The sequence below is a fragment of the Saccostrea cucullata genome, unplaced genomic scaffold (assembly GCF_032062105.1).
Source record: "Saccostrea cucullata isolate Sc308-1 unplaced genomic scaffold, CSIRO_AGI_Scuc_v1 ctg197, whole genome shotgun sequence".
Taxonomy (NCBI): domain Eukaryota; kingdom Metazoa; phylum Mollusca; class Bivalvia; order Ostreida; family Ostreidae; genus Saccostrea; species Saccostrea cuccullata.
In genome coordinates, this window is record NW_026938805.1 from 566,253 (window position 1) to 683,000 (window position 116,748).

Here is a 116,748-nt window from a genome sequence, read left to right on the forward strand (position 1 = left end):
AGAAAACTGCGACCAAAAACTTTGTTACGGACAGACACACAGCTAGACAGACGGAAAAAACACACAAGGGTAAAACAGTATACCCGGTCTCCTTCGCAGCGGGGGTATGGTTAAAAGACCTTTGTCTAGTGATGTATAGTGATTAGTTTTATCAGTGGGTATATAGTCCCTTATAGGAATATTTCCATATAGGAATATATCCGCCTCGAGTACGTTCATATTGTCAGTATATTATTTGAAAATATTCACTTATCAGTCGCTTTCACATGTATAAGAAAACATATATACTCCCTAGGTTCATGTATGTCAACACTGCATACTGTAAAAATAATAAGTTTTGAGGACGGCGATGTGGTCTGATTGGATTCTTCAATCATGCAGCTATATGTTTATGTTATACACAGAAAATACTTTTGACATCCACTTGTGTATGGACAGTTAAATGTACCTTGTAGATACATTAATGAGGAGCAATGCATTTGGACGCTTAAAACTTCATTCTTTCGGGGGGGGGGGGGGGGTATACATCTTTGACCAACAGCGATCTAAATTATTCTCCGCATTTCATCTCCGGAATTATATTATTACATTTAGAATTTCCGGCATTTTTTTCTTCGATCAACAGCTAGCTTGTTAAATAAAGGGACTGATTATAAAATATATTTAGTATTTCATTTTACCACAGGAATGCTTAGCATTTCGGACATTTTTTTTTTTGGGGGGGGGGGGGTTATGGATCTTGTCTACCAAGTTTATGAAAATTCGATCAATAAAAAAAAACAGTTACACTTGAACTATATTATGTCAGTGATGCCCGACACGCAGGAAACTGATCTCAATTTAACATCAATGTTTTTTTTAAGAAAATAAAGCTTTTGATGTCAATGATTATAAATAATCGGAAAAAAGAATGCAGTCAAAATATTGAGATAATCTGATTATTCTCCTCTCTGATCTATATGAACATTTATTTCGGTCAGAATTGTATATCTTTTGCAAACACAATCAAATGAATTTTTCTGTCATTAACGTGTATTTTTTAATACTATAGTAACATTATGGGAAATCACAAAAGTATATAGTGAAAAAAATGTATATCCACTACGCATTTACTCCTGATAGATCCTGAGTAATTGATTAATTTTATTGTATATCATGTTATTAATTAGACTTTTTTTGCAAGTTTGAATAAATTGATATAAATACGTCATTTCGTGTATATCAACCCTGCATGTTCATAAAATTCATCGTGTCATAGAAATCTGTTGGCAACCCTTGGAAAAATTGTGGAAATACTTTCTATATTTCTCAATAAATACAGCTACAATTAATGCATTTTCATAAAAATATGTTTAAGAGTACTGTCTCATTTGCTCCACAAATAATCGGAATACTTATAGGACATGTACAACACCGGGAAAATGTCGAGTTCTGATCGCTTCGTCCGAGAAGTTCTTGGACTCGTTTGTAAACTATTCTATTGTTTTTAAAAATGTGTAAAAATTCTTTTCCATGTTTTTCTTTTCTCTTTTATTTATTTATCGCAAATTCGCCTACAGCCCCATATCTCCCAAGTTTTTCTTTATTGTTAAACGTGCTGATTTTTTAGTAGCCCACATATACCTGTACATGTAGCTGTAAAGATTCTGCAATCTTCGCTATAGCCAAGGGATTCCGATACGCTTCACATCTCCACCATGCACTAGAGTAGATTTTGGATCGGAAACCCTTGGCTAGCAAGGTTTAGATATATATTGCTAATTTAAGACTGATTATTTTAATGCCGAGTTCCATGGCAGTATTTCATCCGTATATCAGCCAAAATATTAATAATAAGATGTGATTAGTTCAATTTTATTACATGTATTTTAAAAATTAAAATGTTTTCCATCGTCAATGCGCTATAGTATTGTTCAATAGAAATTAAGCGATATTCCAAAATTCAAACAATATTTATTAATTTAAAAAACCCTCTCGAACAAATAAATCAAGTTCAAGGTGCTGAAAGCTACATATGATTTTGTCCTAAAAAAATATATTAAAAACGTGTTAAAAATTTTTCTCAAGTGATAATCCTTTTCTAATAGACCTCATTTCTATTTTTATTTATAATTGAAAAATTATGCAAGTTTCGATAAAATGGTAATGCATGTGACTGAAGAAATAAAAAAAAAAGGGGGGGGGGGGTTGTCGCTGTCTGTCATTTTAACTGGAGCATAAAAATGACATCCTGCATGAATGGAACTCAAACAATTATTTTGATCGAAGTTTTCGATTTAGATTTAAAATTCATAATAAATTCTCTGTAAACTATGATAATATATCAAGTCTGTAAAAATCCACATAAAAGAATTATTTAAACAAATAAACAAGATTAAATCATCATCAAATACTTGAATTCATTTTACAGATGATTGTATAAATATTATGGCGATATATACGGCAACAGTTGCTAATTATACACCGTGTAAATGCATCCTCAAAACCACGTCTTTTCAGCACGTAATCGCAAGTGCGCTGCGGGGAAAAGGATAACGTCATCAAGAGTTAACAAATGTAATGCTACTATTACGTCACAGACAGCGCAAGGGGCAAAGAGTTAATTACATCATTTTAATTAAAAGCTTTCCCTAATAGTTTTATCCACAGAACATGTTCACATTCATTTTCTAAAACGGTAACATATTAAGAATAAATATCTCTAACATACACTACAATCCCACCTGATTTTTTCGATGACAATGGCCACAAGCGTCAGAAAGGTTAAAGGATAATTTTTACATGGGAAGAAATTAAGGGTCGAGTCAAAGTTAGCCAGCTTAATTTTGTGCAAGCTGATTTACATTGGAATTTTTACAACAGTAGTCACAAGAAACATTTTTAGTCAATTGTGTTACTGCATGATGTACGATGGCCGATATCAGCTGCCTGTACAAATTCCGACTGCTTTTAAAATTTGTACATCTAAAATGTACATTGACATGTACATTTTGCAATGACAGTGCACACTTCGTGTTCTTAACTTTTTTCTGTACATGTACATTTTGCAATGACAGTGCACACTTTGTGCTCTTAATTTTTGTCTGTACATGTAAAAATGGCAAAAAGGCAAATGTCAAAACGTGAGCGGTTGAAACGCATATGCTCTTAGTTACGGCGAAAAACCATTAAATATGAATAAAAGTGTACAACGGGGAAAAGTTGAACAATTAATATCAAAACAAGATTTGTTTTGTAAAACACTATGCCAGCAATGATAACACAATTCGGGGGTGGGACGTAGACGTAATATACACTTGTAAGATGTTTTAAGGGTAGCAAAGGTGAAAACACTTAAGACCTTTTGTTTGTTTTAAAAAAAGTATTGTGTTATGGTTAATTACTGAACACTTTGTGAAACGCAATGTTACAGTTTTTCAAATGATGGTCAAAGGTTACAGTTCAGGTCACAAATTAATCTTACGTTATATTATGGTTAGACTCTTACTCGATTATAAAATGTCCTTTGCAACTTCCCTTTACTTTTGATCAAAAAGGAGTGCAAACTATATAGTCATCATTTTCTGGGTTGGATGGGGGCAATTCATTGTACAAGAAATGTTTGTGGAAAGGTGATTTTAATCTATTGGAATTTAATTCTTTTCAGTAAAAGGAGACAAATTTTATCATTAGTTTTAATGTTCACAAGAATGTTTACATTTTCTTTTAATATTTCTCATCCTTTTTATCGCAAAACTAATCTTCTCAGTGCCTTGTCTAATTTAATTCATATTTAATCGTTTTTCGCCGACCAGGAGTTGTAATCAGAAGCAAATGTGTTTCAACCGTTCACGTTTTGACATTTGCCTTTTTGTCATTTTGTATATGTACAGACAAAAGTTAAGAGCATAAAGTGTGCAATGTCATTGCAAAATGTACATGTACAGAAAAAAGTTAAGAACACGAAGTGTGCACTGTCATTGCAAAATATACATGTCAATGTACATTTTAGATGTACAAATTTCAATAGCAGTCGAAATATGTACAGGCTGATATCGGCCATCGTAATGATGTGTGTAAAAGTAACGAAGATAGAAAAGTCTTTCCATGAAATAGTTTACAATTTTTTTATTTATTTATTATTTTTTGACGAATTGGGGTGGTGGGAGGGGGAAGAAAGGTAATTTAACGTCAGACAAATGAGCGAGTGTTATCTTTATCCGTGGGGAAGACCATTCTGAATTGTGGGAGGGTTGTTATATACTACAAAAGAACAAATTTAAGTAGGATCTTGAGTAACATTTGTTGCTATACATGTACGTAGATATGCTAATTTTTCACTAATGTGGAGACGCCACCACTTGCCGGTTTTGTCCTTCACTCGGCACTTTCGGCCATTGAGCAGTGAGGGATCTTTTCGTGCCAGCACCTACTGCCACACGGGACCTCGGTTTCATACGGTCTCAACTGAAGGTCCGGTCTCCACGTCCCACAGTGGGATTCGAACCTGCGACGTAGGGATTAACTCTTACCTGGCGACTCTAGAGCAGACGCTCTTTACCACTGTGCCGCACGGGCGACAAAAATACCATTGAAAAACCATAAAAGCTTATACATGTTTAATAGATTTTTCCGTGTTTCTTTTCTGATCAATAAAAAGTACATAGTAGATGAAAGAACACATGAATTTTTACATTCTAATTATTTTTTTTAATTTTTTTTATTTTATTTTTTTTTTTGGTATTTGATTACATCGACTCAACGCCTGTGACCCTTTTAGCTCACCTGAACCAAAGGCGTACGTGTACTTTTCTGATAAAAAGAATGGAGGCGTGCAAGGAGAGGACAATCCCCCGCTCTGAAAAAAGACATTTCTCAATTCTTAAAGTAGTATTTTTGCTAAATTTTATGGTTTATATCATCTTTTATACACACATCAAATTCTGTATTTCATTGTTTGAATAATTTATTAATAATTTATTTTCACTGAAGTTTTTCAGATATGTGAAAACATAAAAAAAAAAGCTTCACGTATGATTCGAACTCTTTCTATAGCGCAGGTTTGGTCCAAGACCAACCGCTTTAACCACTACGCTACATAGTATATGAATCATTGACGTCTTTCAGTGTGATTTAATGAACGGGTTTGTAGAAGCGTGAATTTTTTCAGAAAAGTTCGATTTTCATATAGAATGGGTTCAGATTCCATTTTTTGGACAAATGAAATAGATTTCACATTTACGTTTCCATCATTTAAGCGTTCACGAAGAATGGAGACTTGACCCATTCATGTTCAAAATTCGTTTTTTTATAGCACTATTAAACCCATTTCCACTAGAAGCTATAAATATGTTTAACTGTCAACTTTGAAATAAAGATTATCAAATGATAAGTCGTTCAGTAAGATAAAATAATAAAATGTTTTGAAGAGGACATTACTGAGAACATGATTTTAGAAAAATATAACTTTTCTGTGAATTTTGAAAATTCAGAAACATTTTATCTCAGAGCGGGGGATTGTACACGCCTTATACGCCCTCTTTCTTTTGTCAGTTGTTTCTCGTTAGCCTTGTTGTCGTCGCATTTAGCGTTGACGCACAAATTCGTTACAAAATCATCTTTTTCTTCGGTACCACTAAACTAATTTCAGCTAAACTTAGTACAGATTATCCTTTGGTTAAAGGGATTTAAATTTGTTCAAATGAAGGGTCACTCCATCTTCAAAGATGTGATTAGGAAAAAAATAAAAGTTTTAATTGGAATATTATAGGATTTTAAATTGTCAAGAACCGCCGATCTAATTAAAATTAGATCTTTTATCCGCTCCAGTTGATCTAACTTGAGCGGATCAAAGATCTACTTTTAATTAGATTGAAGAAAAACTGATCCAGAAAAGAGCTTAATTACACGCATGTGAAAACTTCTTGATGTAGATGCACACCCAGGGGTTGGACCTGTCCACATTTAGGCGATCAAAGTTTTATATTGGTTTTTATTTGAAAAAAATCTCAAGAACAGCAAAGCCGTGATTGGTCATATTTATGTTCTTTACAAAGATTTGAATTTTTAGATTAAATTGGTAAATGACAATTAGATTTTACTTGAAAATTTCAAATTTTTGTAGACTAAGAGGACATTTATTTGGAAGCATTCATAAGTACTGCAGATTCTAATTTATTAAAATCATAATTCTGGGAGTAGTAGTGGGTGACCACCACGGATGATTAAAGTTTTAAATGAATAAAGAAGAAAAATCTTTTCTTTTCTTTCTTTTTTTTTTAATGTCCTCTGAACAACAACGCCAAGAAAGTCAAAGTTCAAGATCACAAAGACTAAACGTTGGTCTTTTTCAAAATGATCTGTCACATGCTAAATACAAGTATATCAAACTTTGTTTGGGGGATATAATTAGAACTCTTAAGTGAAATGGCTTTGAATGAGGAATATTGCCGAATGAGAATATAATTTGAACTTGAATGAAATTTCATGTTATAGTTCTAAGAAATATAACCTTTGGATAACCCCTAAAAAGCAATAATAATGAAATGTCAGTCAAGGGTAATTATAGAAACACGGGATCTAAAAATAATGAATTCCAGTGGTCGAGATTCCATTAATCGAGTAACCTCTAAAGAGACTATACAAGATAAAAGAAAAGGGGGAGGTGAAAATACTACGTGCTAATGGATAAGTAGATAGGTTAGGGTCGGCGAGAGGGAAAGGTGGGCTTTTATATGCTTTCATAATTTGGATGTGGACGCTTGTTAAATATACATCTAGTGTGATAGTTTTTAAATTTTGTGGGTGAATTTTATTTATCAATTCAGCAAATCCTGGCATTTTATTGTTTTGCCTAAGGGAGATGAGTTTTATGAAATTATTAGAGGACGCCATGCTCAATATACTAGAATTTAACGTATAATAACCTTCATATCTGCCAGACACCCAAAAGAATATAGTAAATTTTTCAAAACGATATTACGTGTCTTAAGTACTTGATTGATTGTAGTATATATGAAATACATGCAGTAGTATATAATGATTACTTAGCCCTGACATGGAACAACCATATCAGGATTCATAACCATGCAAGGAATCTATAATTTGAAACTTTGAAAGAAGGTTCAGTGCAAAAATTAGATTATTGGTGGTCAAATATTTTATCTGGGATTAAGATGATTTTTAAACATTAAATGCGTCTTTAACTAGTATTATTTGTAACAAATTGTTAAAAAGCATAAAAGACAATACAATTAGAGAACTCATCTGTGCACTTATCTAAGAGATGTCCAGGAGTATAAAAAATGTTATGCTCCTCAAGCTTGTGAAGATATTGTTTTAACCGATTCCTCTTTCCTCTACGGCACTTTGTTGTCCGCGAATGTTCTCGGAAACCATTTATTTAATTGAGATGGAAACATATCTTACAGTATACTGCAGATGTGTGAAAAATTAGCCGATTTTTTTTTCGAGCGCACGAAATATGACTTGCAGTTGAACATCATAAAATAGGGTATTTTTAAGTATGTTGCAGTCATGGGAGAAATTGTTTCATTTTTTGGGGAGCATATGAAACATGACATATGATATATGAAAAAATTGCAGATTTCTCAATTTAATGCTGAAAAACCCTCCACCTTGATTATAATCATATTTTACTAAAATTCATATAACTAATATATTAGGTATTTTTTATAACTGTTTATGTAAAGGACTCACAAGAGGCCAATGGCCCTCAACGCTCATTAGAGCCAACCTCTAAGGGGTCTCTTAACCAACAAAATATGGGGGTGCTTCGTTATTAATATGACTAAATAATCCCATGCAAAATTTGATTCTCCATAACAGCCCAGTGAATTTAACAAAGACTCTGTCAGAAGGCCTTCAAATAAGATTCATATTTCCTAGCCCAGAGTTTTTTGAAAAATTATATCTTACAACGATCCCAATTTACTTCTTGATTACAGATGTTTTCTCTGGAAAGGGTATGCTTCTTCATTTGAATTAAGGTAAATCGAGACTTTCAAAACTCTTTCAATCATTTTTTTTTTTACTTACCTAACTTTTATACTAACTAAAAAGCCCATAAAACATGCATGTCTTTGCATGCCTATTTTTTTTTCTTGATATTCTAATCAAATATTATATGCTGCTACTTGTTCGTGAAAGCTACACAACTGCATCAAAAACTTGACCTTGAATTTCCTGGGAGCTTGGCCTCACTTTTAAATATGCATTTTTAATACATTAAAAAAAAATTATACTTTAACCTTGACCTTCACTTTTGAACAGTTGGTGCTAGGGCTTTCATACTCATACCGGTATTTCACATATGTATATTTATTGTGATAAGATCTTTCAATTGGTATAAATATATTTGACCTTGACCTTAGAGTTTAAAACACTTTGTATAAAATGTTAACCTTTGCCATAACTTGTGAAAAGACCCTCCTCTTGATATCAACAATTTGACTTTTGACCTTGGAGTTTGACTTGCATTTGAGAAACTTCACCCTTCGCCACAAGCAGCCATTCGGGGTAATCAGCGTTTCACTAACACATCTTGTTATCCTCGCATTTCTTTGCTTCTAATTGGACTTTTGCGAGGAGCGCTGACTTTTACAGTTGACGGCTTACTTTAACACTAGGACAACCGTGCGTACGGAAGCGTTTTCTACTATATATATAGCTCAATATTTCATTCAAGGATAATAACGGGTTATTTCAATACACATATAAGTTGTCCTTGAAGAAAAAGACAACCACTCTACCCTCAACTCCTGGTCTTCACATGTCAGTGCCACTTACACCATGTTTATGACCACTAGAAAGGTTTTCTCATCTATTGTCAATTCTGTACAGTGCTTCCCGCAAAAGTCCATTAGACAATATATCTTCACGTATCAGTTTTGAGGTTATTTTTTATGCTTCTATGAATCCTTTGCAATGTCATTTTTGTACTCAGGTGACCACGATATGGCCCGGGGCTCTCTCTTTTTTTAATTAGAAAATTATATTGTTTTTGTAATAAATTGAAAACGGTTTGTCCGAAATGATGAGAGTTTTTCAATATTTTACAATTTTTTGCAATTGAAACTTAACACCATATTGTATATTAAATTCCTAGTAAAGCAGAAAGATTGTCTAAAAACGATATATATGCCAAAGAATCGTGCAATTCTCAGTTTCATTAAATCTGTTTAAGAAAAATAGCAGACAAACAATATGCAATAACATTTGTGTTTACTGGAAATTTCATTTTATATAGATACTAAAAGCCACAATTAGTTGAAGTGTCTTTCCGAGTCCCAAGCTTCAGACAAGATTCTAGATGACCTTGACCGTACGGCATATTTTTTGAACCATGCAAAAAGCTGCTGAAAAATGAGATTCAGAGTTACATATACATCTCTCTAGCAGTGAACTGAAAAAAATACGTGGGTTTTAGTCGCATTTAATTAGAAGCAAGATCTGTGAGGAATTTGACCACTAATTAACATGTGAACGTCATCCAATCTCAGGGTGTCGGTGGACAGGAAGAAAGTCAATTAATGAAACTTATTGGAAAGCTTGTACTATTATCCTTTTTTACTTTTCACTTAAGGTTTTTTTGTTGTTGTTTTTTAAGTAAATGCTTATAGATTACGGTCTAAAATTTCTGAGATACCTATTCTTGTTAAATTGTAAAAAATTCAGTTTCGTTTAATTAAAAAAAAGTTCAGTCATGTAAACTAAGCAGATTAAATTAATCAAGAGAAACTCTAGCGGTGGATCGTCCTGGAAACAGATACAGTATAGTGCACAAAACGGAGACCTCCGGGGTGTTGAGGGAAGCTGTTCGTTCAACATTTTTAACCATAAGTCAGTGCTAGTATCAGCGACGGGCTGGGGTTTATGTACAATCAATTGAGGTTGGATTTCCGATTTTACTGGATAAATTAAATCCATATACACGACACCGGTGTACCGAGACCAGTGTAATGAAATGATACGGGATGTCGGAATTCTGAAGGTAAATCTCTCTCTCTCTCTTTCTCTCTCTCTCAATGTAAATTAATAGAATGAATCTATCGATTTTTGCCTATCTTTCATTATTACGTTTTTTATGATACATGCCGTAGTTTAGTTCGTATATTAGTGCTTTCGTGTTAGTTATATATATATATATATATATATATATATATATATATATATATATATATATATATATGTTTATTTAATTAAAAAAAAGCCCACAGGGGGCATGTAAACTAACAATTATTTCAAGAGAAATGATAACATTGATTACAATTCTATATTAAGGATAATGTAACATGACTTGTGATTAAGTTTGACATTGAGAAGTGCATCACCACACTGGATCAAAAGCATAGAAACCATAGAATGATAAAAGAAAACACAATTAAATAAAAATGATAGATATAAGGTAAATCTCTCTCTCTCTAGTAATCTCTCTCTCTAATATAAAAATAGTGCATCTTGAATACAAAGGGCACCAGGGGATGATACCTCTACACAGCCAGTCTGGCAAACCTGTACCCTAAGTATTGAAGATATATTTAATGTATGTGTTGTATTCTGTAACATGAAAAAAAAGGAATTGACTGTATTTGAAAGAACAATCCTTTCTTAATGGCTCTATTATAAGAACTTCGTATATTGCATAGGCTGTGCTCTTCGTCTTATAGTTATTTAACGTATGTATTGTAATATGGAAAAAAGAATTCGATACCTGCATTAAAAAGAAAAAAACCTCTCTAATATAGTATAGGAACTGTTTTACTCAGGAATCTCAGAATTTTATCTTTATTTTGGCACTCTCTTATCACGATAAAAGAGAAAAAAACAATTTCTGAGATAATTAGGGTACATCAATAGGTTCCAAAATCTTCACCTTCAGATATGACAGGACTGATTATGTTGAAAATCTTAATAAATTGATCTTTAACCTTAATGTCCGCGCCCATAAGAATGCCAGATAAACAGAAATTAAATCTATAATTGCAACACCCACACACGTTAATGAATTGTGTGGCCTTAGTTAGGTCACTTGTGGCCCAATTTATATCTTGACGTTAGCATAAGTAACATTAATAAATTATGAGATTGAACAAAGTGTAAACATTCTCTCTCTCTCTCTCATAGTATGTATGTGCTCTCTCTCTCTCTCTCTCAGTATGTATGTGCAATCTTTTGACAGCGGGATAGGTTTAATTAACGCAGTTTCCCACGTCTTTTTGAAATCTCATGTTTCCAGTATTTTCAATCTAAATGATCAGGTTTAAGTGGTCTTCCTTCAGTGATTCTCAGTTGTAATTGTTCCTGTCCTAGCACGCAAAATTTCACTAAATGGGGACAAAAATGTTTCTCGACAGGACAATATAACGTGTCTTGAGCCAGTGAAGGGGATTACATGTACTTCTAATAAATCACATTTGGATCAAAACAGGGACAAACTTTGAGCTATTTACACATTCCACAAAAAATTGTCTGTATGAAAATACGTGACTGTATATATATAATTCAGAACCTACCGCCCATCACTGTTTTATCAACAGTTTCTGTCATACTTGGCATAGCCAATACGAAATATTTACATTTTTTTTCATTAGTTATATTCAATTATTTAACACCAAAAATATTGAAATCGCTGAAAAATCCTCTTAACCGTGACGATTTTATCGTGAAAGGGGTATACTAGTAGTGCTTGTGTATATTTAGAGAGAAATTCTGTGTCTTTGATTTTCGTGTTCGCTTCTTTAAATAATTCTTTTACTGAAAAAAATGTAATATTTCACATAAAATGGAGAAAGGACTGGTAGAGGAATATGGAGAACAATCCAGATTGGTAAGATACAAAGTTGATACAGAATTTAAATGAAATGGATTCGGTTTCAGCAGTGGTATTATATATATTTGTTTATTTTTGTTCCCAGTATTAATTAGTTATGAAATAAAAATTGTTAATGTTGGTTATCAATTACATCGACATCAAAAAGGATGTCCATTTGTTGTACCCGAAGTTTCAAGTGACCAGAGGTGATGCTGACTTTAACTGTCAATTGTCAATGCAAGATGTCGGATAAGTACTACTTGTGTGGATTTAAAGTTAAAGAAATCTGGACTAAGTTGTCGTCCGATTAATAGTGGTCATAAATGCGGAATAAGGCCTTTTCTTAAATTTTATATGTATAAATTCAACAAATAACAATCATGAAAACTTTCATTGTAATAATGAAATCTGAAAATTAATTTTATGACTAGTTTAACAATGCAGACTACATGTACAAGATTAAACTGGTACAAATGAGAGTCCTTATGGCTGGTGGGTTTGAAGTTCTGCTAAGTTAATATTCTAACAACCATATTATAATTGTGGCTGTGTTTTGATGAATCACTGCTTGAAGTTAAAACAAATATATGTAATGTTTTGTACTTCTAAGCTATCAAAGATATTTTTTCATCTTCTAAACGAGAAAAAAATACTGCATAAATTGAGTGTATTATATACATCTCTCCCTTTGGCATTTATACCAAGGTCAATTTCTGGAAATGGAAAAATTGCCAAAATAAACAATGATACATAAAATTCAGCATACACTAGTTTTATTTGCATATAGCAAAATGCCATTGAAATAAATATGTACATCTTCTTCCCTTTCGTTTTAAAAAGGTCGGACGACATGTTCGTAAAAATATATAATTTTTCCCAAGAATTTGTCGTTGAGGTATTGTTAATTTAACAACTTCTCTCACGGAAAACTGGGTACCTTACCAGGCATTTGTTATGATTCCTATTCCTACTCTTGAATTCATTTGAATTGTCATTATTACAATTTTTGTTATTTTTTCTAAAACATATTATAACAGTTTAGAAATCAAAAGATAATGTAAATTTTATGCTGTTTTTATTACATTACGAGAAATAAAACATATTTGAGGAATTAACGTGTCATCAGACCGTAAACATTCTATATATAAAAACCCAGCACGTTAGATTTCAAATGTTACATCTCAAGGGGATTATTATGTTAGAGTAAATAAATTTAACATTATAATCAACAGCTTAATAATTCAATAATTGCGTGAACTAGAGGTTTATCCTAGATATAATCCTATAATCCATAACACCTGCATAAAGGCAATTAAAACCTATTCAACTATGCATAAAAAAATGGAGCATGATACTTGTAGTTCAGTTGTTAAAACTGGACGGTTGGAAATAAACTGGATTATAATTTACTAATGCTTATCTGGGCCAAAATTTGTAAAATAATAAACATTCAGACTGTTTGTTTACATTAAAGACTGAGGAAGACAGTGACATTTCAGGTTTTTTCTTCTTCCTGTCCAGCAGCATACAAATAGAAGAGTACAACAGATTATCATATCCTGTTTCTGAGTGTTTCCTTTTGATATTTTGCTAGGTCGGATATACTTAGGTTTGTTACAAGGAAACAGAGAAGATTTTTGTAAACATGAATCTTTCCAACTGGACACATTTAGAACTTGGTGAGCATCACCACAACGAGTCCCGTATCAGGATGGCGTCTATGGTGGTTCCATCAGTCATGTTTACAGCAGGAGTACTTGGGAACAGTTTAGCTCTCCTAGTGTTGTACAGTTCCCGCAAAGAGCAAAAACAATCTGTATTCTATCGTCTTGTGGGAGCTCTAGCAGTCACGGACCTGTTTGGAACGTGTGCCACTTCGCCCGTCATTCTGTTAGTGTACGCCAATGGACTGAAATGGCAGGGTGGACAACCGCTGTGCAATTATGCTTCGTTTATGATGATATTTGCAGGACTTTCAACGATGTTCATCTTGGCAGCAATGGCGTTTGACAGATACCTCGCCCTAAATCGCCCGTATTTCTACACTTCTCATGTCAATCCTACCCGTGTCAAGTACATATTCCCCATCTTACTGACCGCCGCCCTAGTCATGGCTTGTCTCCCTTTGATAGGGGTCGGGGATAACGTTCACCATTTCCCGGGGACCTGGTGTTTCTTTGACTATTACGGGACTACAGTGCGTGTGAAATCGTTCGCCATTCTTTATAGTTTATTGGGACTAACTGTGCTCACCATGATAATTATACTGAACTTCGTGGTTCTCAAAACTGTCTGGTCACTTCATCGTAAGGCATGCGAGATTCAGATGGTGGTCTTTTTGGTTGGGATTCTTACCGTCATCTGTGTGTGCTGGGCGCCGCTTATGGTAAGAATTTCTTTTTCTGCAATTTGGCAAACTTTTATTTTAACGTTGTAAATGATAAGATTGATTCAAGTTTTCGATAGAATTACAAGAATGAGTGATTTGTGTCTTGGATAGAATTAAGAAAATGATTATTAACATCATTGTGGTCATTTTTCTATTGCACCATATCGGTAAATTGCTAGTACTTTTACATTATAACGCGACTGATGTTCATTCTTATGTTGCAAGAAAGATCTATTTTTTAAACTGACAATAAACTTGCCAATTATTGAATTCTTGAAAATGTTGCATCTGTTAGCTTCACTAAAACCGTTGATTCCTTTTGTGTCACTGTCAATAATTGCATTTGGAGTTGTAATACACAAGGAAATAACCTGGTGTCAGTATGAAAAATTCATATAGTAATCTGAGTTCCAAGCTTAAGGAAAAAAAGAAGAGAATGCGCTGATCGGGGGGAGGGGGTCCGAAGGGCTTTTTAAGGATTGGAGGAACCATAGTGAGTTATGATTTAAAATTTAATTGTAAAAACTCATAAGCTTCTTGAGAATCACCCGGATATGAAAGTTTTACACACAGAATGTATAAATACAATATAGACTTTTGGACCTCAAAATAAATGGGGGGGGGGGGGGGCTTTCTTAAGCCATAGGGAGGTGTCATTGCAAAAGCTCAAAGGCTTCTCGAGATATCGTATATGGAAATGAAAGTGTTTCAAACAACAGTGTTTTTGAATGTATGACCTTGATTTTTGACACCAAAACCACGGAATATCGCATGGATACGAAAGTACTACAGACAGACAGACGGATCGACAGACCGAAAAGAATACCCCCCCCCACTTTAAGCGGGAGTACATAATTCAGTTGAAGGCAGAAAAGACAGGGAATTTTCTTTATTCTTTTTCTAAAACGGAAGTTATTATAACGGTTGTAAAAATCTTTTTATCTTTTGGGATTGTGCATTGACTTTGAGGGGAAAAAATGGATATTTAACAAAAAAAACTTGGTCAGTATAACAGTTGATTTCTGTCACGATTTTATTTTTGGTCAAATTAACCTCGCTTGGTGTTTTGAATAAAAGTCCATGCCATGGATTCGCAAGATCTTCCACCTATCTACATATCAAATTACTGGGACAAACAAACTTTTTACAGTGCCTTTTAACGTCATCCATCGACGTATGTTGAATGATTGCATGATATGACATGATAATTATGTCATAATTAATTATCATTTTTTTATATAACAGATTCGAGTGTTTTTAATACAGACGGGCTTCAAAGAAGAGGACGTCATCCAAGATTTAATATTCATCCGAATGGCATCATTTAATCAAATACTGGACCCATGGGTGTATATTTTATTCCGTAAAACTTTATTCACCCGACTAGTTCAATTTATCAAAGTTCATTTATGTTTACCGAAAAAACAGTTTGATTCCAAACGACCAGGCATACAAGATTCCGAAGAGATAAAACGGTTAAAGCAAACAGAGGCGGAACAGTACCACAGGGAGGCAAATGGCCCACTTTGTAATGAATCCACGGGAACCGTACCTTCTTGTGAGGATTACTGAGGGTCAGGAATCCAGTACTGACGTTTTATATACTTGCTCTAGAGCATAAAACAGGTGCGTGCATGTTATTGCACTGAAAAGCTCAGGTAGCCGAAAGATTGTTCTCCAAACATGTGTTCATCAGTGACATTTTATTGTAAAATAATTCAAAAAAAATAAATAGATAAATCATACAAAAAAATAAATAACAGGAAATATCTATGGATTTTGTAGTAATTTGCTGTGGGGTTACCCCCTGGTCGTTTGTACTCGGTCATCATTGGATCCTCTGTGATATAAAAAAGAATCGCTTAATTGTTTACTGAGCAACAGATTGTCATTGCGCTATCAGGCATTCATCATCGACAGGACTTTGAATTATGTAACGTTATAGGCCCAGCAGATGACTGATTCGACTGCTGAGATATAATAATACAGGCAATCCATATTGAGCGGTCCAAGTCATACGGAACCGTGACAGGTTGGACACAAGTCAATATCAATTTTTATCACACATTTCCATATACCGTAGTGTTTAAATGTTCCACGACGGCGTCATATAGGTAGCTGTATTGCTCCTGGAAATTTAATAATGCAAATAAGTTAACGAATATATCAATGTAATTGAATTTTCTTGAAAGAATCGATTTGTATATCTTTTTGATAAATTACGTGTACTTACTACGGATTCAATGAACTGTGGTCGTCGAATGTGGATTTTGCGCACAGTGTGGAAAACGTCGACCTTTCCTTCTATGTTGAGACGGTCCAGGATAAGGCTAAGAGCGCAATACAGACCACTGCATTTGGCACCATCCCTAAAAATACATGAAATTCTTGATTATAACGTGAACACTTTTAAAAGTTGGAATAAAAGTAGAAAAGAAAATTGTTATTCCAATGTCCTTAAATCTAACAAATTTGCATAACCACACCATTGCTTATGGCATACAGAACTTTTTTTTTCTTTTTTCACTACCGCATATCTTTATTGATATTGGCACTTCAGTAATAAAAGCTTCTTTTTTAACACTTCAAAAGGGTTACATGTTTAATTCGACACGGTTCTTACAATATTTAGTTAAAACAATATCTGTGTAATCAATCATCATAAAATTGGACAGTGATTGAACATCAGAACACACGTAATTGCTACAAATGACAATGATTAAACTCGGTAATTATACGCCTAAAGATTTCAATGATATTTACGTATTGTAAATCAATGGACCACTTACTTGCACATGATCAGTACACGACTCGTGGACACTACCGTCTGCTGTACTTCCCTGATGACAGAAAGTATCGTCTGCAAAGATTGTGGAGTTTCCCGCTCCACCGGCCAGTCGCCCAAGTGAAAGGAAGTTACTCCCCTTGTTTCCCCTGACCCCTTTATAACAGAGAACATTTATTTATTTATACCAACAGACGCTGCAATCTTTATTTTTAATAAGAATATTAAATTTCATTATGATGAAGTGTCTACTTTGACTTAGGTTTCTTAATCGAAGAGAAATTCTTTGATAAGGACAAAAGGAGAATAAATATTATTATCAATTATTAAACGGGGTCAAAATTATTAAAAGGTGGTACGACTACAAATCTGATGAGGAAGGAATCCCTTTTTTTCCAAGGCAGGATGAATTCTCTGCATTAAATATTACTATAAACCTGGTGAAAATCATTCTTAAGTCACAATTGAAAAACTTAGTCCTTAACCAAGACAACATTTTCCAGACCTAAAAATATGAAGGCCATATAATATACACCGTTCCAAAATGTTTAAAAATTTTGAATGTACATGATCATGAGATGGAGATTAACAAAAAGCTAACGGTTTAATAATTCATTAAATTTTAAGTTTGTAATATGATAGTGTCGCTGCATGTGGCTATTAAGATTTTTTTCCGGGAAAAATAATCAAATTCTCTTAAATTATTGATAAGCAAAGCTATATTGTCATATTATCCACTTACAATACTCTCAACAATGTAACTCTGCGCACTTAATAATTATTGATACGAACCCAAGGTCCATAAAGATTGTTTACTGTATAACATCACATCGATTAAAATTTGTCATTGTATTAGTACAATGTTGAGAACAACTTTATGTATTTGCCAATATAGGAAATGTTGATTAAAGGCAAGTCTTTACCCATTTATATACATGTGCATCTTAAAGGGTTCGTTAACATATACCCAGACTGACATAGTTTATGTAGAATGCAGTAGTGCTCTAAAGTTAATGTTATCTATTTTTTGTACGTTTTCTTTTAGAAAACAATATAACGTTCTTTGAACCGTTCATTATCGTAAAAAGTTCGTTAATTAAAGAAAAATAGGGAAGAGTCATTATAAAAGTCAGATGTGCCGACCTTAGATACCTTTTTATAGATCTGAATAAATTTGGACGTATAACCCTGGTGCTGCTGCTCTACCGACGCCATCCGTACATAAAGAGGTCCGTAACAAACCGTCTCTCCTTCTAACGGCCACCAAACAGCTGACCACTGCAAGGTACATATAAAACCCATTAAAATCCCTTTAAAGTATTATATTTTTGTAATCAAAACCTTCCTATACAGGGTTGATTTCTGATTTTTATTACAAAAAATATATTGAAAGTAACCAATCCAAAACAAAAAAAAGCATCTAGAAGAATGGTACCCAATGCCACTCAAGTGCACACTGCAATTTATAGTTTCAGAAAAATTCCTTTAATTTGGGCCACCAGATGGTCCTGTGTAGCCTATACCTCTTTCTGGTTGTCTGGGGAGTTTAGGGACACGATGACATCAATATCGTGGTCATAAACAAGACGCCAAAGGTCAACTATCGTGTCCGGTAGGGGGCTCTGTGTAACAATGTAATCCATGCTTGGCTTCAGAGACTGGAATGATAAAAATTTCTCTGTAAATTATTAATACCCAGTTCCGTTTTCGTTGTTACCTTAACACATTAAGACTTGCGCCTTTTTTCAAATTAATCTTTTCTCTTTGTTTTTCATTACGAAAAGAAATAACACTAAAGAGCTTGTTACATAATGACAAAGCACAGGAACATTAGAGGAGAGCAGTAAGCTAATTTTCCTCTCGTTTCCCCCAAACTCATTATACGAAGAATTCCCAGGTTTCTAGTTTTTACAAGTTTTGATAAACATAAGTGCTGTAATAATTCAAACAATGTGATCAGATCCTAGGAAATAGCTTCCGTGGTAATACAAATATTGCTCGTTCCCAATTGATCTTCATTAGCTTCAGTCAAACGTCGCAATCATCATCCGCGAGAGAGGGGTGCTAAGACTTACTGGGATAATGACAGCATTGATGTAATCGCTCGTCCCGGGGACGTATGTGTTCAAATAAGGCCGAAATTGATCCACTGCAATTAAAACAAACAGACATGATGGCACATGGTCTCATTTAAGTCCCATTAGTCGAAAATGACCGCGGAATTGTCCGGTGTACTTACCGGCGAGGACGTCAGGCGATTGGTTCTTCTGTTGGTTATCGTCTGTTATGGCGGCTGTCCAGTCCATGGATACATACTGAGGTTTACTGTCATTGAGAATCTGAAGATGACGCAAACAATATTATAATGGACAGAAACAGGGCTTCAAGCTTCATATTCTATTTTGATCAAGGTCAAAAGGTCAAGCTCAAAGATAATTTCACCTCTTTTTCAAGTCAAATTCAGGAATTGAAACAATTATAATCATAGGAATCATAAGACTTATTTTTAAGACGTTTTACATGGTGTTGATGCCAAGTTGTCAGAAGAAGAACTTTAGCAAATCACAGCTGTTACATATTTTTTTTAAAAAGCCCATTAACTTGTCAGTGTAAACATTGACGTTTAAAATGTTTCTGACAAACGCTGAATAAAAAATTAATGATTGGGATGGGGGAAAACATATCGAATTGCTTAAAAAACATTTTAAAGGATTAATGCAAACAAATGATCATGCTTTTTCTAAATTTGCACAATTGAGGTACAATGAAATTAGCGTAATTTTGAAATATGAGACCTTTTCCCTGTGGAAATAACTCAAACACCTTCATGAAAATAAAAGTGCAGAAAATAAAAATAATAGTTTTTAAAATGAATCGATTATAATGATATAAAGAACATAAAGTTATTAATAAAAAAAAACAACTCACTTGGAACTCCTCATACAAGAGGCGGGGTTTTTGTCTGCAAATTTTTCTATAATAGTCCATGAACTCGGATTGTTGGACTGAAGTCTCGCGATATGTGAACGCCTCTAAGAGAGCGAAATGTAACAATCTGTACTGATCCTGAAAAAATATATTAAAGCTACGTTAAGCCTTATTTCAAAAAAATATTTCTATTTCAAAAATTGTATTCATTATTTCTTGAAAGTAATGAAAAACACCAACCACATTTTGTATCATAGACATCCGGCATTCTCGCATTCTTTTAATGTAACCTAGAATTTCTACAAACTGGATTTTCAGTCCATGACGATAGAGGGCGTCTAAGGCAATAAAAGTACCCGTGCGACCAACGCCTGCACTACAAAGGGAGATAATAATTCAGAACTTGACTTGATACCATTTTTAGAATAGAAACACACACACACACACAAGCAAAAAAAAACTGTAAAGTGTAATACATGTATGAAAAAAGTAACACGCAGGCAAACAAATAGCAAAACTTCAGCACACACCTGCAATGGACTAACATTGGACCCTGTCCATACAGATCACATGACTGGACTTGTTTCAGAAAATGAACCAATTCCAATGTCTCTGGAATTCCATGGTCTGGCCAACCTGTAAAGTGGAACTGTCGGATTTGTCTCCCTTCTCCCTAAAAATAATCCAAAAATATACAGGTGCCCTTTCTCTATGTATTCGCCCAAAGTAATTACATAAATCGGCTTAATAAAGTATGTGTAGTTATTTTGTACCTTGTATGAAATTGTAATTTGACGTAAACTATAGTTGGCGAAGTCTTTAGCGGATAGAAGATTGATTTCCAGACACCCAAACGTCAAGGGTTCGCAAGTTTCAGGCCAGTATTTCTCGCACTTCACCTATAAAAAATGTTTACATTCATAGTACAATAAAGAAACATTGGAACAAACGCCAAGGCTTCAAAGATCCCTGTTTCTGTAAAATTCGGAAATGCATAAAAAACAATCATATAAATCTATTCCGACATTGTCATTCTTTGTTACACAGATACGTTGATGGTAATAAACATGTAAAATCTATTTTTAGGGCAACATCTTTCTAATGTGTTTATAATAATTATTAATATGAAAATTTTAGTATTTCATAAGTAAAATTATATGGAATGATGATTTCCACACAGGAAAGTGATCACAAATTGCAAGGATCTACATGTAATAGCAGTTCTTCATGATGAATGCGTATTGAAATATTTCATTAAATTTAAAATGCGTTCCAAATTTAACTTTCGCACAAAATATTTCAAGCGGTTTATTAGAGATTAGCCTTTTTTAATTGTTGAATTTTGATAAACAACCTATAAATATTCATGAGAGTAAAGCGAAGTTTTGTGCATACGAAAGTGCATTCGCAAACATGCCGTGGTTAAAACAAAAGGAGCTGCAATTGACGAAACGTTGACATCTAAGACCGGAAATGATGGATACGGGATGGGTATAAAAATGAAACTCCTCTTTCAAATAGAAACGGGTATCATATTGATAAGTTCTTGTGCATTTTGGGAGTCATTTTTCCAATTATTATTTCATCAGATGAATAATGAATTAGTGGCGGTTAGGCAGGTTCGATCGCCGGTAGCTAGATTGCTTACTAAGCAAATGGCAGAGCACCCGGCTAAAACAGATTTTCAATAAAAGCAACTTATGATTCACTGGGGGGTTGATACTCGGTCCAGCCTTATATTTTCTTTATTCATTTTTTTTCTTGCTACATTTGATCAATCGTACTACTAATTAATAACATAGAGAGCCCTGGTACGAGTGCTGGTCTTTTCCGTCGCATTTTCCTCCTTACACCTGAAGCTGTGATTTGGCCCACAAGTGATATGTAAATAATCTGCCGGGAAAGACTGGGCCGTCGATGTCTTCGGAGGCAAATGCTTTCAAGGAGTTGGGAATTTGGAAATCGGACAGTTTCTATAGTAATGTATCCAGAAAGAACAGTTGATAACTTGGTACTGCACCATACTAAGAGATTCTAGGGGACTGGGTTCGAATCTAGACCTGGTTCGTTTTTTAAAATTTTGTTTACAAATTACGTACAATGAGTGCAGTTCTCAAAATCTGAAAAAACCGATAGAAATAACCTTAAAGCTTGACCTACCTTGCCGTCTTCTATGATATTGGACAACATTACGATTTGATGAACGTTCTCTTGCCAAACCATTCTCCAGAAATCCACGATGGTATTAGATTTTGGGCCTAAAATAAATGTTTCATAAATTGCAAGTCAAATCCTTTAATATTTTTTACATCAAATTTGTGAAAAATACATAACTAAAAATAAATCTACATTCCATATTATAATAATAATGCATTTTGATTCAATTCTATTAGTGCCAAAAAAAAAAGAAAGAAAGAAACTATACCTTGTGTCGCTATATATTTCTTTCGTTCATCCATGCTCTGAAATATAATGAATTCATTTTTTCCGAAAAAAAAATGCATCAGAAAATTATTTTTATTTAATGTTCTCTTTTTTTATTGTATACTAGTAAATATGTTGAACATGAATACCGATCACTTCGTAAAGAATTTTCTTAAAAATTTAACATGTGTAAATGTTCAATCCTTTCTGTTTATCTGGAATGTATGTACACTGTACAGTAATGTACATTGTACAGTATGGATGACTGGTACATACGTCTATATAATTAGCATTGATATAATTTGATCCACTTCCTTCCTTCATAAATGTCAAAACAACCCTTGAATGGTCATCTGTAAATGAAATTAGAGAAAATTTAGAAAATTATGATAATAACAGTTATTACATGAATAAATATTACATGCCATACGAAATGTCAAAAGTTATGAGACCTACACGGAAACGTGGTCAGGAACCGGTTCTTTGACTTATTTTCCTTCTTCTGACCTTCCACGTGGAGGAATCTTGGACAGTCCTTAAGTTCCTGGATAACAAAATGTTGAATTAGGGATTGAAGCAGAGAAGAACACTTATTTTACAAAATGAAACTTAAGGACATGCTATTTAATGAATCAAATCTTTTATAAATACATGAATACAAGAATACATAAATACAAGACTCAAAATCATAGTAATGTCAACCATACTTCAGGATCCCAAGAAAGATAGCAGCCGATTTGCAAATTATATAAACATACTAGTTATAAACCCCACCCCATGTTTTCTAAGAGCTGTAAATCTGATGGACAAATATAGAGGTGTATAAAACTATTGGTATTTTGGAGATTAGTGTTAGAAGTACTAACATCGAACTGTGTCTGGTATTTATCGGGGTTGGCCTCCATGGAGTGTATGTATTCGTTGAGTTGGTTTATGTTGACGCCCCTTTCTATATTTAAATTATAGTACACGGCAGAACTAGCGCTGATCCGGAAACTCTGATTCTCTAGTTCCTCCAGATTACCAAACATCACTGGAAAACGAGTCGAACACTTGCAATAATCAATTTAAGAATATTCAAGATTAATAGCAGGGACGGTGAGGGACCTATATACTAACGATTCAGTACCGGTATATGGGTCCCTGTAAATTGCAACAACAATTGCATCAATTTTGATTTCTCAGAGTTTTCCAGAACTTTTATTTTAAAGCAAAAATGTCTAACCGTTTGCATAATGGGCGTTCATATTCTGGTCTACAGAGGAATTTACTTGATTCTTTTCCTTTCTCTTTCTGTAAAAATGATACGATAAAAAACACATATACATTACTTAACATGACGAAAATAACAAAATTAAATCGTTTGAACAGTGTTTTTTGGAACTTCGCAAACATTATACCTGATGAAGAAAACCACTAAGACAACAAGCAGTATAGCGAATACAGCGCCACCTGCCGTCCCTCCCACCACAGCAGTCATCGGCGCCATCTGCTCCGATTTGGCGGAAATACCTTAATAAACCATATTTATAACAGTTTGTTGAAATTGATTTATGTGAACTACAAGTCTACAATATTTAAATATGTATTGTTACTTAATTCAATAATAAGCATTTTCAAGAATTCCATATACTAGTATTCTTTACATTTTTCGCCGATGTATCCGTCCCGGCACCCTTCAGGACAGATCCCGTCTTCCGGAACACAAGTACTATTTCCAATACAATGTCCACATTCATTCAAACACTCTTCTCCGTAAGTATTCAAAGGACAAGCTGAAACATTAGAGAATACTTTCTATAAACTAGTGTGCTCCATGGAAAGCATGTGTCGCAAGCATCATTAAAGACAAAATTTTAGCGTTTTTTAATATATTCGATCAATGCATACTATCTCTGCAAGATATATTATTGTTTTCAGCGGCAGCTCACACAAATTGGTCCGACCAAAATAGTTCCATCATGATTAAGTAGATACAACAATATTTACATTTCCAATGTCTTTGTCCGAGATAAATTTACCAATTGTAAATGTAATTTATTTCCTCATGAATGTCTTGGCGCGGTTCCAAAAAAAAAAACCCACGTGCAGGGCGGGACAACACCTAGAGAGAAGCAGGCTTGGAGCCCGTGGATTGGCGGAATCAAAGCATGTAAATATAAGGAATAACTGTCTTATTTTTCGAATTCATGAAGATGATCAATGGATTGGCTTGTGTGATAATTTTATGCATAAACGCCTTCGGCGTTTATGCAAATTATCACACAAGCCAATCCATTGATCACTTCATGAATTCGAAAAATAAGAGTTATTCCTTAATTATTGTTCATGATAAGAGTGAAGTTGTGTATTTCATATGTTAAAGAAATCAAAAATAACGTCAAAATATTTTGAAAATCACTTTCCCCCCGAAATGCAAATAAAAAATATCAATATTCCTACGCTCGCTCCCTCCTCAGCCTTTTTTTTTTTACATGTTTGATAATAGAGAATATTTAGGTCATTCTTCGATTCATATTTTTTCACCGATGAATTGATAATACTATATCAACAATTGTATTAAGTACATGTTTATAGTCTGTTAATTATCATACAATTTCCTTTTAAGAAAAAATAAATCATTCTGTGTGTGTATATTATTAAATGACGGAATTTTCAATCCCTGGCTGGATTCTACTCACGTGTGTACACTTTGTAAACTGTAGGGGATAAAATGTGTGGCAAAACGAGAACTGGGTCGGACATTCGGGTTCGTGTTGGAGTTCAGCATAGGCTTACCATTTTATATAGAACTTGAATAATGTAAGTAATATCTGCGACGAATACATTAGCATATTTCAGTAATTTTCAAAACAAAAAAGGTTTTCAGTTTAGAATTTTCCGATCCGGTCTTGATTTTCCTAACACGGCCATTTTAAACACAAGTTGTTGCAGATGCAAATGTTAGAACAAACTATATATAGTTCAACAGGGATTGTATAATTTTTATTAATCAGAATTCGTATTCATATGATCTAATTAAGAAAAGAAAAGTTTTGTCTGCCATCGTAACTTCTCGGCAAAACAAAACGTGTTCCTCCGAGCTCGCTGGATGCGTTTAACAGCTCCATCGCACGTGTGTAGATCAAGGCTAATGTTGGTCTTGCGGACACAGGTTCATGTAGGCCTATGTGTACCGCTTGTTAGGAGACTGGGTGACCTCACCATGCTCACGAAATTTACACCAGTTCCATAACTAGGCCCTAGACATTGCAGTTTTTTTATTAACGTCATTATAAACACTGATAAGCATATTAAATCTAAAAGTCGAATATCTTTGGATATGGGGTAACCCATATCTATTCTTGTTTATTTGCATACTAATTGCAGGAGACCAAAAAAGGTGGGTTTTATTGAAACTAAATTCTTGTTCTTTTTGCTTTTTTTTGACAACTTCTTTTAAAACCGAAATTACGTATTTTGGCAACTGATTTTAAAAATCGAAATTTGTTTTGTGAATTAAATCCTGTCTGGAGAACGTTAAATGAACTAATCAGAATTAGATTTCTTAATGTATTTACTCTCTGAACACTGCATTCCTATCCATCCTGCTTGACAGCCATTAGAACATTCCCCGGTCACGTGATCACATGGTTGACCGTCTTTACAGGGACCGCAAATATTGATACACTGATCCCCGAACATCCCCGGAGTACATTCTGAAAGCGTATTAATCAAAACACGGAATTCAATCAGTAAATCTATATTCCGATTAGGAATCATGAGTTTGGTGAGTAAATATTATTTTTAACAAGGACAAAACGTAAGAGACTCACTTTGATCACAGAATGGTAAGTTTTTCCATCCATGACGACAGTTATCTATACATTGGCCCGTTACATGGTGACATTTTAAGTCCCGACAATTGTCGCAAGGTAACTGACAATTTTCCCCATAGAAACCGGTATCACAAACTGAAAGCAAGGAACAGGTAACAAAATCATAAAATACTAGTATACGTGATTAAGACATCAAAATTTTTAAAGAGAGGTAGATATTCCAATATCCTTCTGACCTGTTTCACACTTGGGCCCAGTGTATCCCGGCATGCAACCTTCGGAACAGGTGCCGGTCACATGGTTACATGTGGCGCCATTTGCACAATTTCCACAACGTTCAAAGCATCCTTTTCCATAAGTAAATCTTGGGCATTCTGTCAGGGAACAAAATTAGCAATAAATGTACTTAATATTGCCACTATAATTTCTTAAACAGAACTGTGACTAGGCAAATTAAAACAGGACAAAATTGTTTAAAAGCGTGAATGAGCGAAAATAACACGGGACGAAAATAACCCTGTATACAGTGGATGTTGAACATGAAAATATACAAAAGGGCCTCAACACAGTCACATATCAGATATATTAAGCATAGTCTTTAAATGGATATTTATATGTTATGATTATAATACATACCTAAGTCACATCTTTCTGACATGTATCCAGGTTGGCACCCACTGGGACATAACCCTGTTGTAGAATGACATGGAGCATTTTCTGCACAAAATCCACACATTTTGTCACAGGCACCGCCATACATTCCAATGGGACAGGCTATTTAAGCAAAAAAGTAGAAATATTTCAGTTAAATGTGTACCACAATATTCATAGTATAATTCATTAAATTTTTCAAATATGTTGTAATTATAAATTACTAACACGGTTAACTATTTATACTTACAGTAATTGCAGTTAGGTCCATACCAATTTTTATGACAACCTTCTTCACAAATTCCAGACGCTTTTTCGCAGTCCTTGAGACCAAGACAATTTCCACAGTCCAATTGGCAGTCCTCTCCAAATTTATACTTTTTACATTCTTTAAAAAATCAAACATTGAACTTAATGCATTTTGCACTTCTATTAATTTTTTTGTTTATATCCCTAAGTAAGGACAGTTAGCAGTATATCTACCGTTTTTGCACAAGGCACCTTCCCAGCCCGGGTCGCACTTGTTTTCTGGACACTTGCCGGACACTGCATCACAAGCTTTACCATTCCGACAATATCCACAAAAACTGGCACAGTTCTCACCAAAAAGCCCTGGTGCACAATCTGCAGGACGGAAAGATTATTTGATTACATTGTTTAACAGTTCAGTAAGAGTATAACGGTTTGTGCATTGTAGATTTTAAATCTTGTGACATGTGCATGTTCCAGTATTCCTCTTTTACCTTATAGATAGATCATACAAACAAATTCCGTAAGTAGAGAAATGCAGCCTAGAGACATATTAATTGTAGAAGTTTTTTTATGGAACTACTAAACTAAAGTTACCTTGGTCACATTTTGGTCCCGTCCGCCCCTCTGAGCAGCCGGAGGGACAGAGTCCTGTTTCTGGGTCACAAGTCTCCCCCTTACAGTTACACTGGTGTTCACAGTTTGGTCCATAGGTTCCAAAGGCACAAGCTGCCAAAGTTACAGGTATAGCAAAATGTCTAAGTTAACTTTGCAGGATAAAATATGGTATGGCAATCGTTATGACAATTATGATGAAAGCAGAAATGTATTTCTTTAGATGAAATCCTCATAAATTGTAATTTTTTTTACATAATTACAAAAAAATGACTTGATCAACAATAAGATATATTTGCAAAATTACTTAATTTCTAAAACATGTATTATTGCATTTACTAAATCTTGCATCCAAAAGCTGACATGTTCATCGCATCAAAATCTGGCCCCATTTGGGAACATTTTAATTTAACAAACATTATTTTGATGAGGAATATCATCCAGTTGCACTTAAATTATAGACAGGTTTAAGAAAATATATAAGAAAGTAATGTCAAGAAACATAACTCTCAAATAATTTTTCAAACATATATCGCCTAGAGTCGCGATGTATGTGATTGTAATGCACTATTGCATCTACCCACCGAAAACTTCGACCTCACAGATTTCCAGGTTAGCCCAGCAGGAGTAGTCGGTCGTGGGACAGGCGGCAGGGTTGACGATCGGCCGCTGGTTATATACTGTTACATACCGGGCTTTGTGAGTACAATTGGTTAACATCAGTGTATCAGGTGGAGTAAAAAACTCGTTGTTCTATAAAAAATATTAGTATATAAACCTTTCTAAAACGTTCTTGAATTTGAATTTTGAAATTAAATATGGGGTTGCCTAGGGATTTCTCACCCGTATCTGACTTGTATAACAAAGCGCTCCATCAGTAAACACGGGAGTATTCGAAACGTAAACTCGGACACCTTTTCGGCGACCCTCATTGTACAGTTCTAAAATTGAACAAATGTTAGTTCATAATTAATTAAAGACAAATACAGTCGGTATTTGTAATAAATATGACAAAAGCGGGATGTTGAGAACCATTTAGCAAAGTTTATTTACACAAATCAGTATACTAACGGTCGTTTCTGAAGTAGATTTTGATGTTCTTGATGTGGTATTCCCTCCCCAGGTCCACGTACCACTGAACTCGGAATACGTTGGATGTACTGTAGGCACGAGTACATCGTCCCGTAGACCCGTTCTGTTCCCGTACCCCGTCCACCGCCAGCACAGACGTGTTATGGCCGTCTTGATGTGTCACTTTGTCCAATGCAACATTTTCTAGCAATGAAATGAAGTATAAGTATCTGGGATCATAGCTTTAAAATGTATATTGAGCTATGCTCGTATTTAGAATGTATCGATTGTTTGCTTGCCATTTGATTGTTCTTAGTACAGTAAAATCTGAGTAAACCGGACCATTCATTAAAAAAAACAAAACCGAATACCTCAAATCTTCCGCATATTGATGTTTAATATGTGCAGTAGACAATACATTTAATACTTGTTGAATATCTTTCAGTGTGAGTCAGTACTTACGTATCTGACAGGTGGGTTTTCCTGACCATCCGAACTCGCACTCCTCCATACATTCTCCCGTCACTGAGTGACAGGCTGCCCCGTACTGACAATGACATGCGTACTGACACAAGTAACCAAAAAATCCCATCGGACACGAACCTTGAAAATCAAAAAGTGGAGATAGATAACCCACTTGCATCATCATTTATATACTATACATGTAGTATTAAATCTTTTCTTTGATGGTGCTGATTTTCAGTGCTACATGTATAAATTTCAAACAATTTATACTAGTATCATGTAAGAGCGGTTGCACGTGTGCATAAACAAATATATATTTATGCTCTAAATGTGTCTCTAATTCTCTCAAATTAAGGGGGGAACCAATCAAGTGACAGCAACTCGGGTTTTCTGTTGAGTAGTTTTGGTTGTTCTTATAATTATAAAATAATTCTATTCTGAATACTGCAAGTGACACCCCCCAAAAATTTATAACAAAATGGTATTTTTCCTAATAAACAATAAAAAAATTAATCCAAGTTTCTTATACATCTCTGATATACAATGTACGTACACAAGATCTGCAAAATAAAACATTCCTGTCTTAAAAACTGTAGGAGTTATTCCGAGAAACGAGATATCCTATTTGCAATACTAATATATTGCAAACAAGCAGATTCAAAGAATTGTGGTACCCCGTTTTCGGTGTCTTTGTGAGTAACAGTTGTCATTATTTATGGCATATTGTGTTAAATAATAAAATGCTATCTACGTTTGTTATTACTGGAGTTAACGGAAGCAGCTGTTGCAGAAAAAATACATGACCCGTGTAAGCGGGTTATGTAAATTTTTTCTGCAATAGCTGCGACCGTTAATTCCAGTAATAACAAAGAAAGACATTTTATTGTTTATATTTATATCTATTTAAATAATCATTCAAAGCAGGATTAAAAAGATTAATTATTGTATTAATAATGCGAACGTCTTTATACGTTTCATTGATGGAACAGCCACTGATCAAGAAATCTGTACAGGCGACATGCCGACTTTAGTTCATGCGGTGATTAACGCAATGGGTTTTCTTAAGAAATAAAGGAGAAAATATTACAGCGGATGTAAATATTCAAATATGAACACCCTATCATATGTCATCATATGTCATTTTAAAACTAATCACCAAAATTGATTTTTTTAAAATAAGGTTAAACATGAAGATTAAGGTCAATGGGTCAGAAATCATAGCATTTTCGCAAATACCTTGTCTTGGGTAATGTACATGTAAAATTTGAGAACCATATCTCTACTCTTTCAAAAGTTAAAGGAAAAAATTAACATTTTTGAAAAGAAGGTCAAACGCCAAGGTTCAAGGTCATGGGTAAAAAATCATAGTGTATTTAAAAGGTCTTGTCACAGGTAATATCATGTGAAATGTTAAAGCCACATCTCTTCCAATTCAAAAGTTGTGACCTATGTTAAAATTTTGAAAAGTAGGTCAAACTTATATGTTTGGTTAAACTTCAAGGCCAGGGTCACGAGGTCAAAACCATGGTGAATTTAGAAAAGTCTTATCACAGGGAATACACCTGTACCTGTATAATATGAAAACCCTATATCTTCTCATTCAAAAGTTATGGCCCAATATAAAGAAATGTTTAAATTTTTGAAAAGTAGGTCAAAGTGTCAAAATTCATAGTGTATTTAGAAATGTCTTGTCACAGGTAATACATGTGTGTTATATAAAAGTCTTTTCTCTTCTTATTTAAACGATATGATCAAGGTTAAAGTTTTTTGTGATAGACTGACAGACGGACAAATGAATGAGATGTAATGTTCCCTTGCTTTCGCGAAAGCGGGATGGGGGCAAAATTGACAAGTTCAACAGCTGTACTTTTCAATTAATAAACAAAATTCAAAATCATATTTACAGCAGGGGCGTAGCAACAGGGGGGGGGGGGGGCAGGGGGGCCTGCCCCCCCACTTTTTTTCCCAACCTTACTTATACTATAGGAAATGTTAATTGAAATCCTGATTGGCCCCCCACTTTTAGTGATGTACCGAAAGTAGTTGACACTGGTACTGAAAGTAGTTGACACCGAGGAAAAGTATACCTAAACGCCCATCCCCCCCCCCCACACCCACACCCCCCAAATTGGATTTTCGACTTTGGGCAACTTTTTCTTTTTTCTTTTCTTTTTTCTTTTTTTTTTTTTTTTTTTGCTTGTCAACTTTTTCAGGTAAGTAAGTAAAAAAAATTTTCTCTGGCTGCCCCCCCCCCCTCCACTTTCAAAAACGATGCTACGCGCCTGTATAGGCCTCTGGTTTGTGTTCATTTGAACTACAATTTTATAAATATAATCTTTAGGAGTTATCAACTAAACCAATTGATCCTATATAAGGCAATATTTTGCAAACTGTTGTCGAAAATCAAAATAATATGAATATCTCCGATTTATATACAACTGATGCAATTTTTTTTTTTTAAAGACTGCCATTTTGAAAACTATAGAAGTTATCCTGAAATATATGTACCATTTTGGCAGTCGCCCGCCTGCCAATTTCACCACATCAAAAAAACAAAACAGATTTTATTCTAAGGAGAAACCAGTTAAAAAATTGACTAGTCTTCCACTTATATATATATAGGACGTCCAGTAATGATAATAATGACGAATATACAATGTAACTATAATCTGAAAACCATTTTATATGTGTAACCACGCCTATATTTTTATTTTATGTACATGGGATGCATGTAGGAAGGGTTAATTGAGGGATACTGTGTGATTTGGTGACAAGATGGGGGAGGTATAATATATACTCTAACTTAGGTCATTTTTTTTTTATAAATACATAATACACATGTGCATATATATGTGTAGTCACACAAGTTTGCATTAATTATAAGATGTTTCAAGATTGGTGAAAAAGCTTCTTTTCAGTTGTTTTTTTTTTAATACTTCATAAAAAAAAATGAACAAAACATAAAGTGAGCGACACTTGGTGAAATAAGATATAGATCTTTGAGATGAAATGTGACCAAGTGCTTGAGATTGTGACACTTCTTGACTTGGTTTCCACTTACAATAAACTCGATTTATAACCTACCTAAAATTTATCAATATAGAAAGAAATTCCATCACACTGCATTCAAAATGCTGGGAATATTTAACATTTACGGATAAGTTTTCGTTTTCCATTCGAGATTTGTGAAGATGGAAGACTTTATTGGTCGATTGGTTCCCAAAAATCTTTTATGCGAGTTGCCTATTTGTAATGCACATCATTCTTCTAAAGTTATTGACCTTGTCAGTACTAAAGTCGCATGAAAGATTTTTGAAATTGCATTGAAAAAGCAAAAGCTATACTAAAAGAAATTCTACCACGATTCTTTTAAAATAATTAATAACCCCCTCCCCCAAGAAAAAAGGGAATCGTAATAGGTTAAGAATAGTACAGGTATATTATATGAAAAGTACATCACAAGAATACTCTCAGAATTAAAAAATAACAAAATTATTAAAATAAAATTTGAAACAAAATTAATGACTTAATTGTTATTTACCAGTTAATGAAATGTTTTTCTCTCTTACTCATAAAGCTGTCACTCCCCTAAATCCGCGCGATATTTGACAGAGAAAAAAAAAATACAACCTTACCTTGAGCGGCGTGTTGAACCATCCAAGAGGTGAAAACGGTCCAGACAGCCATATCCAAAACATAATTGGTCATTTTAGAAACAGACATTGAATTAAAATTATTCACTATTAATTTTCTTCATTCTCTGGCCTCCTTAGTCGAGGAAGTTGTGTATCTATAATACCGTAATAAGATGAGTCGTATGTTGACCAGCGGCGTAATCGTCACTAGAGCTATATCCCCGGGGCCCATGTCCTTAGATACCTATGCAGTTCCGTGTTTTATTTGTGTATGTAAAAAAATATACAACATTTGAGCTGGGATACGGGACATGCACAACATAAGGGGTTAAATTCTAACATGATTTATAAGAGGTTTCGGCTGTTGTGATGTTTCTCATCTATTCGTGCTTCGCTAAAATTTCTGGGTCCTAGCAATTCAGTGGCAGGATTCGAAGCGCTTGTTTGTTTATTTGTTTATAATATGGCTGCACAAATAAATAAAGTTTTATTATTTTTTAATCATATTATTAGAAATAATTAACCATCTTCATAACTTCAGTTATTTCATAACCGCAACACACAATAAAATTCTGGAAATTGTTAACAACAATATGTTATCTTAATGTTTTGTAAGCATTTGACATAGTTAATCAAAAAGACATTAAATTAAAATCCTATGCATTTAATATTAATGGTTTTTTTTCTACAAAATATTGAGCAGCATGTGCATTCATATCAATATTTTGATAAAAGGAGAAAACGAGACCCATATACACCCGAAATAAGAGTTCGACAAGGGGATATCTTAAGCCCATTGTTTTTCTTATTTTCTCATAATGTTTCTAAATTACTAAATATATAGAAAGTATATGCTCTGTAATTTTTGTTTGAAAAGAAATCATTTCACTTTTACGAGGGCCGTTCAAAAATTACGCTATTATTTACTCTTACAGGCAACATATAGTGATGAATTTGACAGAAACTAGAGGTACCGTGAGCAACGAGCTCATTTAATGATACCTCCCGCCTCCCATATAATTATATAATGGAAAAGTCCATGTTTTGCTGTGGCCGGGCAACCCAAAATAAGTGTCGGGTCAAAAAGTAAAGTAGGAGGTGCACAATGGTTATATGTAATAAACTTAAGATTCTGTGTTTCATTAAATTTCACTCCGTGGTATAAGAGGAGTTGCGGATAAGAGATGGGTAACCCAAAGCGTAACAGACAGACGGACGGACGGACGGACATACCGATTACATTATACCCTCCCACTTTTCAAGCGGGGGTATAACAAATACGTATATCTTAAAGATTTCAATTAATTTTGGGAAAAAAATTGTGGATTTAAAAAAAATCTCTTTCTTCTGTGCATGTGATATTGTATTTTAAGTAGATAACGTAAACAGTCTGCGATCCAAGCTAAACTTACTAGTAAAATCAGTACTTAGAAGACAAAAATAGTTGATAAAAGTAAATGAATATACATGAATATGTTAACAAACATAAATTACTAAACGTAAATATTATTCTTCTTGGATTTCCTGTACAGTAAAACACGCTTATAACGAAGTGCCAGAACGGAGATTTTGTATCGTTTTAAAGGTACTTGACACAGATTTGAAGTTAATATTTTCTCTATAATATTACGACTTATATATTTTAATAGCATTTCACACAAAAATTAATTAAAAATCTTATTTCATTTAAAAGTTATTAAAATTTAAATTTTTTTTGGCGGGTTTGATTGACAAATCCTTGCACTTTCACAAATTTTAACTATATTCTTAATCCTTAGGAAAAGTGGCAAGCTTGTTGTGTATTAATGAAAAATATTAATACTATAATCCAGAAAATTCAGATAGACATGTTCAAAACCAAAACAAACACACAATATATTGCCAAGCCGTGCAGTTATGGTGAGCAGACTTTGGCGATTTAACGCACCTGGTGAATCGTAAACATCAAACAATAACAGAACTCGTGCCCTGTTTACAAAAACTGTGTACATAACACGAGTGTGCTCGATTTGCTAAACTCTGTATACAACGGAATGACGATACTTGTGAAGGATTTTTGCTTTCTAACATTTCTACTCTGAATAATTTTTTTTTTTGGATTTAAGTTTTAATATTTCTCATTTATACATAACAAGATTGCCACTTTTCCTAAGGATTAAGAATAAAGTTAAAATTTGTGAAAATGCAAGGATGTGTCAATCAAACCCGCCAAAAAATTTAAAGTTTTAATAACTTTTAAATGAATTAAGATTTTTAATTAATTTTTGTGTGAAATGCTATTAAAATATATAATTCGTGATATCATACAGAAACTATATTGTAACGGGGAACAGATGTTTCCCAAATATTCCCTGTAAGATTCATTAAATAAGACAAACTTTATGCATTTGAGACTTTTACAACGTTTACCCAAATGGGTACCAAGTTCATTCAAATTTTAGCATTGCACGCGTGTGCATGTGAATGCATGTGCGTAATGACCATATCATCCTATCTACACTATCTATATACTTGAATATTCTAAATATTAAAATATTTAATCCAAAAGTATTAAAAAATACGCTTATTCAAGTGTATTGTTGACTTTACTAGTCGTTTCACGTGCACGCACGTGCTTACATGAACATGGTGACATATCTACTTGTAAAACTCCGTTTGGTTGAAAACCAAGGGAGTTATAGCTGATTAAAGTTTCAGCCAATCAGATTGCAGCGTAAGTTCACGCACGTGTATGGATGTGCATGATGATCATACCTTCTTGTAGACGTCCATTATATCTATCTATGTTTCAAATCTCATCCTGTTTGGTTGAAAACTAAGGGAGTTATATCTATTTAAAGTTTCAGCCAATCAGATTGCAGCGAACGTACACGCACGCGTATGAAAGTGCATGGTGACCATACCTTCTTGTAGAAGTTCATTATATCTATCTATGTTCCAAATCCCATTCTGGTTGGTTGAAAACCAAGGGAGTTATAGCTATTTAAAGTTTCAGCCAATCAGATTGCAGCACACGTGCATGCACGTGTTTTCATGAAAATTGTTATATATTATGTTTAGGATATCCTAATGCATGGCTATGTTCAAAATTTCAAAGGATTTCATCAAAAAGCAAGAAAGATATTGAGACTTTAGTTTCAGCCAATCAGAGCAAAGCGCGCGTGCATGCGCGTGAGATCTTGCTATTTTGACCATGTCATATTGTCTATGCTACTACTATATCCTTATATTATGAGTTTCAAAGCATTTCATCAAAAAGGTAAAAATTTACGCCTATATCAATTAAATCGGTCATTTCACGTGTTGCTCGTGCGCGCTCTTGCAAGCACGTGCACACAAAATGGCTTGTTGACAATGTCATCTTATCTACATTTATAATATGTCTATATATTCTAAATATCAAAGCATTACATCGAAAAATGTAAAAGTTACAGCAATTTCAAGTATATTGGTCATTTCACGTGTTGCACGTGCGCGCTCTTGCAAGCACGTGCGCGCAAAATGACCTTCGTTCCGCAAATCTACATAACATGCCTACTTATCCTAAAAAGGTTTCCCCTTAATCGGATGTGTACTTTACAAGATCATTCGCGGACAAAATTTTCCCGAGAAGAAAAATAATAATAATAATAATAACTAGTGCTAATTGTAACGGGGACCGTTACAGATGTTCCCCAAACGCTCCCCAACTCCCTTTTGGTGCCATATTCCCTGTAATCTCTATTAAATAAGAAAAACTTTATGAAATTAAGAATTAATCAAGGTCTTCTTAGAAAAATACAAAATATGTTTAAAAATAGGCATTGCACGCGTGTTCATGTGCCTAACGACCATATTATCTTGTCTACACTATTTAAAATTTTAATATACTTAATATAAAAGCATTTAATCCAAAAGTATTAAAAAATACACTCATTCGAGTGTATTTTTAATTTTATATGCACGTGCACGCACGTGCATAATGACTACACCTTCTTGTAGGAGTCCCTTATATTTATCTATGTTCTAAATCCCATCCTGTTTGGTTGAAAAACAAGGGAGTTATAGCCATTTGAAGTTTCAGCCAATCAGATTGCAGCACACATGCATGCGCGTGATTTCATAAATTTTTATCTTTATCGTATTGAAGGATATCTAAATGAATGACTATATTTTAAAATTCCAAACATTTCGTCAAAAAACAAAGGAGATATAGCCATATAAAGTTTCAGCCAATCAGGTTACAGCAGACGTGCATGCGCGTGATTTCATGAATTTTTTTCTATATCATATTTTACGATATCCAAATGCATGACTAATTTTTAATTTCAAAGTATTTCGTCAAAAAAAAAAGAAGATATAGCCATTTAAAGTTTCAGCCAATCAGATTGCAGCGTGCGCGCATGCGCATGCTTTCATGAAAATTTTTATATATCGTGCTGTAGATCTTCATAATGTAGGACTATGTTCGAAATTTCAAAAGATTATGACTAGAAACAAGAAAGATATTGAGACTTTATTTTCAGCCAATCAGAACGAAGCGCACGTGCATGCGCATGAGATCTTGCTATTTTGAGCATGTCATCTTTTCTATGCTACTAATATATCCTTACATTATAAATTTCAAAAGATTTTATCAAAAAATAGAAAAGTTACGGCTATATCCATTATATTGGTCATTTCATGTGTTGCACATGCGCGCTCTTGCAAGCACGTGCGCGCAAAATGGCATGTTGACAATGTCGTCTTATCTACATTTATGATATGTCTATATATTCTAAATATCAAAGCATTACATCAAAAAATGTAAAAGTTACGGCAATTTCAAGTATATTGGTCATTTCACGTGGTGCACGTGCGCGCTCTTGCAAGCACGTGTGCGCAAAATGACCTTCGTTCCGCATATCTACATAACATGCCTACTTACCCTAAAAAGGTTTCCCCTTAATCGGATGTGTACTTTACAAGATCATTCGCGGACAAAATTTTCCCGAGAAGAAAAATAATAATAATAAGAAACAGAGTAAAAACAATATGTTCCCCAACTTCGTTTGGGGAACATAATAATAAGAAACAGAGTAAAAACAATACGTTCCCCAACTTCGTTTGGGGAACATAAATATTAACTTCAAATCTGTGTCCAAGTATCTTTAAAACAGGCACTTGATTCGGAAATAATTTTTTAACCCATAGTTTAATCATAACACGTGTTATTATCATACTATGGGTTAAAACTTTATTTCCGAAACAAGTGCCTTTGCGTTTTAAGCAGAATTCGTTTATAACGGTTACCGTAAAGTTTACAAAATATTTTAAAGTCATCTAGCTAGGAAATCATAATCACTTCGCTGTCATCGTCAATGCATTATAAGTATGTTCGCTATAACCGTGTTTTACTTGTATTTTGAAAAGGGGAGATAGAATCTTGCTTAATATTTTTTATAAAATAAATTAAGGTTCTCATGTAGGAAAAGAGGCACATAAATATTTCCAATGCTTTTATTACAAATTTGAGGTATTTTGACTATCAAAACATACACTTCAAAACAAGATAAAAATACTAGTACAATGTATATGTTGAATAGCGCTTTCAGTATACGTATATAGAGAATATCAATCTCATTTCAAACTATTAAATTGTTGAAACAAAAGAGGGCTATAGATTAAAAAACTCCTCAAAATCCAACTTTGTATATACCTCGAAAACATAGATATGTACGCAAACCCTTGCCTTGTTGTTTGCTCAAGTGTATTCCTTTTCTATTTCCTCTTTCTAGAAAGGACAAGATGTGGTAACGGTCGAATCTGATCCCTTATTTGATGTAAAAATCAAAACACTGTTAAAATTGTGATGGTTTGTAGATAAAAACTTTAATGATGCTTGTTTTACAACCAGCACTAATCTTGATTCAAAGCTACACGGATGCCCCAAGAGGGTGCAGAAATAGGACATCTTCCCGAATTTTCTAAATTCTGGTGGAATTTCGAGATATTTTCACTTTAAGAAACATAGAACACAAGCTAGCTGCAGAACTGTAGCTCTCCGAAAAAAAAGTTATTTTGATAGATCGGAGAGCTACAGTGCCACCCATTGAAAAAAACTGAATATTTATTGCGCACAAAAAAGTGCGCTGTTTCCCGATTTATTTCTCCATGTTTCTAAAACTGTCATCTCAAAATTTTACTAACCGTGTGTTCCTAACATATTCTTTCACTGTTTCCACAATTAAACATTCCTTGTGATTGTTTTTAATAGCCCTCCTGGCCCTGAAATTGAGATCATCGAAAAACTCACCTATCTATACTGCCATTTTGGTTTGCAAGATAATTCTGTGAGTGTCCAACACGCTTCGTACAGATGTAAACTACGAAAGTAATTGATAGAGGGGTAAGGACTTTATTGAAATCTAGCTTTTGCAATTAAGGTGAGAATTTGGAAGGATTGATCCAGAACCGAGCGCACTTTTTTGTGTGCAATAAATAAAGTTTTTTTTCAATGGGTGGCACTGTAGCTCTCCGGTCTATCAATATAACTTTTTTTCGGAGAGCTACAGTTCTGCAGCTAAACACAAGCTTGCCTATCTGAGATTTTTATACATAAGATGCATCTGATACTAGTGTAAGACATATAAGATGGGCAAGCTTGTGCTTTTGCTGTATGTTTTCAGAAACAATATGTGCTGTAAGATCGATGAAATTTGCATAAAAAATGAGAAAAATCGGAAATTTACTTATTTTCTAACCTTCCTGTGACCTCTGTGCAACTGTCTTTCCTGATATACTTTATTTTATCAAATTAAATATACAACATGACTATTGTATATTTTATTTGATAAAATAAAGTATATCAGGAAAGACACATCCCTAACTTTGAACCAATGCTCATTTTGTGGCAGGGGTGACAACAGGTTTCTATTGATAAACTGTTGAAACATTCTAAAAGACACCCCTAATCCAGGGGCCGAAAAGGGGTCTTAGCCTTCCTTGTCCTTTCTTCATTATCCCTAGTTTCATTGATTAAAAAAGTGTAGAAACGTAGAATCGAGGGGCCTTCTTTCCCCCCACCCAAACATTACTTTTTGTCTAGTGTATATCTTCCATAAGAGGTTGGTTGCCCCCCGCTCCCATTTTGTTGACGTATAGATAATTAATTCATGATAAGATAATGTATGAATAAAATTTGGACATGAAATGACATTGGAGACCCCCTCCCGCTTTTTCTTTGATGGATTTCCAACAATTATTTTTTTCAACATGCCCTGAATATCATTTGTATTATTCTTTTTTGTAGCTACTAATTTATCGATTTTTGTGAACTTGAATTTTTCGAGGTAAGTGATCGTTAAGTTATTGAATATCTGTCAAAAACGTGGAATAACATGCCAAGTAAATAGCTTTGTAGTTTGGGGAGCCATACCTTTGTTCCGAAAAATGTCAAATTTCCGCAAACAAGTCCCATAAAATTTCAGCAGGTCATCCTCAATTTTCCGTGACTTACACAATATTAATATTCTGAGAAAACACATTGAACTTTAAGATATTTTATTTTTAATCATTATCCCCCTGCCACGCTAAAAATCGTTTCCCTCTCGAAAAAGAGTAGGCTTATTGGGGGCCGCTGGAGAGACCCAAAATTTCAAATCCGTTCATACAATGTTTAAGTTCATACCACCAAAATATGGCTGAAATATTGCGGACTCAGCGTAAAACAACGATAATCAATCAATCTCATCCACCTTAAGAAATCCCCTTTCTGCGAACTTTGGGTTTTAAAGCGTTTTTTCAATGCAATGTATGTAGAGGAATCAAGTTCGACTGATTGACATATGATTTCCCCGAGCATCAATATAGTTTTCGAGGAATGCAATTAAAAAGCAAAAACATAGAAAAATGTAATTTATTCATGATTGTTGAACATATTACAAATGTAAACGTATTCGGTAATTCATTACATGATAACATTCTATTCACAATAAAATGCAATTTTTATAACATGCAGCAATTACAAAACATATTTTTTCACACTTCCATCGATACTAGCATTAATTGTACTGATTAATAACAAACTGAGATAAAATTGCTAACGGTCTAAATGACTACTATTTAGCTACAATGAAAAACATGGATAAACTGCATAGAAGTACATGTATAAAGCTAAAAATTTATGGGATTTCAAATTACAACAGAAATAAGACGAAAACCTGAGATGTTTAACACAAATGTAAAATTAATTGTTCACCATCAAAATATGACAAGTACAGTTTCATCATGATAACATTCGCTTTTATCATAGCAAAAAGCATTCAACACAATTTGGTGGATTTTAGTACAAAAGCTTAACTACAAGCAAGTACCATAAAGTTTCAATGTTCACCTTTCACCAAAGGTGATATTTCTCTGCATGGTTATTTTACTGTGGTGCACGTGTTTCACTAGTTGTTGGCCTCCAAACCTGCCAGCTGAAGTTTCATCACGTGTTGGTACATTTTAAGGGCGGGACCGAGCCGGACCGATAATCCGGTCAGCACATCACTTCTCTTCATCAACAACAAAGACTGTCCATCAATTTCCTTACAAGAAAAAAAACCCCAACATCTAATCATCGCATATTATTATTTATTATTGATTAAGTAATAATAACATCAACATGACATAAATGATCAGTTAAAAAATAATTTGAATCTCAAAAAATCTATTTTCTGAAAAAATATGGTTCGTCCTACCTGCTCCTGCAAGGCTTCGGCCTGATCCTTGTATCCTAGATTTGTGAAGAACTTCACCACGTCCTCGACTTCCCACTTGGAGGCGTCAGGATAGTGAATCTTCTTCTGATCCGATGGTGACCTTTCCTCCGACCGCCGCTTGGCTCTGCAAATAAGTAAGACGATGGGCAAATAAATTGATTTGTGCACTTTTGGAATAAACTGTATTTTTTTTCCGTGAAAAATTTCCAACATCCTTACCGAAGGTCTTCGTCAGACGATGCTGCAGAATCGTACGGAGTAGGTAAACAAGAAGTATTATCTTCTGAAAAGACACGTAAAAAATGATCAGTTATAATAGCTATAATTTGATACACAATTGTAACATGTAATCGTAAAACGTTATAGTCTAGGCACACAATTGATCATATTTTCGGAGACCTCGGCTGTCGTCTGCAGTGTCGTTGGCTTCGTCGACCTCCATACATCCATCCACTGATTCCGTATCTTGGCATGTCTGACACTCCCATTTACCTGCAAATAGAGAGAACTACAGCGGTCATTTGCTTGAGGTTTTTTGTATATATACTAGTACTAGGTTTATTGGAAATTGTCTTTACTGAAAGATCTCACCTTGTGGCTTGTCCTCAATGGCTGGTTCGTGACAATTCATGTGATACCCTTTATCACAGGCGTCACAAAACAACATCATGTCCTAAAATTACATTATTAGAAGCTAAATTTTCGCAACTTTCAAAAGACATTTCAGAATGTCAAACAAATCCTATGTATTGTTGGCTACTTACGGGGTCACCCGCGTCTAGACACACAGTGCAAGTTTTGCAGTCGATGCACTGCCATGGTGATTTCAGAGAACGCTTCGCGAGGGTTGAATTGTATCCCATACATGAAGGGTGAGCTAGAAACACCGAAAGTAGACAATCAAAATTCATTTTTTTTTATCATCTTTTAAACTGTTTAGGATTCATAATCCGATTTTCAATATTTTTTTAAAAATTGTTTGCGATATTTAATTATTTGCGATTCGTCCAAAAAAATTGATGAAAATACAATAAGTACTAGTAAATGAAATAAATAACACTTTTAATGACTTACCCTTCGCGTTGCAGTCCTGGCAGACTAAGATGCCCTCTTTGAAATCTTTTCGGATAATAGGTTCCGTCTGCAGACAATAATCACAGGACGAGTCCTCCATGGAACGTTTCCCAAAGGACAGTGTCTCAAAGTCAGGGCCATGAGTTTTTTTGAACTTCTGAAATATTTTCAAACAGATTTGCCTATCTATATCGATGTGCACATAATTCTATGCTAGAATGTGGTACATAAATATTCATAGCTGCAGATCTGTAGCTCTCCGAAAAAAAAATATTGATAGACCGGAGAGCTACAGAGCCACCCATTGAAAAAACTATATTTATTGCGCACAAAAAAATGCGCTCGGTTCTCGATTTATTTCTCCATGTTTTTAAAGCTGTAATCTCAAAATATTACTAACTATGTGTTCCTAACATATTCTTTGACTCTTTCCACAACAAAACATTCCTCATAATTGTTGTTAATAGTCCTCCTGGCCCTGATATTGCAGTCATCGAACATTTCGCTTATTTATACTGTCATTTTGGTTTCAAAGATAATTCGGTCCAATATGCTTCGTTCAGATGTCAACTACGAGAGAACTTGATAGAGGAGAGAGGAATTTTTTGAAATCTTCCATTTTTTGCAATTGAGGTAAGGATTTGGAAGAATTAATCAAGAATCGAGCGCACTTTTTTGTGCGCAATAAATATACAGTTTTTTCAATGGGTGGCTCTGTAGCTCTCCGGTCTATCAATATATATTTTTTCGGAGAGCTACAGATCTGCAGCTAATATATTCACTGTTTATAGTAAAAGAATTTAAAAGGTTGAAAAGGGGTCCGGGAATTAAATTTGCGAAAGATTACGTTAAGCAAGCCAGTAGGAGGCCACCTACTTATACACCATATCTTCCTTTATAAGACTGTATTCAGTATCTAAGGTATACACATCATAAAAGACAAAGTTTTAAACTATAATGTTGGCGTATTATTTCAATACGAGTACTTATAAATTCTCATCTTCGCTAACCAGTGGTTTCCGATCCAAAATCTGGCCTGATTTCGGATCAGAAACCCTTAGCTAGCGAAAATGATAAATTCTTAATTTATGTTTAGATCATTTCTGCAACAAATGCGTTTAATATACATTGAACATACTGCAAATCAAGCAGGGAATTATTAACTTCAAAACATGTTTTTTGTTCATTTGAAAATGGTGCATGCATAGTATAGCTTTATGGTGGGAATCGTTTCGTTTGCAAAAACTATTATAATATTTTTCAGTACATATAATATCCGTTGACTTTTTTTCATTATGAAATCAAGAAAACGTTCAAAGATTTTTGCAATGTACTTTGCAACATCTGCGACAACTAGATAGCGACTTCTGTAAAATTCTACATAAATACAAAGACTTACAAAGTTCAATATTTGGTTCGTGACGAGAAGTATTCGCCAATGAAAGAACGTCGCAAAAAAAACGCGAATATTTCTCATTCGCAAATAAAATTTGGTCAACAGTGTGAAAAGATGAATTTCGTTTTGGTATAAGATTTTTCACTCAAAGTTTTTCAATTTAAAACAGGTTACAGAAAGAAATTCTTTTCTACACTTGATTGTGAAGAAAAAATCACAGGAAGTTTCCTCCGACGGCTCTGCAATACATTATTACGAATGTTTGGAAAAAAACTCGATTGTAACTTTGGTTTATACTCGATATTTTCATTTTATTCAAAAGTTGTAGGAAAAGAGGCAACTTTTAAATATATAAATAACATAAGCATACTTTTACAAATTTCCCCGAGAATCATATCTTCTTGCATCTTCTGAGTGTAACACTGAGTCAATGCACAATGTTCAGTAAAAAAAAAAAAGGAAAAAAAAGAGGACTTTTATTTGGAATTGGTTTTACAGGAACAAACACAATTTATTCATAATCAAATGCTTTCTATTCATAGCATAGTTTAGTTTATATACAAATTATTTCAGCAGAAATTCTTAATTTTAGTTTTAAAAGTAACTTCATGATTCACTTTCTTTTTCACAGTTGTAAAATTTATTTGTCAATCGCACAAAATGTTTGCATACCGTTTTTTTTCATGACCTGTTTCAATATCGGACAGGTATGTTATTTGTGTAACTTACCTTACGTTTTGAGGGTGGGCGTCCTCGTTTACCGGGGCTCGAAACAGAGGTACTGGGTTTTTCTGTAATTTTCTTTTCCGGGTTACTTTCGCTACAGATATAATTACCATGAGCTAGCTTTTTTAGGCTTCCATTCGCCACTTCTTTATCCAGAGCGGACCGGATCTGACTACGATCCAAATGGGGCTCCGGCGTATTTGCGCTCAACCAACGTTCTACCTCCTTCACAGATGCGCCTCTGTCTACCGAATTTTGCGCAACTATTTCTTGAACCGCAGTAATAATATTTTTAAAAGTTTTGTCGGAATGAACAACTTTTTTCCAAGAATGGGTTTTCTTCCATTTAGCTGTGTTTCTATAACTTACGTTCCCTTTATAATCCACTTTTACAACTGTTCCCGACTCAACTAATTTTTCTAAATGCGATTCCGTCTCTTGCCATTTCATTCCATGCTTACGGGCTGCCATGTGACATATTCGCACAATATCTGGTCGCGCTTTCCGTTGTCGGAGCTGGTCAATAATTTGCAAAATACTTTCTTTGCATTTCTGGCTAGCCATCGGTTTGATTACTAAAACATCCAAATGTGCGACAGGGGTGAAAACAACCTTTACATGCGGCTGGGTAAGGTCCGGGGAACGATAACTTACAATGTTTTGGTGGATTGCGCATGTCTCATTTCATTCAACAGAGGCATCATGGGATAGAACGGAGTACCCGCAAGGAAAATATAATTAGACAGTTTTCTTCAAAATATCCAATATACCGTCTGAGAGCTTTCAAAACATTAAATAAAGTTGTGACTTTGATATGATAACCAAATATAGAATGAGATTCTTTAGATTAATTTTAAAAAGATTATATCTCTTTTCGGTTTTCCTTTCAGTGCCTCAATGGACCAACATGACAACGTCATCGCGCTCTGGGAGCTTACAACTGCGACAAATTGAAGTTTTTGCACAAAAGCAAAAAATTGAGATCAACTTATACTTGGTAGATGCTTTTTACTAATTGAACTAACAATTATAAATAGTACGCAGGTATTTAGATCAAGCAGATATCAGGTGCGACACGAGAAGCGCAACTGCGAAAATTCTCAGAGGCGGATCTAGCGCTTTTACGCTAAATAAAGGCAACCATCTGCTGATCATTGTAATTCTGTGGATTATAAATGGGAATATATTGTACAATTTTTAAACCTTATATAAGGTTGTATTCATAGATATTGGTCTTGATGTAGTTTTAGTGTATTATTTACATGAATAACATGAATTCAGTAAAATATACATAATCAATTATATGAAAACTTTCCTTTTATTAAGATAACAAAAGTTTGTAAGAGATGCTGAAATTAAACTGACAAAATTAATATCATCAAATGATAATTTGTAATTGTGTACAGAGTGAAAATTGTATGCATACACTGTATTTTAAAAGTTTGTATATAACTATTATTTACAATTCCTAACTAACAAATTCTATAATGATCAACAAAACTTTGAACATCATTTGTTGATTTACAAAGGAAATACAGATCTTAAAATTCTTTATAATGTGAACAAGACTCGTGCCCTTTTAACAATTTTGCCCCGTTTTAAATTCGCCCAGTCACAGTTCTGTTTAAGAATTCATACCATGTTCTTTGAATTCGCCCCGTTTTAAATTCGCCCACTTTTGACAAAGGCGAAAATATATAAACGGGGACGAATATTTCCCTGTATACAGTATCCTATTTATAACAAACCGAGATTCAGCAATTACTTGAAACTGTCTAATTGTATTTAGAATTAACTTCTTTATTGAAAAAAAAATCTTGGAGAGAACATATATTAGTATATTTAACTTAATGTAGACCAAAGAAAAAAAAAACAGCAACAAACAAACGAACAAACATGGCGCGGGCCCTGTTTAAATTACAAAGGTTTGGAGCTCTAAGAAAACTGAAATTCAAATTTTTTATGAATCTTAGTTAAATATTCGTAAACATAAAAAACATGAAAAAATTCAATTTTTTTTTATGTAATAAAGATTCTGTGAAATCTTAGTTAAATATTCGTAAACATGAAAAAATGAATTGTATCTTTTTAAAAGCTGAAACTGTGTCCATGTCCCTCAAATAAATTTGTTAGAAAATTCAAATTAGTAATTTGTAGGTAATATACATAATGTAATAAAACAACAAATTTAAAGTTACTATCAAAATATTTTATAATAGTTGTGTAAAGACTCTATTCAAATTCCTAGTATAATATTGACACATAATTTAGTATTTACACATGTATGAAGCAAGACGGGAAATAAATTGTCTTCCCAGTTAGCTAAAATTCTAAAATTGTTTCAGGTCTCTGATTTTGTCTAGGTTGGAACCCGACATTTTACTAGGGGAAATATAAATGACTGGTACCCTATGTTGAATTCGAGAAAGAAATAATAGATACATTATAAAATTTCTTTATCCCTCTCTCCCAAAAATGTGTATTATTAAATAAATTCGACAGCAAATACAACTTATCATTTAGTCAGATGCTGACTGTTGTTTTAATGCCCCCGAATTCGAATATTCGGCTATATATTTTTAGCCCTAACCGTCCGTCTGTCTGTTTGCTAAAACTTTAATCTTGCCCGTAACATCTGATTGTTCGGAACTATGACTTTCGTTCATAGAATTATTCTCTGTTGCAATGCCTTTCTTGGGGAACTTACATATTCGATCTCTTGACCTTGAAAACTGGCCCACTTTTTGCGAAAAATTACCTAACTTTAACAATGGCCGTAACTTCTGAACAGTTGGTACTAAGGCTTTCATACTTCACGTGTATTTATTGTAAAAACACCTTTCGAATAAATATATGTTCATCTTTTGGTCTTGACATTCGCGTTTGACCCACTTTTAAAAAAAATTAACCTTGGACATGACTTTTGATTAGTTCGAGCTATAACCTTCATATTTTACAGGTTTATTCACTGAGACGTGATATTTCAATTTTTGAACTTAAGCTTCCACCTCAAGATTTTGGATTTTGATATACTTTTGAAAAAAATTAACCTTGGTCATAACTGATGAAGAGTTGATGCTAAGGCTTTATTAATATTTCAGGTGTATTTTTATGACAAGATCGTAACCTGGTTAACTTTACTTTGATACTTTGACCTTGCAGTGAGATCCACATTTAAAAACTTAAACATAACCTTTGAATGGTTAGTGCTTGGGCTTTCATATTTCAAGGCGCAGTGGGTAGAGCGTCTGCTCTAGAATCGCGACGTTAGGAGTTGATCCTTACGCCGCGGGTTCAAATCGTACTGTGGGACGTGGAGAACGGTCCTACGGAGGGGACCGTATAAACCAAGGTCTTGTGTCGCAGTACTTATGCCCTGTTCAAGTTTAATTGTAAATTAATGCGAAGTGCGAATCAAACTAATGCGAATTAAATTGCGTTCACACGACAGCTAATGCGAAGTAAACTAATGCGAATTAAAATTTTATTTCGACAGTCAGGCGTGAGGAAGGCTATTATGACGTCATTTGCAAATCACGTCACCTTATGCAGAAGCAGATGCATTTGACATAATGTCACAGTGTCTGGAGACATATTTTAGTGATTAAAACATTTTTTCTTAGTTTTTGACTCAAAAATAGCACAAGTACTTAAAGTTGACCACCGACATGATGCATTTGACTTAATTTTGCCATTACGCATGCCCCACGAATTAGCCGCTTAGCGTTCACACAGAGATAATGCGAAGTAATTCAATGCGCAGTAAACTAATTCGCATTAAATTCCCCGTGTGAACGCTAAGCGAAGCTAATTCGCAGTAAACTTACGTTTAATTCGAATTAAACTCTCCGTGTGAACAGGGCATAAGGTACGAAAAAGATCCCTCAATGCTTAGATGCCCTGAATGCCGAGCATATGACAAAATCCTTTGCAGCTCTCAACCGGCAAGTGGTGGCGTCTCCATATGAGTGAAAAATTCTCGAGAGAAACAACACACAACAAAACAAACAACCAATCAATCATATTTCACAAGTCCTTTTTTTAAGATAACATTTTGCATCTCTAGACCTCGTAGCTTGACCTGCATTTGAAAAACTTTAATCTTTGGCAACAGCTGCCACTCGGAAACACGATTATTTCACAAACTTTCATCTTGTTCAACTTCATAATAATTGTTAGGCTATTATTTGCACCCTGAAACGGATTTTCCCTCGATCACGACAAGGAGTACATGGCAGGTGTGACTGGTTTGTAGGGGATGCTCACTCCTCCATGGCACCTGATCCCCTCTGGTGCCTTTGGAGGTCCATGTTACTCTGCTCCCGATGTGTTGAGCTCGATTACTATTTGTTATCTCCATTTTTCATGCAGTTAGGTGAAACTATGGATACCAAAGCTTATGTTAGTCCGTTTCCACATATTTACTTTCAACTATAAAATACACATTTACCTTTGTTGCGTGACAAATATAAAAGAAAACAAAATAATTGAAAATAAGAGTAAAGAATGGATGTAAAAATAGATAGTATATGATAAAAAATTCTGGAGGGATTTCTTAACCTAACAGTCAGTATAAATATAACGGTCATAAATAAAGAACAATATACATTAAAAAAAATCAACACTGCAGTCACAAGGATGAAAACCCCAATAAGAACATGTTAAAACATTAAAGCTGTTTAAAAATGTTAATATTAAATGAATAATTTCCAGTGAAAACAAAGTTAGATAATCCCACTCACTTATTTGTTCGTTTTTTCTTTTGTTATTTTCGTATTCTTGGGCAAATTCTCGATTTAATCTACAGTATATACTCTAGAACATTAATTTACACAAACAGTTCTACATCATCGCAAGCTTTGACATGTGTTGTTCCTGTGAACTGAAGTTAGGGAATTAATTTTTGTGTTAATTTAGTGGGCTGAATAAATTAAACCATGTCTGTGATGAGACTGTAGCTCTGTTGATCTGTGCTAAAAACAAAGGAAGAAAAGCAACATTGCTAGCAAAGCTATCCCAGTCATTCATCTGAAAAAAGTAGGTCAGATCCAGCACCTTAAAAAAATTGGTAGTGTGGAACCCTTTGTTCATCATCCTTGCAATAGGGCTATTGGATACTTGAACATTCTCCAAAGTATTAACCGTGTGTCTGGCAATACAGCATTTGACACCAATCAATGTTTCAAAGAATTTCATGTATTAAAGACAGCTTACTCTGTGCAAGAGAGTTGAGTAACACTTAAATAACATGAATGTTTATGATAAAGTTTCCAGTCCTAAACCCTCCTTATAGCTATAAAATGAAATATGTTATTTTTAAAAAAAAAAAAAAAAATCTTTTGACAGTCTGGCCCTTTTCTGGTGTTCTCATCTGAACAAAAAATACAATATTCAGTATTTCAGATTACTGTATAAGGGATTAATTTCACGGATTGTAATTTTCACATTTTTCTCTTCTTTGACACAGTCACGGTTTCTTGAATTCGCGGAATAGGTATATGATAAAAGTTTCCTCCTTTATCTATACCTATTGAAAACTTATTCACTGTTTCTTGAATTCACGGATCTATTAATACCGTGAATATAGCGAATATTAACACCGCGAGTTATTTTCCCCCTATACAGTATACACAACATCTGACAGGTAATATTGTACTAAACATTCAGAATTCTGATGTCATATTTGGAGTTGTAACATCATAAAATAATAGATTTCTGTTAAAATTAGTGCCAAATTTCTGGCACTTACAAATTATATCAGCCTCATTCACTTCCATTTAGCAGTTTTAAATATTTTATCCAACAGTTCTCAGAAGAATATTTCAAATGTCCTTCATGTATACACCGCTATAACATGCTGTCTGTCAGGACGAATGTTGTTTGCAGAGACTTGGAGGAGAGAAATGTTTAGTGATCGGGTTTTCAGAGATGGCCTTTTTGCACTGAAAACAAGTACTTCGTGAGCAGTTCCAGCAGCGTATGATGTTATCGTTATTGTTTCGGAGATTTTTTTGCTTGCAGAATGGACATCTCAGTAAGTTATCTCTCTGTGATGGATCTACTGCCAGGGTCATTTCAATCTTCGCAAAAATCTATTAAAAAAAATAAATGAAATTAATCATGATATGGATGTACCTTATTCAGAAGAGTTTTGGTGTTTTTATTTTCTTAATGCCTTAATGCTCATCTGAGTATACTCAGTACTACAAGGTGAAGGAGCCAAAGAAGTACATGTATAAAATAAAACAAAATAAACTGAGAAATGAAGCTATGCTGCCAAACTGCAGAAGATTTAGGATAATCAGAAACCAATGAAATTAATAGTCTTGTAACATAATGTATATCTATTTATTTGCAAGTACAGCAAAACTCGGTTATAACGAAGTCACAGGGACCTATGAAATTACTTCGCTATATCCGTAATTCGTTATAACCGTATAAGAAATTCATTAAATTTATATTGTTGGGGATTCAAGATGACTTCGCTATATCCGTAAATTCGCTATATCCGTGTTCGTACTAAGCGAGTTTTGCTGTACTTGCCTCATTTTTTTTTACTAACAACAAGTCTAAACAAAACAATAGTGCTTTAGCACTTTTAGTAAACCCAATTTACAATGGCCTGTCTTGGTCTTTGAGGACTATTTCACAAATCTGAGTAAAACCCATGCATGGACATAGAAGGATACGAACTTATGATATCTGAGTCTGACTGTAAATCTATACTAAACAAAAGGCCCATGATGCACCTGGGGGTTTCAAAGATGATTTTAAATAAGTTATATTCACAAATTTGTTTTCTATCCAATTTTTGCTGAATCTCTCCCCTTCCTTTTATGTTTTCATGAAGAGAACATTTGGTACAAAATCACTAATGATCAATCAGTTTTAACAATATTTGGTGTAAATTTCATGCAATTTCACCATGTACATACATTAACCTGATGCACCTAGTACCTCACACAGAAATATTATAAAACAATGCCCCTTTAGTCTTGTCCACATACTGTATACAGGGAAATTTAATTTCCATCCCTTTAGCCCTATACTCACAAGTGGGAATATTTAAGACAGGGTGAATTCAAAGAAGACCATAAAATATCTTAGACAGAACCATGATTCGATGGATTTGAAAAAGGGCAAAATTGTGAAAGAGGGATGGGGGGACACTTTCTGTGCAAAGATAGACATAATATAGGCATTGAAAATTGGGGTTTAACTTTTCTGTTTGTTTAGCCCCCCCCCCCCCTTTTAATTAGCCACCCTACTTTCAATTTTCCAACACCTATGTATTGGTTTAAATAAAACAGAACACTAAATCTGTAGTAATGGAGAATTTTATAAATTAACAGGGACAAGAAAAGACCTACTACAATAATCATGCACTTTTTGAAGATGTGTATTGAAAATGGTGCATGCTGCAAGAGAAAGCAGTTTGTCAAGAGATTGGTATATTTGGTATATTTTTTCATTGTGCAACTATAACAAGAGGCCCATGGGCCTTATAGGTCACCTGAGCATTATGAAACAACTTTCCAGTTATTGAATTTGATTCATGTTTTAAGCCAGATGCTGTGGCATTCACAATTTTGAAAGAGGTCCTGTTGATCATCATAAAAATACACTTAGCAGTTGCTTAGCTTGGTTACTTAATACCCATAGGCAGGGTAGGGGAACAAAAAATGCATTTCAACTAATCAATAATATTCAGCAATAATCAGTAGTGCCCTTACCACACATGAACCCCTGACCCTTAGGCCTAGATCCACACACTGCACAATTTTTGAATAGGCATCCTTGCTTTTCAAAAATATTTGATTACTACCAAGGAGAAGATTTCAAACAATTCATTCATTTTCAGTATATAAGTACAACCCCCCCCCTCTATGGTACCCCAGACCCTGAAGCCTTGAAATTCACAATTCTGCAAGATTAGGGCCCTTGCTCATCATAACTATATAGGTAGTTCATCTGCTTCATACCCAGAGACAGAGAAGAAAATTTTCAAAGATTTAATGTAATTTCATTATATAATCAATAGAGCCCCGCCCTAACACCAAAACCCCTGACGCTGGGGCCATAACACCAGAAAAAGGTGAAATTTCCCTGAGTGGTGGAATTATGTGTAAACAAATAAATAACAATTTTAAAAAGAGTTGCTATTTCTTGATCTTTTTATTATTTCATCATAATTATGTACTTAGTTAGTTTATTTTATTCTTTAAATGAAATACAGAGAAAACAATTGTTTTTGCAAGTGGGAATAGGTGGCATGTGAGATTTTAATATATAATCAAAAGAGCCCTGCTAGGGCCATAACACAAGATACCCTGACCCTGGGGCCATAAAATTCACAATTTTGGTAAAAGCACTCTTGCTCATCATAACTATGCACTTAGTTTAAGTTAGTTTATTTAATACCTACATGTAGGAGGAGAGAATAAGATTTTCAAAGAATTCATGTATTTTCACTATATAATCAATAGAGCCCTGCCCTAACACCAGAACCCCTGACCATGGGGCTATAAAATTCATAATTTTAGTAAAAGCACTCTTGCTCATCATATTAACTATACACTTAGTTAGTTTATTTAATACCTAGGAGCAGAGAAGAAGATTTTCAAAGAATTCATGTATTTTCACTATATATAATCAATAGAGCCCCGTCCTAACACCAGAACCCCTAACCCTGGGGCCATAAAATTCACAATTTTGGTAAAGGCACTCTTGCTCATCATAACTTTGTACTTAGTTGGTTTATTAAAGACCACGGAACATTAACTGGCAAAATTGGAAATATACAGTTTACGTCATTTTTATCTGTCACAATAAAAACATTCAGTGATAGACAACGAAATGGGCGGGTACAATTCGACGCGGACGTTTGGAAAACATCAGATTGAAATAGCAGATCAAAATTCATTTTCAATCCACCTGAGCTGTTTTCAAAGCAAAGAGTGAATGTATGATCCAAAAATCAACTATATTTCAACTCCCAAATACATATTGTTTGAAGTTCACATTAATATATGAGTTTTAGCTTATAATTTTAAGGACGCGAAATATCATACAAGACAAAGATTATTTTCAGGAGATATTTGATTCTAGAAGGGGGGGGGGGTAAAAAATTGTCGAGTCAGGTCATAGCTTAACATGACAATATATTTTATTTCTAGGATTATAAGAGTGCATGAGTTTTATACTTATTCTCACTGAAAACTGTTGGACAACTTTATTTAAAAATCGTTCAACCCCCCCCCCACCACCACCACCAACACAAAGATATACATATATTTACCAAACAGAAATGAAATATTTCTCCCTTAAATATTTATTCATTTAAAACACTGGACAAAAAAATTCAAACTGTACCAAAATTGAAATTATTTGTCTTCTGGGTCAATCAGTAATAATGTGCCTTCTAGCGTAGCTGAGGTGGATTGAAAATGAATTTCGATCTGCAATTTCAATCCGATGTTTTCCAAAGGTCCGTGTCGAATTGTACCCGCCCATTTCATTGTCTATCACTGAATGTTTTGCTTGTAACAGATAGAAATGACGTGAGCTGTATATTTCCAATTTTGCCAGTTAATGTTCTGCGGTCTTAATACCCAGGAGCAGAGAAGAAGATTTTCAAAGAAATAATGCATTTTCACTATATACTTACAATGTATTTAGCCCTGCCCTAGCACTAGAACCCCTAAGCCCAGGGCCATGAATTTCAAAATTTTGGTAGAGAACTCTATGCTGATTACAATCACGCAAACAGTTTGACTGCTTGATGTCCAGGAGTACAGAAGAAGATTTTTAAAGATTGCATTAATTTTTGTGGTTTTGGCCCCAGGGGGGCGGGGATCATGAAATTCACAATTTTTGTTCCCTTTCACCCATTGATGCTTTCTGCCAAATTTGGTTGAAATTGGTTCAGTGTTTACAGAGAAGAAGCTGAAAATGTTCAAATGTTAACAAATGTTAAACGACGGACGACGACGGACGAAAACAGATAGCAATAGGTCACCTGTGTTTACTCAGGTGACCTAAAAATCAGAATTACCGGATTTTGAACTCTCTCTCGTAGATGTACAGGTCTAAACATAACAGGTATGTCTACTGCTCCACCATCATTGTAAAAGTTGTTTTCCTCAAACGTTTGTGGAATCGTGGTCAAAGCACATTCACCAAAATGTTCATACGACTCCCTTGTAATATCTTTACCACAGGCCCAGCACATACTGTGATTACAATAAACGCAAGTAACCTTGTTACATCTGAAAATATAAGAAATACAGAATGTTAACAAAGAACAAGGTTCACTTTTGGCTTATTTTGGCCCTGTAAATTTCTGAAAAACTGAAACTGCTTAATTTTACTTAACAATGCATTAAGTATCATTTAGACTTTTGGTGATTGCATGTCTATCAAAAATGATGTAATTTTCTGGCTAGTCAATGCAGTATGATGACACAAAATGCATCAGTTTCCTCATATTCTGAAAAAGTTGACAAAAACAGCCACTTTTTAAAGCTATTTTTAATATTTAATATAGAGCGCAATCTCTGATCTAAAATTGTCAACCAGTAAATAATACAACCGTTTCTGAGTATTACAAGACATGATTTATTGTTACGATCATAAGGTGCGCTCATATTATTTTTCTTCTCTGAAAGTACTCAAATATACCTGTTTACATTAAAATCCAAGAACATTACAAACCCATAAAGCCTGTGTTCCAAGACCTGGAGTTTAAGGAGAAAAATTTTAATAGGAAATGAAAGTATTAAGTCTCTACTTTATTTTGATATCTAAAATGGATCATAAAGTGTTGATAAATTGGTATATCTACAGGATCGTTTTATGCATAAAGTGAACCGAGCTCTTTGTCATTAATTTTCATCACTAATTTAATAGCATTTTTTTTAATTATTTGAATTTTTAGTCAGAATTGACAAAATTTAAAGAGCATGCATCTTTAATATTAAAAGAATGTAGACTTAATAATATTGGTAAAGAGGAGAATTTATGCTACTTGTAGGCAATGCTTTCACAAAGAGCTAAAATGACCTTGACTCTAGAAATGTGGGTGAAGATCCCTACCTATTCTTTATCCAAAGGCACTCCATAAATAATAATTATATGGTTCTGATTGTGCCTAAAGAGTACAGGATAAATTTACAAGTTAAATTGTAAATATACTCTGAACACAACTTTTTTTCACAGTTTTCTTTTTACCTTGCCCTTTGATCAGAAATACATGTATTGGTTCAAGGTCTCTGCATATCCTTTCCTCACAAGCACCTTTGGTGTGAAGTATGGTCCTAACTGGGTCAAAGGGAGAAGAACAAGGATTAAAGGTCATTCCACAACAAGGATTTAAGGTCATTCCACACTCTCCTTAAAGCACTCTTTAGGTGAAGTATTAACCAGAAGGGCCAGGGGGAAAGAAATTAATCTCACATGAAGGATTTCAAAAATGATCTGCTTTGACCTTGACCTAAATTTGAGCAAGATTTTAAACAAAGGTGTTTATTGAACTTGACCGTTGACCATAAAACTTCATTTGAGGTAACTGGACTCTATGCACAGCCTCTACCCATGGCCACTTATTAAGTATGAACCAAATTAGGCCAAGAAAAAAAATTAATACATATAGTCAGGACAAGCGATAGATGGAAAGACTCCAGATGTCCAGACTGATCAATGTATAGCATCAGACAAGGGCCCCTTATGAACCCCCCAAAAATTGTTAGGTTGCATAAAATAAGGATTTCTCTTTTTAGAACAAACATGTACTTCTAACTCTCAGATTAACTTCCATTTTTTTTTAAAGATTGTTCATGTATCATAAATTTGATCTTTTGGACATCATACCCAGACATTTTTGAGATGTCCAGTTTACAGTTTGGGCATGGTCTTGAAGTTTTGGCTATGATGTCACGGCTGAGCTTTTCTTCACGTTTACGGGCCATTCTCCTTAGTTTTTCATCTTTAATTTTCTTTTCAATTTCGGTCATAGGCAATTCCTTCTCATTTTCTTCCAGTTCTGCATAACATTTTCCCTGCCAAAGAAAATGAGTGATTCACAGACTCTGATGTGATAATTACATTGATTATTTCTTTTTATCCCCCCCCCCCACAATGTTAACAAGATAGTATTTTTTTCTGAAATATAACAGATTTACTGAAAAATTAATAAAACATGAAGGGGCATGATTTAAATAAGTTTAGTAAAATTGTGTTCATAATTGAACTCAAAAATTTTTTAAAATCTGGGAAAAATATTTTATTTTAATGAGTCCAGAATGGCACAATATCTTAACTTATCCCAGTAAAAAAGACTCTTGTAAATTGACATATCATAGCCCTGTCAATCTTTTTTGTACCATACAGTTACATGTATTAGTTTAGTTGTCTAATAGCAGAAAATTTTGTACATTTAATTTGATTTGGAAAAAAATTGCAATTTAAAAATGGAAAACTGAGGAATAAAATCACAAAATTTTCCAGTACAGAAATGGCCAGTGACATGGATTATGCCTACTATACAGTGCTCAATACCGACACCCAGCTTTTATTTTTATATTTACATTGGATATATCAATTGCAAGTCATAAATATGCATCACAGTAACATTTGCACATTTATTTGAAAATTGTAGCCTTGTTATTCCTCATACATTAAAACATGCTTATAAAGAATCGATCAACTCTTGCTGCAAAGTGATTTTCATTCACCTTGACTTTAAAATATATCGAATTGATCATACACAATTTTTGTTTGTTTGTTTTTAATTTAAAAAAAAGAGAAAAAATATGTGACTTTATAATCTTTAACCTTTAAGTTAAAGTCACGTTTGGATCATGATGTATGTGACAAATTCCTGCAGTCACAGCTTGCATTGTCTGAATAAATGTAATCTAATGAACCAAGGCTATATTAAGTCAAGGCCTAAATATAGCCTTCTGCATTCTGACATCTTGAAAAGCATTGTGACATCATATTCAGTGGAATATGTTTAAGACATGGTACCATGGTTTCAACTGCAGACATATCCCTCATTTTGGAGGTCAAATTTTAAACTAGGTTGCAGGAAAAACAAAATTTTTGATTACTCTCATGAAATATATATGAAAAATCTGTTAAAAGAAGTATAACTGTATCAAAAAAAGATTTAAACTCTGACCTGAAGTTATCTCAAAGGATAGAGTCATGTATACCAGGTATCACATATTTTGGCACAGTAATACTTGGTAGAAAATCAGAAATTTTTATATCATTTGGATTCTCCTTGCATTTTTTTCTCTATCCACACTTTTATTTTCAAACTCATGTCTGTAATCAGAGTTTATTTACCTGGTGCCATGGTTCCTGGCACTCGGTACAGAAGCTGTAAACACACGCCACACAGTGACCCAATTTAAGCTCAGCCTCCTTTTCCTGAATGACAGGGTTGTGACAACGGGGACACCAAACAATGTCCCCCATACAATCCAGTCCTTTCTGAAATGTGAACTGTCTTTGTAACTACTGGTGTGATTCAAAATACTGAGACGGGAGCTGTGGTAAAACAGTTGAAAAACATCAAAGCATAATCTGACCATATACAAGTATTGACTGAACCAGAACCATTTTCTTTTTATCCGTTTTAGATTAATGAATTGTACCTTAAACAGATGATGAAAAATACATTTACATAGACTTTTACAGTTTTAATGTTCAAATATAGTTGAAGAGTTCATGAAGAGGTGTACTGTGACTGTTATATTCTTAGCCAATCAAGGTCTAGCTTTTTACCGTTTAGTCTCAAAATCACAAATTTTATTATTTTTTTTTAGTACAATAAGACATACCCTTAACGAGAGTGTTTCATATCTTTCACGCTCCTCATCAGTAAGGTTAGACAACACTACAAATGGGGGAAAAACAGCAGTTTTACACCTATACATCATATAAAACAAGAGGCCCATGGGCCACATCGTACTGAAGCTTTATATATACAGATTTCCCCTTTGTTATACATAATGCATCCCCACCCTACCCCACTGATCATAATTTAGACATTTTGTTACACTACCCCATGATCCTTCCATGGGCACATATGTTTCAGATTTTTTGGCCCAGTGGTTCGACTGGTTCCTGAGAAGAAGATTTTCAAAGATTTTTCCTATATATTTCTATGTAAAATATTGTTATAACCCCTTCCCCCTAAACAATCCCTACAATAATTTTACACTACCCCAAAATGCACATAAGCTTCACTTTTTCTGGCCCAGTGGTTCTGAGAAGAAGATTTTCAAAGATTTTTCCTATATATTTCTATATAAAATTGACATTGTGGCTGCCTTTGCTGACATCAAATTTAGAATCTACATTATACCAGGATGCTTCCACATAATTTATATTGGCCCAGTGGTTCTTGAGAAGAAGATTTTCAAAGATTTTTCCTATATATTTCTATGTAAAACTTTGATTCCCCATGGTGGCCCCACCCTTCCCCTGGGGGTCATGATGTGAACAATTTAGAATCTACACTATACCAGGATGCTTCCACATAAGTTTCAACTTTTCTGGCCCAGTGGTTCTTGAGAAGAAGATTTTCAAAGATTTTTCCTATATATTTCTATATAAAACTTTGATTCCCCATTGTGGCCCCGCCTTTCCCCCGGGGGCCATGATTTGAACAACTGTCTACACTACCCCACAATGCTTACATAAGTTTACTTTACTGGCCCAGTGGTTCTTGAGAAGAAGATTTTTTAAAATCACACATTTTTGTCTTTTCTACTTCTCCCCTTGCGAGGGGATATGTCCCTTCATTTTAACAATTTCAATTTCCCTTTAGAGAAGGATGCTTTGTACCAAGTTATCAAAATTGGCCCAGTGGTTCTTGAGAAGAATCGAAAATGTGAAAAGTTTAGACAACACTACAAATGGGGGGATTTCTGATTTACAGTCAGTTTCTGGACACCTGAAAGGCATATCATATAAAAAAAGCATTATATAATTTTACCAGGAAGTATGTGTTCATGTACTATAAAGTTTGAAACAATGGAGTTTTGGCATGATATCTATTTCTTGGTTATAAAATATGAAGACTCACAGAAGATTTAAGACGTTGCCATCCTTAATGTGTGTTCTGCAATGCTCATTCACACAGGTCTGACAGAAATGATGTTTACAGGGCTTTAACCTCAGAAAACTGGTCCCTGTCTGCTGATCAAAACATATCCCACACTCCTGTTCATTCTGTTGAAATTCCTCCTCATCTCGATGCTGGTCATACCTGAATTTTTCACACATACGTAGAATGACTTAAATTTACCACACATTCAGACGATGGCCTAAATTTATCACACATTCAAACTATGATCTAAATTTACAACACCTTAATAAGCTTACCACACATACACATGTAAATACCGTATATAAGGAAATTTTCAGCTCCCATTTTATTTTTGCCCCTTTCACCCTTCCCTCATTTGGGTGAATATAAAATGGAGTGAATTCAAAGTATAATTTCTTTAACTAAACTATGACTGGGCATATTTAAAACGGGGCAAAATTGTTCACAATTGTGAAAGGGCAAAAATAACATGGGGCGAAAATAACCACATTTACAGTACCATGAATTAAATTGAAAACAGTATCCATGACAATTTAGCTTCAACAAGAAAAAAAATCATCTGCAAATTTATTCAGTGTAATTCCCTGGTATAAGAATATTTTATACAGGTCTAAAACTTACCTCATGATACTTGTGACAGCTTCCTCTATTTGCATATAGTCAGATATAACTCGGGTGTCCCCATCCTCAAAATCATCTTGCAGCAATACTTTATCTCTCAGACCTAGGTGTCTATGAAGACAAATGAAATATATATCACTCTATATTCTAAAAAATATCAGGTTCCTAGCTATTCATATTATCAGTGGTATGCAAAAGAAAACTGGTTTTTGTTTTCTTTAGCTGCATATTAACTGACTGAATGATATACAATCAAACTTTGTTATCTTAAAGTCAGTGGGACTGAAAGAAAAAAAAATTAGAAATATAACAGAAGATTTGAGATAACTAGGGTAAAATACTTAAAGGAAAAGAGGTTTGGGCATCTAAAACACTTTGACATATCCATTGAATTTGAGATACCAATGTTCAAGATTCTGAAGTTCAACTGTTTAAATGGACCTTACTCTGTGACATTCTCTTGTAGCCAGGTGATCCATGTAAACAGAATTGGCATGGACATTGACTCCTCCCACAACCTGTCCATCATTTCACACAATGAGGTCATCTGGGGTGAGATCAACCAAGGACAAGACATGGTAAACTTTGGAGGGGCACTACTAGGGTATTCATGGGGGAGCACAAAAGTTAAGCTGATTGGGTATAAATACTTGACATTTAAAGAAGCAATAATCCTCATTCCTACAAAAGTTAAAGAAACTGACAAACAATGCATTTTCATATTGCTGCTGCAAGATAAAATATTTGGCCAAATGTAAGAAAATGTAAACATATTTCTCATACTTTATAAGATCTTCTGTGCAAAATTTTAAACCCTTTATTGTGCACGGAAAGTACCACAGAATTCAAATACTGTAAACGTGGAAATTTTGACAATGTGCTAATTTTGACTATATGGACGATTTTTCTTTTCTCATCAAAATTTGCACTTGTCAATCTTCAAATCATATATATATACAGACAAATTGTACAACTTTATATTTCTCGGCTTTCACCTATTTATAAGTTACTGTTAATATCCTTTGTACGTGTAATTAGTTATGAAAACATAGTGATATATAATCACACTTTTTAAAAACCATTGAATATAAATTAATGTATCAAATACTTGCATGTGTAACTTAGCGTAATTATCACGCCGTGCTTTATCAAATTTGTCACCTCAGGTAATTGATCACTAACAATGAAAATCAAAGTACAAAAGGGTAATTTATGTAACCGAGTCTTACACACTTATAGGGTTTGTACAATCTTACACACTGTAGATGGTCTAACTCTAACTCTGAAATTCATTTTTGACTTTGTGAATTCAAAGATACATTCAAATTTAACACTTGTCAAGCACTCGTCAATATAACCACGTTTACAGTTAGGAAAGTTAGGAATTTTCATATGGAATACAGCTTTTAACATTCAAATTTCAAAGCATTTACCAGAGTCAGATCTTCTGAAGACAGCGGGGTCAACATCTTTCTCCAGCTCTTTAGATGGCATACATATGTCCACTGTCACTGTTCTACCAGAGTTATCAACAGGAATGGCTACCTGCAATATTAGAAGGTGTTAAATGTGAAAAAGTTGATTTAAGAAATCACTGTCTAGTTAGTATAGTATGCCAGGGCATTTTCTCCTTTCCTGTTACAGAAAAAAAATTTGATGCTAAGGATTTGAGATTTTTGGAATTAAAAAGGTGAAAGTCCTGACCAGGAGGTAATGAAACTTGGGTTGTGTCTTCCAAATCAGATATAAAGACAATTTAAGAGACCATAATTTTAGCTGGATCCTAGAAACAAGTTTAAATTACTAAGGCCTAGAAAAAAAAAATATGCTTGTTTCCGCTTTCAGGCTGAAAAAATATAGGGTAGGTAGGTAGGCAAATTTTTTTTTTTGAAATTTTTTTTTTTGAAATTTTTTTTTTTTTTTTTCTCTTTAATCCTGTTACAACTTAGAAGTAACATTAATGACAAAAGAAATTGTGTTTTCAAGATATTCAAGGATTTAAATTGTAATAGATGGTACAATAATTTCTGTCTTGAAAAGTACAATGTATACTTAGAGTGAAGAGTGAGAGATCTTGCACTTCAATGGGACAAAAGCAAGAAACTAAAATTTTTAGCTGGATCCAAGAAATAAATTTATTAATAAGTCTTAAAATTTAAACAAACACTTTTTTGAAAGGCCTAATGTCCTAAAAGTTAATAAGTACTTTCCATAAAAAGATCGACAATACAAGTGAGGACTACAAAGATCTGAATATGCCATGAACCCATTAACATCCCCTCCCCCTACTAAATGTAGAGAGGTGGATGAGAACAACTCACCTGTATAGAATAGACTCCATCTGTTGGGTTATCATCCACATCTGTTTCTGGACGACAAAGAACATTTAATCCTACCACTCCCTCACCAGGTCCATATATTGATTCCAAAGCTAGCATCTATATAAATACCAAAAAATTCAATAATAAACTCTAAAGTTTAAACAAAACAGGCTCTTGTCATTTGGCAAGAGTCAAATAGGAAAGCAGCTTGCCTGTGAACATTTTTCCAGAAATTGCAGGTAACTAAGCAGTAGCCAATCAGTCAATGCAGTCTTGCTTTCAGAAATTGAAACTTTCAATGATTGTTTTATAATATTTTTTACCTCATCGCTCTGTTCCAAGTAGTTGTTCTTGTGATGCAACGCCCACTGTTGACAACCGTGCTCAACACCTCCTGTGGCCATTTTAGAAGTGTTCCGATTATGTCATCATGTACAAGTACTGTACATCACCTGTTGCAACTTAACTTAATTCATAAAAGATTGCACAACACACACATCACAGTTACATTATCGATGGTGATTCTTGTTTCACTTTTAATGTTTGTTTGTTGTTGTTTCGCAATACTTCCGGTTTTATAGAATTAGATAGCTCGACCGAAGTTTCTTCAGCTATAACAACCTCTCTCGTAAAGGGAGAAAACATACTAGATTATACTTAAAAATTGCGTAAATATTGATACTTTTGTATACTGTATGTTTTTAAATGAGGTTGAAAAACATAAACAACTAAAATTTGTGGAAGAGAGATGGGGGGGGGGTGTCCTTTTAACCAGCCTCCAGTCCTCAATGGTGCTGCACTCTGTCAACTGAAATACTCCTGAAATGTGTTTCAGCTTACGGAAAAAATTGCAGAAATGGAAAAATAAAAGATGTTAAGTTAAAAAATAGGTCAATCTTGAACTTTCAGCTTATGGCCTTAAAAGTCAATAGGGGTCCTTTTATGTTGAAGAAATCCACAATTCCTTGTTTCTCTAATTACAATTCGATCTGTCAATAAATTTACTCTCTAAAACTATCACTAGCCAATTCACCAGTCCAATATGTAGTAAAGTTGCATCCATGATACACTGATAATGATTAAAACTAAATGTCAGTATTAATACTTTTGTTAAAATAAACCTCAAACTAATAACAGGGTTTGACATTAAGCTTTTTTGCAACTCTGCAAATTTTTAAAATAACCACTAACCCTGAACAAACTTGATAAAAAAATATTTAAAGCATGAAATGGTGATCATTTATGAATAACTTTATTTATAATCTGTTTAATTGTATTGGTTTATCTTCAACTATGTGATCCATATTTTAATAACGAAATTTTCCCACACACATCGAAACTAAGTCATATACATGCGGCTTGTCGTGTTTAGTCCAAAACTTAAATTAATCAACTTGAATACAATATAAATATGATACCATTAAAATTAATTTTATTAAAAATAATGTTAATTAATAAAATTTTATTGCCAATACAGTTTTCGTAAACATCTTTCGGCAATGACAAAACAAGCCATTTCCACGAGCAATAATTATAAATAGCTTAAGTTTTTCTTAAGGAAAATGGCCGAGTAGTTACGAATGGCTATAATGACTGCTGTCAATAATAGCACTTCCGTCATGCTATCTGTTACATATTAAGTTTTCTTTCTACTATTCTGTTAGAAACGTTTTGATTTTATTTTTCATTGACAATAAAATTGTTTAAAATTAAAGTTCATTATTTTTTCTTACACGACCAGTCTGTCTAGTACACAGACATTTTACCCGACCGGACCCATCTTTTACTAGACTCAGTCTATCAGACGTGCCTTAATGTCAAACCCTGAATAACACCTTTTCATAAACAAGACTTCACTATGAATAACTTAAAATAAATTATTAATTTTTCAAATTGTTTGAAAAGTTTCACGAATGCAAACAAATGAAAATGACATCATGATCTTTATTTCATCTTATGAACATAAACAAAATCATTTGTACATATACCCAGTTCACTAACAATCAGTCTTGTGTGATCATATCACACTTAAAGAGGACAAAAACTGTAATCTTTATACACTGTTAGAAGGAACAGGACACTACTGTCTTCACATTTGAAGCATTTATGCTGGAGCACTATGTTTATTCCACCCACTTATGTTTCTGTCACATGTAAGATTCAAGTAGATCCAAACACAGCTTCAACCACTTCTGGAAGTCCCACCTCCTTTAATGCAATCTTCAGGGTACCTGTCGTTGCTCTTTCTCCCTCATTTTCCTGAAGAAAAAAATTACTTATAAATTGCAAAATAAATTCCAGAATTTTTGAAGTTTTCCTTCCTATATTATCTGCTGTCTGCCATATTTCACCTTCCCATTACTAATATTAACAGGTATGAATGTTAGAACTGTAAAAAGCATTTATGATCTCATACCTGCCAAATTGTCAGCATCTTTTTAGCACAAGCGACCTTTTCGCTGTTTTCACTCTCAAAGTAAGCCATGTCCTCCTCAGGGAAGTTTAGCTCCATACCCAGTCTCTTCCAATCCTCCCCCAGTTTCTCAGCCAACAGGTCAATCTGATCCTTGGACAGAATGTCTTCTGGTACACCTGCATAAATAAGAGAAATAACTCATCAAGACAACTCTCTTCTATAAGAATATAGGGTTGATTATATCACAGATAAATTTTACACAGAATTTATCTTTATCATCTTTGTATAACAACTCGTTCTTCAAAACTCTAATATTCCTCTCTTTCCTCATCCCCTCAGAAGTTACAAGGATAATTCAATTTGACCCCCCCCCTTTGAAATCCTATGCTCTATAAATCTCTTCCTTTCCCCTTTTGTTCCCCACATCCCCCCTCCCTCAGCATTTCACTTTATTCATAATTCATATTTGACCCACCATACATTATAATGTTGTTAACAGCTCATAAAAATCACACATCCAAATCCCCAGGCCCTACCTTGCTCCTCATTTTGACGTTTGAGTTCCTCTTCCTCTTCGACCTCTTGTGCCTCCTTTATTGCCTCATCCTCACCAAGCTCTGTCCTCATCTCCTCCTGACCTGTTTCTTGGGATACTTCCCCATTGGCTCCCATGGACGGTAGTTCTTGTGCGATCTTGTTCAACATAACCTCTAAGTACTGAGGAAGTGGCATGGCTGGCGTGTTGTTCAGTCCAAAGAAATGGGGACTTCTTCTGGCCAGAAGTCGTAATGACTTCCACTGGAATACAGCATTATTCACAACTCTACAATGGAAAGAATTTCCTTCTCAGCCTTTACCCTATTTAGAGATGCAATATCAAACATAATTCTTGCAATATTTAAGTCATTCAAAACTATTCTGCTATTTTATTTAAAACATTTTAAGTCACAACTTGTATTGCAATCACAAACTGTAATCATTTTTACTTGTATTGTTCTTCAAATTGATTCTCTGGATTTGCTTGTTCCATTGCATCAGCGAAAAACTCCTCCAAAGAAGGTAAAAATATTCTGCAAAAAATTAAAATTTCTGTCAGTCATCCATAATACACATACAAATCTAGTTTGATTTAAAAGTATTTTTTCTAATAAGATATGTATGGGATTGTATGACAGTTTTTTTTTTTATCTTTTTAACCTTTTCTCTGCTTTGCAGGCTTCCAGGTTATCTGGGTTTATATTCCACAATCGAGTGAGTTCAGCACTCCCCATCTTAATTATTTTTCCGCCGTGAGCTTGAAGATCATCCCCAACAAAACGTCTCTTAGCTCTGTAAAAAGAATTCTGCCAATTATTATTAGTCATTTATCAGCCATTAACTAATTAAACTGATGCAAGATTAAAACTAGAAAAAAAATTATTAGCTAGGTTAATCATCTATACATCAATAAGTGGAAATTTTAGCGAGATGCAAATTAAGCAATTTGTCCATAAAAATTGGTATTTTATTTTTAGTAACATGTACATGTAATTTTAGCGATTTGAAAATGCTCACTAAAGGAGCTATTATAAATAAAACACAATTAATTTCGCGCAATATATAATTTCAATTTTAGCAATCTCAGTACCCTCGCTAATAATGCCAAAATTAAATCTTCGCTAAAATTTCTGCTTATATTGTATAATAAATTTAAGCTAGAGGTACTGTGAGCTAATAATGCCAAAATTAAATCTTCGCTAAAATTTCTGCTTATTTTCATTTGTATAATAAATTTAATCTAGAGGTAATGTGAGCACTGTGCCCACTAAATGATACCCCCCCTTCACATCTGATTATAATGGCAAAGTCAACGTTTTGCTCTGGAAGACCTGAAATAAGTGTCAGATCAAAATTTAAAATAGGGGGTGCACAATGGCACTATGTAACAAAGATTCTGTGAAAGTTGCATTAAATTTCATTCAGTGATATAAGAGGAGTTGCGGATAAGAGATGGGTACCCCAAAGCGTAACACACAGGCAGACTGACGGACATACAGATGGACAGACATCCCAATTACTATATACCCTCCTACTTTTCAAGCAGGGGGTACAACAAAATTCTCTGTATGTAATATCTATAGACAATGGCCACAGAGGTTTGCAACATGAATGAATTTTCACTATTATCTGGTGTTAAATCACTACACAAGACAAGTGCTTTATTTTTGAGGAGAAGAAAACCTGTCCAAACCTTGACTTGAATTTTGTCTCCTCTTCCATATTTCTTGCAAAGTTGGGACATCCTTCATTTTTCCACTTATTCCAGTGCTCTTCCCTTCCTAGGATGTGCTACAGGTAAAATCAGAGATTGATTACACTAAAAGTAGTAACACTGCCAGTACAGTCTAAGGTTGTTATTACTTTGAAACTGCATGATGTCAGTTAATAATTAGAACAGATCTTTTGATGAGTTAAAAAGGTGCAGTCATAACATGATGCTGCTTCTTGTCCACTCATATGAGGCTAATATATATATATATATATATATATATATATATATATATATATATATATATATATATATATATATATATATATATATATATATATATTTTTATTTAATATTTTAGCTCTCTACAAAATTTATATAACAGCATCTTGAGTTACTATTTATAGATTCTTTAATGCATATCGCCTTTATGCTTTTAAAAGTGGAAATAATTTTCAGTAAAACAATATTTGTGCTGAATTCTTAACAGCAAGATAGAGCATGACTTGATTTTTCTAACAAAAAAAATTGTGCTTCAACTCTTTATTTATAATTGTGATGTTCTGTAATAATTAGTAAGACTTAGATGCCTTGGAGAAGAATCTACTTTATGTTAAAACATATAATAGATATGTTTTTTTCAAAAATCAATACAAAACTTAATTAGAAAAGGAAATCCCTTAAATTATTCTATCGGTACAAAGAATAACACACATTACATTATTAAAGGCAGAGATTTTTAGCAATGCCTTCAAAAATACCTGGTCTGGGTAGCCCTGTCAATCAACTGCATGAAGGTCCACAATTGGATGCTGGAACTTGATTGACATTTTCTGAATGGTCCCTGTGTATACCCTGTACACCTTGTAAGGGACTCATGGGGACCTTCAAATTAACTTTTGATCCTTTGATGTTTACCGAACATGGTATAGAGAAACTGCATAACTATGAAAAAGTTTTGCTTGATGATATATGAATTAAAGATACCTTTAGTTTTTAAAAGGATTATAATATAATATACATTTTTTCAAAAAATATAAAACTTTTTTTTTCCAATGAAATTTTTATTTTAATTTTAATATGCTAAACTGTAAATTATATGCTAAAGTGGAAATGTAATTGATTAAGTTTAGAGCAGCATTGTGTGAAGTAATTAAATTTGGAAAATATTCATGAATGTTTCTAATCATGGGTTGTTTATATTTTCCTTTGTTATTCAGATTTCAGAAGAATTTAATTTACGAGCAATCTTATTGTGACAAAGCCTTATTAAGATTACGATAACATGGATAAACCTAAGAAAGATTTTTTATGAAATGTAGTTCACTCAACTTTTTATTTTAATAGATCGGACCCTTCCCTGGGGATAAATGAATTAATTAGATAATTTGGTTGTTACTGGCATTTTTTTTAATAATTAACACATACACTAACATCTAAAATAATCTTTGTTTTAATATTTGTAGATATCATAATATTTTTTTAACAGTGTTTTCAAATATTCAAAAATGAATCAATATGCTATTAGATTATTTAGACTTTCCTTACAACTTTTCACTTCTAATTTAAAATTGTCTCAAAATCCCCAACACAGGTAAAGTTTGACACCTGGGGTATTTCACTGTGTATTAAATCACTTCCTGTGTATAGGGCATGACCACAGGATGTCAAGGCATTCACACCTGTACAAAATAATTACTACCCGGTAAAAAATCTCTGCCTTTAAGCACATTTTTTTTTTAATCTCTAGTCTCTCAGTGTTAAAAAAAGACAAGCGAGTGGTGATTTTGTCCATCTCTGTAAAAAAAATAATATAAGGTGCATAGATATATCATAACGACCTCGCACTTCGTGCTTGGTCGATATGCTTTTTGTGAAGTCAATATATCGACCTCATCAAAGGGCTATATTTATATAATATATATACAGTGTATACACCTGAATAATCCGACACACTGTGAATTATAAATTTCTTTCCCATTTTATATTCTCCTTGTATATATAATATATATCCCAGTGCATGTCGGATTAGACAGGTTTCACTGTATATATATATGAATATATGATTAAAACTAATTAATGCACGTCATTGTTAAAACTTCAGTTAATAAGGACAACTGTGTCAAAATGAACGTTAACAGTACATTTATATTTTTTATTTCTTACAAAAGCCATTGGCTGCACAACCAATTTACTACTTACACCCTGATTCCTTAATGTTCATTAAATAAACCGATTGACTGAAGTGACTTGTGTGTGTTACCTGCACAGTTTTACAGAATTGTTCACCATCAGGAGGGGTTTCCTTGATCAGCTGGTAAACTTTATCTTGAGTTGTTTTAACCCACGTACTCTGTTCATCAGTTAGAGTCTGACTAGCACTAAATGAAACAAAATATTCAAGGTTATCAAAAATATGATTCAATAAAGTACATCATTCTCTTCAAAATTTTACATAGGGGTATCCTAATACATATACTACATGTAGTATGTTCATGTTGAAATCTGTTTAGACACAGTTTTCACAGTAATATTTAAAATGTTCAGAGATATTACTTGTGTTTTAATTTTTATTTTTAACTCTACAAGATCTGAAATTCATTACCTCTTGAATTTGACCTGAGAATTTAGATACTGAAATACGATGAGGAACTGAACAAGCACATATCTTCTGAAGTTACTGTCATTCAGTTGTAAATCAAGCAGCTGAAAAAGAAAAAAATTGACACAAGTTTTTATTTTATAAATCATTTCGTTCTAAGAAAATGAAAACAGATATGGGAATAATGTTTGATTTGTTTAAAAATGTCAACTGTATCCACACTGTATCCACCAGGGTCTTACATCTGATAAAAATATTATAATAAAAAAATGGGAGAGGTTTAAAAGGCTGATTGTGGATGCCTAGGCTGGAGTGTTCAAATGTTTGTTTTAAAGAAAGGCTGGACACTTTGTCATAGTGGAACTTTCAGTGAAAATTCTTTACCTTTTCACTGGTCAAATACTTGGCAAAAAAGGCTTTGGTATCTGCTGGGCGAGGCAAATCTAACTTCCTTCTTGAAGATTTTAAGTCATCAAGTTTTGCACTGGCAAATGCATTCAGAACTACATCTGCATTCTAAAAAGCAATGACAGTATATGATTAGATATGCTTATAGTTTCTGATTGAGTACCAAAGACTTCACCATTTGAAGACTATGAGTGGTTACATTAGAAACAAAAAATTGCTAAAGATGATAATGCCAGGTTGCAAAGTATTTACAATGAATATGTGTAATATAAAACAAAAACATGTATTTGTTATTGATATGATTCTAATATACCAGTTCATTGAAAGAAAAAATGAAACTGAGGCATTTACCAATTCAAAAATTAAGGGGTTAAGCAGAATTGTTCCTGCAGACAGATGGAGGGAAAGAGAGACATGAAAACGTCAGGTATCATAATCATCAATTGGCAGGCCAGATTCTGCTTTATAATCTGGCCAAAATGTATTGGTATTTTTTTTCTTTGTAAGAAGAAATTTTAAAAATTGCTTTTATACATGTAAGTGCAACACAACAATGTTCATTGAGCTGACCTGTTGAAATCCTTTCCATGGGACTTTTTCATAACACTGTGAGGGTTTCCTGAAGTATTCTTGAAGTGCCCAGAATCTTCTGTACAAGTTGTAATCAATAGGAGTGGACCTAAAATATTAGTTAACAAAGTTATAAAGGAACATTTTCTCAAAAGACATTTTGTAAATGGAAAGAATGGTTTGTTGTATTATGTGGAGAATATTATCCTTACCCTGTTAAATCCTCCATTTCTCCTTCTTCAACTTCCATAACATCATAAGAAACTTCACGCTGTTGAAAATTTTAAAAAGACAAAAAAAAAAATCATTACTGTTGAGCAAACAACATCCTGATTTCAAACTACTTGCATGTAAATGTGTATAACTTCTAAAAAGACACCAATTTTGAATTATGTATTTACAAGATACTCACAGGTTTAAGTTTAATTTCATCTGACTTAGTTGAGTAGACTGTGACATTTTCTAGGTTAAACTGACTCATGAGATTCAAGGCTGAAACAAATAAAATGCTTTTCATGTACAATTTAGATATTCAAACATGTATCTATAGAAACACTGATAAAAAAATTCATCTCAATCTTATTTAACCGAACAGTCACCAATGTGATCAATCTCTCTTACACCTCAAGGATTTAAAGAATATGATATAAGTAACTTAATTACTCAGATAATCTTGAAATCATATATTTATGTATATGTCTACATTTAAGCTATAAAATTAAATTTTATGTTCCCTGTTCTATTGTATTTATATGTATATAAATGTAATCTTAAGTTATAAAGAATTTTCCCTTGAAATTTTTACCTGATTTTTCTGAGAGGGGAAACAATCTGGACAGGAACAACTGAATTCTACCACAGAACACTGTATTCTGAGATTTACTTAACCTTCTTAGTAAATCTGGAGGGGGAAGAAAAGACAGTCAGTATTTATATAAAAAACTTCTTTCAATGCACAAATGTTGGACTTTTTTGCATAAAATGAACACCAGTACATATAAAACATTCTAGTCCTCACCATTGCACATTCTTAGGAGGTAATTTTTCCCAGCATCATAAAAAAGTGACTACAAACAAACAGAATATGTTTTATGCAAATGATGTAAAATTGGATAACATAGAGCAAATGCTATTTCTAAAGAAAATAAAATGTTGAATTTTACACTGGATTTTGAAGAATGTCTCATCGTAGACTTCTCATTTTCACTGCATGCTAACACAGAATTATCATTGATGTCAGGAAGCAAATTCCTTAGTGAGACTCACCAATTTCCATACAGAAAGTTTATCCTCTACTAAGTAGAAGACAATTTCACACTGGCTCAGTGGAATGAGATCAAAAACATCAGACAGAAGTACGAATGGCATGATTACAGAACACACATCTGTAAAGAAATATTTGTACTGAACACCATTTTTACATGTATTTAGCAAAACTTACTTATAAGAACTTACAAATATAATACATATAACCTGAATTTTTATATACTATATAATTTTGGCATTTTTAGCCATGATCTGGGCAACGCTTTAAAATAGATGTTGATATTTCAATGATCAAGTAGAATATGACAAAATGCTTTTCTCATTTTACAAATTCAATCATTAGAATTTAATGTCAAAGTCAGTGGTATTGAGATATTGAAATTATGACCAAGTTACTCAGAGTACCTCTATTTTTTTATTTTATAAATTTTACCTTCATTTGCCAATTCTATAGAATGTTCAATTACTTCTTTGTAAACCTCACAATCATCAGTCTTCTCCTACAGTTCCATTAACAAATTGTTAATTAATTTTTTTATGAATCAAAAGAAAAAAAAAGAAAGTCTGATGAAATTTATAATATTTTGAGTAATGTATAAGCTCAATACTCAATCATTACAATAAAATTGAGAAAATGTTCACTTACAACAGCATCTTTGATGACATCACGGAGAGCTTGATCAACAGCAAGTTTCTTCTCTGAGTCACTATAAAACAATGCTTTATTACTTATAAGCTCAACAGAATGTGATTTTATTTAAGAAATTAACAACATTCAGTGAACAAAGGATTATGAATAGCAATTGCTCGGCAAATTTAGAAACTCAATAGCTGTGATTTTATTAATTTATACCTACATACAAAATGTAATCTATTGGACAGTATTGGTAATTCATGTCTAATAGGTAATGATTACTAATGAAGATAATATCCCCTTACTTTCCAGCAACTGACTGAAATATTTCTTTCCAATCATAACTGTCTTGCCAAGAATTAAGTTTCTTCTGAAAAGAAAGTAAGTAAATTAAAACACATGTAAAAGTAAATAAGATTCTTTTTTAAATTTCAAAAACATTGTGTGAGAGAATGCAGGTGCAGTCTTCATCCCTCAAAATAGTTGGATAAATGGGTCCTTCACTGCATATCTTCATTTTACCTACATATTTACAATTAAGCAGAAATATTACGGGGTTCGACATTCGCGCTCGTCACCTCGTCATTTCCACCCAGAAATGATTTCGGACGACCTGATTTTCAGCCTGGCTCGCCCAAATGACGACCTGGGACGTACAAGTTGGGAATATTTAATAATGATGTTTAATATTTTAAAATAAACTTCAAAAAATCTTGAAAACATATTTTTCTGTAACAAAACCAACCCATTCAACGTGTTCAAATTGCAGCCGCGTAGATTTTTCTTCCTGCCAAATCTGCGTTCGATCAATCAGCTGATGCAATTTTTAATCAAGGTCTTTAATAAAGTTTTATTTGAGATATAAAATATGCCAACTTAGTCAATGATCACCTTAAATATGTAAATAGTAATAATAATCATCATTGTAACATCTTGCATTCCCCTACAACTTTCTGATCATCTGATGATCGTTTTCTGCTGCTTGACAGCCATGTTGGGTGTCCACTGTAATATAACACCCGATTAATTCAGTCCAGGGTTATTCCATCCTCTATATTTAGGCCTTCATGGCAATGAAAATGAATATCTGGTTTACATTTTTTAATACAAAAGTACACAACTTCTGTTAATTATCTTAACAAATTTTAAACAATTGCACATTAAGTTTTGTTTCATTTGATATTTTATTTGGACGACTTCTGAAATTCCATTGCTTATAATTCATTCGGGCAACCTGTGATCATACCAAGGTTGCCCAAATGGCGAGACCAAATTTTGACGAGTGTCGGACCCTGTATTAAATAGTAATATAGGTTTTCTCTTATAAATGAAATAGGACATAAATGGTCACTAAAAATCTTCAATGGCTGAACCTTTAACTTAATACTAGCTTGTCAGTGACTTAATAGCAAGTGCAGCAAGCTCCACAGACAATGTGTATGAACTGAGGAAATTCAAATAGAAATCTGCACATTGTTCAAAGAAATATTTTTAGTTCATGTGAAAAAATTCCAAACTCCCAATAATCCTATTCAATACATAGTATTAGTAACATGGTTACATAGGCATAGCAACAACTTACTTGAAAACAATTACAGAGAACTCTTTAATGCAAATACCATGCCAAAAAAATATTGTTTGCTTCATCAGTAAACATGACTTAAATCTGTATGTGACGTCATATTTCTGACATTTCAACAACTTGTGTATTTCCGATTAAGTTAGAAAAATCCAAGAAGTTAGGAATCTTGATCCTGATGCATGGAAAGTTGGCAACATCGTCTTGAAATAGCTATCACTAAATGAATGCTTAATGAGTTTACTGCAAAATGTAATAGAGAGCGGTGCAAGCAAACCATCACTTGTCACTGTGAGTTCTTAAAGCAACTCCTGGGCGAAGAGAAAATTTAGACTTTGTTCATTGATCCAAACATATTTTTTTCCGCAGTTACTATGGACCCACAATGCATTGCTTATTTATGCTACATTCTCACGAGAATAGTGGCAAAGGTTCAACATATAATTAACTTGCCTTGATTTAGTGTGTACATATCGGTGAAAAATAGTAAATGAAACAATCTTCATTAACTTTCAGGTTCTTTATTTAATAATACAATTTACATATGATGTTATGTGATGACAGAGTCTAAACGCACCAATGTCACCTGCGGTTTGACGAGCCAGATCTAAATCAAATAATAGAAGTTCTACGCTCGCCCTTACGGTCTAACTGTCAACATATTATGCAGAATGTAAAATGACTTTGGAGAAGATATATAGAGTTGCACATAAATGAACTGGGCTTGCACTAACGGTTTCACCTTATGGAATCATACACACACATTCTTCACATAGATAAGGACACACATTGATTAAGTTCGAAGGCACTTAGTATGACATTCTCCTCGCCTACAACTTCTGAATGTTAGAAAGTTCTATTGTTAAAATGAGTTGATGCTGATGCAGCCAGTCTGACTGAGAGAGCGACTACTAAACACAATCAGACCGTGTTACCATGCAATCGAATTTAGCTTGGAGCCGCAATTTCTAAGACGTAAAATGATTAGAAAGTAACATAAATCAATAAAAAGTACAAATACGAACACAAAAGACATCTCTTGCATTCCCAAACACAAACTTTGTGGAGGCCGCCATTTTTTCAATAAAAAGTAAAGAGTACACCAACATAGTCGTACATTTAAAAGTTTTCTTAATTTTCAAGCGTTTATGTTATCTATCATCCTTAATGACTATCATAAAATAATTTAATCTGTAATTTTTAAAGTGATTTTGTTTTTATGGGTTTTGTGACATATATAGATTCAAATATCGAATTTGTTTTGGAACGACTACTGTACACCGACACGTCAACAAACCAGGAACATGCCTTGGAAGTTAGTGTTAAACCGATTTACTTAAGTAATCAACGATCTCCAGATTTGCACACAATGTTTACACCTTAGACGCATTAGATATGTCAAGATACTTGTCCACGAGTGACACATTGCGCCAGAAAAACGCTGTCGATGGAGCATGTGTGGTAAATGTGAAAGATGCAGAGGAGAGGAGAGATCCAGAGAGAACTGTTAAGTTATGGTTCGTGGATATCTCTGACTTTGGAAGGACATCTCAGTTTTTATTGCTATCTACAGCTGTTTTTGCATCATATTTAATATATGGATATTTGCAAGTAAGTCACTGTATTTTGAAGATTGATTCTCTACCAAAATAATGAAATTCATATCTTAAGAGGCTGAAATTCATTTAGCAGGAGAAGCCAAGTTGGTCACTTGTTGATAAAATCAATATACTAAGTTGACTTTTTAGACCCGTTTGCGTTATATGTAAACAAGAATAGATATGCAGGGTCCGACACTCGTCAAAATTTGGTCTCGCCATTTGGGCAACCTTGGTATGATCACAGGTTGCCCGAATGAATTTCAGGTCGTCCAAATAAAATATCAAATGAAACAAAACTTAATGTGCAATTGTTTAAAATTTGTTAAGATAATTAACAGAAGTTGTGTTTTTGTATTAAAAAATGTAAACCAGATATTCATTTTCATTGCCATGAAGGCCTAAATATAGAGGATGGAATAACCCTGGACTGAATTAATCGGGTGTTATATTACAGTGGACACCCAACATGGCTGTCAAGCAGCAGAAAACGATCATCAGATGATCAGAAAGTTGTAGGGGAATGCAAGATGTTACAATGATGATTATTATTACTATTTACATATTTAAGGTGATCATTGACTAAGTTGGCATATTTTATATCTCAAATAAAGCTTTATTAAAGACTTTAAGTAAAAATTGCATCAGCTGATTGATAGAACGCAGATTTGGCAGGAAGAAAAATCTACACTGCTGCAATTTGAACAAGTTGAATGGGTTGGTTTTGTTACAGAAAAATATGTTTTCAAGATTTTTTGAAGTTTATTTTAAAATATTAAACATCATTATTAAATATTCCCAACTTGTACGTCCCAGGTCGTCATTTGGGCGAGCCAGGCTGAAAATCAGGTCGTCCGAAATCATTTCTGGGTGGAAATGACGAGGTGACGAGCGCGAATGTCGAACCCTGGATATGGGTTACCCCATATCCCAAGATATTCGACTTTTAGATTTAATATGTTTAACAGTGTTTAATGACGTTTATAAGAATAAAACTGCACTATCTAGTTATAGGACTTGTGTATATTTCGTGAGTCCGTAGCATTACGGTCACCCGTCTCCTAACCATGCTAACAAACAGTACACATACCTATATGTCCGCAAGACAGTTAGCCTTGGTCTATACACAAGTGCGGTGGAGTTGTCAAACGGACTCCCGCGAACAGAGAAGTTACGATGGCAGATAGAACTTTTTTTCATAATTAGATCACATGAATACAAATTCTGATTCATAAAAATTAAACTATTGTCAGTTTAGAAATCCCCGGCCAGTTCGGGTTTTGTTACACATTTTACAGATACTCTCCCGATGTGTAGTTTGTCTACACACGTGCAGGAGTCTGCTCAGAGATTGAAAATTCCATCATTTAATATACTACACACACAGAATGATTATTTTTTTTCTCTTAGAGGAAACTATATGATAATTAACGAACAATTAACATGATTTTACTACAGTTGTTGATATAGTATAATCAATTCATCAGTGAAAAAATATCAACCGAAGAATGACCTAGATATTCTCTGTTATCAAACATGTTAAAAAAAAAAAAGCTGAGGAGGGAGCGAGCGTAGGAATATCAAAATTTTTTATTTGCATTTAGGGGGGAAAGTGATCTTTGGAGGAAAAATTAACATTAATTTTGGTTTCTTTAACGAATGACATACACAACATTATTCTTATCATGAACAATTATGTTGTATCTACTTATTAATGATGGAACTGTTTTCGTCGGAACAATTTGTGTGAGTCGCCGCTGACTACAGTAATATATCTTGAACTAATAGTATGCACTGATCGAATATATTAAAAAAAATCTTAACTAATAAAGTATTACATATGTCATACTTTATCTGTTCAATTCAAATTTAGTTTACTAAGGTTTTTTCTGCGCTTGTTATCAATATGATTAATATGTTGATGGTGCGACCATTAGGGCGAGCGCAGATACTTATCCAGTTTTAATTTAGATCGGACTCCTTAAATGGCACGTGACATTTGGTGCGTATAAGACTCTGATGTCACATGATGTCGTTTGCATGTTGCTTTACCAAACTCAAGCTTGAACAGGGCTGATTTAAATCAGTTTATGATTATTTTTCTGCAATAAACAGATAAATTCATTAAATCAAGGCAAGTTTATTTTTCTTTTTTAACTTTTGTCATTATTCTTGCAAGAATATGGCTTTAGCGTTTGTGTTCGAAGCGATGCATTGTGGGTCAAAATTACTGCGGAAAAAAATTCTATGGAATGAATGTGCAGTAGTCCGAATTTTCTCTTCGCCCAGGCGTTGTGGTTAGAGCTCGCAGTTACGCTTTGTGACGCTCGTTGTGCTCGCTATAATGATACATACTACTGGTATATATCCATACTACCATCAAAATCAATTTTGAGAATTTGAAAGAGTAGTATTAGACAGATTTTACAAGAGTTTTCCATCGCCTTCTCTTCTATCAACAGGAGCTTATATTTAGACTGAAGGAGTTCCGTCCATTTGGCTGGTACCTGACACTAGTACAATTTCTCTGCTACTTGGTTTTTGGACTTATTGAAATGCAATTGCGGAATAGTTTCACAAGGAAGTATGACCCCTTTCTATTAAAAAAATTCCTTCATTAGCAATGTCATTGTCTTTTTCCACAGAAAGCAATATGTTTGAACACATTGAACCACTTATTTTTGGATTTTATATACAATGTACTTTAATTTCAGAATTCCTATGAAAATGTATGCACTGCTGGCCTTTTTGACTGTAGCCACCATGGGTCTTTCTAATACCTCTGTGGGATATTTGAATTATCCAACTCAAGTTATTTTTAAATGTTGTAAGCTCATCCCAGTCATGGTGGGCAGCATTCTTATTCAGGGTAAACAACACATACATGTATATCATTCTAGCATTATTATAGAATGAAAATTAAGTCCATCAATACATGTACTTTAACAATGAATTCTACAAATTAAAATTACACTGGTAGAAACAATTTTAATACATGTAATGCCAATTTAGTCTTGAATAGATGGTTTCTATACTTGTTAATTTTTTTGTCTCATCTAGGGAGGAGATATAACTGTATAGATGTCAGTGCAATGATGTGTATGATAGTAGGACTGATATTATTTACTCTGGCAGACAGCAGTGTATCTCCAAACTTCAATACTTATGGTAAATACCAGCTACATAATCCTTGCTTAAATCTGATTTGTAAAGACTGATTTTTGTTCCAAGTTCTTTTAAATATGACCATATCATAGGAAGTTTTCATGTAAATTGGACCATATTGTTAAGAAGAAAGAAAATGGAATTTTGGGGGAAAATTTTGTAACTTTGCTATGGGTGTATGATGATCAATACTGAAAGATGCCTCTCTTTATAGGTGTTATCTTGATCTCTCTGGCACTGTGTGCTGATGGAGCGATAGGCAATGTACAGGAGAAAGCGATGAAGCAGTATGAAGCCTCAAACACAGAAATAGTAAGCAGTGTTTAATTTCCTGGACATGTGGGACCTTCTGATAGAAATTCTAAGCCTCCCATTCCTTAATACATTTATTATTTCATTAATTATACAGGTCTTCTACTCGTATGGATTAGGATTTTTCTACATTTTAATTGGCTTACTACTATCCGGAAATTTCTTTCCAGCCTTTGAGTTTTGCAAACAGGTAAGCTTTTTATGCTAAATTATGAAGAATAATTTTCTCTAATACTCTGGTGACTTGTTCATACTTTGTTACTGATCTTCAAGAACTTTCAGCATCATTAGGTATGCATTGTATCATACTGGTTTTATTTCAGTATCCTGTGCAGACCTATGGTTATGGATTTTTGTTCTCTGTTTCTGGATATGTAGGACTGGCCATCGTTCTTACTCTGGTTAAAACCTTTGGGGCCTTAATCGCAGTAACAGGTGTGTTGTTTCTTGCATGTATTTATCTGTCAATTGATTTTATGTGTAACATATTGCATTCAAGTCCTTTATATTTACATTTACATGTATAGTGTAAGTAAAAGGGTCTGAATTTTACTAATATGAGTCAAAACTTTCAGATGCTAAAAATATTTTTCCTTAAAAGTTGAGTGAAATGCATTTAATTATTTATTTAAAAAAAAAGTAAAAAACATTTTTCTAAAAATTGTTGAAATTAAAATTTGTTAAGTAACTCAGTGATAAAATGGTTATATGAAAGGATATTTGTTTTGCAGTGACCACATGCAGGAAAGCTGTAACAATTATTTTATCCTTCTTTTTCTTCTCCAAACCGTTCACATTCCAGTAAGTGTAAAATGAAATATCTTTGATTTCATCTGGATAATAATAAGCATGTTTACCACAAACACTTAATTTTGGCAAGTACTGGTACATATTTTAATCAATTTTTAAATGTCAATCAGGTGACATGTTTTGCTATCATCAAAACTGCATCTTTTCTGGAAAGATGGTGGCAGCAATCAACTCCGTTATCCCTCCCATTGATTTTTAGGAATGCATTGCAGTATATTCTTATTTTATTTTACAGGTATGTCTGGTCTGGATTACTGGTTGTTTTGGGAATTTATCTCAATGTTTACAGTAAAAACCGTAAATCGTGGGATAAAGTGATATCTGACACTGTTTCTAAAGTGGAAGTCTGTGTTAAACTCAAAAAAGGAAATCCTAGACGTATACTTACTGATGTTTGATTGTAGTTATATGAATCTTATGATACTTGTCATGGGTATAAACTTGTTAAACCAAGGGATACTAGTCGTAATATTTGGGTCTTTTTTTTTTATCAAAGATTGTCCATCGTCAGTCCTTTTTCCGTCTTTGGATACATTTTTAACTCTGTTTAAGACTTACGGGAAATGATTCAATTTTAACCAAACTTTTGCAAACCATCCTTGATTGTTAAATATTTCAGTTAGACCAAAGACATGCTCCATTTCATTTGGAGACAATAAGAAACTAGAGGTAGTATTAGCACTCATGTGCTTTGAAAAGGCTACCTACAGTTCCCATAGAATAATGGCATATTCCTTTTTTTGTATTGGAAACCTCAATTATGTCAGAACAGAACATAAAAAAGGAGGTGCAAACTGTCATTTTGTAATAAGAATTCAAAAATAAAAATTAGTTAAGTATCTCATAAGACATTATATTTTATTTAGAAGTAGGAAGAGTTCCTTTTTATAATAAGATGTATATACAACCCCAATGTTATTGAAAGTTATTAGTTACTAGTTACTTAACAAAGTAAAAAAAAAAATCACAATATTCTACTCTGAAAGTGAATGCCTCAAAGTATTCTTTATGATTCTGTGAAAATTTCTACTATTTAATATCTGTCAATGATTTTGTTGTTGTTGTTCATATCACTCTTATTTTGCTTTATTTTTGTTAAAAAATCTCATTTTAGTGAATACCTAAGTAGGTTATTCCTAATGGAGACCACCATAACTTTTGTGTTACACATGTATTTAATCTCTCTGTACAATTATTTTTCTTTTTTTAAAAAACAGATTCTTTCTGTATAATTTGTTATTTTACAAAATGAATTTGTTTCTATTGTTTACTTCAAATTATACTAACGGAAACACAATATCTCCTCTTAATGCCATTTTTTTCCTTTTCATGCTAAAGGGATTTATCGATAAACATGTTTTCCCCAAATGTGGCCTTACAGCCAAACACTTACACAGATACAGATAGTTATATATTTATCATGTGTAACAATGTATGTTTTCTTTTTAAAACATACATGTTTGTATATCAATATTTTCTTTTACTTTTTCTTCCTATGTAAAGACATTGACAGTTGTGACATTTTATGGTGAGACCTCGTAAGTTGTTAGAACTTGTGTTTAAACCATTTGTACTGTATTTATACAATAAAATATGTCCAAACAGAAAAGTGGCATTTTTAAATTACTTTATAAATTGTTGTTCCAGAGCTTTGTAATATATGTACAGTAAAACTCGGTTATAGTGAAGTCCTGGGGACCTGTGAATTTAATTCGCTATATCCGTAATTCGTTATGTTCGTATAACAAATTTGTATAACCATATATAGCGAATTCGCAATATGCATGTTTTCCTTCAAGTGTTTCTACCAAATGCTTTAGGGAAGCAAATATTACAAAACATACCTTCGATAACTAAGGTTTTATTATGAATTGAATTTTTATATTCAAATGCTAAAAGAACATAAAGTCAGTTCAATTTATCAAATTTTGAGATCTTTGAAAGTTCGTTATAAAAGATGTAAATTTCATTATATTTAACCTCAACGGGACTCGAAATCAGTTCGCTTTATTCGTAAATTCGTTATATCAGAGTTCGTTATAACCATAAAATTTTATGAAGATTTGTTAAAATTTTTGCTGGGGATCCGGAAAAACATCGCTGTATCCGTGAATTCGCTATATCCGTGTTCGTACTAAACAAGTTTTACTGTATACATGTACTACTTGTAATTTGATAATTTAAAATACACATTTTGAGGAGGTATTTTTTAATAGGACAAGGTTTATTTTCAAACAAAAAATACGTTATTGAAAATAAAATGTTTTCTTGTATTTTCTTACTGGAGTGTCCATAGATTTTCATCTACCAAGGAATCATCATTGTTCCTCAGGAGCCATTGTTCCTGGATTTCATGGGCCACTTAAACCTACCGTACAAGTGGAAATTTCAGTGAGACGCAAATTTAGCGATTTCTCCTTAAAAAGTGGTATTTTATTTTTAGCGAGATGTAGTTTTAGTGATTTTAAAATGCTGAATAAAGAATCTATTGCTAATAAAACGCAATGAATTTTTAGTGGTATTCAATTTTAGAAATCTCAGCCCCCTTGCTAATAATGCCAAAATTTAAATCCTCGCTAAAAATTCTACTTATACAGTATAAATTCATATCCCCACAGAAATAAATTCATTGGAAAAAATTGATTCACGGTGAGAAATATTCTAGAACACAAAAACTCGTAAATTTCTGACTTGTCAATAAAATGAACAAGAGGCCCATGGGCCACATCGCTCACCTGAGCACTATGGCTGGGAAAAAGTAGAAATTGGATTATTACTGAATAGTTTATATCCAAAAGTAGTCCCATGACCAATCATGGCTTTGGTATTCTTGATAAGGCCATTCCAAGTTTTTTCTATGTTTAGCGTCCGCGTGCGCCTTGGTTTTTGAATCCCATGTCAGAAACAAGAGGCTCATGGGCCACATCGCTCACCTGAGCACTGTGGCTAGGAAAAAGTAGAAATTGGTTTATTATTGAAAAGTTTAAATCCAAAAGTAGTCCCATGACCAATCACGGCTTTGCTGTTCTTGAGAAGATATTTTTAAAAATTTTCCTGTATATTTCTATGCAAAAAATTTGGTTGGCCAATGTGGCCCCACCCTACCCCCCGGGGTCATGATTTGAACAATCTTGAATCTACACTACCTGAGGATGCTTCCATATAAATATGATCAACTATGGCTTTGCAATTTTTGAGAAGAAGATTTTAAAAAAAATTCCTATATATTTCTATGTAAAACTTTGGCTGGCCATTTTTGCCCGGCCCCTACCCCCGGGGGTCATGATTTGAACAAACTTGAATATACACTACCTGAGGATGCTTCCATATAAATATGGTCAATTATGGCTTTACTATTCTTGAGAAGATTTTTAAAGAATTTTCCTCTATATTTCTATGTAGAAACTTAGTCGGCCATTGTGGCCCCGCCCTACCCCCGGGGTCATGATTTGAACAAACTTGAATCTACACTACCTGAGGATGCTATAGTGGTTCTTGAGAAGAAGATTTTTAAAGAATTTTCCTATATCTTTCTTTGTAAAACTTTGGTCAGCCATTGTGGCCCCGCCCTACCCCAGGGGTCACGATTTGAACAAACTTGAATCTACACTACCTGAGGATGCTTCCATATAAGTTTCAGCTTTTCTGGCACAGTGGTTCTTGAGAAGAATATTTTTAAAGATTTTTTCTAAATATTTCTATGTAAAACTTGGATTCCCTATTGTGGCCCCGCCCTACCCCCGAGGGTCATGATTTGAACAAACTTGAATCTACACTACCTGAGGATGCTTCCTTATAAGTTTCAGCTTTTCTGGCATAGTGGTTCTTGAGAAGAAGATTTTTAAAGAATTTTCCTATACATGTATATTTCTATGTAAAATTTTGGTCAGCCATTGTCTCCCCACCCTACCCCCGGGGGTCATGATTTGAACAAATTTGAATCTACACTACCTGAGGATGCTTCCATATAAGTTTCAGCTTTCCTGGCACAGTGGTTCTTGAGAAGAAGATTTTTCAAACATGCCAACAAATTTTTATTAATTCCCAATTATCTCCCCTTGAATGAGGGCATGGCCCTTCATTTGAAAAAAAGTGAATCCACTTCACCCAAGGATGCTTTGTGGCAAGTGTGGTTGAAATTGGCCCAGCGGTTCTTGAGAAGAAGTCGAAAATGTGAAAAGTTTACAGACGGACAGACAGACGAACTACAGACAAAGTGTGATCAGAAAAGCTCACTTGAGCCTTCGGCTCAACTAGAGGTATTGTGAGCAATGAGCTAAGTGATACCCCCCCCCCCATATGAAAATAATGGAATTGTCCATATTTTGTTGTGGGAGACCAAAATATGTGTCGGATCAAAAAGTAAAATAGGAGGTGCACAATGGCAATATGTAATAAAGACTGTGAAAGTTTCATCAAATTTAATTCAGTGGTATGAGAGGAGTTGCGGATAATAGATGGGTACCCTGAAGCGTAACAGACAGACGGACGGACATACCGATTACTATGTACCCTCCCACTTTTAAAGGGGTATAATGAGAGCAATTAAGACCCAACTCATATTAAAAAAAATTTGTAATAAAACAGAAAATGATCTTGCTTGCCATCCGTTGTGTGCATTTTATTATACCCCTCGCTTGAAAAGCGGGAGGGTATATAGTAATCGGTATGTCCGTCTGTCCGTTTGTTATGCTTTGGGGTACCCATCTCTTATCCGCAACTCCTCTCATACCACTGAAGGAAATTTAATGAAACAGAAATTGAGATTCCACGGAATTATGACCCCATGGAAAAAAGTAACTCTACAATATCTATACCGGGAAAATCTAAAATTACATGTAGAGATGGACATGGATGTCCACTGTCTTATGTTCATTTACTATAAGCAAAATGAAACAAGAAGTGTTTGTCAAACACTCAGATGCCCCTACCCTGAATTTTTTGGATTATTTTATAGTTTTAATATTTTTTTTAAAAATACACAACAAAAATTCTACTTTTCTTCAGTATTAGGTATAAAGTGTATGGCACTTTCTGAAAGTGCAAGGATGTGTGAATCAAATGAGTCCCAAAATTGGTAGTTAAAAAAATATATTTTATTGGAAATGCTATGCTATAGTAACATGTGAGTTATGAAACATGTATTATGTTCAGAAAATATGAACTCCAAATCTATGTCCCCTTTTTAAAATAACTGTGGAAAAGAATTACAACTAAAACTAGTTTAAATATGAGAATAAGAGTTCTTTTTCAACTTGTAGGCATCAACTCAAAAGTGTTAATTAATTATTCATTCGAAGGATCAACAAATTAAGTTGCATATGAAAATAATGATTTTGTATTCATTTCAGCAAAACACTGCTAGATTATTGAAGATACTATTTGCTAGAAATTGTTTGATAAGATAATTGATGCATTGTACATACCAGATGAACTGATATTTTACAATGATTTTTTAAAAGTTTGATCATTTGAGTGTTCATTAAATTAGCACTCCATAGTACGTACATTCAGTAATGTACATATAAACACCAAAACTTCTCCTCTGCTTTTAAGGGCTTGGAACCTTCTGCTTGAAATAACATGTTAATTCAAGCAGGCAGCATTAAAAGTTTTGTGCCTTTTTTTTTCCATTTTTTTCTTTTTCTCTCACTTTTTATTTTTGTTTTTTTTGTTTTTTTGTTTTTTTGCTTTTTTGTTTTTTATTTCACAATTTTTTTTGCAGTTTTTTTTTTGTGTGTTTTTTTTTTCTTTCTTTTTTTCTTTTTCTTTTCTTTTTTTTTTTTTTTTGTTTTTGTTTTGTTTTAATTTTATTTCTTTTTTTTTTTTTTTTTTTTTTTTTTTTTTTTGCACAAAACTTGCCAATGAGATAAAAATAATTTCAAATTTACAATTCAAAATTCAACATGACAATTCACATTTTCACATCAACAATATACAATTGCATTAAACAATCACAATTTAACAATTTAAATCATTGATATAACATTAACAAATCACAAATTAACATTTACAAATCACTGGCAATTTAACATTTGTCATTGATGCAAATCACTATTTTACGTTTTCAAATGCAATTTTACAATTTTATATTCCTTTCTTTCACGGCATATTTTGTCACATCAGTATATATAGGGCATTCAATTTCACTATAAGCTAATAACGAAAAGGTGACTACCTAGTATATACAAATTATTCTTTCTACAACAGCTGACAGAATTTACACATTCTATGAATACTTATGTCCTATTATACAATCATTACATCAGCTGAAACATATTTAACTTCATCAAAACAATTACAATAATGAACAAAAACGGATTTTCTCATTGGCATAATAATAAAAAAAAAATTAAAGACAAAGCAGCTCTTTTGAGATCCAACTAGTCAATTCCTTTGTACTCCTCAAAGAGACCCGATATTACCAGAAAATGTGCTGTTTTTAAAACCGTGAGGGGCCAAAAAGTGAAGGCCCATAATTTTTAAACTCTTCAGTAATGCCCCTAAAATTAGGAAGTATCGAATTAAAAAATAAAGAAAAACTTACAACTAAAATCCCTTTTATTTTTCAACTATCTTCATCTTAACAATATGAATATATAGCTAATGAAGAACAAAGAGAAAGCTGGGGTCAGTGTGGGACTCATTAAAGACGGAAGTACTCTTCAGATGCATACCAAAATTGGAACATAGACAGCATATGTCAAAACATGGGCAAAGGGAGACCCCATACTAAAAGACTTAAAAATTCAATATTTCAGGTCTGACAACTCCTATAACGGACCATATTTTTCGGACACCCTTTACAAAAATTTATATTTTTAAAAATCTTTGAAAAAAAAATTGTTTTTACTAAAATGGATTTTTACATCAGTGCTTTAAAGATGTGGATTAATCATTAATTAATTCCTGCGTGATTTCAAATTAACAAAGAATCCACACACATGATCTCAAGGATGTATCCTACTAAAAGTTCCTTTGATTCTCTGTAAATGAACAAGGCAAAAGGTAATTTCAGGTTTGAATAAAATAAATTATATAAGAGTCCTATATATCTGAAATTTGCTCACCTAAAATTAAAAATGTTTTTGGCTTCTTTAGTAAAAAGCAGAAATCAAGTGACGTATTAGAAACCAAAACATTTTCAACAGACATTTGCATGTTCTTAAAGAGTTAAAATAAAAGTGATCTTCAAAGGTTATTCTATTTGACAGAAAAGTGCAGAATAATAATAATAAAAAAGACGAAAACAACATTTTTGCTCGAAAAGCTGTTGTTTCTGTTGCATATAAACATTAAAAGAAAAATATATTTAACAATAAAAAAATCATATAATACAATACAAAAGAATAAATTTTTGGAAACATGACAGTTCTATTTGTACATCAGTGTCTACACAAAGAGACATAACTCTCGTGGAGAAAACATATAGAAAATGTACTGTTTTTCAACATTTTTCAGGGGAGGGCTACGGCCCATAATTTTTACTGTATTCTTTATGCTTGTTGTAATACCAAAATTAGTTTGAAGATTGGTGAGAATTTAAAAATGTTATAGAGAAAAAGCCGTTTTCTGTGACCCCTAAAATCCTTTCTATTTTAGGGATTTTTTTTTCATGACCTTACCATGGAGACAATGCTGAGTCAATTCATATGAAATTTCAAGAGAATTGCTTGCCTACCTTTTAAGATAATGGAACAACAGTTTATATGAAATCTCCATAGGCAATTTTAAGCACTCATAAAACCGGAAGTACTCTTTATGTGCATACCAAAATTAAAACGTAGAGAGCATATTAGACTCCAAATAGGACAACAAATAGAGATAACTCTTACATCATTATTTTTGAAAAGACTTTAAAATACAATATTTCAGGTCTCTAAAACTTATAATCAAAAACCACTGTACCATATTTTTTAAATTGTTCAACAACAACATAAAACTGTTTGAAAATTTAGAAAAATAAAAAAGTTACAGGCAAAAGTTTGTATTCAATCTTGGCCCCAGAATCCCTTATTTTATTTTAATTTTTAGATACTTTTAATAAAAATGGTATTCTTAAAATTTCACAAGGAAATTTTCATTACTTTACCTTGACCTGTGATTTCTTAATGTAAAAAATTTTCAAAGACTATGATTTGGAATGAAATAAAATATATGCTCTCATATACCTATCAGTAAGCTATTCACTGTTATTCCTGACTTTTGAAAAAATCAACTTCTGCAATGTTTGAAGGCTTATATAAATGTGGTCAAAAACGCCTATGCAATTTTTTAAATAGAACTTGAATTTCAAAAGTATTTTTCTTGTTGAAAGGAAGAAAGATTTTGGGGTTTTAAGGAATTTTTGTTTTTCTTTTCTACAAACCGGAAGTGACATTGAAAACCAAAACCTTACATTCAGTACACCTTTGCATGATCTTTAAGATGGTTATAAAATAAAATGTATATTTTAAAAGAATCTCCTTAAATCTGTGACAGAAAAGTGTTCAGAAAAAGAATAATAAAAAAGACGAAAACAATAGGTCTTTTCGACAAAAGTCGAAAAGCCCTAATAATGAACCATTTTCTCATTGGCATAATAATAAAAAGATAATTAAAGACAAAGCAGCATCCAACTAGTCCCTTTCAGCTTCTCCTCCCTGAGCCAGCCTGGCAACCGTGGCGGCGAAGGAACTTAAGTTCCAACCAGTAATGCCCCTAAAGCCTACTTACAACTAGCCTTCAACAAAACAATTGAAAATATAGCTAATGAAGAAGAAAGAGAAAGCACTAGAGTCTTTTTGAAAAAAACATGCTGTTTTAAAATGGATTTACAATTCCTTTTGGGATGTAATCATTAATGTTTTCACATATTGGATCCACACATTGTCTCAAGGATGTTCCGCAAAAGTAATGGCCTTGATTCTCTGTAAATTAACAAGTCTTTTTTAAAAGGTAATTTGTTTGCTTTAAAATCTTAAGAAGAGACCTATATTACCTTTTGGGTGTAGGCTAGGAAAAAGCAGAAATCAATACAGTACTTGGAAATATTTTCACAACATTAGTTTTCTTAGCTATTTGGCTTAGTGAAACAACATTTTTCAAGCTTGTCATATTTAATTGCAAATATACACAAGAATTTTTTTGGCTGCAGCTGCAGTAAAATTTTCACTCATATAAAATGCAACATTTTTCAGGGGAGGGCTACAAATGTACACCTATACTTTATTAAGGCTATAGAGCAAATCCTCACCTTTGGCACCACAGTTTAACTTTTTAAGGATAATTCTTTATACTTGTACTCATAGCAGTGGTTACCACTGTACCATATATATTAAAATGTAATGGGGGCAAAAATAGCATCAATTAATTGGTATTCAGTAAAGACCTTGCTTAATGTAAAAAATAAGATGATTTGGAACATGATAATGTCATATAAATATCAGCTATTCACTGTGACTTTGAAAAAGTCAACATCCATCAGGCATAAATTGTCCTCCAGGTGTTTCCACCAAGTCTTGTTGGGAACATCTACATTTTGAAGATCATTGTCCATCAATTTTTCCACCAATTCCTTTTGGGTGTAGCTGGTGTTTTCACATAGTCAAGATTCATAATTTGCCTCCTCAAAATTTATTTCACTTTATTTGCTGTTTTATCTTTCCACCAATGAGCTGGTGTTTTCACATATTGGATTATCATTGTCAATCAAGTTTGCCGCAATATTAATAATGGCCTTGTCTCCTCAAGATTTATTTCACTAAGTCTTTTTAGAAGTATTTGTTGCTTTCCCATCTTTCCACCAATTCCTTTTGGGTGTAGCTGGTGTTTTCACATATTGGAAAATCATTGTTTTCGCATCTTAAAAGAGGTTCATCAAGCTTGTCTATTTCAGTTGTTTCCACAAGGTTCTGTTGGCTGCAGCTGCAGTAAAAGTCAGAAGAAAATAATTGGAGAAAATACATCCCTGAAGTTTTTAAGGAAAATCCTCATTTAACTTTTTAAATAATTGTTATGTTGTCTCAACAGTGGTTACACATATATATTATTAAGCAAAAATTCAATATTGGTGTAAAGAGTTGGTTTATCTAGCTGAACACCATAACAAAATTCAGCTATTGCTGACTTTAAGAAATAAGACCAGCTAAAATTTTAGCCAGCTAGTTAATTTGACTTTGTTAATGAAATGATCGTAGATTTTGATAATGTCACATACCTGATAAATGTCAGATCAGCATCCTTTGGCTATTCATCCTCCAGTTGTTTCTATCAGGTCCTTTTGGGTTCATCTACTGTTTTCACCATGTACTGTTGGGTGCATTTGCTGTTTCCACATCTTGGAAGATCAGCAAGTACTGGCTATGCATCATCAAGTTGTTTCTATCCATGTCCAGTTGGGTGCATCTGCTGTTACACAAGTCTTGTTGAGGACATCTGTGGTTTCCACATCTTGGAAGATTAGCATCCAATGGCCCTGTCTCCTCCAGCTGTTTCCACCATGTCATGCCCTTGTTTACAATCACAAGCTTTCTTGTCTCTGACCAGTAGAGCTAAAAATAAGTCAGGCTAAAAATAAAAAGTCAGCTAGTAAATTTGACATGGTTAATTAAATGATCTTTAATATATAAATATTGCATGCAGTTGAGTGTATATTATACTGAATGTTTTATACAAATACATATGTATTTGTGAACCATGTTCACAAATACCACAGTTCACAGTGAACCGTGCACGCATAAATTCTGTGCAGTCGCTATTTTTGGAAATAGCACCCGTCGTCAAGCAATGTTGACTGTTGCTATCCTTGAGGGCATGGCTTCATTATTCAGCGGGTAATAGTGTTTTTTTAACAGATGTTCCTCCACCAATCAGATTCAACTAATTTACATGAAAGTATAATATTTTTGATTATCTCATACACATATACCTGATCAGTGTCATTATCTCGTTTGATATGTCTTGTTTGGAAGGTCAACATCATCAGGTAAGTCTCCTCCAGTTGTATCTACTGTTTCCACCATGTCCTGTTGGGTCCATTTGCTGTGTCCACCATTGCCAGTAGGGTACATCTACTGTTTCCACCATGTCCTGCTGGGTCCATTTGTTGTCTCCACCATTGCCAGTAGGGTACATTTACTGTTTCCACCATGTCCTGCTGGGTCCATTTGTTGTCTCCACCATTGCCAGTAGGGTACATCTGCTGTTTCCACCAAGTCCAGTGGAGTGCTTTTTCTGTATCCAACAAGTCCTTTTGGATACATCTGCTGTTTCCACCAAGTCAAGTGGAGTGCATCTGTTGTTTCCACCATGTCCAGTTGGATACATCTGCTGTTTCCACCATGTCCAGTGGAGTGCATCTGCTGTTTCCACCAAGCCCAGTGGAGTGTAACTGCTGTTTCCAAAAAGGCCAGTTGGGCGCATCTGCTGTTTCCACCAAGTCAAGTGGAGAGCATCTGCTGTTTCCACCAAGGCCAGTTGGGTGAATGTGCTAAAAATATCAACAGCTTTATTTCACTGCATGCATTTTACACTAAAATACCCTAGCCAGTCCCTTTCAACTAAGATTTCATTTCCTTAATTTCTTAGATTTACATTTTTATTCTGTTCCTAAATTTTTGGTCTTTGATTTGTTTAAAATGAATGCTTAATAAAGGTGACCACTTATAATAAAGTTTTATAAGATATTTCATTGAAAAAAATAAAATGACCACCTAAGAAAGATCTCTGCTGTATGAAGGTGATTACTATGAAGTTTGGCTGTATATAATATTGATTTGAAATGGAACATTATAAATCTATAATCTAACAATAATACTTCATTTCATTTTTCTATATACAGCAAAACTTGTTTAGTACGAACAAGGATATTGCCAATTCACGGTTATAGCGAAATTATCTTGGATCTCAGTGCTTAATAAATTTAACGAATTCCTTATATGGATATAAGGAATTATGGATATAGAGAAGTAATTTTATAGGTCCCGGTGACTTCGTTTTAACCAAGTTTTACTGTATTTTTCAATTATTAACAATTCAACATTTTCTATCTTACCTTATCGATGATGGTTTAGAATTTGGTTTATTTCTCTTCTTCTTTAGTGAATTGTCCACCTATAAAATACTAACAAAATTTTAGAATTATAAGAGCTGAAATAATAGAGACTGAGTAAAACTCATTTGGTACAAACACAGATATTGTGAATTCACAGATAATAGTGAAATTATATTTAATCCCTAGCTATATAAATTTTACTAAAATCATTACATGGATATAACAAATTATGGATATAGCTAAGTTATGTCATAGGTCCCAGTGACTTCGTTATAACCGAGTTTTACTGTAATAAGGCCCTCAATAAGACAGGTGCTTTGGGTGAAACACACTGTTTCCTCCTTATCCAACATGTCTAATGATGATGCTAATGCACAATGCAACAATGAACATTAGACATATTCTTAGGAATAATAAATGCAATAACAAATAAAAATCACAACAATAATAATTAACAAAAATTCATAACTATCATAACAATTAATTAAAAATCTCAACTAAAGCAAATAACTACAACACATAACTATAACAAATAACTTAACTCATAACAACTAATTAAAGCTCATAACAATAACAACTAACTTACACTCATAACAATAACAAATAATAAAAAAATCACAAACAACAGCAAATAATTTAAGCTCTTAACAAGTAAAACTCATGACTGCCTCAATAACAAATAACTTAAACTCATAACAATGTCAACTAATAAAAACATTAAAACATAATGTAACAATTAACAAATAAAACACGAAAATTAACAACTTTTAAAACCCTCACAAACAAAAAACTATAATAACAACTCAATAAACAAATAACAATTATAATAAAAACCTAATGAGCAAATAACAACAAATACTAACAAAGGAAACAAAATATAAACCAAAAAGTAAGAGCTAAAATAACAAAAAAAAACCTAACATCGAAGAAATACAAAAAAACCTCCACTCCAGCGTTGTTGGTATGCTGTTCCAATCCAATATGCCCAGCCTCCTCCTAGTCCTCTAATGATGAAGAACCATCCCCCTCCAAGTGCACCATCTCCAACGATGACATCCAGGCAAAGAGAGAACAGAAAAGATTAGACAAAGAAAAAACAACAGAACAAAAGAACTACTACTACAAAAAATGTGTTGAGAGGGGAAGGGGAGGGAAATGTTAGTACTAATTAGTAAGATTGCAAAAATGATAATGAAACCAACTCACCTCTGCTTTTCCTTAACAACTTAGCAATACCTTCGTTCCAGCGTTGTTGGCATGCTGTTCCAATCCAATATGCCCAGCCTCCTCCAACGATGAAGAGCCAGCAGCCTCCAAGTGCACCATCTCCAACGATGACATCCCGGCAAAGAGAGAACAGAGAAGATTAGACAAAGAAAAAACAACAGAACAAAAAAAACAAAAGGAAAGAACTACTACAAAAAATGTGTTTAGAATGGGGGAGGGGAGAGAAATGTTAGTACAAATTAGTAAGAGTGCAAAAATGATAATGAAACCAACTCACCTCTGCTTTTCCTTAACAACTAAGCAATACCTCTGTTCCAGCGTTGTTGGCATGCTGTTCCAATCCAATATGCCCAGCCTCCTCCGAGTCCTCCAACGATGAAGAGTCAGCAGCCTCCAAGTGCACCATCTCCAACGATGACATCCCGGCAAAGAGAGAACAGAGAAGATTAGACAAAGAAAAAACAACAGAACAAAAAAACAAAAGGAAAGAACTACTACAAAAAATGTGTTGAGAGTGGGGGAGGGGAGAGAAATGTTAGTACTAATTAGTAAGAGTGCAAAAATGATAATGAAACCAACTCACCTCTGCTTTTCCTTAACAACTAAGCAATACCTCTGTTCCAGCGTTGTTGGCATGCTGTTCCAATCCATTATGCCCAGCCTCCTCCAACGATGAAGAGCCAGCAGCCTCCATGTGCACCATTTCCAACGATGACATCCCGGCAAAGAGAGAACAGAGAAGATTAGACAAAGAAAAAACAACAGAACAAAAAACAAAAGGAAAAAACTACTACAAAAAATGTGTTGAGAGGGGAAGGGGAGGGAAATGTTAGTACAAATTAGTAAGAGTGCAAAAATGATAATGAAACCAACTCACCTCTGCTTTTCCATAACAACTAAGCAATACCTCTGTTCCAGCGTTGTTGGCATGCTGTTCCAATCCAATATGCCCAGCCTCCTCCAACGATGAAGAGCCAGCAGCCTCCATGTGCACCATCTCCAACGATGACATCCCGGCAAAGAGAGAACAGAGAAGATTAGACAAAGAAAAAACAACAGAACAAAAAACAAAAGGAAAAAACTACTACAAAAAATGTGTTGAGAGTGGGGGAGGTGAGGGAAATGTTAGTACAAATTAGTAAGAGTGCAAAAATGATAATGAAACCAACTCACCTTTGCTTTTCCATAACAACTAAGGAATACCTCTGTTCCAGCGTTGTTGGCATGCTGTTCCAATCCAATATGCCCAGCCTCCTCCTACGATGAAGAGCCAGCAGCCTCCATGTGCACCATCTCCAATGATGACATCCCAGCAAAGAGAGAACAAAGAAGATTAGACAAAGAAAAAACAACAGAACAAAAAACAAAAGGAAAGAACTACTACAAAAAATGTGTTTAGAGTGGGATAAAGAAAAAACAATAGAACAAAAAAACAAAAAGAAGGAACTACTACAAAAAATGTGTTGAGAGTGGGGGAGGGGAAGGAAATGTTAGTACTCATTAGTAAGAGTCCAAAAATGATAATGAAACCAACTCACCTCTGCTTTTCCTTAACAACTAAGCAATACCTCCACTCCAGCGTTGTTGGCATGCTGTTCCAATCCAATATGCCCAGCCTACTCCTCCAATGATGAAGAACCAGCTGCCTCCAAGTGCAACAACTCCAACGATGACATCCCGGCAAAGAGAGAACAGAAAAGATTAGACAAAGAAAAAACAATAGAACAAAAAACAAATGGAAAGAACTACTACAAAAAATGTGTTGAGAGGGGAAGGGGAGGGAAATGTTAGTACTAATTAGTAAGAGTACAAAAATGATAATGAAACCAACTCACCTCTGCTTTTCCATAACAACTAAGCAATACCTCTGTTCCAGCGTTGTTGGCATGCTGTTCCAATCCAATATGCCCAGCCTCCTCCAATGATGAAGAGCCAGCAGCCTCCATGTGCACCATTTCCAACGATGACATCCCGGCAAAGAGAGAACAGAGAAGATTAGACAAAGAAAAAACAACAGAACAAAAAACAAAAAGAAAGAACTTCTACAAAAAATGTGTTGAGAGTGGGGGAGGGGAGGGAAATGTTAGTAGTAATTAGTAAGAGTGCAAAAATGATAATGAAACCAACTCACCTCTGCTTTTCCTTAACAACTAAGCAATACCTCCACTCCAGCGTTGTTGGCATGCTGTTCCAATCCAATATGCCCAGCCTCCTCTTCCAATGATGAAGAGGCAGCCGCCTACAAGTGCACCAACTCCAATGATGACATCCCGGCAAAGAGAGAACAGAGAAGATAAGACAAAGTAAAAACAACAGAACAAAAAGAAAAGGAATGAACTACTACTAAAAATGTGTTGAGAGTGGGGGAGGGGAGGGAAATGTTAGTACTAATTAGTAAGACTGCAAAAATGATAATGAAACCAACTTACCTCTGCTTTTCCTTAATGACTTAGCAATACCTTCACTCCAGCATTGTTGGCATGCTGTTCCAATCCTATATACCCAGCCTCCTCCAAGTCTTTGTAATACCATCTCCAACAATGAAGTGTCCGCAAAGAGAGAACAAAGAAATCCATTCCAGTGTTGTTTGCATGCTGTTCCAATTCATTTTGCCCTTCCTTCTCCAAGTCCTTATTACTTCAACTTCATAATGAAGTGCTGGGAAATTGAGAAGAAGGAATAAGGTGAAAAAAGGCAAACAAACAAATTAACAAAGAAAACACTTTGTTAGAGAATTGGGAAGGAGATGAAAACATACTATTAGGTAATCAGAGATCAAAGTTCACCTCAACGAAAGTTGTCTTTAAGTAAGGCAAAGTCCCGCAATTAACATTCTAGAAGTTACATCCCAAAATGCAAAATTTATGCAATTTTGATCTGATACGGCTTGTAGTTGCTTAGAAATAGACCTATCCAAAAACTTAAAACTAGGCACCCATCAAGATAAACTTGCACCCATAACTTAATTAATTTTGCCTGGTCCATTATCTGGAAAATGTATGTGGGATCCAGCATCCGAAGCAATTTAAGTCTATCAGTGTGCAACCTTAGTGCAATAAAGTTTGAGTCCTAGAGTTATTTGGAAATGGGACATAAACCAAAACATTAACCTGTTCACTCATCTGGAAAATATAGGTCAGATCCAGCATCTATAGTGTGCATCATAAGATGTATCATCCATGCAAGTTTGGTCATCATAGGGCTCATAGTTACTTAGAAATGAGAGCTGTACCAAAACATTAACCTGTTCACTCATCTGAAAAAGTAGGTCAGATCCAGCTTCTGAAGCTAGTCCAGTAGGCAAAGCAGGTAAAAATTTCTCTGGACCAATAGCATTTACTGGGAAGAAAATGTCGGTCCAGATGATCATTTGAAAAAAACTCAGCATAATTCAAATTTTAAAAAAAGGTCGGGATCGGGATGCACATCTATTTTTAAGCAAACACAAAAAAAAAAAAATGGCCGCTTATGCAATATGTTGACGATAGACAATTATATTTGTTATGGCAGAGTCAAAGTTCATGTCATTATGTCTAATGTTAAAGGTGCATGGACAGAGGTTTGAAGTTAATATTTTCTGTATAATATTACGACTTATATATTTTAATAGCATTTCACACAAAAATAAATTAAAAATCTTATTTCATTTAAAAGTTATTAAAATTAACTTCCAATATTTTGGTGGGTTTGATTGACACATCTTAAAATTTGCACTAGCTTTCACAATTTTTAAATTTTATTCTTAATACTTAAGAGAAGTGGCAATTAGTCTTGTTGCCAAAATTGAACATAAAGAAGTCTAATATCATTTTTTATTTCCCTAAGCACCAAATCACATCAAATTCATGTTAAAACTTGTGAAATCAAAAATAATTGATTTTCCAGGAGAATATTTGAAAATTTCTATTTTTATACATCTCAAAATCTAAATTGTTTATGTAACATTTTTTCTTTAAACCTATAAAGAATTATATCTAAGGTTAACAAAAACACATATTTTATTTTTGTTGACCACAAAAAAATAACAAAACAGCCTTTTGAACACACATACCCCCTATTTCAGAATATGAAATTTTTCAATCATTTTTTGCAAAATTTTAAAAAAGTAAAATTTCAAAAGGAGAAACATGCTTAAAATCAACAATAATAGATCTCATTTTAAACATTAAAAAGCTTTATGTCCATAAAGGCAATTAAGAATTATGTGTCTTTGTTTGTACTTAATGACATATAGATCCTATGAACAGAGTACAAAGTGTTAATTTCCATAATGTCAAATGTATAACAAATGTAAATCAAATGCTTGTATGACACTATAATAAACAAATATATACCTGCTACATGATTATCAATCATCAAATAATATATTATTTTTATAAAGAAGTGATAATTGAATTTTTTTTTATTGGTGTGTAAAATTAAAACCAGATCCGTAAAAGTATGGACTTTCCTTAAAGCAATATGAGCTGCATTTTTGACCATTTTATTTAGCTGTTGAAATGTGTTTAAATACAATGATAAATGTTTTTATAATTTAAACCTTAATGATGAATTAGACTAGAACAAAGTAATAAACTGTCTCAGAAGGAAGACTTTTGTACAATCTAGTATATAAGATTATTTAAGAAATCAATATTGTATAGGACGACAATAATGTAATATATTGCTTTTATCACAGCTTATAAAAAGTGCTTCAGACTGCAAATACATTGTATGAGTATAACACAAGTTTATGAATATTCTTTTTCTTTGAAATAGTTAGCTACAATTATGCAACAAAAATTTTCGACATCAGAGTTGCAACTCATATTGCTTTAAATTGATGTTGCCTGATACAATTTTTTTTACATGTACACTAGAGCAAATATATAGCTAAATCAACCTATTTTGGATAAACCAGAGAAAGAAATATAGCTAATTCAATGTATGTGGTCAAATCTAGTGATTGTAACAGACCTCTGTAATCGATTCTTTTGCCTGACCATAGCTAGTGTACTCTTTGCTATCTTCATGGCCATATAGGAATTTAAAGCCACCCCCAATAATTTTGCTGATATACAGGGTGTTTCATAATATATGTTACATTTTATATCTAATTATTTTTCTTACCTATCATACTTCTGTTATAAACTATATATATCATTTTAGCATCAAATCCTGCATTTTTGTTCCATGTGAAAAAGTCAAGGAAAGCATGGTCTTACAATGATTAATTGTGCTATAAACGCGGTTGTCATAATTTGAATATTTTTTTAAATGGACTTAACTTATCCACTCAGTGCTGAATTGTAAAGCTGTTTTTTGGGGTTTTTTTTCAATTTTGTTACCAATATTCATTTAGAAGTTGCTGAAATGAATTTTTCAAAAGAATAGAAGCTTTCTAGGAGGCTAGTAACACGGTTAAAGGGCAGGGACAGGCAATATGTGTGATAAATGACACGGTATTCCAGAAAGCCAAAAGTCTTTTAAAGAAACGGAGATTTATTCGGTGAAATGGAGACTCTTAGTGTAGCAAACTTCCGAGAAAAGTGTTTGATAGATATTTTAAGAAATTGATGCTGGCAATATCAGCCTTTTCAGCATACATTGAACTTTGAAATATGATTTGAAGTTATAATCAGTATTCAAATTTCCAATAATAAAAGGAAAGAGTTTGACCTTTGCATTTGACAATCTCAATCTTTGGGCTCTTTTCTGTAGGGGCCTGGTTCTTAATGAACAGGGTCTAAAATCCTAGACCACAGATACTGAATTAGCTCAAAAAGAACATAGACCTTCAAATGAGGAGTGTCTAAGCAGAAATATGTGACAAGGTTTTATACACATTTCAAAAAACAACTTTCATTTGTTGTTAAATAATGGAGATCGTTTAGAACATGTAATGTGAGCTTTTGACATTGTGAAATTCAACGTAGCATGCAAAAATTGACGCAACTTGGAAATTTTGCTAATTTTCATTAATGTTTAGAATTTTGTTTAGTGTTTAATATATTTAAGTTGGTAATTAAACATAATGAATCTTATGGATAAATGCATCAATTTGATAAAAAGACTTATCTGTATCTTTTTCTTGTGTTTGTCCAATTGAAGATTCAAAATGTAACAGTCATATATTATACTATAGAAAACATACAGTATACTATATATAGAGTCATTCTCTGTAATGATTTGAAATTTTATATAGGAGCTGTGGCACGCGTAGTCTCCGAATTTCTCCAAACTCTCTATGATAAAAGTCATTGATACCCTAAACTGAAATCAGGCAAAAATTGGTTGCTATGTTTTATAGTTACCATGGCAACATGTCTTAAAATTCGAAAAATGGCATTTTTTAATATGTTTAGAGCTCCATAGTTAACATTTGCGGCAAAGCAAACAATTGACAATGACTGTTTCCAAAAGTTAAAGGTCAGATGTCTCAAACATGATAAACATTTTGTAAATCAACTATTACAAGCTAACATTCAAAAGTAAAAAAAAATATTCATTGATTTTTAAAGTCATACATGTAAAAATGCAATTATAGGATGTTTAAAACATATAAGCAAAATATGATAATATTGACATGGTTGCTAAGTTTTTATACCACAGAGAGCCTTCAAAGTAACACTATGTATGTTAAAATCTGATCCTATCTTTATAAGATGTTGGTGTGCTCCACGTTTTCCCATTTGAAAAAATTCCGATTAGATTCTTTAAATAGAGTGTTGCTATGGAAATAAGCAGAAAATATATGCTTGAAAACCTGAAAAATATTTTCTCTCCTTGGATACGTACCCTTAAATGTATATTCCCAAAACTTTTATGATTGATATTTAGTAACAGCTAACTTGACTTTTGATTTTGACTATCATCCAATCTCTAAGTGTGCAAGAAGTTGGCAAATATTAAATTGATATAAAGTTCACAAAATCGGACATTTTTCTTGGTAACCATAGCAAAGTGTTGCAAATTTTATCAAATAAATTCAACTTCAGTTCTAACAGATAAACTGTTCTTGAAATCTTGATTAAATTTGCAGCGAAAAATAATTCACTTTTAAGCAACTTTGTTTCCATGGTAACACTGCAAAGTAGTTATACCCAAATGGTTTTTGTTGCAAGGTCCTGAGGATGCATATTTGCCAGTCTTGAAGTGTTTCATGTTTTTCCTCAAGTTGGTAGCATTAACCCAACACTGGTTTTGCATGATTACACTGTGTTACCATGGCAACCATAAAAGTTATTTATAAATATTACTTATACTTATATACTTAAGGTCAAACATTTTCATTGTTTTTCTTAACAGGATAAATTACTGAATACGGAATTCAGCATATTTCAGTATTTTAATTGTATTCCAAATGTACCCTTGGTTACCACTTACTTAGAAATATATTCTAAACAGTTTCTTTACAGTATAAGTGACATCAAGGTGCCATGTTTTTGTGAGAATCTTGTTTTCATTAAGCCACGGTCAAGATTTAAAGTGGCTGAAAATCTCGATTTTTCAAACTTTTCCGGCTGTTTGAGACACACACAATTGAAGTTTCAAATATCAGTGACCATGCATATATTTAATGGTTACAGAGAATATATAAAAACATGTAGTAATACTGTTGAAAAGATTGCTACATGTACTATATGCAGGTCCAGCACAATCTTTTGATTAAGCTACATAGCTTGATTTAGCTATATAGCTTTATTAAGCTATTCAGAATAGCTTGATTAAGCTTTTTTCTCAGACTTTCTCAGATGTGTTGTTTTTTCAACATGTGCAAAAAGTCGCACCTAGGTGCAGTGGAAATATCAAACTTTGTTCTCTTCTGAATACTAAATTGCGTCTCCTTTAGAGACTTTGTACTCAAAGTTTTAAAAGTTTTGGGGCTATTGATGAGTGACCACACAGTTATTTCTTGAATGAAATTATAAAGGAGGCCAGTTATGGCCAACAGGATAATTGATTGGTAACAGTTCAGCACAATGAGAAGCAATCATACTTACCCCACGCCTCACCGCACACACATGCAGTAAGCAAACAATGGAAATTCACATTTTGCTTAAAGTATTCCACAGCAGCAATGTAAGAACTTTCTATGATTTAGGTTGTATTTTTGATAGTCCATATATGAATAGTCAAATACTTGCGACTTTTTATTTCTTTTAAAAAAACGTTTTTGGGAAAAACTACATATAAATAGCTTTATCAAGCTATTTTGAATAGCTTTATAAAGCTATATAGCTTTTTAAAGCTATATAGCTTAATCAAGAGATTGTGCTGGACCTGATATGTTCTGCCTTCTCAATTAAAATGCTCAATAACCTTTTTTGCATGCTTGTGAAAGATTTTTTGGTGGTTGATAGTGCACCCAACTGAAAATATCAAATATGCCCCCCGGAATGCCTATGATCCTGATCTTCATATTCCAAGTAACTGCCAAGAACTACTAAAACAGTGTCACTTTGTAACTGTCACGTGATCTTACCTGCCGATGACTGCAGAAAGACCGCTGCTCGAATGAAGAGATACCGTCAACTGGGCATTTCCCATTTCACCATATCGTCCAGGACGTACATCTGATAAACAAGGAAAAATCTTTGAACATTTGCCCAGCTGTCCTGTGTTCACAGTCCTGATAAACTCAGTTTTACAAGTTTGGAACAAACAAAATCAAACTTGCGCTACAAAATGGAACAAAATGCATTCATTTCAAGACAACTCACCCGGTGTAAGAATTTAAAAATCCATGACAACTTTAAAACACGACAAATGATTCAACGGAAACATTTCACACTCACTTCCAGTATGGCGACTTGTGAACAAAAGAACAACAGAAAAATCCCACCAAAATGAACACGTGACTAAAGATCGAGAGATCAAAGTGCATCCAATGAAAAACAAGTCTCGTCAACCGATATATTCTATTTATAGCATCAACTGACCCCAACAGTGAATAATGCTCTATCTCGTTCACCAGAGGCCTGTTAAGAAAGAGCGAGCGCTAGTCAAAATTCCTTATTCCTGCAATACTAGAAATGTTCGTCAGTGCTCACTCTGTTGAACAAGCCTCAGAAATCATTCGAAAGAAGACTAACCTTACTTATACTACATCCAAATCACAACAACCCCCCCCCCCAACAAACTGAAATACTTTCACAAACCTGTTAAAATGTATCGGGGTCTCCACAAATTTTACCTCTCTTCTTGTATTTATTGTAAAAAAAACAAAAAAAAAACAAAACAGTTTTATTGATGTCATTATTCGGATTCATTTTTATTTCACAGCGTATTTGATAGCTACAATTAATTTTCACTGATCTATTACCCATTCTTTCCGGATATGCTACAAACCTACAACAAATAAATTCTTTTTTTCTTGCAACTACGCTTTATTATTCATATTTTGAAATTTTTGTTTGAATCTTTTAAGCACGCGCATATGAATCGAAATTTTTCCCACACAGAGGGGTTAAAATTTTATAAATTGTTTTTAAAGTATTAATTTTATTTATTCAATTTACATCGGCGTTATTACAAACTATCTTAATTAAAATAATTGAAATTCTGTTTCAATATGCCTGCTCTGTCTTCTGCGCAGTATTGATGGTAATGGTGAAACGAACAAAAATCCCGAAGTATAACAGTAATGTTTCATCTATTAAATAGATTAAGAATTTCCAAATTAATACATTTTGTGTTTATTTTCACAATATTTTTCATTGCATTTGGCTAGTGTCTTCGCCAATGTATTATATCAAGAAAGATTTGTATCATTTAATATGAGAATATTGTTTTTTAGGTCAATACGATGAAACATACTTCAAGGTTGGTTAAATCTATAAATCATAATATGACCACAAAAAAAAAAAATTGTAATACATGTATAACACATACGCTTAAGATGCAATATCTGGAGATACCGAACAGTATTCAAGCTCAAAAGTCCATGCGAGCAAACAGGAACCTCCGAAACATCAGAGGTAGGATCAGGTCTCATAGAGGAGTGAACATTCCCTGCTGACCGATCAGCCGGTGACCTCCATTTCATGATCGGAAAATAGCGGAAAAATCCATCGTCAATTCAGTGTATAGATAATGGTCTAACAATCAGTATGAAAAATAAAACGTAAATCATCATTTGCTGACAAGGTCATTGTATGGACTATAGAATTAACAAAATGATGACTTTAATCGAGACTGCTGATACATGTATGTGACCAGATGTGTCGATTTTTAAACGGTTAAAATGAAAAAGAGAGGGACTGAGAAAAATAATTATATAAGCAGATGGGCAAACAGGGAGAGCAAAATATCTATTATGCCAAATATGAAAGTGAGAAATAGAAGCTCAACTATGACATAATTTAACTTTTATGCTTCATTTTAACAAATTACCGTCACAGTTCCAACTTTTCTAGCTGCAGAACTGTAGCTCTCCGTATAAAATATATTGACAGTCCGGTCTGTCAATATATTTTTTTCAGGAGAGCTACAGTTCTGTAGTTACACTTTTTCACGATTCGACATTGATTAATTCTTCTTTTCCACGACAACTTATGCTGCTTTTCCGCAATTCTATATACATATGTACTTTTTACTGTAAGCGCCTTATTTTAACATTTACCTTTTTCATAAGCCTAGATAAACTTGCTGATAATCCTTGCTTAGTGCAACCATTTCTTTTACATCGGTTAATTGTGGCTATGCTTACTTTATCTATGCTGAATCAGTAAGCCACAACGCCATTCATTGAAACATTGAATTTCTTTAGGTAAATCCATGCTATACTCCTACAATACATATAATAGGAGTGCCCCCTTTTGCTGCAGTATTGTCAAAGAAGAGTAATGTGGTAACGGATGAATGAAAATCGGTCATGAAAACAAGAAGAACCTATATCCACCAAACCCCAACATAGTATTATCAAGTTTGGACAATTTTCTACTTTATAGCCTCCCCTTGCAAAAGATGCATCTACTAGTATAAACTAAGAGATACGTTTTTGTGAGCAATGAGCCATTAAGTGAAAAATTTCCCATAAGTGAATGTAATGTCAGTGAAAAAGTTTTGCAAGGAAAACCCAAAATAAAAGTAGAATAAAAGAATCCAAATTCAAAGGGGGGTGGTCGCTTTCTGTGTCTTTTTGGGTGTGTCATTTTTTTAAACATTTTGTGTCAGTGTCAATTACTTTTAGTACCGCCCTATCATAAGTCATCTATTTTGAAATTCACATTTCCTATAGTGAACTCCAAGGTCAAGGCCAAATTGTTAAGGCCCCCCCGTTCTTGTTATCCCCCCGGAAAAGCCTTCTCAAAAGGAATACATATGTGAAGTAAGCTCATTAAGTGATAACCCCACCTCCCATAAGTGAATGTAATGTCAGTGTCCATGTTTTGCAATGGAAAACCCAAAATATGAGTAGAATAAAAGAATACAAGCAAATTCAAAGAATTGTGGTCCCCCGCTTTCTGTGTCTTTTTGGGTGAGATGTCATTTTTTTAATGACATTTTGTGTCTAATATGAACGCCCTATCATAAGTCATCTATTTAGAAATTATCATTGAACTCCAAGGTCAAGGCCAAATTGTTAACGTTCTTGTTATCCAACGAAAAGCCTTCTCAAAAGGAATACATATGTGAAGTAAGAAAGAAAGCCCTAGCCCTTACCATTCAAAAGTTATGGTCAAGGTTAAAGTTTTCTTATAAGTACAAAAAATCTCCAGGGTCAAGGTCAAAAAGTCAAGGTCAAGGTTGTTAGCATCAAATGAAAGGTCTTGCCACAAAAAATACATTTGTGAAATATGAAAGTCCTGGTATCTACTGTTCAAAAGTTGTGGCCAAGGTCAAAGTTTTTGAAAAGTAGGTGAAACTCCAAGGTCAAGGTCCAAGGGGCAAAGTTCTTGGTATTCAATGAAAGGTCTTCTCACAAGAATTATATATATGAAGTATAAAAGCCCTAGCCCTTACCATTCAAAAGTAATGGTCAAGGTTAAAGTTTTTCATAAGTACAGAAATCTCCAAGGTCAAGGTCAAAAGGTCAAAGTTGTTGGTATCCAATAAAATTTTTGAAAAAGTAGGTCAAACTCCAGGGTCAAGGTCAAAAGGTCAAATTTGGTGGTACCCAAAGAAAGGTCTTGTCACAAGAAATAAACATATGAAATATGAAAGTCATAGCTCCACTGAATCAAAAGTTATGGGCAAGGTTAAAGTTTTTGTGACGGACGGACAGACTGACAGACAGACAGACGGACAGACGAATGAGATTTAATGTCTCCTCGCTTTCGCGAAAGCGGGGGACAAAAATAGGGGGTGCACAATGGCAATATGTAATCAAGATTATGTGAACAACAGTACCTCCTCCCAAGAGACCATGAAAATCATGAATATAATTGAAAATCTTCACTATTTCTATTTCGTCTTCTGTAAAAAGGATTTGATGGGATTGTTTTTAATTCACATTTTCTTTCACATTAGTTCTCTTTGATAGGAGTCAAAATTCACTATTAGTTATTTGTGTCGAAGAACTTTTCGACGAGTGACATATTGATGATTTTCATCAACCGACAAGATTTGGTTATGCACAAAACATCCAGACGAAAGGAAAACTTGTCTGACTGATGAGTGGATTTTTTTTTTATTGGCAAGAAAATTAATCCTGCTATCTTAATAAGAATTTGGCTGCACTTTATTGCACTAGACTAGAATGAAATGTCAATCAAAATGAAAAACCAACACTTTTTTTATTTCGTGTTCTGATAAAAAGTTTTTTTTAAAAAACAGACTGGATGGGGACTTTTTAAATTCACATTTTATGAAAAAAAAAATCATTCTTTTTGATATGAAATGAAATAAGCAATCAAAAATTATATCGAGAAGACTATTCGAAAAAGTTACGCATTACTATTTTTTTTAATCGAACAACCAGTTTGGATATGCGAAAACATCCAGAAAAAAAATAAACACTTGTCTTTGACCGATGAGTAAATTTCTTTATTTACATGAGAATTGCTAGAGCTTATCTTTATAAGAAGTGCACTTTATTGCGATGAACAAAAACGCAATGTCAGTCAAAATAATTTAAGTCCAATTTAGTTTTACGTAATTTTATTGAAAATAAGGGTTGAAACTGGCAATTTTTCTCATCCAGTCTTCTTTACAAAGGATTCGATCAACAGAATGGAATATTTTATGAACATTTTACGGTATGCTTGTTGTCTGTGAAATATATCCAAATCAACAACCCATTTATTATGTGACTATTTATGTCTAGATTAATTTAGGTAAGAATATAGATTTCTCGTGTTTGCTTAATGAGAATGATGCAGATATGCACCAGGAAGGATAACGGAATTTACTACGACAGCAGTACTTAGAGCTGAGTTCTCATCAAACAACGGTTACTTTGGCTAATTTTTTTTGAATATCAAAAACTGATTAGGTGTATGCGGAACATCCAGAGAGAAAAAAAATGTGTTGATAAAGTTCTTTCAATTTGCAAGCCAATTCATTGTCCTTTTGAATGAAGATATAACTGCACTGACCTGCACTGCATTGTATTTAGAAGATACTTGGTCAATATTTCTTCAAGTTTGATTTTATGAAATATACCTTGAAAACGTACTCAGTTTCATTTTTAATGTTCTTCCTAGATTTATTTATAATTATTACATAAACTTTAACAGGGTTGTTTTCTTACTATGTATTTGAGTTAACAATTGATAATATCGACAAAATGCATTATAATAAAGATACATTTGGTTGAGTAGTGAGAATGATGCAAATATGCACTAGGAAGAGTAACGGAATTTAATCAACCTACAGTTACTTTTGCTAATTCTTTAATTTCTAAAAAGGTTTATATGCAAAAGTTCCAGAGGATGTTGTGTTGGGTGAAGTTCTTTCAATTTACCTGCTAATCAATCCTTCTGTCAATTAAAAAAGATATAAAGGCAGTAAAGTGTGTTTTATTTAAAATATACTTAGTCAATATTTATTCGAATTTGATTTTATGAAAAATATATTGAAAAGTTTTTATTTTCATATTTAGATTTCTTTCTGTGTTTACTTATAATAACATGCACATCGACTGTTAAACTATGTTTAGCTCATTTTTGTGAATTTGGCGTGCCATTGTTATGTATTGATGATTTTTTTAACCGACAAGTTTTGGTATGCGCAAAAACATCCAGACGAATAGAAAACTTATCTGTGACTGACGAGTGGATTTTTAGGTCACTCAGGTGACCTATTGCAGTCTCTTTTCGTCCGTCGTCGTACGTCGATCGAAAACTTTTGAACATTTTTAGCTTCTTGTCTGGAACCACTGAACCAATTTCAACCAAAGAACTTTATTCGGTAATAACCGATATTTGCCCCCCAAACCACACTTTGATGGAGAAATATTTAATTATGTTCATCGCATATCTGTGGTAATTTTCTTTGATCTTTCTGTGGTGATATATCCCATATCACATATGCGATAATACTTTCCACGCCCCTTCATATATCACTGCAGGAGGCAGAAATCAGGTCATGAGAAATAAAACTGAATTTATTTCACAAGTTTGTTACTACAGTAAAATGAATATGTTAAGCTATTTCTTAGCCTTTAACTAAATTAAAATAGGTGTATTTAACTCGGTTGAAAGTTCCCAGTCGTTCAAAAGATTAATCCATTTTGAAATTTTGAAAGTTACGGTAATTATTATCTCCAAACTTCAAATAGTTAAACTCCTTGATATTTGCTTCTGTCGAGTGCCTGGCTCGAAGATAAACTGTCAAAATCTTAAAACTCAGTTAAAAAGTCAAATCAAATTCACTAAGAACGTCCGACATGTTGGAGAGCTTGCTTGAAATGAATCTTAAGTTCATGACACGCTAAATATTTTTTTTTTATTGAATTTTGACACTCTCAATGAAATTTACGTCATCAGACATGCGACAAGTTGCTTACATCATAGACGCCTCGTACTATTGGTTATATCGTTTTCATGGGGCGCCTGAGGCGCTCCGCGGATTTCCACGCCCCATGAAAACGATATAAACAATACTACTCGGCTTCTATGATGTAACTTATACTAAACAGGGGGGTATATGCTGACTTCAAAGCACTGAATATTTTCATAAGTAATGACGTCATATGTACGAAATGACGTCACAAACATCACGTAAATTTCAGTTTTTTATGATTTCTACAGAAAAATGTACATATTTCGTCGATATTTTGAGTAAAAGTCACCGAGCGCATGTGTGTTCAGGCTCAATATTTTGATATAATGTGTAGAATGATAATATCAATGAAATATGTAAATATTGTTCCCGAACAAACATGCGCTCTATAAATTTTAAAGCTAAAATTGTTGAAATTTTGTGCATTTTGTCCTCTTTCTGAAAAAGAATTATAAAATCGGACTAGTTTGTGACGTCATAAAAACAAATATTGTGAATAAACTACTTTGAAATAATAATATGTTCTGTTAATTTATATTTCTCATACAATTTATTGAATTCAGCACATTTCAGGAAGTTTTCAAAATTTGACTTTTGTGGGGGCAAATATATGCAATATACCGCATCTAGTTCTTTGGTATACGACATCTATGGGTAAAGGGGAACAAAAATTTTGAATTTTAGGGTCCTTGCCCCTCTGGGGCCTGAGGGGTGGGGCCAAAACCACTAAAATTAATGCAGTCTTTAAAAATCTTTTTCTTTACTCCTGGACATCAAGCAGTCAAATTGTTTGCATGATTGTAATCAGCATTGAGTCCTCTATCAAAATTGTGAAATTCATGGCCCTGAGTTCAGGGGTTCTAGTGCTAGGGTGGGGCTAAATAGATCATAGTGAAAATTCATTATTTCTTTGAAAATTTTCTTCTCTGCTCCTGGGCATTGAATAATCTAAATAAGTACATAGTTATGTTGAATAAGGCTGCCTCTTCCAAAATTGTGAATTTCACGGCCCCAGGATCAGGTGTTCTTAGATGCTAGGGCAGGGCTATACAGATTATATAGTGAAAATGCATTATTTCTTTGCAAATCTTCTTCTTTGCGCCTAGGTATTTAATAAACAAACTGAATACATAGTTATGTTGAATAAAGCTGCCTCTTCCAAAATTTTGAACTTCATGGCCCTGGGGTCAGGGGTTCTGGTGTTAGGGCGGGGCTCTATTAATTATATAGTGAAATGCAGAAATTCTTTGAAAATCTTTTTCTTCTAAACAAACTAACCAAGTACATAGTTATAATGAGCAAGAACATCTCTTCCAAAACTGAATTTCATGGCCCATGGTTTGGGGGTTCTGGTGTTAGGGTGGGGCTCTATTGATCATATAGTGAAAATACATAAATTCTTTAAACATCTTCTTCTCTGCTCCTGAGTATTAAATAAACTAAACAAGTACATAGTTATGTTGAATAAGAGTGCCTCTTCCAAAATGGCCTCTGGTTCAGAGGCTTTGGTGTTAGGGTGGGGCTGTATTGATTATAAAGTGAAAATACATGAATTCTTTAGAAATTTTCTTCTCTGCTCCTGAGTATAAACCAATGAACTATGTACATAGTTATGATGAGGAAGGATGCCTCTTCTAAATTCATGAATTTCAGGCCCACGGGGTCACAAGTTTTGGTGTTAGGGCAGGGCTCTAATGATTATACAAACTGTATGTGAAAATTCATTAATTCTTCGAAAACCTTTTCCTTTGCTCTTGGGTATTATGCCAATGTTCTATGTACATATTAATGATAATAAAAGGTGCCTCTTCCAAAATGGTTAATTTCAGGACCCCTGGTTCAGGGTACTTGGGGTGGGGGTTACATAGTCTGAACATAAATTAATGCTTTGATATCTGTTTTTTGATATTAATTAACCATTTATGATGATATATTAAAATTTATGATAAAATTTCCAGAATTTCGAAATAATTGTGCCCCCAGGGTCAGTGGTTCCTGTGGGGTGGAGTGCACAACTGGTTATAAGGTGGAAATGCATTTTCTCTTTGCTACTCTTATTTACCTCTGGGTATTAAGTAACCAAAGGAAGCAAGCTATGTGTATATTTATGATAAGCAATAGTGCCTCTTTCAAAATTTTGAATTTCATGGCCTTTGATTTAAAACACGAACCAATTCAATTGTTGGAAAGTTGTTACATGATAGAGTGGTGACCAATAAGGCCCGTGGGCCTCTTGTTTTTATTTGTCAGAGAATTAATCCTGCTTATCTTAATAAGAATTTAACAGCACTGGACTAGAATGAAATGACAATCAAAAGTAAATTAATTTAATTCAAGTCCAACTGTATTAAAATATGATTAAAAACTCTACACTATTTTTATTTCATGGTCTAATTAAGAGTTTTTAAAAAACAGACTGGATGGGGACTTTTTTTCAATTCACATTTTAAAAAAAAATTGTTCTCTTTAATGAAATAAATTTAACAATCAAAAATCATATCGAAGGTCTTTTCAACAAAGTTACCTATTATTTTTTTTTCATCAAAGAACTAAATAAAATTATCAAAAAAAATTACAGTGTATATCAAAAGACTTATCAGTTACTTATAAGTATTTTTTTCATTGAACAAATACTTGGGATATGTGAAAACATCCAGAGGAAACAAACACTTATCTTTGACTGATGAGTAAATATCATTATTTACATGAGAATAACTACACCTTATCTGAATAAGAAATGTGCTTTATTGCAATGGATAAGAATGCAATGTCAGTCAAAATAATTTAGTCCGATTTTGTTTTACATGATTTTATTGAAAATAAGTTTGAAACTGACCATTTATCTAACTAACTTACTTTAAAAATGATTTTAAAAAACAGATGGAATGGAATATATTTTGATTCTCATTTTTTGGGTATGCCTGTTGTCTTTGCATGATGTAAATCCAAATTTACAAAATGGATTACAAATGTTATACGTAATTTTTGCATTTTTAAAAACAATTCTTATATTAAATTCATAGCCAGAGAATTTTTTTTTCATTTTCCTGAATAAAGCAATTATGTCAGATATTTTCTGTTAATGCCTTTCAATATTTAAAAAAAAAAAAAATTAACAAAAATTTTGTTTTTTCAGTAAGGGAAAAACATTCTGTTCTTTACATTTAATATAACAGTATGTCATAAAATGCATCTTCAAACTATGAAACTGATCATAATTTAGACATTTTGAAATCTTCAGTATCTATGTAAACATAAGATGTTTTGAGTTCTTTCCTTGAGAACAAGATTTTCAAAGATTTTTCACTTATATCATGCAACAACTTTCCAGTGATTGAGCTGGTTCATGTTTTAAACTAGACACCATGGCATTCAAAATTTTGACAAAAGGAACCATTTCTCATCATAACTATACAAGAAGATTTAAAGATTTTCACTATATAATTCTATATAAAATTTTGAGGCGGATTGTGGCCACGGCTTCACCCTGGGGGTCATGATTTAAACCGGGTTTTTAAGAGCCGCACGGGTTCTGCATGTCCAAGACTTTTCTGGACACAGGCTTCCTTGTCTGAAAGTTAAGATTTTTCCTATATATTTTTAGAAAACGTTGGATTCCCAATTGTGGCCGTGCCCTTCCCAGGGGGACGGTTTTTAGAATCTACACTAGGCGGGTTTTGCTTCAAACTATTTATTTATATTCACGGCTTTTTCTGAGCAAGTGCTTGAGAAGGAGATATTCATAGATTTTTCCTATATATTGAATATTAAATTGGAGGGATTCATGGTCATGAGCTAAGTCAATGTGTCCTTTTTTAAAATTTAAAGGATATTTAACTAAAGGATGCTTCCATATAAGTTTGTATTTATGCCCAGTCTTGAGAAGAAGATTTCAAACTTTTTCTATATATTTCTATGTAAAAATTCAATTTTTCAATTTTCATGATCTTCCTGTATTGCAATGTTGACAATGAATATGATGAAATAGTTTAGGTTTATTTGAGTGACTTTATGGAAGCTTTCAAAGATTTTTCCTATATATTAGTATGCAATACTTTATGTGACATCACTGTGCTAGTGAAAGCTAAATTCTTTCCCAGATTGGGGTCATGATTAAATTACAATTGAATATTTAGAATATACACTAAAATGCTCCATATAAGTTTAGCTTTTTTGGCCCAGTTGTAACTGATAAAGATCTTTTAAAAATTTGGACTATATATTTCTTTTAACTTTTGAAATTCTAAAACTAGGCATTAATGTAAAGCAATGTGAAGTTAGTTTGGTACTTCCACATAAGTTTCACCATTTCTGGCCCAGTGTTACATGAGAAGAAGATTTTTAAAGGCCATGACCTATTTTTGACAAATGCACAGATCCCGTGACTCCTTATGAGGGGACTTGGCCCTTTATTTTAACAATTTAAATTTCCCTTCACCCAAGGATGCTTTGTACCAATTTGGAAAATTGGCACAGTGGTTTGAGAAGAACGGGTTTACGAAAATGTGAAAAGTCCATATATGGAAACTAGCATGGCAGACAGACACGGGTTTTGTAAAACGTGTGATCTCATTTAAATATTTCGGCCAATATCCCGTGCCGTGTCCGTGCCTCGACCACTTTTAGGCACGGCTTTCCATACATACTTTACATAGGAGCACGGAAAATAAGCCGCCCGGACTGTTTCGTACGGGATAGAGCCCCACCCTAGCACCAGAAAAGCTCACTTGAGCCTTCGGCTCAGGTGAGCTAAAAATTAACAAAAAAAATTTTTTTTTCAGTAAGGGAAAAACAATATGACTACATTCAACGATAACAGTATGTCAGAAAAGTCGGATCTTCAAATAAGTAGGAAGTGAGATAGAATATTTATGCCAGTATCTATTGTAAATCCTGAAGATGTTTTGATTTCTTTCCTTGAACAAGAGGCCCATGGGCCTTATAGGTCACTTGAGCATCATGCAACAACTTTCCAATGATTGAGTTTGGTTCATGATTTAAACTAGACACCATGGCATTCAAAATTTTGAGAAGGAAGATTTTCATAACTATAATTAGATTTAACGTATTTTCACTATAATCAATAGAGCCCCCCTAGCACCAGAACCTCTGACCATGGGGCCATAAAATTCACAATTTTGAAAGAGGTATTCTTGCTCATTATAACTATGTGCTTAGTTAGTTTATTTAATACCAAGGAGCAGAGAAGATTTTAAAAGAATTAATGTATTTTCACTATATACAATCAATAGAGCCCCGCCCTAACACCAGAACCCTGACCCTGGGGCCATAAAATTCACAATTTTGAAAGAGCCATTCTTTCTTATCATAAGTATGTGCTTAATTAATTTATTTAATACCCAGGAATGTATTTTCACGATACAATCAATAGAGCCCAGCCCTAACACCAGAACCCCTGACCGTGGGGCCATAAAATTCACAATTTTGAAAGAGGCATTCTTTCTTATCATAAGTATGTGCTTAGTTAATTTATTTAATACCCAGGAGCAGAGAAGAAGATTTTCAAAGAATTAATGCACTTTTACTATATGATCTATATAGCCCCACCCTAACCCCAGAACCCCTGACCCTGGGGCCATGAATTTCATAATTTTGGTGGAGGACTCAATGCTGATTATCGTCATGCCAACAGTTTGACTGCTAGATGTCCAGGAGTGAAGAAGAAAATTTTCAAAGATTGCATTAATTTTGGTGGTTTTGGCCCCACCCCTCAGGCCCCAGGGGGGCAGGGGCCATGAATTTCACAATTTTTGTTCCCCTTCACCCATAGATGCTGTATACCAAATTTGGTTAAAATTAGCTCAGCCGTTCCAGAGAAGAAGCTGAAAATGTTCAAAAGTTTACGACCGATTGACGACGAACGACGTACGACGACGGACAAAAACAGATACTGAGTGACTCAGGTGACCTAAAAATTACGTCATTCTTATTACTGTAAACATGATTAAATACGTGTTTTATTTTTTTTTGACTTGTGTGTTTTTTGTGAATAGGTAGGTAGGTTTTTCAAAGATGGGTGGACGCTAAACAAAGAAAAAACTTGGAATGGCCTAAGATGATTTTTAAAGAATTTTCCTATATGTTTCTATGTAAAACTTTGATTGGCCTTTGTGGCCCCGCCCTACCCCCGGGGGTCATGATTTGAACAAACTTGAATCTACACTACCTGAGGATGCTTCCATATAAATATGATCAATTATGGCTTTGTTATTCTTGAGAAGAAGATTTTTAAACAATTTTCCTATATATTTCAGTGTAATACTTTGGGTGGCCATTGTGTCCCCGCCCTACCCCCGGGGGTCATGATTTGAACAAACTTAAATCTACACTACCTGAGGATGCTTCCAAATAAATATGATCAATTATGGTTTTGTTATTCTTGAGAAGAAGATTTTTACAGAATTTTCCTATATATTTCTATGTAAAACTTTGATTGGCCTTTGTGGCCCCGCCCTACCCCCGGGGGTCATGATTTGAACAAACTTGAATCTACACTGCCTGAGGATGCTTCCATATAAATATGATCAATTATGGCTTTGTTAATCTTGAGAAGATTTTTAAAGAATTTTCCTATATATTTCAATGTAAAACTTTGGGCGGCCATTTTGGCCCCGCATACCCCCGGGGGTCATGATTTGAACAAATTTGAATCTACACTACCTGAGGATGCTTCCATATAAATATGATAAATTATGGCTTTGTCATTCTTGAGGAGAAGATTTTTAAAGAATTTTCCTATATATTTCTATGTAAAACTTTGGGTGGCCATTTTGGCCCCGCCCTACCCCTGGGGATCATGATTTGAACAAATTTGAATCTACACTACCTGAGAATGTTTCCACATAAGTTTCATTTTTCCTGGCACAGTGGTTCTTGAGAAGAAGATTTTTAAAAGATATAACCAAATTTTCAATAATTCCCAATTATCTCCCCTTGAATAATGGCGTTGCCCTTCATTTGAACAAACTTGAATCCCCTTCACGCAAGGATGCTTTGTGGCAAGTTTGGTTGAAATTGGCCCAGCGGTTCTTGAGAAGAAGTCAAAAATGTGAAAAGTTTACAGGCAGACAGACGGACGCCGGACAAAATGTGATCAGAAAAGCTCACTTGAGCCTTCGGCTCAGGTGAGCTAAAAAGGACAGTTTTCTAATCAATAGATCAACTCGAGCTCTTTCCTGGCAAGTCTTTCACCTCATTCACCTGTCACTTCAGGGTATGGCATTGCATGGCACCAAATGGAACAGGAGAGGAGAAAATAGCAATGGATATGCCCCCAGAATCTCCAGTCAGGTGCTCTACCAACTACTTATCTGGCCAACGGCGATTGAACCAGTTGCCACAAGGCATGGTCATGACATCAAATGAAACAAGAGAGGAGACAAATGTAAGGCTGGACCAGTCAGGTGCTCTAACTGGTATAGCAATTGCGCTATTCAGGCCAACTTTTACATTAATTGCTCCTTAAATACTCATTCCCCTACAAGACACAACCCAACTTCTGATAACCAATGGTAGTATTTTCACCTGCAAGTCCAATGTATGCATTCATGACTGTCAAGTATAACAACATTTAAAACTTGGAAAAGTCTTTAATAATTTTTGAAATATATCTCATGATTTTTGAATTACTATAAAGAACTGTGTGTCTCAGATGAGATTCTCTACTAGTCTGAACTAATTATAAAATAGCATTTTAAAAAAATCACAGATTATTCTCTTTATCATGTTTATGTAAATGTCTTGTCAAAAAATGAGAAAAATTGCTTGTACTTTGGATGTATATTTACTGTATGCCAAGTTTCATTGAAATCGGACCAATGTTAGAAAATGTATTTGATAAATTTAACAGATTTTGTTTTGGTAAACAGTTGCAAACAATCATTTTAAAGAATTCTGATTTTGATGTTTTCTTCTTTTAAACCTAAACTGTACCAGCATTTTTTTTTTTATAAATTCACAAATTGTATAACCAAGGCAATATACATGTAATTCTTTAAAATCACTGATATACCATTACATATCTTCATGTACTAGCCTATTTGTGAATCGAGTTTAATTGATATGGGACCAAATGGTAGGTGGAAAACAAAAATTCTATACAAACAC

The 116,748-nt window shown here is 33.7% G+C and overlaps 6 protein-coding genes and 1 long non-coding RNA gene across 8 annotated transcripts; 2 read left to right on the plus strand and 5 right to left on the minus strand.

Moving 5' to 3' along the window:
- Positions 1 to 13,351: 13,351 nt before the first annotated feature.
- Positions 13,352 to 15,955, plus strand: LOC134251392 (prostaglandin E2 receptor EP4 subtype-like). Its single transcript, XM_062733789.1, has 2 exons — positions 13,352 to 14,198; positions 15,447 to 15,955. Exons 1-2 carry the CDS (start codon positions 13,458 to 13,460, stop codon positions 15,771 to 15,773), a joined length of 1,068 nt encoding a protein of 355 aa, XP_062589773.1. The 5' UTR covers positions 13,352 to 13,457; the 3' UTR covers positions 15,774 to 15,955.
- Positions 15,890 to 33,208, minus strand: LOC134251391 (receptor-type tyrosine-protein phosphatase kappa-like). The gene is made up of 31 exons (XM_062733788.1): positions 32,843 to 33,208; positions 29,205 to 29,345; positions 28,743 to 28,946; positions 28,515 to 28,612; positions 28,256 to 28,424; positions 27,654 to 27,785; positions 27,291 to 27,431; positions 27,058 to 27,195; positions 26,793 to 26,930; positions 26,393 to 26,530; positions 26,154 to 26,291; positions 25,899 to 26,036; positions 23,985 to 24,113; positions 23,739 to 23,850; positions 23,564 to 23,631; positions 23,205 to 23,371; positions 22,795 to 22,882; positions 22,615 to 22,691; positions 22,340 to 22,376; positions 22,075 to 22,172; positions 20,688 to 20,813; positions 20,445 to 20,587; positions 20,155 to 20,290; positions 19,915 to 20,052; positions 19,226 to 19,325; positions 19,062 to 19,135; positions 18,510 to 18,644; positions 18,139 to 18,264; positions 16,991 to 17,142; positions 16,435 to 16,570; positions 15,890 to 16,330 (listed from the first exon to the last, which is right to left on the minus strand). Exons 1-31 carry the CDS (start codon positions 32,928 to 32,930, stop codon positions 16,262 to 16,264), a joined length of 3,774 nt encoding a protein of 1,257 aa, XP_062589772.1. The 5' UTR covers positions 32,931 to 33,208; the 3' UTR covers positions 15,890 to 16,261.
- A 7,496-nt stretch (positions 33,209 to 40,704) lies between these two features.
- On the minus strand, positions 40,705 to 45,448 carry LOC134251330 (histone acetyltransferase KAT6B-like). The gene is made up of 8 exons (XM_062733723.1): positions 44,765 to 45,448; positions 42,640 to 42,796; positions 42,330 to 42,442; positions 42,157 to 42,238; positions 41,965 to 42,057; positions 41,785 to 41,848; positions 41,545 to 41,689; positions 40,705 to 41,391 (listed from the first exon to the last, which is right to left on the minus strand). Exons 1-8 carry the CDS (start codon positions 45,323 to 45,325, stop codon positions 41,254 to 41,256), a joined length of 1,353 nt encoding a protein of 450 aa, XP_062589707.1. The 5' UTR covers positions 45,326 to 45,448; the 3' UTR covers positions 40,705 to 41,253.
- Positions 45,449 to 48,780: 3,332 nt separating this feature from the next.
- On the minus strand, positions 48,781 to 63,380 carry LOC134251327 (E3 ubiquitin-protein ligase RNF14-like). Its single transcript, XM_062733721.1, has 14 exons — positions 63,148 to 63,380; positions 62,825 to 62,941; positions 61,937 to 62,048; positions 60,950 to 61,184; positions 60,504 to 60,614; positions 59,859 to 60,041; positions 59,684 to 59,726; position 59,248; positions 58,609 to 58,664; positions 58,112 to 58,258; positions 56,630 to 56,817; positions 54,816 to 55,029; positions 50,392 to 50,853; positions 48,781 to 50,168 (listed from the first exon to the last, which is right to left on the minus strand). The coding sequence occupies exons 1-13, from the start codon at positions 63,226 to 63,228 to the stop codon at positions 50,626 to 50,628; spliced, it is 1,716 nt and encodes a 571-aa protein (XP_062589705.1). The 5' UTR covers positions 63,229 to 63,380; the 3' UTR covers positions 48,781 to 50,168; positions 50,392 to 50,625.
- Positions 63,381 to 64,754: 1,374 nt separating this feature from the next.
- Positions 64,755 to 75,623, minus strand: LOC134251361 (THO complex subunit 1-like). Its single transcript, XM_062733750.1, has 19 exons — positions 75,573 to 75,623; positions 73,274 to 73,338; positions 72,981 to 73,041; positions 72,768 to 72,834; positions 72,335 to 72,453; positions 72,087 to 72,135; positions 71,874 to 71,969; positions 71,481 to 71,560; positions 71,281 to 71,339; positions 71,069 to 71,177; positions 70,475 to 70,606; positions 70,094 to 70,194; positions 69,752 to 69,869; positions 67,471 to 67,568; positions 66,438 to 66,569; positions 66,227 to 66,310; positions 65,777 to 66,063; positions 65,241 to 65,416; positions 64,755 to 65,083 (listed from the first exon to the last, which is right to left on the minus strand). Exons 1-19 carry the CDS (start codon positions 75,621 to 75,623, stop codon positions 64,985 to 64,987), a joined length of 1,983 nt encoding a protein of 660 aa, XP_062589734.1. The 3' UTR covers positions 64,755 to 64,984.
- Positions 75,624 to 75,837: 214 nt separating this feature from the next.
- On the plus strand, positions 75,838 to 80,885 carry LOC134251362 (adenosine 3'-phospho 5'-phosphosulfate transporter 2-like). Its single transcript, XM_062733751.1, has 9 exons — positions 75,838 to 76,158; positions 78,608 to 78,729; positions 78,860 to 79,014; positions 79,206 to 79,313; positions 79,525 to 79,622; positions 79,720 to 79,812; positions 79,946 to 80,057; positions 80,354 to 80,423; positions 80,668 to 80,885. Exons 1-9 carry the CDS (start codon positions 75,943 to 75,945, stop codon positions 80,828 to 80,830), a joined length of 1,137 nt encoding a protein of 378 aa, XP_062589735.1. The 5' UTR covers positions 75,838 to 75,942; the 3' UTR covers positions 80,831 to 80,885.
- Positions 80,886 to 90,161: 9,276 nt separating this feature from the next.
- LOC134251364 (uncharacterized) lies at positions 90,162 to 91,399 on the minus strand. 2 transcript variants are annotated; one of them, XR_009988726.1, is made up of 3 exons: positions 91,342 to 91,399; positions 90,631 to 90,964; positions 90,162 to 90,338 (listed from the first exon to the last, which is right to left on the minus strand). It is a non-coding gene; the product is annotated as an uncharacterized LOC134251364 (long non-coding RNA). The 2 variants fall into 2 exon arrangements; XR_009988725.1 differs by having other exon boundaries at positions 90,631 to 90,980; positions 91,342 to 91,389.
- Positions 91,400 to 116,748: the final 25,349 nt, after the last annotated feature.

Excerpts from the sequence above, each read along its gene's own strand:
- LOC134251392 (XM_062733789.1), top strand. The coding sequence starts at position 13,458 with ATGAATCTTTCCAACTGGACACATTTAGAACTTGGTGAGCATCACCAC. Across the intron at positions 14,199-15,446 it reads TGTGCTGGGCGCCGCTTATG|ATTCGAGTGTTTTTAATACA; the intron begins GTAAGAATTTCT and ends TTTATATAACAG.
- LOC134251391 (XM_062733788.1), bottom strand. The coding sequence starts at position 32,930 with ATGTCTGTTTCTAAAATGACCAATTATGTTTTGGATATGGCTGTCTGG. Across the intron at positions 26,531-26,792 it reads GTCAGAAAGATGTGACTTAG|AATGCCCAAGATTTACTTAT; the intron begins GTATGTATTATA and ends GTTCCCTGACAG. Across the intron at positions 23,372-23,563 it reads GAACGCCCATTATGCAAACG|TGATGTTTGGTAATCTGGAG; the intron begins GTTAGACATTTT and ends CTCGTTTTCCAG.
- LOC134251330 (XM_062733723.1), bottom strand. The coding sequence starts at position 45,325 with ATGGCTAGCCAGAAATGCAAAGAAAGTATTTTGCAAATTATTGACCAG. Across the intron at positions 42,797-44,764 it reads GCCCACCCTCAAAACGTAAG|AAGTTCAAAAAAACTCATGG; the intron begins GTAAGTTACACA and ends AAAATATTTCAG. Across the intron at positions 41,690-41,784 it reads TCGTCTGACGAAGACCTTCG|AGCCAAGCGGCGGTCGGAGG; the intron begins GTAAGGATGTTG and ends ACTTATTTGCAG.
- LOC134251327 (XM_062733721.1), bottom strand. The coding sequence starts at position 63,228 with ATGGCCACAGGAGGTGTTGAGCACGGTTGTCAACAGTGGGCGTTGCAT. Across the intron at positions 60,615-60,949 it reads CTACAAGAGAATGTCACAGA|ACACCTAGGTCTGAGAGATA; the intron begins GTAAGGTCCATT and ends TTGTCTTCATAG. Across the intron at positions 59,727-59,858 it reads GGCAACGTCTTAAATCTTCT|GTGTCCAGAAACTGACTGTA; the intron begins GTGAGTCTTCAT and ends TATGCCTTTCAG.
- LOC134251361 (XM_062733750.1), bottom strand. The coding sequence starts at position 75,623 with ATGGCGGCCTCCACAAAGTTTGTGTTTGGGAATGCAAGAGATGTCTTT. Across the intron at positions 72,454-72,767 it reads TATAGAATTGGCAAATGAAG|ATGTGTGTTCTGTAATCATG; the intron begins GTAAAATTTATA and ends ATTTCTTTACAG. Across the intron at positions 71,561-71,873 it reads TCCCCTCTCAGAAAAATCAG|CCTTGAATCTCATGAGTCAG; the intron begins GTAAAAATTTCA and ends TATTTGTTTCAG.
- LOC134251362 (XM_062733751.1), top strand. The coding sequence starts at position 75,943 with ATGTCAAGATACTTGTCCACGAGTGACACATTGCGCCAGAAAAACGCT. Across the intron at positions 78,730-78,859 it reads CGGAATAGTTTCACAAGGAA|AATTCCTATGAAAATGTATG; the intron begins GTATGACCCCTT and ends CTTTAATTTCAG. Across the intron at positions 80,424-80,667 it reads TCCAAACCGTTCACATTCCA|GTATGTCTGGTCTGGATTAC; the intron begins GTAAGTGTAAAA and ends TTTATTTTACAG.